The sequence below is a fragment of the Musca autumnalis genome, unplaced genomic scaffold, assembly GCF_047663935.1.
Source record: "Musca autumnalis isolate F117 unplaced genomic scaffold, ASM4766393v1 scaffold_5, whole genome shotgun sequence".
Lineage (NCBI taxonomy): Eukaryota > Metazoa > Arthropoda > Insecta > Diptera > Muscidae > Musca > Musca autumnalis.
Window position 1 is genome coordinate 5,654,371 of NW_027412088.1, and position 111,931 is coordinate 5,766,301.

At 34.9% G+C, this 111,931-nt stretch overlaps 6 protein-coding genes across 8 annotated transcripts; 4 read left to right on the top strand and 2 right to left on the bottom strand.

Annotated features, from left to right (window-relative positions):
- Positions 1-10,160: 10,160 nt before the first annotated feature.
- egr (TNF superfamily member 12 eiger) lies at positions 10,161-33,643 on the top strand. The gene is made up of 7 exons (XM_073990813.1): positions 10,161-11,223; positions 15,487-15,618; positions 25,934-26,241; positions 26,308-26,394; positions 26,471-26,571; positions 32,846-32,959; positions 33,033-33,643. The coding sequence occupies exons 1-7, from the start codon at positions 11,056-11,058 to the stop codon at positions 33,404-33,406; spliced, it is 1,284 nt and encodes a 427-aa protein (XP_073846914.1). The 5' UTR covers positions 10,161-11,055; the 3' UTR covers positions 33,407-33,643.
- A 3,637-nt stretch (positions 33,644-37,280) lies between these two features.
- LOC141404974 (uncharacterized) lies at positions 37,281-60,641 on the top strand. Of its 2 annotated transcripts, XM_073988851.1 has the most exons (8): positions 37,281-37,785; positions 55,100-55,343; positions 56,612-56,836; positions 57,016-57,988; positions 58,057-58,235; positions 59,334-59,764; positions 59,828-59,926; positions 59,992-60,641. In XM_073988851.1, the coding sequence occupies exons 2-8, from the start codon at positions 55,139-55,141 to the stop codon at positions 60,187-60,189; spliced, it is 2,310 nt and encodes a 769-aa protein (XP_073844952.1). In that variant the 5' UTR covers positions 37,281-37,785; positions 55,100-55,138; the 3' UTR covers positions 60,190-60,641. The 2 variants fall into 2 exon arrangements, with proteins under 2 accessions (XP_073844952.1, XP_073844953.1); XM_073988852.1 differs by lacking the exon at positions 56,612-56,836 and having other exon boundaries at positions 37,286-37,785.
- Positions 60,642-69,977: 9,336 nt separating this feature from the next.
- Positions 69,978-71,182, top strand: LOC141405923 (prenylated Rab acceptor protein 1). 2 transcript variants are annotated; one of them, XM_073990815.1, is made up of 4 exons: positions 69,978-70,067; positions 70,203-70,576; positions 70,648-70,841; positions 70,909-71,182. In XM_073990815.1, exons 2-4 carry the CDS (start codon positions 70,290-70,292, stop codon positions 71,004-71,006), a joined length of 579 nt encoding a protein of 192 aa, XP_073846916.1. In that variant the 5' UTR covers positions 69,978-70,067; positions 70,203-70,289; the 3' UTR covers positions 71,007-71,182. The 2 variants fall into 2 exon arrangements, with proteins under 2 accessions (XP_073846916.1, XP_073846915.1); XM_073990814.1 differs by having other exon boundaries at positions 69,986-70,576.
- Positions 71,183-77,675: 6,493 nt separating this feature from the next.
- OstDelta (oligosaccharide transferase delta subunit) lies at positions 77,676-80,476 on the bottom strand. The gene is made up of 5 exons (XM_073956649.1): positions 80,268-80,476; positions 79,855-80,102; positions 78,757-79,797; positions 78,445-78,697; positions 77,676-78,385 (listed from the first exon to the last, which is right to left on the bottom strand). The coding sequence occupies exons 1-5, from the start codon at positions 80,278-80,280 to the stop codon at positions 77,991-77,993; spliced, it is 1,950 nt and encodes a 649-aa protein (XP_073812750.1). The 5' UTR covers positions 80,281-80,476; the 3' UTR covers positions 77,676-77,990.
- Positions 80,477-86,159: 5,683 nt separating this feature from the next.
- LOC141406267 (RNA polymerase II transcriptional coactivator-like) lies at positions 86,160-86,785 on the top strand. Its single transcript, XM_073991506.1, has 2 exons — positions 86,160-86,397; positions 86,456-86,785. The coding sequence occupies exons 1-2, from the start codon at positions 86,284-86,286 to the stop codon at positions 86,705-86,707; spliced, it is 366 nt and encodes a 121-aa protein (XP_073847607.1). The 5' UTR covers positions 86,160-86,283; the 3' UTR covers positions 86,708-86,785.
- A 13,784-nt stretch (positions 86,786-100,569) lies between these two features.
- Positions 100,570-102,233, bottom strand: LOC141406121 (uncharacterized). The gene is made up of 2 exons (XM_073991201.1): positions 102,053-102,233; positions 100,570-101,987 (listed from the first exon to the last, which is right to left on the bottom strand). Exons 1-2 carry the CDS (start codon positions 102,192-102,194, stop codon positions 100,570-100,572), a joined length of 1,560 nt encoding a protein of 519 aa, XP_073847302.1. The 5' UTR covers positions 102,195-102,233.
- Between the last annotated feature and the right edge of the window lie 9,698 nt (positions 102,234-111,931).

A 111,931-nucleotide genomic window follows, 5' to 3' on the forward strand; every position in this document is an offset into this window, starting at 1 on the left:
CATTTATGGCAGACTCTTAGACACAGATACAGGCACACTCAAGAAAACACTGGCGTACTAAAAGATATTCCTTTTTGTAGGGGCCTTATTTGCTAACGGACTGGATTTACAATTGTAGCCTTGGAATTAAAAATCTATATATATAAAAGAGCAGTGAGGTGAGGTATTCACTGACTGATTCATCACCGCCCAGACGAAACCGCTGAAGCTAGAAAGTTGAAATTTTGGGTGTAGGTTGCTGTTGGTGTGTAGGGGTGAGATAAGGTTGGGTTTTGGAAATTCGACCCAGAAGTGTACGAAAAGTACTAAAAGGTACTAAATATGGTACCCTTTGTATTAGGGAAACGGTAAGAGCTAGAATTCTGAAATTTGGAATGAGGGTAACTGATGGAGATCTAGAAAGATGTACCAAAGGGTTTTTGGAAAATCGACCTCTAAGTGTACGAAAAGTACTAAAAGTTACAAAATTTAGTACCAATTGCATATTTTGAACGGATATAGCTAGAATCATGGAATTTGGTATGGAAATCAAGGTTGGGAAGTGGTGTTGATATAATTAAATGTTTTTGGAAAATCGTACTAATGAGTACGAAAAGTACTAAATTATACTAAATTTAGTACAAATTATATTTGGGTGAACGGATAGAAATGGAAACCTGAAATTTGGAATTAAGATTACTGTTGAAGTGTATGATTGAGACATGAGGGTGATTTTGGAAATTGGTACTTATGTGTACGAAAATTACTAAATGGTACTAAATTTAGTACAATTTGGATTTGTGTGAACGGATGGAGGTGGAATCCTGAAATTTGAAATTACGGTCAATTGTGGAAAGTAACGAAGAAAACTTTTTGGAAATTCGAACTATAAGTGCACTAATAGTACTAAATGGTACTAAATTTAGTACAATTTGTATTTGGGTGAATGGATAGAGCTGGAATACAGACATTTGGAATGAGGGTCACTGATAAAGCGTAACAATGAAAGGTTTTTGGAAATTCCAACTATAAGGGTACGAAAAGTACTAAATGGTACTAAATTTAGTACAATTTTGATTTGGGTGAACGGATTGAGCTGGAATACAGACATTTGGAATGGGGGTTACTGATGAAGAGTAACAATGAAAGGTTTTTGTAAATTCGAACTATAAGGGTAAAAGTACTAAATGGTACTAAATTTAGTACAATTTGGATTTGGGTGAACGGATAGAGCTGGAATCCTGAAATTTGCAATGAGGATCACTAATGAAGAGTAAACATGAAAGGTTTTTGGAATTACAACTATAAGTGTACGAAAAGTAATAAATGGTACTAAATTTAGTACAATTTGGATTTGGGTGAACGGATAGAGCTGGAATCCTGAAATTTGTAATGAGGGTCACCGATGGAGAGTAACAAAGAAAGGTTTTTAGAAATTCGAACTATAAGGATACGAAAAGTACTAAATGGTACTAAATTTAGTACAATTTTGATTTGGGTGAACGGATTGAACTGGAATACAGACATTTGGAATGAGTGTCACTGATGAAGAGTAACAATGAAGGTTTTTGTAAACTCGAACTATAAGGGTACGAAATGTACTAAATGGTACTAATTTTTGTACAATTTGGATTTGGATGAACGGATAGAGCTGGAATCCTGAAATTTGAAATTAGGGTCACTACTGGAGAGTAACAAAGAAAGGTTTTTGGAAATTCGAACTATAAGGGTACGAAATGTACTAAATGGTACTAATTTTTGTACAATTTGGATTTGGGTGAACGGATTGAGCTTGAATCGTGAAATTTGTAATGAGGGTCACTGATGGAGAGTAACAAAGAAAGATTTTTAGAAATTCGAGCTATAAGTGCACGAAAAGTACTAAATGATACCAAATTTAGTACAATTTGGATTTGGGTGAACGGATAGATCTGGAATCCTGAAATTTGGAATGAGAATCACTGTTGAAGAGTAAAAATGAAAGGTTTTTGGAATTCGAACTAAACTTATACGAAAAGTACTAAATATAGTACAATTTAGATATGGGTTAACGAATAGGGCCGGAATCCTGAAATTTGGAATGGGGGTCACTGATTAAGAGTAAGAAAGATGTACCAAAGGTCGAAAAGTCCTAAATGGTAGTGAGTTTAGTATGATTTGGATTTGAAGAGCTGGAATCCTGAAATTTGAAATTAAGATTACTGTTAGAATATAGAATTGAGATATGGAGGAAGCTTTGGAAAATGGTACTAATGTGAACGAAGCAGTACTAACTGGTACGGAATTCGGTGTATTTGCGTGAACAGATTACTGTTGGAGTGAGGATTGATGTAGTTTTGGAAATTCATTCTTATGGAAAAGTGCTAAATGGAACTACATTGGCTATTAATTGGGGTTAGGTGAACGGATAGAGCTGAGATATGAAAGTACATTTTGGAAAATCATGTACGAAAAGTGCTAAATGGTACAAAATTTGGTACCTTTTGGTATTTGCTATATGGTAGAGAATTTTGTACAATTTGTGACTTTGTAAAGGGTAGAACTGGAATTTTGAAATTCGGTACTAGATTAGCAATTGGTGTTTAGAGTGGAGGTAGGGAGGAGGTTTTGAAAATTCGTACTTATTTATACAAAAAGTACTAAATAGTACTATAATGGGTTTCAGGAGAACAGATAAAGCTGGAAAAGTGAATTGGGGTTAGGATATATGTTGAATATAAGGAAGTAATCTTTTAAAATACACTAAGTCGAGAGGTACCGTTATATGGGGATATACGAAAACGTGGATTTTTATGGTAATTTTGGATTTTTATGGCCATTTTGAATGCCGAAAATTTAACGGACCTATTCGGGTTCTGGGCGAAACCGCTAAAGCTAGAACCTTGCATTGTAAATGTGCGTGATTGTTGTTGTGAAGGCGTGAGATAAAGTTTAGTGTTTGGAAATTCGTACTGGAAGGGAATGCTGTGTTAGTGAAGGGTTAAAACCAGGAGTCAAATCTGAAATTTGCAGTATGATACGTAGTTTTGGAAATTCGAAATAAAAAATATGGTACAAAGACGTATAGCAATAAAGACCCGAACAAATGCATTTTCCAAAAACATATGCTAATAGTTCCACATTTTGGTTACAGATGGCTACACAACTTACTGGAATTGATAACAGCAATGCTAATCGTTTTTGATTCCCATTTCTCGCGGCAGAAAACATTAACGTTGTGTTTCGTGGCTGAAATTTATTTCTTTACTTTTTTTATTGTTTATTCAATGAAAAAATCAAAAGCGAATGCCGTCAAACTTAAGTTTTAATGTTTTTCTTGTCAATATTCCAATGAGTAACAGTTTTCGTTTAACAGAATGTTGCTATGATGTCGTAGCAACAGAGGTTAACTCCCTCTACAGTTAATTTTTAACAATTGACTTTTCCTATCTTATAATATTGACATCTTTGTATGGTAGTTGTGTAGGGATGCGATACTTCAGATTTTTTTTTTTTGTAAATTCTGACTACAATCGAAAAAAATATTGGTAATAAAAATAGGTCTTAGTACAACAGAATCTCCAGTATTCACCATTCCCGTATTAAATATTGTTTATATATATTTTGTTCCCTTTCCGCATACGAAGTAGCGGGCATTTGCTAGTACTATATATTAATAAATTATATTATGGGATCCACTCCAATCTATATTTTATGTGGTTTTAAAACCAGAAACTGTTGCAGTCTCCATTCTCAAAAGTTTGAGTTGTTTCCAGTGAAATATAAAGCAATTCTTATGCAATTGGTATAATTTGAACTACTCTCATATCTAATCATTAAGATCCACGAACAAACTCGTTCCTTAAGCTAGTGCACATTTCAATACTATTTCAATATATTTCAAACTATCATATAGTCGTACATGAGTTAGTTACTGACTGGTATACAAGATCTTTTAATTAGATCGGAATTTTTGCATTACATTAAAAAAACTCATCGATTGCTTAAATCTGGACATCCATCTTATAGGTTGAACTTGGTATTTAGGTGGCCCGATACAGAACGTTTTCACGTCCTTTAACTTTGTATCTGTAAATTTTGAATGCCTTATCGATTATCGTCTTAATGTCACTCCATCGCACTCTTAGCATTTCCGTATTGTGTATACCGCCAACAGTTTTTTGTATATTTTTTATAAGACAAGTTAAGTGGCCAGGAAGGTTTCAGAATTAAAAATTCTCAGCCGAATTTGTACAAATTGTTGCAGAATGTCAATTTTTTTGGCAGAAATTTCTTCTTGCGCACATATAATGGGTCTGAGTTCTGAAATTTCAAAATTAAATCTATCAGTGCGCAATGTGGTATTCAGCATTAAGTCAGAAATATTGAATCGTTCCATTATCGGCAAAGCAAGAAGCTTCCTTTAATGCTGCGGTATATTTTTTGAACCGCACTCTGTGTAAAAGTCAACATTTCAAAAGTCCAGATGAAACCTTGTTTGTTGGATAGCCTAATGTGAGATACTTGAAAGTATTTGGATGCAATGCTCTCATTAAGAGTTCAAAAGAAAAGCGCAAGCAGTTGGAGCCAACTTTTTTTGAGACATATTTCATGTGTGAAACGAGATGGCGTTTCATTAAAAAAATAAATTTGAATGTTATTCAGTTGGAGGAGAAAAATCCCATCATTCATTAGGCACCTAACTTTAAAAAATGACAAATTCCGAAGAAGAGTTTGTAGACTGCACTGACTTTCGAACAAATGCTAAAGTTGGAATCACATCTTCGCAATTAAGAAGATCATGCAGAATTGTAAAACCCAATCCAAAATATTCGCAAGTAAGTCGTATTGAATGTACTGAAGTGCCGACAAGTATTAAACAAACTCAAAAGTGTTATCGCGTTAGCAGAAAATTGTACTTGGGAAGTAGTAAATATGTCACCAGAAAAAAAACGCAATTGGCAGCAAGTGGACATTTAAAATAAAAAGAAATTCAAATTGAGAAATTGAACACTACAAGGTTAGGCTTATACCAAAAGCCTTTTCATAAGCAATGCGATATTCATCTGTTCGACTTCTTCTGAGCACGATCGTTACGATTTGGTCATTGATCAAATTAATGTAGTGATCTAGAAATATACATGAATATTCCAGAAGGCTGCAAAGAAGATAGACGCAATTAAATCAATATATGACTTGAAACAGGCAAGCCAAGCCTGGCAAGACTGATTCGCAAAAAAAAAAAAACAAGTGAGCAAAGGCTATATATAGTCGGGACCACTACCCCTGTGCAGAAGTTCTTCACTGCTAAACAATTATTTTAGGGAATATTATCCGACTATCACCAAATTCGATATGTTTCTTTTCTCTGGGATAAACATTGCGCAATTACAAAAAAGATGGAAAATTTGATGCATTACGGACTATTGTGATATCTCCCTTGTTTGACCGCCTTCGCCAACCTACTTTGCATCAATGTAAAATGGGATGTATTAACGACTATTATGATATCTCCGTTATTTGCCCGCCTACGCCAACCTACTTAACATCATTGTAATGATGGGATTTTCTACTTTCATAGTCAGGCTTTGTTTTTGGAAAGTCCCCAACTAAAGCTGTGATATTCGTCATTATTTTATTTTGATCGTATACAACAAGAAATGTAAATCTTAAAAATAAGATTATATGGCATACATTTAAATAGAAATTTCCAAAATTTCTAATAAGAACATTTAAAGACATTATTTTGTTCAGCAATGAACTTTTGCAAGTAAGTGTCCACCCTCCTGGCTACGTAAGGAATAATTAATTTTCTTTTTGTTGCGAAAGTACCAATGCCCACAATTTTAAGTGCAGAACCCTAGTAACCTAATTTTAGCTACTTCGGTCAGCATAAAACTTAAAAATGCCTGAAATCGTGAAAACGTGGGCATATAAACATTACTGTCAAAATATAGCTAAAAACTTGAAAATACCTAAAATCGGACGGTACCTTTATTTTGGGGCTATACGAAAACCTGAGCCGGTATAGTCCAATTTCGAATTAAGTTTGGACCAAAGACACATGTTTACAAAATTTCAGCGCTCTATTTCAATTCATTCGGAAGATAGCGTGATTACAACAGGCGGAGGAACGGACAGACATATGGGCAAACAATTGTAAAATTAAGTTTTCCGTTTAAAAAAAAATCCAAAAGTTTTTTGATGCTACATCAATGATTTTTGGTATAAAAATTAACAAAAAAATCGTAAATCCAAGTCTGTTTTTGTAACTAACCTTGATCGGTGCGCTCAAAGAATTTGAATGTTTAGAAAAAAATTCAAAATATCGCGGCTTTACCCTTAACTGAATTCGTACTCTTTTAGATGATGCAAAAATAGTCAAGAAATCGGGTATCACACTGTGGTAGGGGGTGTTATGGCTTTTCGCATTTGTTTGTAACATGCATACGAAATTGACTTTAAGTGCCATTTTATGATCTACATATCGTCACCTGAAATGCCCAAAGACGTAACTCTCAACGTAGTCCTTTGAGGGTTACATCTTTGGGCAAAATAAAAAATAGTAGCTTCTTGCAGGTTCTGGAACAGAGCAATTTTGTCTCAATACATTTTTTTAAATAATATTTTTTTAGGAAAACAAAGTTGTAATTTTTTGTATGTTTCTTTTTATTTATTTATAAGCTTATGAGCCATTATTATATGTGTTCTTTTACTATCTGATGGATTTCAAAACTCAAAATAAACCAATTTGGAGGCATTAAAAATATATTTTTTACATTGAAAGTTAATGTTAAGACACGGTGCTCTTGAAACAAATTTAAATGGAAGGTGCTTACACCTGGGAAGTTTTTGCAGATTTTGAAACTACAATGTTCGTAGATGAGAAAAATCAAAAAATCAAAAATCAAAAAATCGCCGGAGCGCTTTTTAAATAAATCGCGATTCAAGTTGACATTTTTAGGGGTTGTTTAGGTTTTTGCGATGTTGCTTGAAAACCGCAAGTCCTATAACTTTGGGACTAATGAACATTTTGTAGCTATCAAAATTCTCTACAAGATTGACCTGCGTGGTATTCTCGTTGGTTTTACCGTTTTTGAGATATAGAAGTTCAAATTGGGACAATTAAAATTCAATTCAATTCTGTATCGCCCCCTTATAAAACAATGTTATGACTGCAAATTCCCAACTTAAACTTATATATCTAAAAAATGGTACAACCTAGGATAAGTTACTTAAGCCAGTCTTGTAGAGAATTTTCGCAGCTTTAAGATTTGCTAAGGTCCCATATCGATAAGACTTGCCGTAGTCAAGCAAAACCGCGAAACCCTAACAAAAAAAACTAAAAATGTAAACTAACCTTCTTTATCTCAAAAATTGTACAGCCTGGGAACAAATCATAAAGGTCAATCCTTTAGAGAATTTTCACAGCTACAACATTTTCTTTAGCTCCATTTCAATTGGACTTGCGGTTTCCAAGCAAAATCGTGAAAACCTAAAAAACACCTAAAAATGTGAATTTTGACCGCGATTTATTTCAAAATCCCTACAGCGATTTTTTCTTGTTTTTGGATTTTTCTCATCTATGAACATTGCTGTTTCAGAATTCAGAAAAACGTCCCCTGTGTAAGCGTTTTTCATCAAAAGTTAGTTAAGGCGCACCCTTCATGACATTGTTTTATAAGAGGGCGATACAGAATTGAATTGAATTTTTATTGTCCCAATTTGAACTTCTATATCTCAAAAACGGTAAAACCGATGAGAATACCATAAAGGTCAATCGTGTAGAGAATTTTGATAGCTACAAAATTTTCTTTAGTCCCATTTTTATAGGACTTGCGGTTTTCAAGCTACATCGCAAAAACCTAAACAACCCCTAAAAATGTCAACTTGAATCGCGATTTATTTAAAAAGCGCTCCGGCGATTTTTTTCGTTTTTTGATTTTTCTCATCTACGAACATTGTAGTTTCAAAATCTGCAAAAACTTCCCAGGTGTAAGCACCTTCCATTTAAATTTGCTTCAAGAGCACCGTGAAGAAGCTCCTCCTTGAAATTCAATCATCACTTTTAACTTTATGTTAACCGGAACTCTATAAATCTGTTCGGTAAATCCAAACTATAACAAAAGAAGACTTATAATAATGGGGGAATTATTGAGAAATACACAAAGTTAAGGATTTCAGAATTTCATAAAAAAGTTAAAATTCCAAACATTATTGCTCTGTTCCAGAACCTGCAAGAATCTACTATTTTTTACTACGATAACATTTTTTCCTTTATGTTATCGAAAAAAATAGTAAAAATTAGTAGATTCTTGCAGTACTGGGACAGACCATATAAATCACAAATATAAGTGGTTAAAACTAAACAAAATCGCTTTGATTTCAAAATTAGCAAAAGAATGATTCACAGAAGAGCGGTAGAGGTCGGCATATTCAGTCGACGACCAGCAAAAAAACCTTTCATATCGACAAAAAATTAAAAAGCCAGACTGGAATTCGCCAAGATCCATCTGAACTGGAGTTTCCAAAAATGGAGGATTGTGCTGTTTTCAGATGAATCTAAGTTTAATTTAAAGGGTTCAGATGGCATAAGGCGTGGACCAAATAAGCAACGGTTAAATCATAAATATTGCAAAGGCGGAACACGATTTTTTTCCGGCAAGGGATTTGCTTTCGATAGGGACTTGTGGGAGATCGTTAACTCAAAAATGAACCGAAAAAATTGCAAAACCAAAGAAAATTTATAACTGTTGTTTTATTAAGACGACCTATTTATGAAAGTTTTTATTAATCGAACTAATATAATCTAAGAAGTTTGTATTAAAAAGTGAATTCTAGCGAAGTCCCACACCCCCAACCAATATGCTACGATCGTTTCGCTGGTGGTTTAATTCGACTCATATGGCATGCCGGATGTGATATAGAAGATAGAAGACAAAGGCTGAGTTTGATAACTTTTATTTATACAAACATTATTTCAAATTTCAAATATTGTTGAAGCCTTTGTCTTATCCAGTCAACCTAGTGTGTTGTCTAGAATCATTAAGAAATACATACAGACGTACAATCGAAGGGTATTTTCCTTCATTTTTTAATTGAATTGAAAATTTATTTGAACCTGCAAATAATATTCCCTATGCCTACAAGAGGTGCCTGTGTCATCCAGAATAAGGGATACGCAACGAAATATTGATTTCACTAGTTTTTTTGTTCCTTAAATTGGGGGGTGCTTTAGTTTTGTCCATTTACATTTGCGACTTAAAATGTTTTTTGTATGTTAAGTGCAGAATTCCTTAACTTTGTGTGTTTTTTTTAATAATAAAATATAAAAAAAAATTTCATCTTGTCTTAAAAAAAATTATCATTTTAACAAAATGTACTGAGGGGGTGCTTTAGCTTTGGCCGATACTGTAGCTCCCAAGGTATATTTATATAAGGTAGAAGTGACAATAAGCTGTATTTTTACTTTTTTTGTAAATTTGGTTTTCAACATGTAATAAGGTCTATTCATGAAATTTTGAACTTCGAAATTTGCTACCATAAAATACTTCTTTTTATTCTTAAAGTGTAATAAAAATGACTTGCGACAGTTCTGAATACTTTATACTTACATTTTGATTCAAATTTGTTCTATTTTAGAGGATTTTCAAAATGTATTTACATATGTTTATCCTGAGAAAATTTTTGGAACGACCCTATTCTTCAATATTTTCTTTGACATTGACAACAATGTTGTTTTTGTAAATTTGTTAGTTGTTGTAATTCATGCATCTACCTTATATAAATGTGCCTTGGTAGCTCCCATATATTTTTGTCAGATTTCGTTCATTTTATGCACCAAACAGGTTATATGTGACCAATTTGGTGGAATAGGAAAAAACGCTCATACAAAATTCATCGATGAAGATGCTAAAAAGATGACATGCCATCATTCAGCCAAAATGAATCGGCGTGCACTCATTGATATGGGAGAAATCTCCTTTGTGGGAACGTTGATTCATGCGCGTGGCCCTTCATGTTCAAGGCCTTGTCCATTACCAAAACGGTGTTGTTGTTCACGTACTCACCCAACACAGATGCTTCCACGTTCACACTTTGTATAAAGGACCGCCTGTGTACATGTATGAGGGTAAGAGATTTTCAAAATTCCTTCATTCAATAGTTGGTTATTTAGTTAGCATTCATGGAGAAAAGAGATTCTTTGCCAATTGGATGGACACATTTCTGCTACCATTACTGCTACTGTACGCTCTGTGTGAACGACAGAGTGGACATCATCCGTACGGAACAACGTTGTTGTCTGGCTGTGTCAACTAGAACGAGTACTGCCGTCTAGTCTCATACTGATGATCACTTCTTCTTGAGAAAAAACAAAAAACAACCAAGGAAATACAAATCAGTCGCGTGCGGGTCATAAGAACGAACGGACATCACAAAAGTTCAGTCGTCGTCCACAAATCTGATCATAAAGAAGTCGTCTAGTGGGCAGAGAGTGTTGTGTGTTTTTTCTATTTATTTATTTCTGTGTTGTTGTCCCATGATCTCAAAAATACCAAAAATAAAAAGAAAAACAAAATTGCATTTAATTTGTTTTAAGTGATGATAACAACGAAAAACAGAATAGAAATCATATATTTTACTTTATGTGAATGAAAGAATGAAATAAAACGAAAAAAAAAAACTGTTTAGGCCTGTAGTATTTCTATAAGAATTTGCAACCAAAATAACAAATATACTACAAAAAAAAGTAAACTTGCCTCCATAATCGGCGGAGACTACAACGTAGTACGCGACAATATACAGAAGTGAAGCGGAAAGTCCAGTCAAGAGCAAGAAACTAGTTTTGCCAAATATTTCCTCCTCTCGCAACACGCAGTGTGCTGTGCTGTCTGCTACCCTTTGGAAAAAGATATGAACATAATAACATGCACACAGATGTATCCCTTGAATTGTGATTATTAAAAGACGGACCTATATAGAAGTGTCAGAAGAATTGAAAAAAGAAATTGGAGTGACCCAAACTCATTGTGCTTTAATTAAATTTTTAATTGTACTTCACTCTGTCACTACTGCTGCTACTGGATCCACGCTAACATGACTGCTGAAACTCTTAAGCCGTTCATAACACCCGGCAGTGTTGATTATGTGACAGCATCACATTCGAGTACCTCATCCGTTCATAATCGAAGTAGCCGTTGCTTTCTTGCAATTGCGGCAAGTGCCCTTGTGGTGTTGCTGATCACAACGTTGTTGGGCATTACGGTAAGTTTGGAGGGGTTACTGGGTATATATTTTTGTATTTGGATAGAAACCGTCATCACATTTCCGGCAAGAAATTAGAAATTTAATAAATGGTCTTGGAAATGGATTGTTTAGACACGGCTTATTAATTTTTGTTTGTGTCATCGGTATTTAGATGATATCGCGAAAATGTATTTTATTAACTGAATACCCAAAATGACACACATTAAAGTATATTCGTCTGGACTAAGTGGATTATACCAAGACATGTAACACTTAATTTTAAATGTGAGAAGAAAATTAAGCCTCGTAGTGGATGAAACTGGTGTTTCAAGGTGTTAACAATTTTGGCTCAAATTTTACCCAGAAACCGAAAGTGTACGAGGGCGGTTCGGGAACTTCTTAGCCTATCAATGAAAGAGAATAGTTAGTTTTTCAAAAATATTTTTATTTTTCAATATAATCTCCTGAAACTTCAATACACTTAGTCCAACGCTTTTCTAGCAATTCTATCCCTTGATTAAAATAGTTTTCCTCAAGGTCTTCAAAATAGTGGTTTACAATTGTAATTGCATCTTTATTTGAGGTAAAACGCTTTCCAGCAAGGAATTTTTTAGATTTGGGAACAAATAAAAGTCACTGGGAGCTAAATCAGGAGAATAAGTTGGTGGTCAAGCAACTCGTACTTTAATTCGTTGATTTTAGCCATTGTTAAAACACTCTTGTGCACTGGTGCGTTGTCTTGATGAAAAATTATTTTTTGTGTTGTAGCCAGGACGTTTTTCTCGAATTTATACATTTAATTGATCCAAAAGGTTGCAATAGTACTCTGAATTTATTGTTTTACCCTTTTGCAGATAGTCAATCAATAAAATACCTTTGAAGTCCCAAAAAAACCGTTGCCATAACCTTACCAGCCGATTGAATTGTTGTTGCCTTCTTTGGGGCACTTCCTCCAGCTTCAGTCCATTGTTTGGATTGTTCTTTTGTCTCTGGAGTATAGTGGTGGATCCGTCCAACGATCCAAACAAGCTTGAGAAATGTTCATTCTTATGCCTTTTTGATCGGCTGGTGACAAATGCGGCACCCAGCACGCATTTCTAAGTTTTCCATTGTAAAAAAATTGCGGATGCGTCATTTTTGAACACCTGTTTCTATATGAAGGAGTTGCCAGATCGAAACAAAATTTAACATGTGATCATAACAGAGATGGAAGTTTCCAAAACACTTAACTTTTTTTTTGTTTATAACGCGCTTGTTGTGCTAGGCTAAAACGTTTCCGAACTACCCTCGTATGACGGAGTGGAGTTTTAGAACATTTTGGAGCCTATATCTCAGGAAGAATTGACTTACTCTAGAAAAAATTAATTGTAATATTGTAATCATTATCACAACTACTACCCGCTATTTTAATATGTTCCGAGGAGTGGCATTTAACTGTAATAAAGCAAGCAACAAAAGTGTTTGTCATCGTAGGATTTTTTGAAGTTTTTGGATCATTGTGTAAGGAAGCATTGACATGCGCACGTAAAATAAACTATATTAGCTCTTTTCCAGAACTAAAAAAGTTTTTAACTTTTTTTTTAATTTGGGATTCGTATATCACTGTTACTACTTTTGGCATTTATTAAAATACGGGAACAGACCAATTATATCGTTGTAATCTGAATCACAAGGGCTGCCTTCCACGAAAATCCTGGAACCAGCCAGAGCGCATGACCTTCCCCACTAAAAACATTTTATCGCTGCAAACCGGACCACAAGGACAACCATCGATAAACATATTAAAACGATCCTCGAACAGCCCTTAAGCAAAAAAGTTTTACTTTTGTGAGAGAGGTACCGGAATGTATCGTCCGATATATGTATACCTTTATGTAACTGTAACTCAGTTGTCGTGCTCATCCGTCATTTTTGTTGGTGACATAGGGTTTTTTTGGAGGTTTTGGGCTATTATCACAGGAAGAATTGACTTGCGCCCGAATAAATCTACGGTTGTAATGGTTGCCGTGAGGGCAAAAATTTCGAAGAAATTTTTTTTTAAAATGTTGACATTTTGTGTAGAATGTTGATCTATGTCTGGTAGAAATATTACGATGTGCCAAGTATGGACCTAATCACAATTTGTTTGAACTTTTCTTGGGGCGGTTGCCGAAGGAGTCGTACAAAATATTAAGAGTGACCAAATCGGTTGTTCCGTTCGAGAGTTATCGTGCGCAATTCGCTCGCAGGGCAAAATCTACCCCAAATTGTCTCAAACGGGTTTCGTCCAAACATTCTTGGAATCTAAAACCATTATATCGATGAGACACATTTCTGATTGCTTAAAATTGCAGATAACCCCTCGTTAGCCTAAATGCTGAGGGTTCAAGTTTTTTTCTTTTTCAGTTTTAAATTTCTGTAACTCTTGGCCCTACTATACTTAGATGAGGTTTTAATATGTATGAGGTTTCACTCCTTCGGGTACCTTCCACACAAAATTTCGGAAAAGTTCAGTTTAGGACCTACTGTTGAATCGCTTTGATTTTTGTTGTAACAACTTGTATTCACTATCCCCTATACGACGGTACAAGTTTCATCAGGGGCAAGTCCATACTTCTTGAGAAAATAGCCTGAAAGGTACAAAAAAAGCCCCATGACACCTTGTGTAGTGGTTGGAGCGCAAGATAACTCATTCGGTCCACAATTTGGTCTTTGTAATATTGTGTCCAAAGTTAGTTTAAGTTCGAAGATAAGCCATATCGGTCCACTCCTTCAGGTACCTCCCCCCACAAAAGTTCGAAAATGTTCAGAAAAATCGTGCGCACGATAACTCTTGATGGGAGTGGATGATTTGGTCCATAATTTACACATCCTAATATATCTTCCAGATATAGATCAAGTTCGAATGCGGACTATATTTGTCCACTCCTTCGGGTACCTCTCACACAAAATTTCGGATAAGTTCACTTTAAGACCCGCTCTCGAATTACTTTGATTTTTGTTGAAGCAACTTGCATTATCTGTCCCAAATTCGACGGTAAAAGTTTTTTCAGGGGCAAGTCCATACTTCTTAAAAAAGCAGCCCGAAAGGTGTAAAAACCCCTATGGCACCATATGTAGTGGCTGGAGAGCACGATAACTCTCGAACTAATCAACCGATTTGGTCCAAAATTTGGCCATCGTAATATTTTGTCCAAACGCAGTTTCAGTTCGAAGATGGGCAATACCGGTCCAAAACTTCGGGTACTTCCCCCCAATATTTAAAAATGCACTAAAATCGCTTAAACGGGGCAACCAATTTGTCCAAACTCTGGATATCCTAATATTTTGTCCAAATTTAGTTTAACTTCTAAAATTGCCCATATCGGTTCTCTCCTGAGCGTACCTCCCCCGACAAAAGTTCATATTTTGTGTCTATGTGCAGTTTAGGGTCTGTTCGAGCATCCTTTGGAAATGTATACCGATGCTGTTCGTTGTGGTCCTGTTTAAAGCGATATTATGTTTTCTGTGGGCAAGTCCATAATATCTTCCTGGCATACTGGTCCAAGAGTTATACGATGACCCGCTGAAATGGCTAGTGGGCGCGACAAAATGGCTAGTGGGCCACAAAATTCTGAAAAGTCCCTATATTTGATCAGTCCGTAGATGAAATTTTAAATTTACATAGGCTGAGGGTATATCTCTGTCGGCAAATCTGACTGATACTTTTTTACTTGTTTGCTCAAAGTTCTATATCTAAAGATATTGTGGTCCTTCGAAGTAATGTTTTCGGCTCACTCATGTGGAGACCAAACAAAAAAAAAATCCTTAGAAAATCGATAGAAATTAGAACGAATTCGAAACGAAGATTTTTAAAATTCTTCCGAAATTGTTCAGGCACTTCGGACATCCGAGATTTGGTTTGCTTTGTTAGAACGCTAAGACGTCAGTAACATTATCTGTTAGTTGGCGAGAACACAAGTTTGACCTTTGTATTGTAACAAATTAAATAATTACTATTTATTCGCGTAGTCGGTTAATTTGTCCGTGGAATATTTTTTTAGGCCTAATACTTCTGGTACCACCCTCACAAACATCAAAAACTTCAGCTTAGTTGCAGTTTATGGCATGTAGTGTTAAAAGTTGGCACATTTATTTGGAATAAATTTAAATTTATCATATGATGAATAGGATTTAGACTGCATGATAAATCCATAAATATCATTTTACCTATGAAAATGGAATCGGGTATAACACACACATAACCTCCTCTTATTTCAATAATTTAAAAAATTTTCTATTTATATTTTTATATTTTTATAGATATGGCATACCGTTCGCATAACCAGTCTGCAAACTGAAGTCGACAATTTGAACCGAGTCATAGAGAGTATGCAAAAACGTTTGGGTCTCACATATTTGGATGACTTAAGTGATCTGGAAAAGGAGGATGAGGTAAGAAAACAAGGGGAGGACAAGTGTCTCTAAATTAAATCGAACCAATATTCAATATAGCAGACTACTCGACAGACAAACCATAAAAGCGAAAAAATTATGTGACGATCAATTGGCATAATTTTATGAAAGAAGAATAGAGTTTGGTTGCTCTTCTTATTGTTGTTTTTTTTTTTATTCTTTAGCACCATAACAATTAATTTGAGGGGGATATAAAAATAATTGATATAATGGGGTAAGAAAAAGAGGGGATATTAATACTATTGTATATAAATATTTTGTATTTGTTGTTGTTGTTCTTCTTCTTATTTTTGTTTAAATATGAAATCATAAAAAGAATTATTATACACTTGATTGCCAATATGACGAAAAGCAGACATGACTGACGGACAAGAATTATTCGGATTAAAGAGTCTCGAGCACAGAAACAGAAAATGATGTGTCGTTTGCTGCTGCTTCCCGTCCGTATGGTACTGTGGCACAGCTATTTAATTAGTTTAAAATTACTATTGGCGCCATTCTTTGCATTCAGACAAACGAAATCTTTCCGTTTTTTTTTCTTTTGCGAAAATAGAAATCCCCAAAAAATTAAATATTTTTTCCACTTTTGAACAAACATCAAAAAACCACCAAATCCATGGATGATGACGACAGATTGCAAAAATTGTTTCTGGGCCAGAAGAACTTCTTTTATTTTTGGCAAATGTATTAGACTGTGTCGGCGTAGAGGTTATTATTGTGAAAACTTTGAAACAATGAAAAAAATGTTGTGTGCGAACAAAGCGCAAACGTTTTAGGAAGAAAAGATTTCATACAAACGTTGTATGTACATCGAAATATATTGTCGAAACTTAGAGTAAGTTCGAAGACTGACGACAGTTACTTTCCCCACAAAAGATGTCACTAAAATGGAGCACACGATATCTTTCGTGTAGTAACCAATTTGAACTAAACTTTGTACAAACAAATATTTCTTTAAAACGTTCAAGTTCCAAGAATCTATATACAGTTAGACAACAAAGATAAAAAATGTCATTATAATTGTTAGTTTATGGCAACAAATTATGTAAAAGTTAGCCTAGCCTTGATAGTATAAAGGCTTCAAAAATACTTCACAACTGCAAATTTGCAATAAGTGTAGTATATATACAAGTTTTCAAACTCAGCCTTTGTCTAGCACCACATCTTAATATGCCTGATGAGCTGGCTTAAACCACCAGCGAAACGACTTGTGTGTGGACTTCGCTAGATATCAATTGTTCAATACAAAACTCCGTAGGTCATGATAAGCTCAATTAATTAAATTAAATAAAATTCTCCTAATAGGACAACAATTAAATAAAAATATAAAAAATGTATTTGCAATTTATAACAAATGCGGACTAAAATAAGAATCACCTGCTACTTTTAGGTGACAATAAATGTATTGCAAAGGGAAAAGCAGTAACTATAAAACTAATACAAAAAAAACATTGTTCCACAACATCCCATACGGGACAAGGGAGACTTCCCTCATATCAATGAGTGCACCCCGATTCATATTTAGCTCAATGATATGGGACCTACTGTTTATCGCCGAGTCCGAACCGCGTGTCTTACGACACCACTTGTGGAGAAGTTTTTTAAGGCTGAAATACTCAGGAAATGAGGGGTATTTTGCCACCGTTGAAAAATGTTTGATGTTCCCTGACCGGGGAATCGAACCCCCGACCTTCTGCGTGCAAGAAGGGGGTGCATACCATTGCACCACGGTGGCAGGCCAAAAAAAACTAATACTTTTTCCAAATTTTTCTAGTCATTATGCATTTTTATGACTTTTGCGGCTAATAATGGACTAACAGTATTGAATGTGATAAAGTTCAGTGATATAACAGCAGTCATGGAAGGTCCTCAGACAGGTAAAAACGTATGAGACAATATAAAAAATAAACAATGATGAATCGACCACAGTATGCAAAGAATGAATATTTGACTCAATATGTATTGTCGGATAATGGCCCAATGCAAAACAGTCTGATTTCGACTTTGAATACATCAAAATACCTCTGAAAAGTATAGGTAAAAAATAGACCCTCAGTGCAGTATTTTGGAACGACCTACTACAGAGCTCTATTTCGTCTCTCATAAAATAAATTAAAATATGGAAATTAAACCCCTTCTGGAAAATGTGGAATACCAAATTTTTGGGTAAGAAAAAAAAACTCGAAAAAATCCTCCAACGAAGGATCAAGGTTTACTAAAAATTGGGGATCCAGTACCCTTAGAGTGGAACATGCCGAACCTTAATTTTGGGTTAAATAAGCTCAGTAAAGCTCCAATGAATGTCAAAAGTGGATAGACAACTCATTAAGGAACACTACTTTGGTAATTCTCCATGAAACCATAGATCTGGTAATTTTTATACCCTCAGCAGTTATGCTAACGAGGGTATATACACTTTCATACGGGCAAAATGTGCCTCATCGAAATAATGGTTTTAGACCCCAAGTATGTTTGGACGAAATGTGTTTCAGACAATTTGGAGTCGATTGAGCAATGTCCGTCTGTCTGTCTGTATGGCTGGCTGAAGCGCACGATAACTCTCGAACGGATAAACCGATGCGGTTCAAATTTTGGCTATCGCAATATTTTACCCAAACTTAGTTTAAGTTCGAAAATGGGCTATATCGGTCCACTCCTTCAGGTACCTCCCCCACAAAAGTTTGAAAATGTTTGGAAAATTTATGGGCACGATAACTCTTGAAGGTAGTACCCTATTTGGTCCATACTTTGCCCATCGTGAAATGTGTTCCAGACTTAGATAATGTTCCAATATGGACTCAATCGGTAGACTCCTTCGGGTACCTCCCACACAAAATTTCGCCAAACCATCTCTCGAATCGCTTTGATTTTTGTTTTAGAAACTTGTATTCATTGCCCTCCATACGACGGTACAAGTTTCATCAGGGGCAAGTCCAAACTTCCTGAGAAAATAGCCTGAAAGATGAAAAAAACCCCTATGACACCGTGTGAGGTGGTTGGAGCGCATGATAACTCAGGAACGGATCTGCCGATTCGGTCCAAAATTTGGCCTTAGTAATATTTTGTCCAAACATAGTCTAAGTTTGAAGATAAGCCATATCGGTCCACTTCTTCAGGTATCTCCCCCACAAAAGTTCAAAAATGTTCGGAAAAATTTTTCGTACGGTAACTCTTGAAGGGAGTGGCTGAATTGATCTATACTTTACACATCCTTATATATCTACCAGATATAGATCAGGTTCAAACATGGACTATATTTGTTCACACCATCTTGTAACTCCCACACAAAATTTCGGATAAGTTCACTTTAAGACCTGATATCGAATCACTTTGATTTTTGTTGAAGCAACTTGCATTCGCTGCCTCAATTACTATGGTAAAAGTTTTTTTAGGGGCAAGTCCATACTTCTTGAGCAAACAGCCCGAAGAGTGTAAAAACCCCCTATGGCACCAAATGTTGTGGCTGGAGATCCACTTCCATAACGGTCAATGTCGATCTATTTCTCTTAGTATCTCCTCCGCAAAACTTTTGATCTTTAATCCTAATCAACATTTTTGTCGGTTCAAACGCCCAACATTTTTAAAACATACGTATTTTTGGAAAAAATTTTTTCAATATTCACAGGCTGAGGGTATATCTCTGTCGGCAAAGCCGACTGATACTTTTTTACTTATTTTTATTGAAGCAACTTGCAGTCGCTGCCTCAATTACGACAGTAAAAGTTTTTTCAGGGGCAAGTCCATACTTCTTGAGAAAACTGCCCGAAAGTTGTGAAAAACCCCTATGGAACCATATGTAGTGGCTGGAGAGCTCAAACCAAATACTGCGTTCGTTCACACTTGGATATTGTAATATTTCTTCGAATATTAGATGAACTTCGAAGGTGGTGCTTATAGGTCCACTCCTTCCGGTACCTCCCCCACTAATGTTCGAAAATATTTGCTAAAATGGTACGCGCGATTTCTCATAGCAACCGATTTGGTCCAATCTTTGGATCTCTAAATATTGTCGAAACTTAGTTTATGTTGGCCTTGTGGTACCACCCACACAAATATTTTTGTGTGGTTAAGGGTCTGTTCGAGTGGCCCTGTTTACAGCGATATTATGTTTTTCGTAGCCCTATCTATCGATATCCCCGCAAATTTTTGAGCTTTAATCCTATCAATACTTTTATCGGTTCATACGTCCAAAATTTTAAAAACCCCCCTAAATACATAAGGTTTTTTTGGAAAAAAAAGTATTTCAATCCACACAGGCTGAGGGTATATCTCTGTCGGCAAAGCCGACTGATAATTTTTTACTTGTTGCAATACATTTATTGTCACCTCCATATAGTAGGTGATTCATATTTTTGACCGTATTTATTATAAATCGCAAATAAACTTTGTATATTTTGACGGAATATTGTTTTGAGGACTAATAGCAAGAGATTAATATGAAATGTTGGTCTTTGCAATTCATTTGTTGTCTAACAAAATTTAAAAGAGTCGCTAATGTGCAGTTTATATGCTGTTTGAAAATACTTTTAAATTTTTTCGAAGTATTCCTTGGGATCCTGTTATTGCGATATATTGTGTTTCGTGAGCACGTTAATGCTTCAAACATAATCCAATAGCTGTAAAAAATCTATGATGACGAACTTAAATGGCTGTCGGTCATAATGCTAATATTTCTCTCAAACGTATATATAGTGGTCCAGGAAAAGTCTATATCGGGCAACACCGTAGGGTACCTCCTTCACCAAAATTAAAAAAATCTTAATTGGATTGGTTTGAATTTCTCATAGAAGGTCCACGCATATGTGATTACAACGATATAATTATCTCGCGGGCTAGTGCATTTTTTCGGACATAATTGACGCAATAGTTTAGGATGCTTAGCACTATAAGCATCAAAAGGAATGATTTCAAAAATATATAAACTTCCAGCATGGACTATGATGGAGTGTAGAAATTTGAATAACATGTAGGCACTGTCCTTTGTCACTTCGGCGAGGTTTGTGGAACCATACATACATATGTGTATGTTCGTCTACTCTACTACTTCCGCTTACCCGTTTCAAACTTCCGAATCGTATTAACGATCTTAACTACAATGAAACCGCAATTAGCTGCATTATATACTCATAAAACTCATTAAAGTGCACTCACTTGGCTATTTCACGATTCAACACTCGGACAATATATATTATAATGCGGGACCATTTCTTCAGCACGTGTCATTAGGCAAGAGATTTTTGTGTCGAACATGTCTAATGTCCGTTCAGATTAAAGATCAGCCAAAGAAAATGCGTAAACATTTTCTAAAAAATCAAAAATGATTTATGCACTTACAAATGGGCTCGGGCTGGCTGTGTGTAACCGCTAGTCAATTGCTGCCGCTGCTACTACTTCTGCTGGCACATGATCACCGCCATACTTATGTGCGTGTGTCAGTCACACTATCATCAGCAGCGGCCACAGCCATAATATCAATTTGAAAAGGGAGGCTTTTTGACTGCCATATCCAATCGAATGTAAGTGGGAATTCCAAAAAGATTAGACACCACATCAAAATAAGTTTTGTGAAAACGGTCTGCTTTTTGTATTTCCGGCACACAGAACGATGGGTCGCAACGACCACCAAGCATTAACAAATCTTTGAATCACTTGACAAGTACTTATTTTATCGAAGGGTCAGTTGTTTTTTTATTTTATTTTTGGTCTACTTTTAATGGTACCATTCTGAGGATGCGTAAGTATAATGAGTGCTGAGTAGGAAAACAAAACCACGAAGTTTTGTGGTCTCACTAAACGGGAAAACTCATGCATGCGTCACTAACAATTGTCGAGCATTGTTGCATCTCTAAATAATTTGAAGAACATTATTGCGACGACAAGTAGGAAGATCACAATTGAATAGCATGACGTTGTCGTTATGCTAGAAGACACTTCTTAACGAATCATGAAACATGCTGGTCTTTGTTGTACACACATACTTTTAAGGTATGGTAAGTTTAATTTGTATAAGATGAGTATATAATATTTGTAATAGAAAAACAGAAGTAGATGCAGATATAATTGATGTTGAAGGGTTAGTTATTTATCCGGATGCTCGGTAGACATTCATTCATCGGGAATTTTTCTGGTTCGCCGATGGAGATTTGTTACGAATAGCTTCGAGTTTTTCTATTTTATCTTTGGTGTGGTGTAAAACCAATCAAAACAATGGAGATTTTCCAATAAACAAAATGAATGCATATATATTATTTCGTAATACAGTCGGACCTCGATTATCCGTAATGGTCGGGACCGGAGGCATTACGGATAATCAATTTTCACGGATAATGGAGGCAATGTTTTTATGCAGTTTTTAAAAATATGTTTAAGTAAAAATGGCATAGTATTGTACAATAATAATAGAGTCAGTAATTTTTGTTATATTTCTAAAGATAATCTACAAAATTTTAGAAAAATTATCGTTGTTATCAGAATAGCAGGGATTACCTTCGATAAAAATTTCAAAACAATCATCGATTAACCTTAAGCGAAAACATGACCTCGTGGACTAGCTTCGATGAAAATTACAAAACGATCCTCAACAGGACTAAAGAAAAAATTTTGGAACTTGATTTACGTTTGGAAGATACTTTACGATGGGCAGAGTTTCGGCCAAATTGGATACTTAAATAGTATTATATCGTGCTCATCATTCATTTTAGTTGATACCGGAAGGGCTTTTAAGTGTATGGACATGTATGATGTATGAACATGCTCCAGTGTACAGCAATGCCGTTCGTTGGTATTATTGAAGTTACGAAGTTTTTCGGCAATTCACACACACACGACCCGAATGCAAAGAAAGAGCGCACAAAAGAGAGCAAATGTTTTGATTTGTTTTTGTTTTGCAGCTTGCGTGCATAAAACCTTACTAACACACTGTCAAAAGTTGCCAATATTTTGAAAAATGCACAATCTTGTGTGCTCTCTTCTTAGTCGGCAGTGGTGTGCAGTCGTAATATCTACCGCAAAGAAACAAGTAAGAAAGTATCAGTCAACTGTGCCGACAGAGATATACCCTCAGCCTCGCATCTAAAGAAAAGAAGTAACCACAAAACTTCTGACATCTATAGGATTTTTGGGCCAATTTATTTATTTATTTCAGTCTTTAGAATATACATTCCTTACAGACTATGATATTATATAATATACAAAGTAATATTTAAAATAAACATTTCAATTAAAAAATTTCGCAGGAAGTATGAATTTGCTCCCGAGAAAATTGTACCGTCTTAACTAGAGACGCATACTCAACATATTGCCAAAAATTTAAAAAAGAACGATTAAAAAACTAGTGTGATAGCCGAAAGATGTAGGAAATATGGACTTGCCCCGAAAAATATGGGCCATCGTAACAGAACTTGTTAAAAAAATCAAAACGATCCGAGACGAGCTGTTATACTGTTCTTGTTTGCTAATTTTGTGTGGAAGCTACACGTAGGAGTGTACGTTTTAGTGTATATTCAAACCTGATCTATGACTTGAAACTAATATGACCATATGTTAAAGTTATGGCCAATTCGGTCACTCTCTTCGAGAGTTATCGTGCGCAACATTTTAGCAAAAGTTTTTAACTTTTGTGGGGGAGGTACCGGAAGAAGTGGACCGATATGGTCTATCTTCGAATTTAAATTAAGTTTGGATAACATATTACGATACCAAAAATTTGAAACAAATCGGTTAAACCGTTCGAGAGTTATCGTGCACACCAGCCACGCAGAAAGACGGACGGACATGGCTAAATCAACTCAAAATTGTCTGAAACGAATTTCTTCCAAACATAATTAGAATTGAAAATCATTATTTCGATGAAACACAATTTTGGTCGTATCAAACCTCTTTAGCCTAAAGGCTGAGGGTATACTTAAAACGATTCAGTACATTTCCTTAAACTGCACTGGAAATTTTTGAAATTTGGTGGGTACCGGAAGATGTGGATGGACCGATGTACTGTATTTTCGGGAGGCAGACACCCGAAGGTATGGACCGATACGATCCATTATCGAACTTAAACTCAGTTTGGGAGAATACAAGTTGTTGCAAAAAGAATCAAAGCGATTTGAGAGTAGCTGTTTACGACGGTACAAGTTTTTTCAGGCGCAAATCAATACTTCCTGAGAAAATGGGCCCTATGGCACCATGTGTAGTGACTGGAACGCACAATAACTCTCCATCGGATAAATCGATTTGGTCCGGATGAATAGATTTGATTTGACCTTCGTAATATTTTTTCCAAGCTTAGTTTAAGTTCGAAGATGAGCCATATCGGTTCTCTCCTTCGGGTACCTCTTCCCCAAAAGTTCAAAACTGTACGCTAAAATTGTGCGCACGATAATTCTCGAAGGAGGTAACAGAGTTGGTCCATACTTTGCACATCGTAATATTTCTGCGAATCTTAGAAAAAGTTCGAATATGGACTACATCGGTCCACACCTTAGGCTACCTACCCCACTAAAGTTCAACATTTTTGTTTAAGTGCAGTTTAGGGTCTATTCGAAGACCCTTTGTAAATGTATATTCCAGAATGTTGTTGTTGTTGAAAAAAGAATACAGGAATTTTTATATAAAAACAATACTCTCTTCTTTAATGTGACACCAAGAACAGCATATTTAAAATATTTTTTTTTTAATTTTGTTCTTTGAAATTTGAATGTCTTTTATTAGGTCTACAGGATGAGAAAATGAATCTTAACTTACTCCATTTTGACCATAGTTTCAGACGGATATAGTCCGGTTCATGTGTAACGGTAATTGTCGGACGGTGCAATTATTAGGAAAAGGGATTTCGGTTGAGTAGCCGATATTCGATTCGACATTGTCAATAGATGAATGTTTCAATTCAAACAGGCTGATTGCATATATCTGTCGGCAAAGCTGACTTATACTTTTTACTTGTTAATAAACAAACATATATGGTCAATTTTTTGTTTTTTTTTGTTTTTTTTTTTTTTTTTGCATAAACCTACCCTAAGTCGTGTTATGGCGCACATTTTACAGAAAGAATTATCGAATTAGGTCCAGCCGGTCTCAACTGATGCCATTACCAACGAACGACATTTGATTTGTATTTATATAGATATAGATATGTATGGAAGTCATTGCCTTGAAACTGCGAAATTGCTATTCCAAACGCTAAAAAATATGAAAAATTATTTTTTATTTTTCATTTCTTCATATCATAAATATTCGATAGTTTTAAACATATCGTTGTATGTTATCTCCTCGTCATAAAAAAGAATAATCCCATGCGATAATTCATAAAGAAAATATTCTATTTTTAAACTGCCTAGATTTGTTAGTTGGTGATGTTTGTGCGGCGGTATTGTGTTTATGATTAGCTGATAGTTTTAGTTTTTCTAAGTTTATTTCCATATTTCTCCTACACAACATGGAAGAGGGTGTTGGATTTTGTTGGCTGTTTTGTTACGGCAGAATTAAGGCCTGGGTACATAAGCTGCCTCGCCTGCTTGCTTCTAATAAAAGAATAAAAAAGAAAAGGGCAACCTAGTTCGAAATTGGCTCGGCTTCTATATTCTTTTATTTTATGTTATGTCAGAAATGAAGCAGGAAAGCAAGGCAACCAGGCGAGGCAGCTTATGTACCCAGGCCTTTATGTTGGAATGAACCTATTGATATTGTCTGTCGGCATGAAAAACAACAACCTTTTGTGGAGGCTCGTTAAATTACAACACAGTTGCTTTGGGAGTTTACGTCATTTATTTGACAGATAGTGTATGGAATTAATAACTTAATGATGCATGTTTTATAAAACATGCAACATGTTAAATGCGCTTTAGGCTTACTGCTTGTAAGCATTTACATCATAAATGTTAATCCTGTTATAACTATATTTCCTATTATTACCTTTAATCTTATTCCTAGATTTAAAACCATTTTTTTTTTTTTTTTTTTTTTTTGATATTGTTCTCCAGCCAAAGTTTCAATCGTTAATATTAATTTGTATATTATTATTAATAGAAATTTTTCAGAAATGCGCATATTTGTGCATTCAAATCAATTTGAAATATAGATTGAAATCTATTCTCATCTGAATTCCTTTCATTGTGTTTTAGTTTTTTTTTTTTGTGTGGGAAAATAATGAATTGAAATCCATTTAGATGAGAAATGTTGCAAAGTGTTCAAAATCTTAATTGATCATCTTATAATTTTTTTCGCTTTGCTTCGGCATTTTTCTTTTTGAAATATTTTCCTGTTTTTATTCTTTTGTTGTTGTTGTTTTTGTCGTTTTTAATAGAATAACAATGCTTTAATTGATGATATGCTGCCCGACGACGACGATGATGATGATGGCGGCGATGACAATGACAGTGAAAGTAATAGCGGTGAAGAAGACGATGATGATGAGGATGATGATGACGATTATACATACGATGAATTAATTAAGAAATACAAAGATTATGAAGAAGACGAAGACGTTGATGATGACAATGATAACAATAGCAGAAATAATGATGACGACGATGATGATCTTTTTGATGATGATGATTTATATGACGATTTTGAAAAATTCGTTGAATCCACCAAAGAGACGACACAAAAAAGGTATGTTAAACATTCGTAACATTTTGCATGCAGATATCTAAAATACTGATTTATTTCGTATTAAAGGAAACGGAAAACACGTTCAGTGTCAATGTTCATGGAGGGAGCCGATGAAGTACCATCATCCGATGTTAGCCATACAGCAATTCAAAGGTAAGCATACTTTTACATATGTAAATTCGATTAGTTACGTATTATATTTAACCAATGTATTGTTTTGTCCCGACAGGTCTTATAAATCCATTGTTGGCGCCGAGAATGCCGATCGCCGAGGCAGTCCAATGAGGCCGTACAATTCTCGTAGACGGAAATTGCCAATGATAAAAAGCGGTAAGGAATTCCAAAATTTACTTCTAAAATTTACAATTGGATCTAAAACGCCTGTTAGACTATGAAATTATACTATGATTTAAACTGTCAATCCCATACAATATACGTCAAATAAATTCCAGTGGATTTACAACTACGATTTATTTGACGTATATACTATGGAATTGACATTTAAAATCGAGTGGATTTATAAGTCTAAACGTACTATTAAAACGCGTGTTTTTCAAACCACTACAAGAAGTAAAGGGTTACAATGTTATTTTTTTTTTTTTTCAAAATAGTCTTGCTTAATCCCAATATTGTTGTTGTTTTAATATTTCAAAACAACGATCTAATTAGTGGGGTAAATTTGGCATTGTCTGCAAATGCATAAGGCTGGGAAGACCATATCTTACGATGCCTTAACAACTATTTTTATTTTGAACAAAAATTAGTTTGACCTAAGGTGATGTTTGACTTTGTTTTGGTTAGGATTATGGATGAGCAGCCACCTAATTAAACAGTGACCGCTTCACTTGGAGAACCTTGGTCCATGCTATTCATCCTGGTTAGGTTCGAAGATGATAAAGGATGATAATATGATTAATATAAAAAATATATTCTTGAATTATTTTTTTTATTAATTTCTATCATTTGTAGCACCAGACTGGGCATTTTTCATTCACTAAAGAAATAAAATAAAGGAAGATTCCATGGTTATTGCTTGTTGAAATTGAGGGGAAAAGGAATGAATTTCCGCAATATTGCTGTGTTGTTGCTCCATTTACCGATAGAAGGTGAGGGTATCAATCTCGGTTCTACCAAGCAGTCCACATCTTTTTAGGTGCAGCAAAGGACACCTGTAAAGTAGATACTCGACCGTTTCCATTTCTTCTGCCTCTCAGCATAATTTACAGTTGTTGACGCCATTGTCATCCCATCTTGAAATTAGAGATCTAACCCTACAGTGACTCGTAATAAGTCCCATAGTGATCTTCATCGCTAACTTAAAGAGTGAGATGGGGAAATATTTCAATTTTAAGAGATCGTTGACCAGATTGCTTCGTATGTCCTACATCCAGGTTCCATAAGCCATATATGGCGCGCTTTCTTGAGGTGGCTGTAGTAACATATCGGTGGCTTAAAAGATTCATCAATTGGTAAATTGATCGACTTAGAACCAACCCGAGTTAATTAGTTTCCCGTTATATTACTATGATCAAAAGTTTAAACGATATTTCGCCTTATGGGTCACCTGAATATCAACATATAGTCACGGGTTTTGTGAGACTGCTTTCAAGTCCTCTAACCAAACGTAATTTGTTTGGATCCAAATCAAACATATATTTGTTTGCAACATTTTGTAACATATCTCAATCATATTTGCTGGGGTACCAACATATTCTTTAATGGGTTGAGAGAGGATTTTTGTCAAAGAGTGTAGCAACTGGGCTCTCCCTTATTTTATAATAAAGACATGTGTGTATGGTGTAATAGAAGACGCAGAAACGACGACGGGACGGTGAAAAAGTTTGTTTTTGCTTTGGTGCGGCCAAACGCTTGTGTTTCGTTATTTGTTGTTGTCGATTTAATCTTCCACAAGCAGGAATTTTTTCTTCACAGTTAACCAACCTAGCAAGCAAAGAGGAAAAGAAAAAAATTGTATGAATTATTTTTGTTCTTTTTGCGAGAAAGGCAGAGCAATTTTCTTCAGTACAAAACATACTTTCAGATGAAACAGAAGTACCTCATATTAAACAGAACTACCTCACACTAGACCTAAAGACGGGACACATCGAGAAGGGAAAGTACCCCTGCAAAGAGTAAACAATCCCAGCAAAATGTTCGATGCCAAAGATGCCAATCATGGGTGAAAGTGATCTGGCATGTCATCTTTTTAGCATCTTCATCTATGAATTTTTTATGAGCGTGGTCCCCAAAAGATGCTATTCATTTTTGGATCCAAAGCATGTCATTTACACCAATGCTTTGACATGTCACTTTTAACCAATGCTTTGGCATGTCATTTCCACCAATGCTTTGGCATGTCATTTTCATCAACCTTTTCGAATGACATTATCATTACGACGAGAGTTTTAACAACGTTGGCTGTGATTTCGAGTCTTCGGCAACATCAAGCCTATTGTAAATAATTAATCTTATATATTTAACAAGTAAGAAAAGCGTTAAGTTCGGCAGGGCCAAACTTTTTATACCCTCAACCACGAAATGTATTGAAGTGAATTCCAAAAGTTCCGAAAATTGGGAAATATCTTCCTATGGGGGCTATATGAGGACGTTGATCTATACCGACAAATTTCAGGTGTATACCGTTAACGAAGACTACCAAATTTCAGTCATTTCGGTGGGATATTGAGGTCACAACCTTCAAAATACCGAAAATCAGGAGGTACCGTTCTATGGGGGCTGTATGAAGTAGAGTTGCGTCGTTCATGAACGAACCGGCTCAAAGGAACGATTCCGTGAAAAGAACGAACGGATCCGTATCCAGCCCATTCTTTTATATCGTTCATTTATGGGTCTATCTTGTATTGCCACTAAACTTGAGTTGCGTTGTCAGTTGTCTGCGCGACTGAGACGAAATGTTGTACCATTAATGTCAACTCAACTGGGTGGTCGATAAACATGTTATCGATCAGTGTTTTTTCAAACTTGTGACCTCTATTCGCCAAAAAAAAAAAACTTTTTAAAAATAATTGCGCTTTGGATAAATCTTTTGTGTATTCTGGACAATATTTTAATATTTTGGCTGAGTTTTCGAGCAAATTTGGAAAACAACCCAAGATTGGAATATAACCTGCCCATTGAATCTTCGGATCGTCAAGTTTTATTTACTGTCCCAAAAAATGATAAGTTCGGTGGAATTATTTTTGATGATGAAGAAAATATACAGGACATTGCATCTATTAGAAGAAATTTGAGGGACAAGTCGAATCCACTGGAATTGCCATCTGCACTGTAAGCTGATGATCATGTGGAAAGATCTGTATAATCAGTAAATTATCTCAGGTTTAAGGCGTATTTTGGATTGCCAAAGGATGCCGTAGTTTACCTTGTGGAAACGTTAAAGGATGACTTCAAAGAAAGTTACAGATCAACAGGAATACCCCCACTTTTAAAAGTGTGCGCACCGTTGCGATTCTTGGAGGACGGAAGTTTCCAAAAGCATAGCTCAATCTACACTCTTCAGGTGTTCGTGTTAGAGGTTCATGGCTGTTTAAAATGTCCGAAATAGACCTCCACGCTTCATCCGCTGTGGCTTTGGTTTCACCAAAACTCCCGAACTCCTCGGGCTAAGTTTGGATTTTCACTCAGTTTATCAAATAATATTTCGAACTGCTGCTTTGTCGTTATTTTCACCATATTGATACACAAAATTCATTAATGATGCAAAGAATCAATAATTGTTAACAAAATGTTTATTTTTCCTTCTATTTTACTTCTTGTTTCTTCGAAAATGTTCACTGCAACTGAAAATTGGTGGTTGCTGAAAAACAGCCGCTTCGTCAACTGAGATTCGCAACTTCAGTTGAGAGTTGCCATACGTGGATCAATTTTGACAACTGGCAGCGCCACTCAACGATAATTGTTATCGACGATCGACCCCTTAGATCCCCGATGGACGAGTCATTGCTGCTTACAAAATTAGCAGCATTGGTTTTGCAGTCAAACTCTAAACAAACGCTGCGTTAGCGCAAACAGCGCAAATTTCCACACAAAACAACTCACCTCGTTCAGTAGCACATCTCGGTCATATCTTTCTTTTGCATCATTCGTTCATCTGGTTCTTTCATGTCAAAACCACCACCACTACGTTCAGAAACAAAACCACCCCCATTAGCACACAATGTGTCATTCGTGAACGAACATTTTCAAAAGAACGATTCGGTGAAAAGAACGACAGAGTCATATGCAGCAGAGAACGAACGACTTCAAAAGAAAATAATAAAGTCAAATGTATTGTTGAACGAAAAAGAGCCAACGAACGAAGTAAACGACCCGGATCTTTTTATTGAACGGAATGAAAAAGATCGATCCGCTCAATGAACGAGATTGCCCAACACTAGTATGAAGACGCAGACCTATACTGATAAATTTCAGGTGGAAATTTGTATACCATTAACCAAGACTTACTACCAAATTTCAGTCACTTCGGTGGGATATTGAGGTCACAAGCTTCAAAATACCGAAAATCAGGAGGTACCGTTCTATTGGGGCTATACTAAGGCGTGGACCTGTACCGACAAGTTTCTTATACCCCCAACGAAGACTTAATACCAAATATCAGCCATTTCTGGGAATGTTGAGGCCACAACCTTCAAAACACCGAAAATCGGGAGGTAAGTTCTATTGGGGGCTATATAAAGGCGTGGACCTATACCAACAAATTTCATATGGAACGTTTAATACCACAAATGAAGACCAAATACCAACTTTCAGCCATTTCGGTGGATTAATGTGGCCACAACCTTCAAAATACCAAAAATCTGGAGGAACCGTTCTATGGGGGCTATATGAGGGCGTGGACCTATACCTACAAATTTCTGGGGGAAAGCTTTGTACCCCCAACGAAGACTAAATACCAAATTAGCCATTTCGGTGTGATAATGAGGCTAAAACCATAAAAATACCGAAAATCGGGAGATCTCGTCCTATGGGGACTATATCAAAACGTGGACCTATGTAAACATTTTTATTTTTTTAGCCTCTGGAAACACAAAATACAAAGTTACAACCGATTCTGTGGTCAAATGGGACTAATACATTCAAAATATCGTAAAGTGACGCGTACTATATACGGGGTGTTATATGGGGACTATACCAAAACGAGGACCTATATAAACAAACTTTGGTAGAAATATTTTTTAGCCTCTGAAAAGACATAATACCAAATTACAACCGATTCGGTGGTCAAATGGGACACGACGACGCGTCACGCGTCACTTTGTATGGGGGTTAAACGTGGACATACATAACCCGCTTTCAATACCAAAAGTCCTACGTACATATAATAGATTTTACCAAAATTTCATCCACCTACTTTAATCCGTTCGGACGCTAGAGTGATTTCCACAGACGGACAGACATTGCTATATCGATATAGAATTGCACGCTGATCAAGAATATATATAGTTTGCGGGGTCTACAATGATTATTTTGAGTAGTTGCAAACGGAATGACAAACTTAATATACCCCCATCTTATGGTGGAGGGTATAAAAAAATGTGTATAAATAACAAGTAAGAACAGACTATAGTCGGACGGGGCCGACCATGTGATACCCTATACCACTATCCCTGTGCACTAGCTTTCCGGGCTAGCTTTTGATAAATGATAACTTTTATTTAAATGTATACACAAAAGTTTTGATCAATTTAACCCGCTAAATATTATCCGATCATACCGTTGACTTGCACGCTACTTCTTCATCTCAAACCAAAACTACGTTTAAAATTTCGCGCCGATCGGACTATTATTGCGACCTACAGAGCGGCTACAAAATCGAGCAAAAATTTTGTTTTTGGTCCATTTCATCCCTTTAACATTTCACGATCATCGCCAAAAACTAATCAGTTCTATTCTGGTCCAAACCCGACCTCCATACTAAATTTCGTGACAATCGGTCCATAATTGCGGCCTCTAGCTTGATTACAATTTTTAATGGACGACGAGATATGAAGTTTGGTATACCACATGAGGGGTCTACGACGAATATTTCGCGGCGTTACATGAATTTTTGGGAAAACAAACTTATTATACCCTTTTCCACATTGTGGTATAGGGTATAAAAACACAAAATTCAACTCTATTGGATCGATGGAATGGGTTCAAATGCTGATGAAAAGATCGGATCTTTCACGACTTCGTTTGAACCAATGCAAAAGATGCCATGAAATCACGTCATCGCATTGAACCCCTTCCTTCAAATTTTGCTGGGAATGTTATTGATATTTCTGTTTCCGCATAGAATAATGATAGATTGTTCCAGATTGTGAAGGGAAGTGCGAACTCAATGAAAACAGTGCTATCGTTTAGGGAATCGTCTTCAAAGTCTAATTAAAGGGTTGGTAGCATCACCTCAAAAGTCCGCCCAGGCTTATAGAGTAAACAATTTCCGAAATTTTTTAGAGATCTTGATTTTTGAAGTATGAGTTCAGAATATTGGATGGGTAACAATTTCGTTGCTGCTTTTTTATTAAAAAAAATTCTGATCCCCCAATCCTTTTTCTCCTTGTTCAATTTAATAAATTAATGTATTTACATTTTGTTTCAGCCAAAACAATAGCACCAAACAATGCTTTGAATGAAGTTGAAACTACAAAGCCGGCTGTTCATTTCCATTTGACGCATAAAATACCTAACCATCATGCATCTATTCGAGTTCATTGTAAGTATATTGGCTGTCCACGGTAATCTTTTTTTAACATTTATTTCCCTTTCCTTGGTTTTACCTTTCACAGCATATAATGGTGACATGTACATTGGGAAACCAACATGGACAAATGAACGCGAAACTCTAGACACATATTTTCAGGTTGAAAACGGTGTACTAACTGTTCGTGAACCTGGCCTTTACTATGTCTATGCTCAAGTGTGTTATCACAATCATCATAATCAGAATGGTTTCATTATCTTCCATGGTCATAAACCGTTCCTGCAGTGTTTGAGCCACATTCTAACCAATAATAATTCCGTTATCAATACATGTCACACCAGTGGTCTGATATATTTAAAACGTGACGAACAAATACACATTCAAGACTTCCACACCGATCGTAAAACTCATCTGCAAGAAGAGAACAATCGAAGTTATTTTGGATTGATTAAAATTTAATGCGCTGCATGCAACATGGTCATATATAAGATTTTTTTTATTATTTTTATATTACTTAAATTATTGTTAGCATATTTAAATGTTTAAATCACAGATGAACGAACACGCAAAATGTATTTATCGTATAAATGCACAAATTTGCCACCACCATCTCCAGCGCGATGTGTTGAGGAGCTCAGTTATATACAAAATGCTAAAATCCAATAGATGATACTAATAAATTATTAAAACGAAAAATAATAATAATTTTTTTATATATAAAATATATATGTACATGTATGTAGTCAATAAAATAACTAATAAGTATTGAAAACCAAAAAGCAAAAAAGTAGGATATAAATTTTAGTTAACTTAAAACGCAGGTGGTAAGTTTTCTAATAAATCCTTTTTTCTAGTTATTATTTTTTATTCGACGAAATAAAAGTTCACCAAGTTTGGTATTATCTGAGCTTGAAAAACTTCGGTCAAAATTTATTGATTCATTACGAGATGTGTCATTAATTGATGCACTATTTTTTAGTGTTGCTTGTATCTATTTATATCATATATATTTTTATACCCTCCACCATAGGATGGGGGGTATATTAAGTTTGTCATTCCATTTGTAACTACTCGAAATAATCATTGTAGACCCCACAAACTACATATATTTTTGATCAGCGTGCAATTCTACATCGATATAGCCATGTCCGTCCGTCTGTGGAAATCACTCTAGCGTCCGAACGGATTGAAGTAGGTGGATGAAATATTGGTAAAATCTATTATACACTAATACCTCGATTTGCGTTAATGATTGGTTCCGACGCAAATCGAAACAACTCAAATCAAAACACATGATTCTACATGTTTTCAATAATCTCTTCACAAAATTCAAAGCTACAAATATTACTTTTTAATAACGAAAATCGATTCAGCATCGCAAATCGAAAAAATCTGTTATTTTTTGCTTAACAAAAATCGAAACAACGCAAATCGAGGCAACACAGATCGAGGTATTAGTGTATGTACGTAGAACTTCTGGTATTGAAAGCGGGCTATGTAGGTCCACGTTTTCGTATAGCCCCCATACAAAATGACGCGTCGTCGTTTTAAGGAATTTTTAAGAAATTTGTCCCATTTTACCACCGAATTGGTTGTAATTTGGTATTTTGTGTCTCCAGAAGCTAAAAAACATTTCTACCAAAGTTTGTTTATATAGGTCCACGTTTTGGTATAGCCCCCATATAACGCCCCATATAAAGTACGCGTCTCTTTAACATATAACGCCTTCATATAGCCCCCATAGGACGATATCTCCCGATTTTCGGTATTTTGGGGGCATAAAACTTTCCCCTAGAACAAAAATTTCTCAATTTTTGGTTTGTGCGTTTCTTTTTAAATAAAAAATAATTAAAAAACTAAGTTACAGTGTTTTATTTATAAATTCACTTAAAACTAGAAAATAATTTTTAATGATGGATTTCCTCAAATAAAACTCTTGCCGTTTAATATTGTCATGCAATGCAAGCGTTTTATTTGAGAGATTCCATCATTAAACATTATTTTCTAGTTTTAAGTGCATTTATAAATAAAACAGTGTAACTTAATTTTTTAATTATTTTTTATTTTTAACTTTTCAGCAATTAAATTTTTTGACCACTGATAACCTCATAACAAAATTATAGCCAATTTAGGCCGAAAATATACATAAAAAACTTTAAAATGCCTGAAATCGTGTGGTACCGTTATATAGGGGCTATACCAAAACTTTGTGAGGACGTTTCTGTACCATTGGGAACCCCAAATGCCAAGTTATAGCCATTTCGGCATAAAAATGAAGATAGAATCCTTAAAATACTTTAAATCGGGTGGTATCGCTAAATGGGGGCTCTAAGAAAAAATGGACCCATATTAGTTTTGGTTTCATATCCATGTATTGTCATCCAATTTTGAAAAGTGTGCAAAGTTTTAGTTCGATTGGTCAACTGCAACTGTGTGAAAAATGAGTTACTAGATTTGAACTAAACAGACACCAAAGCAAGTGAAATAAAACATTGTAAAAAAAATAAAAGGAATGAACTTTATGTCATAACTCAAGTATATATACTACCGTTCTTGTAAAAGGCTGACTGACTTCCGTATCGTCAGATTCTTTGTATTTTTATACCCTCAGCATTTATGCTAACGAGGGTATATACACTTTCATACGGGCAAAATGTGCCTGTTTGGACGAAATGTGTTTCAGACAATTTGGAGTCGATTTAGCAATGTCCGTCCGTCTGATTTCGCAATATTTTGTCCAAACTTGGTTTAAGTTCGAAGAGAGGTTATATCGGTCCACTCCTCCCGGTACCTCCCTCACAAAAGTTCGAAAATGTTCGGAAAATTTATGCGCACCACAACTATTGAAGGGAGTAACCAATTTGGCCCATACTTTCTACATCGTGAAATTTCTAGACTTAAATGAGGTTCCAATATGGACTCAATCGGCCCACTCCTTCGGGTACCTCCCACACAAAATATCGGAAAAGTTCAGTTTAAAAAAGTTCACTGTCCGCCATACGACGGTACAAGTTTCATCAGTGGCAAGTCCGTACTTCCTGAGCAAATAGCCTGAAAAGTGCAAAAAAACCCCTATGACACCGTGTGAAGTGGTTGGAGCGCAAGAAAGATGAACGGATCTGCCAATTCGGTCCAAATTTGGCCTTCGTAATATTTTGTCCAAACATAGTTTAAGTTCGAAGATAAACCATATCGGTCCACTCCTTCACAAAAGTTCAAAAATGTTCCGAAAAATTGTACGCACGATAACTCTTGAAGGAAGTGACCGATGTAATGCATACTCTGCACATCCTATTATATATACCAGACATAGATCAGGTTCAAATATGGACTATATTTGTCTACTCCTTCTGGTACCTCCCACACAAAATTTCGGATAAGTTCACTTTAAGACCTTCTCTCGAATCACTTTGATTTTTGTTGAAAAGATTTGCATTCGCTACCTCCATTACGACAGTAAAAGTTATAATGGCCCATATCGGTCTTCTTTAAGGCTACCTCCCCCACAAAAGTTCAACATTTGTGTATAAGTGCAGTTAATTCCTAATCCACATTTTTGTCGGCAAGTTCAAATGTTCAAAAAGGGCGACACAATTCTGAAGAGACCCTAAATACATTCAATCTGCCCGTAGATGAAAGTTTCACTTCACGTTGGCTGAGGGTATATCTCTGTCGGCAAACTTTTTTACTTGTTTATTTTAAACTTCATCAAAATATTTCAGTTGCACACTCATGCATTGTTCCTCGAAAATGCAACTAAATGCATCAGAAAAAAAACAATACATGTTTGCTTTTTACCTGCATTAAACATGTGCAATTGTGCTTCGCATTTGTTAAGTATTACGGCGTTATGAAACACAATACCTCAGACATTTGCAGTCATTTGCCAAGCATCTGACGATACGGAAGTCAGCCAAACTTCTCAAATTTATGTATAGCAAACAATAGTAAAAATATATAAATAAATATAAAATAGCAATCATGAATATTTCCCTCGGATTTTTTAAGTGAAATTCTTTTAAAATCAAAATTGTGAAACTTTGAAAACTACTACAATCACTTAATTATGGAATATTCTCGCCGTATCGACAAAAATATTCCCTTTTTGGTCGTGAATATGAAAATAAAAAATTGTAAAATTGGGGAAAGAGAACAAATTCCGCACGGAATTTTCATTCATGATTTCCCTGATAAAAAAATTAAAATGTTATAGATTCTAGAAAAAACTTATATTACTTACGCAAGGTAATAATGGGTTAAGAAGTTTTTCTTGTTCAGAAGTTTTTTTTTTCAATACATGGCAACCATATTTTGCGTATGTGACTGCGCACGCATATTGATTTAGGATAAGAATTCTCACAAAAGAGGGTTATTTTTTTGTTTCTTTTCAAAAGGCAAAACTTGCCGAAAGGTTCTTGCGAAGAAAACACAAAAACAAACATAACATGGATAAAATTCTATTCTTCTCTTCATTCATGGACAGAAAGATGTGGCAAATAAACAAACGTACATTCTCACACATATAAGCCATGTACTGTGCTGCGACAAGTGTGTGTCCTTTTATCCACAAGTCAATGAAGACTGTATATTTACATAAAATACGTAAGCATCTCGCCAGTAACACTCATTCGACAATAAGTACCCCAAAGGATAACAACACATCAACACGACTGGCCCTGTTGACCGTACAAGAGTTGTCGTCATACAAAAGGCAAGGAACAATAAAAGAGAAGAAAGAATACTTTGCAAAAGAAAAGAAAAAAACTTTTCTAGTGAACCCACGCAGTTCTAAAACAAGACATTTCCTAGTGTCATCATTGTAGAGACTTCTTGAAGATGTAAGTAGAAAAATACAAGGTGTTCTGTTTCATAGATTATATAAAAATTATTATAAAGTGAAAAAAATGTTGTGGAAAAGGTTAAAAGTCATAAAGCATCTATGCATATATACGAAAATATAACATTGGGTGAATACCAAGTGTAAAGTTTGCCTTTATGTGGCAAGCAAAGTGTCGGAGAGGCAGTTACAGCTACACTTTTGTATCTATTCGCCCCAATCAAAAATGTATTGAGAAACACATTTAGTGGATAATTTGTATACTTTCTTTTAATCCTCAACAAAAATCGCGACAAATATTTTTAATTTAACAATAATTTGTTAATTGTCTTCGAAAATTTATTATGGACGGCTGTTGTCGTCAAATGTGATTTTGTCTTCACTATTCCCGAACTACAATTTATGTTATTTTCTAAATGTCATTGTGGATTAGTTGGGGTAATCCAGTATATTTAAAAGAAAATTTCTTGGATATCAAATCTATTGTTGTTATTGTCATTTTGGATGTATATACACAGCTACAACAACAACACACATTTCCATAATATATGTATATGCATATATATGAGCCATGCATCAGAGTCTATACCTTTACAGATACATATATGTATATTAATGGGCATTAAATGTGATGACATGCGGAATGCCATCGGCAAATTAATCTTCAGTTGTTGGTGCTACTCATCTTTGACTGCTGCAGTGTGGCGCTGAAAGTCGCCAAGTTAAATGCTTTTAACATTTCACGAATTTGAGTTGTGTTCGTTTGTTCGTCTATCTGACCGTCCGTCTATCTATCAATGAATGTATGCCGAAGTGGTGATACCTGTTGATAGATAAATTTCTGTACTCGTGCACACACACATACATACATACATGTGTATTTGATAATGTGTTTTTCATGGAATATGTATACCCTCAGTTGGGCCTGTCTTTATTATCCTTATGCCATGTGGAAAAGGACAACAAGTTTTCCTTAAAGAGAACATAAACATTCAATTTAATAAATTACTATGATATTATGTGTACATATGGTATATGTATTTCATTACTACAAAATTTCCTTCCATTATGTAAGGATATATTAATAATCTATTAGATTATTTAATCAGATTTGAAATAGGTTCAATACTGTTAGAGCGACTATCTCCAAAGTAGTTGAAGGATGCAAAAACTCCTTTAAAAAATTTTAAAACCTCCATTTTTGATTCGATATTTCGATGTCCGATATTCGATATTCGATTCGGCTAAAGGTTTTTAGGTAATTTCAAATTTGCAGAACATATTTTTTCGAGTTCAAAACTTCCTCCACTTCTTCTTTTAAAGATAGGTTTGCCCTTCTCTTTCTCGGTGAATGCTTAGTATCCGATTATTGAACATATAATCGTTCAACATGGAACAGATAGTATAATCGTCGAAACTGTATCTCATCCGTTATTTGCGTACATGGGTGGTTCTTCTTGATTCTTTGTAGTTTTTATACCTCGTCAAAATATTTCAGTTGCACACTCATGCATTGTTCCTCGAAATTGCAAAGCATCAGAAATAAAAATTATACATTTTTTTCTTTTTGCCTGCGTTAAAAATGTGAAATTGTGACGCATTTGTTAAGTACTACGGCGTTATGAAACACAATACTTGAGACATTTGCAGTCATTTGCCAAGCATCTGACGATACGGATCTACCCCAAACGCCTAATAAATCCATATTTACACTAGGCAATTTTCCTTGCGGCAATCGTTAGTTTGTACGTGAGAGAGGTTGTTGAGAGGCAAAGGGTTATCATATGCCTCACCTATCTCTTCTTCAAACTGACAATTGCCACAAGGAAAATTGCCTAATATAAATATGGACTAATTTTTTGGTAAAAACTTCCAAAACTTCATTTTTCACCTACGAAAATGTAAAGGCTTCGTCACATAAGAGGATATCTGGAGAAAAATATGGCATGCGAATGTTGGTTCTCTTCCGCTGACGTCAAGGCTAAGGCAATGTTTATATTATAGCGTTTTGCAGGGTTAACCTTCTTTATGAGGATTTATTTGAAATATAAGCAATGGAATTGACATTTGAAACCCAGTGGATTTTTTAAATCAGGTTATATATAAACGTACTATAATTCTACATTCTGTAATTGTTCAATAAAACAAGTAAAAAAGTATCAGTCGGCTTTGCCGACAGAGATATACCCTCAGCCTGTGCAAATAGAAACACTTTTTCACAAAAAAACTTATGTATTTAGGGGGTTTCAAAATTTTGGTCGTATGAACCGACAAAATGTTGATTAGGATTAAAGTTCAAAAATTTTGCGGAAAAGGTACTTAAAGGAATGGACCGACATAGACCATGGGGGTGCCATAGGGGGTTTTTACACCCTTGGGGCTGTTTTCTCAAGAAGTATGGTCTTGCCCCTGAAACAACTTTTACCATCGTAATTGAGGCAGGGAATGTAAGTTGCTTCAACAAAAATCAAAGTGATTCAATAGCAAGTCTTAAAGTGAACTTATCCAACATTTTGTGTGGGAGGTACGGGATGGAGTGGACAAATATAGTCCATATTCGAACCTGATCTATATCTGGTAGATATTATGAGAATGTATAAAGTATGGACCAAATCGTTCACTCCCATCAAGAGTTATCGTGCGCACAATTTGTCCGAATATTTTTGAACTTTTGTGGGGTAAGTACCTGAAGGAGTGGACCGATATGGTTTATCTACGAACTTAAAGTAAGTTTAGAAACAATATTACGAAATCCAAAGTTTGGCCGGAATCGGCATTTCCGTTCGAGAATTATCTTGCGCTTTCACCCATAAACATGGTGTCATAGGGTTTGTTTTTCAACTTTCAGGCTATTTTTCAGGAAGTATGGACTTGCCCCTGAGGAAACTTGTGCCTTTGTATAGGGGACAGTGAATACAAGATGTTACAACAAAAACCAAGGCGATTCGAGAGCAGGTCCTAAACTTAACTTTTCCGAAATTTTGTGTGGGAGGTACTCGAAGGAGTTTACCGATTGAGTCCATATTAGAACCTCATCTAAGTCTGGTAGAAATTTCATAATGTGCAAAGTATGTACCAAATCGGTTACTCCCTTCTAGAGTTATCGTACGCACAAATTTTCCGAACATTTTCGAACTTTTGTGGGGGAGGTACCGGAAGGAGTGGACCGATATAATCCATCTTTGAACTTGAACTTAGTTTGGACAAAATATTACGAAAGCCAAATTTTGGACCGAATCGGCAGATCCGTTCGAGAGTTATTTTGCGCTCCAACAACTACAGACGGTTTCATAGGGTTTTTTGTAACTGTCACGCTATTTTCTCAGGAAGTATGGACTTGCCCCTAATGAAACTTACAGCGTCGTATAGAGGACAGCGAATACAACTTGCTTAAAATCAAAGCGATTCGAGACCAGGTCCTAAACTGAACTTTTCCGAAATTTTGTGTGGGAGGTACTCGAAAGAGTGGGCCGATTGAGTTCATATTGGAACCTCATCTAAGTTTGGTAGAAATTACACAATGTGCAAAGTATGGACCAAATCGGTTATTCCCTACAAGAGTTATCGTGGGCATAAGTTTTGCGACAATTTTTGAACATTTGGGGGGGAGGTACCTGAAGGAGTGGAGCTATATGGTCCATCTTCGAACTTAAATCGACTCTGGACAAAATATCGAATCGATTAATCCGTTCGAGAGTTATCGTGCGCACCAGCCTGCCAGACAGACAGACAGACGGACGGACATTGCTAGATCTACTCAAAATTGTCTGAAACGGATATCGTACAAACATACTTGAGGTCTAAAACCATTATTTCGATGAGGCACATTTTTGGTCGTATCAAAGAGTAAATACCCTCTTTAGCCTAAAGGCTGAGGGTATAATTATCTTAAACAAAAATTAAAAAAAAATGTTTTCCAAATTTGTTTTTTAACTAAGTATCTTGGAATACTCAGAACATTGCGGATGGTCAACTTTTACAAGTAGAACTCAGAATTAAGTCAAGTTTCCTGACAAACCAAATTCTACTAGTGGACATTTTTCTGCTTTACTAGGCGTTTACCCAAGACAATTTGTCTTAAAATACAACCCTGATTTACTAACACATACATTTTTCGTTTGTCTCCCAGCTGTTCATTATTTTTTCACAGAGAGTGACATATTTGTAAAAATAAGCGAGATAATAATTGAAATGTTGAAAACAAAAGAACATTAACAATAACAAAATATGTGAACGGAAAACGAAAAGAAATCGTTGATTGTCATTCATAATTTTACAGCTGTTTTTGCAGTTATCGGGACGCCTATGCCACACAGGCAAGTTTTGGGTTATTGACAATCAATATATGAACTCAACTGTCCTGTGTAAACGCAGGTTTATATAAAAATCCGAAAATTAGATGGGGTTTCAAGGTATCGCCATAAAATTGTAAACTGCCTGTAGCTCTGTACTATCTTCAAATTATTGTAGAATGGTACTATGTTTGACACGGCGTTCGGATGTCATATACATATCATTTAGCTAAGATAGAATCGGGCGGAACACTTTGATATTTAAGAAAGTATTCCATTGTCATTCTGGGATGTCGGTGGGTAATAGGTTTTAAGTCGATAAAATGTGTTTACCTCGTTTTGATAGTTCATCATTCAGCATTGTTGACAATTTTAATTTTTTTTTTTTCTAAAATATTTCACGTTATCCTTCGCTACACCTTATATTTAAAATATAAATTGCGATATAGGATGTTTGATATTGCTGATATCAATGTCAAAGTACATATGTAAATGCTGGAAAAAGTGCGCAATTCTGCATAGCCGCTGCATTTTATCAATGATTATTACAATAGCGCTGAAAAAAAACTTTATTATTTTCAGCGTTAAGAAAAGTTTTAGATTGCTTTTTTGTTGGAGTTTGGTAAATTCCACAAACATTCTTTTCAATATTAAAATGGAAATGACTTCCCTTTCTATACCCCCACACAGGTGTATCTACTTGTGTTTTATCGCATCTTCGCACATTTAAGGATGCAGGAACTTCTATAAAACAACCCTGACACTCATTTACTTTACATTTCTTTTACGTCGTTTTTTTTTTGTTCTTCTATCATAAATAATACCATGAGAATAGAAAGGAATTTCCTATTGTATTTGCAAATATTTGCTGTGACATCTAACCCCAATCTCCCCAAAGTTGTCTTATTGTTCCTGGCCACCCACACACAAACACAAAAACATCATCATTTTGTTGATGTCATTAAGGAGTTCGAGGAAATTTTAGAAATACCCAACGGCATTCCAAACACTCAATATTGGGCACATAATAAACAAGCGAAGGAAAAGAAACGTCTCGTTCATATAATCTCCTTAACCGAACGTGATGGAATGCCAAAATTCCATTATTATCCCAAGGCAATGCCGTACTTGGCATAGAGAATGTGGTCAAAATATAATTTACCACTACTAGTTGAATGCTGCCTGCCATAAATGTGTTTGATTTATAGGGTATTGCACATACACACATTCAAACATTCATTCATACATCCAAACACTCATACATTTCACAATATAAGTCCACTTAAAAAAATGCCACCCAAAAATGATTTAGATTTTGTGCCCCGTAATGGTTAATACTACCCACCTCACACCATTTGAAAAATACGTGAGAATGAGATTTTTATTATTCGTAAATGGGATCACCTCTTTTTAAAATGTTATGGATTAATTGTGGGTCACTGTGAGCGTATGACTAATGGAAATCACTTATACGCTTAATGCAACCTGTTTGATGGAAACAGCAGCGGCAGCAGAATCACATAAAATTCACAACTATAAGCGTTTGCGAATGATTTGTTAAATGTTAACAAATAAATAAAGGAACCTCTTTAACGTACAGCGACTTTGTAAGAATATTAGGATAATAACTAGAGTTTTTCATCGGGAATTCCCGCATTTGCCGATGATTCTTCACTCCCGTAATCCCGATACCAATCCCGAGAAATTTTATATACTAAAAATGGACTGTAAGATGGACATAAATTGCAAATATTTTCTAAAATTTATTTAATTTTTTGTCTTAATATTAACATTATTATATTCTTTACAAATTGATCAGAAATAAGGTATTATATATTATTCCATAGTGTGAGTAAAACTTAAAGTAGTACAATTCTATTAAAAGAATTTTCAAGATGTTCAGCTTAGAAGTATATGAAATTATTACATGTTTGAAGTTAAAACATATGCTTACTTTAAACCAATATCTATACCAGGTCGGCCAGTTAGACTACTTTGACAATAAACTTGATATGTTTTAAATTATAACATAGTATTATAGTCAGCTGGGCTTACTGTCCCACCTTATACAGACATTGCTTGCAACATTACAAGGGCATTTCGAAACCGGAGTAGATCCAACCCAGACACATACCATGATAAGGCTGAGAATATCATATTTTATTCTTGTTTACATTAGTTCTTATTAGACGTTGCTTTGCGTTGCTACTTTCGACATTTTGAGTAGAAATAAACAGCTAATGCCGACAAGAAAATGAGAGTGGAAGAGAAACATACTGTTTCACAGTCAGTATACAAGCGGTTGGCTCTCTTGCTAAAGTTTTTTTCTGGTAAAAAAAATAAAAGGCGACATAGTTCGAATTTGGCTCTGCCGTTCTTTATTATTTTATCAGAAATGACTTAAGTAAGAATGTCATAACCCTATGCACCGAGTTCTTTAGTTCAAAACAAATAACACATTTTAAAACACACATAACTTTGTTCTTCTTTTGTTTTTATGTTTCTCGACATTGTAATAGTCGAGGGACCGGTGATTTAAAATTTATTTAAATGAATGGCCTATTAGCTCAGAAGCTCCACTATAACTGTAAGTATTTTTAATAGTTTGAAAATGTATTAGAAAGGATTCATTTTTTAATTCTATAAATCTGATAGAGGTGAGTTGTAGTATATGTATGACTCAAATCCGCCATTAAGAGAATAATTAAACAAGTAAAAAAGTATCAGTCGGCTTCGCCGACAGAGATATACCCTCAGCCTGTGTACATTTAGGTGGTTTTAAAAATTTTGGGCGTTTGAACCGACAAAAATGTTGATTAGGATTAAAGATCAAAAGTTTTGCGGAGGAGATACTAAAAGGAATGGATCGACATTGACCATTATGGAAGTGGATCTCCAGAAGTATGGACTTGCCCTGAAAAAAACTTTTACCATCGTAATTGAGGCAGCGGATGCAAGTTGCTTCAACAAAAATCAAAGTGATTCGATATCAGGTCTTAAAGTGAACTTATCCGAAAATTTGTGTGGGAGGTACCGGATGGAATGGAAAAATATAATCCATATTTGAAACTGATCTATATCTGGTAGATATATTAGGATGTGTAAAGTATGGACCAAATCTGTCAGTCCCATCAAGAGTTATCGTGCGCACAATTTTTCCGAACATTTTTGAACTTTTGTGGGGGAGGTACCTGAAGGAGTGGATATCTGTCTTCGAACTTAAACTAAGTTTGCACAAAATATTACGAAGGCCACATTTTGGACCGAAACGCCAGATCCGTTCGAGAGTTATCTTACGCTCCAACCACTACACACGGTGTCATAGGGGTTTTTTTGCACCTTTCAGGCTATTTTCTCAGGAAGTATGGACTTGCCCCTGATGAAACTTGTACCGTCGTATGGGGGGCAGTGAATATAAGTTGCTACAACAAAAATCAAAGCGATTCGAGAGCAGGCCCTAAACTGAACTTTTCCGAAATTTTGTGTGGGAGGTACCCGAAGGAGTGGACCGATTGAGTCCATATTGAAACCTTATTGAGTCCATATTGAAACCTTATCTAGAAATTTTACGATGTGCAAGGTATGGACCAAATCAGTTACTCCCTTCAAGAGTTATCAAGCACACAATTTTTCCGAACATTTTCGAACTTTTGTGGGGGAGGTACCGGAAAGAGTGGACCGATATGGCCCATCTTCGAACTTAAACTAAGTTTGGGCAAAATATTGCTAAGTGCAAAATTTGGTTCGAATCGGTTGATTCGTTCGAGAGTTATCGTGCGCACCAGCCAGACAGACGGACGGACATTGCTAAATCGACTCCAAATTGTCTGAAACACATTTAACCCAAACATACTTGGGGTCTAAAACCATTATTTCGATGAGGCACATTTTGCCCGTATGAAAGTGTATATACCCTTTCTAGCCTAAAGGCTGAGGGTATAAAAAAATAAATAACAAGTAAGAAAGTATCAGTCAGCTGAGCCGACAGAGATATTCCCTCAGCCTGTGCAAATTGAAACACTTTTTTTCACAAAAAAAACGTATGTATATAGGGGGTTTCAAAATTTTGGTCGTATGAACCGACAAAAATGTTGATTAGGATTAAAGTTCAAAAATTTTGAGGAAAAGGTACTTAAAGGAATGGACCGACATAGACCATGGGGGTGCCATAGGGAGTTTTTACACCCTACGGGCTGTTTTCTCAAGAAGTATGGACTTGCCCCTGAAACAACTTTTACCATCGTGATTGAGGCAGCGAATGTAAGTTGCTTCAACAAAAATCAAAGTAATTCAATAGCAGGACTTAAAGTGAACTTATCAAAAATCTTGTGTGGGAGGTACGGGATGGAGTGGACAAATATAGTCCATATTCGAACCTGATCTATATCTGGCAGATATATTAGGATGTGTAAAGTATGGACCAAATCGGTCACTCCCATCAAGAGTTATCGTGCGCACAATTTTTCCGAATATTTTTGAACTTTTGTGGGGTAGGTACCTGAAGGAGTGGACCGATATGACTTATCTACGAACTTAAACTAAGTTTGGAAACAATATTACGAAGGCCAAATTTTGGCCGGTAATGGCATTCCCGTTCGAGAATTATCTTGCGCTTCCACCCATACACATGGTGTCATAGGGTTTGTTTTTCAACTTTCAGGTTATTTTTTCAGGAAGTATGGACTTGCCCCTGAGGAAACTTGTACCTTCGTATAGGGGACAGTGAATACAAGATGTTACAACAAAAACCATGGCGATTCGAGAGCAGGTCCTAGACTGAACTTTTCCGAAATTTTGTGTGGGAGGTACTCGAAGGAGTTTACCGATTGATTCCATATTGGAACCTCATCTAAGTCTGGTAGAAATTTCATAATGTGCAAAGTATAGACCAAATCGGTTACTCCCTTCAAGAGTTATCGTACGCACAAATTTTCCGAACATTTTCGAACTTTTGTGGGGGAGGTACCGGAAGGAGTGGACCGATATAATCTTTGAACTTGAACTAAGTTTGGTCAAAATATTACGAAAGCCAAATTTTGAGCCGAATCGGCAGATCCGTTCGAGAGTTATCTTCCGCTCCAACCACTACACACGGTGTCATAAGGTTTTTTGTAACTTTCAGGCTATTTTCTCAGGAAGTATGTACTTGCCCGTAATGAAACTTACAGCGTCGTATAGAGGACAGCGAATACAACTTGCGTAAACAAAAATCGAAGCGATTCGAGACCAGGTCCTAAACTGAACTTTTCCGAAATTTTGTGTGGGAGGTCCCCGAAGGAGTGGACCGATTGAGTCCATATTGGAACCTCATCTAAGTTTGGTAGAAATTACACGATGTGCAAAGTATGGACCAAATCGGTTATTCCCTGCAAGAGTTATCGTGCGCACAAGTTTTGCGACAATTTTTGAACATTTGTGGGGGAGGTACCTGAAGGAGTGGACCTATATGGCCCATCTTCGAACTTAAACCGAATATGGACAAAATTTTTCGATACCCAAAATTTGAACCGAATCGATTGATCCGTTCGAGAGTTATCGTGTGCACCAGCCAGCCAGACAGACCGACAGACAGACAGACGGACGGACATTGCTAGATCTACTCAAAATTGTCTGAAACGGATATCGTACAAACATACTTGGGGTCTAAAACCATTATTTCGATGAGGCACATTTTTGGTCGTATCAAAGTGTAAATACCCTCTTTAGCCTAAAGGCTGAGGGCATAAAAAGTAACGGAGAAGGTTGCTTAAATATAATGTGTTAATAAATCAAAAATAGTATATGAAGTCGTAGATACTCATATAAAAATAACAAGGAACAAACTTATAAGCATATTCACATCTTTGATATAACATATTTTCAGTCCGATAATCCCTGCAGACATAAGAAGAAAGCTTGTCTTGCCTTTATACTGTGACTAGCAAATGCCCGCTACTTCGTATGCGGAAAGGAAACGAAATATATATAAACAATATTTAATACGGGAATGGTGAATACTGGAGATTCTGTTGTACTAAGACCTATTTTTATTACCAATATTTTTTATTTCGAATTTCCAAAACTACGTATCATATTGCAAATTTCAGATTTGACTCCTGGTTTTACCCCTTCACTAACACAGCATTCTCTTCCAGTACGAATTTCCAAACACTAAACTTTATCTCGCCCCTTCACAACAACAATCACGCACATTCACAATTCAAGGTTCTAGCTTTAGCGGTTTCGCCCAGAACCCGAATAGGTCCGTTAAAATTTTGGCCACGTTTTCGTATATCCCCATATAACGGTACCTCTCGACTTAGTGTATTTTTAAAGAAGAACAAATGTATATTGTCCAATTTTCTTTAAATTTGGACCTTGAATATTCAGAGGATATAGAAGTTTAATTTAAAAAATCTCCACTTCAATCCACGTTTATTAGAAGAGATATTTTGAAGATTTAGAGTATTTTGAAGATCTTCTGCACATTTTCTAACCGAAATTCGGAATTTGTGGCATGAAAGGTTAGAAAACTTCTTTACAAAAAATTTTATTTAATGTGCACCGGTATGTCAACCGTATATAACGGAAAATTTTTTGAAGGCATTTCAATTTAGGATTTTTTAATATCAGGGGGTAAATACCTTCTAGTTAACAAAATTGTCGCATTGGACCACGTTTTCAAATTTACATACCAAAGCGGTCAGAACAAAAAACATTTTTTGAAAAGATACTTCACGTTGACTACTTAATTTCAGTACATTATTTAGAAACTCCTTGGCGTTAACATCAAATCAATGGGACAATATTCAGTACAATTTTTCAAACTCAGAACTTTGTCTCAAACTTTAGAGCGATCTTCAGAACAAATATTTTTCCATTTCGTATTTTTTGTACAAATAGCGCATTTTTAAATTATATAATCCCAGCTTTGTTCCTACACCCAACACCAAATTTAGTACCTTAACTATTTTAAATGATTTTGGTATCAACATGTTACCCAACTTCTCGTACACATAGGTAAACGTTTCAAAAATTACTTCCTTATATTCAACATATATCCTAACCCCTATTCAGTTTTCCAGTTTTACCAGTTCCCCTAAAACCCATTTGTGGACTATTTAGTAGTTTTTGTATAAATAAGTACGAATTTTCAAAACCTCCTCCCTACCTCCACTCTAAACACCAATTGCTAATCTAATACCAAATTTCAAAATTCCAGTTCTACCTTTTACAAAATCACAAATTGTACAAAATTCTATACCATATAGCAAATACCAAAAGGTACCAAATTTTGTACCATTTAGCACTTTTCGTACACGATTTTCCAAAATGTACTTTCATATCTCAGCTCTATCCGTTCACCTAAACCCAAATTATAGCCAATGTAGTTCAATTTAGCACTTTTCCATTAGTACGAACTTCCAAAACTACCTCACTACCATTTAGGACTTTTCGACCTTTGGTACATCTTTCTTTCTCTTCATCAGTGACCCCCATTCCAAATTTCAGGATTCCGGCCCTATTCGTTAACCCATACCCAAATTGTACTATATAGTACCATTTAGTATTTTTCGTATAATTTTAATTCGAATTTCCAAAAACCTTTCTTTTTTACTCTCCATCAGTGACCTTTATTCCAAATTTCAAGATTCCAGCTCTACCCGTTCACCCAAACCCAAATTGTACTACATTTACTACCATTTATTACTTTTCGTACATTTATAGTTCTAATTTCTAAAAACCTTTCTTTGTTACTCTCCATCAGTGACCCTCATTACAAATTTCTGGATTCCAGCTCAATCCGTTCACCCAAATCCAAATTGTACTAAATTTCGTACCATTTAGAACTTTTCGTGCACTTATAATTCGAATTTCCAAAAACCTTTCTTTGTTACTCTCCACCAGTGACCCTAATTTCAAATTTCAGGATTCTAGCTCCATCCGTTCACCCAAATCCAAATTGTACTAAATTTAGTACCATTTAGTACTTTTCGTACCCTTATAGTTCGAATTTCCAAAAACCTTTCATTGTTACTCTTCATCAGTGACCCTCATTCCAAATGTCTGTATTCCAGCTCAATCCGTTCACCCAAATCAAAATTGCACTAAATTTAGTACCATTTAGTACTTTTCGTACCCTTGTAATTCGAATTTCCAAAAACCTTTCTTTTTTACTCTTCATCAGTGACCTTCATTCCAAATTTTAGGATTCCAGCTCTATTCGTTCACCCAAACCCAAATTGTACTAAATTTAGTACCATTTATTACTTTTCGTATACTTATAGTTCGAATTCCAAAAACCTTTCATTTTTACTCTTCATCAGTGATCCTCATTCCAAATTTCAGGATTCCAGCTCTATCCGTTCACCCAAATCCGAATTGTACTAAATTTAGTACCATTTAATACTTTGCGTGCACTTATGGTTCGAATTTCCAAAAACCTTTCTTTTTTACTCTCCATCAGTGACCTTCATTCCAAATTTCAGGATTCCAGCTCTATTCGTTCACCCAAACCCAAATTGTACTAAATTTAGTACCATTTAGTACTTTTCGTACCTTTATAGTTCAAATTTACAAAAACCTTTCATTGTTACTCTTCATCAGTGACCCTCATTCCAAATGTCTGTATTTCAGCTCAATCCGTTCACCCAAATCAAAATTGTACTAAATTTAGTACCATTTAGTACTATTCGTGCACTTATAGTTCAAATTTCCATAAACCTTTCTTTGTTACTCTCCAAAATTGACCCTAATTTTAAATTTCAAGATTCCAGCTCTATCCGTTCACACAAATCCAAATTGTACTAAATTTAGTACCATTTAGTTCTTTTCGTACCCTTGTAGTTCGAATTTCCAAAAACCCTTTGGTACATTTTTCTAGCTCTCCATCAGTTACCCTCATTCCAAATTTCAGAATTCTAGCTCTTACCGTTTGCGTAATACAAAGGGTACCATATTTAGTACCTTTTAGTACTTTTCGTACACTTCTAGGTCGAATTTCCAAAAACCCAGCCTTATCTCACCCCTACACACCAACAGCAACCTACACCCAAAATTTCATCTTTCTAGCTTCAGCGGTTTCGTCTGAGCGCTGATGAATCAGTCAGTCAATCAGTCAGTCACTCACCTCACTACTCGTTTATATATATAGATTGTACTAAATTTAGTACCATTTATTACTTTTCGTATACTTATAGTTCGAATTCCAAAAACCTTTCATTTTTACTCTTCATCAGTGATCCTCATTCCAAATTTCAGGATTCCAGCTCTATCCGTTCACCCAAATCCGAATTGTACTAAATTTAGTACCATTTAATACTTTGCGTGCACTTATGGTTCGAATTTCCAAAAACCTTTCTTTTTTACTCTCCATGAGTGACCTTCATTCCAAATTTCAGGATTCCAGCTCTATTCGTTCACCCAAAACCCAAATTGTACTAAATTTAGTACCAATTAGTACTTTTCGTACCTTTATAGTTCGAATTTACAAAAACCTTTCATTGTTACTCTTCATCAGTGACCCTCATTCCAAATGTCTGTATTCCAGCTCAATCCGTTCACCCAAATCCGAATTGTACTAAATTTAGTACCATTTAGTACTATTCGTGCACTTACAGTTAGAATTTCCAAAAACCTTTCTTTGTTACTCTCCACAAGTTACCCTAATTTCAAACTTCAGAATTCCAGCTCTATCCGTTCACACAAATCCAAATTGTACTAAATTTTGTACCATTTAGTACTTTTCGTACCCTTGTAGTTCGAATTTCCAAAAACCCTTTGGTAAATTTTTCTAGCTCTCCATCAGTTACCCTCATTCCAAATTTCAGAATTCTAGCTCTTACCGTTTGCGTAATACAAAGGGTACCATATTTAGTACCTTTTAGTACTTTTCGTACACTTCTAGGTCGAATTTCCAAAAACCCAGCCTTATCTCACCCCTACACACCAACAGCAACCTACACCCAAAATGTCAACTTTCTAGCTTCAGCGGTTTCGTCTGGGCGCTGATGAATCAGTCAGTCAATCAGTCAGTCAGTCAGTCAGTCAGTCACTCACCTCACTACTCTTTTATATATATAGATTTAAGATTATTTTATATATGAGCGCGAATTCCCGGGAATTCCTGCGATTGAAAAATATTTCCCGATTTACCGGAGAATGAAAAAGTCCCTAATAATAAGTAATCAATACATAATAAAAAAACGAGCAATGTTGGCGTATTTATTTAGAATACCAATTCTAACTGTTGCTCCGTTCCAGAACCTGCAAGAAACTACTACTTTTTACTACGATAACAACTTCCCCTTTATGTTATCGGAAAACGTAGTAAAAATTAGTAGATTCTTGCAGTACTGGAGCAGACCATGTATTATTTTCGTATCTCTAATGCCATGTTCATACCAGCATTTGAATCACGTTGTTCGCTCTCATAATTACGTACACGAATTAACCCGTTCATACGACATGGTACATAATTCATAGCAACATGATTCATATTTTCATGGAGAATAAAATAAAAGCAAAGCATCGACTACCCTATACAAAATGGACCGAGATAGTTCTTCTTGGAACGTGATCTAATTTTGAGAATATTTCTTTCGACATACATCGTGTCAACTAGTCATTTTGTCACAGTAGCATTTGTTACATCATAGTAATCAAGGGTAGACCCTTGATGGAATTTTCACCGTGTGTTATCGGCCACATCATTTTAGCGAAAAATTTCGTTTATGTACATTTTTGAACCTCACCGCCATACAGTGGACGATTTAGGCTGGCTTCCGTATCGTCAGATGCTTTGCATATGTCCGAAAATGTTTTAAGTATTGTATTTCATTAACAAATGCAAAACTATGTACTTCAAAACGCAGATAAAAAGCAAACATGTATCATTTTTATTTCTGTTGCATTTAGTTGCATTTGCGAGGAACAATGCATAAGTGTGCATCTGAAATATTTGGACGAAGTTTAAGAAATGCCAAGCATCTGACGATTCGGAAGTCGGCGTATATTAAGTATATCATTCAATTTGTAACTCCTCGAAATAATAATTTTATATCCCAAAAAGTATATATATACTTGATCAGTAGTGGAATTCTGTAACTCATTTTTCGATTTACCGACAAATATCGGTAAAATTATAATGCTTATCATTTTGGTAATTAACGAAATTTTTCGATAAGTTAACAACCAAAATAAAGCTGTTGCTAAATCCCACCGATAGCAACAGTGTTGTCAACATTTATTGATAATTTTCATTAATAATTTTGAGTTTTAATTTTACAGATATTTGTCGGTAACTCGAAAAATTAGTTACAGAATTCCACTACTGTATGATATTCTATACGATAATGTCATTTCTATCCTTCTGTGGAAATCACTCTAGCTAGCGTCCGAACGGATAGCAGAAAGTAGATAAAATTTTGGTGAAATGAATTGTAGGTTCGTAGAAATGGGCTATACAGGTCCAGGTTTTGGTATAGCCGTCATATAACGCGATGGATGTCCCATTAGGGTCTTAGTCATTTTAACTACCGAATTGGTTGTGACTTGGGACTTTGTGTTTTCAGATGTTAGATGTTTTTATTAAAAACTGTTAACGCAACGCGTTATGCAATTTTGAAAGTATTAATTCCATTTGCCCACCGAATTGGTTAAATAGGGATTTTTGTGTTTCCAGAGGTTAGAAACGCTTGAAGAGAGGTTTCAACGTTTGAAATTTCCCGATTAATCAATTACAGTAAAAATTCTCTATAATGAATCGTTTTATAAAACAATTACATTAATTCTCTCGCGAATAACAAATTGTCTCTATAACGTAGCAATTATTCGTCCCTAGCAGCTACGTTATAGAAAAGTTCGACTGTATCTTATTTTTTTCTTTACCCATGCCTAATTCTTATTGCTTTATAGTTGATAACTACTTTCAGGTCCACTTTGCCTTTTTGTAAACTTTAAAATTCTTCTTCATTATATAAATAAAATTTGAAACCTTTCAAAAGATTACAAAGACAGAAAGAGTTTATAAAAATGTGTTTTATAGTACGTTTATGTATAACACGATTTAAGAAACCCACTGGTTTTTAAATGTCAATTCCATTGCATATACGTCAAACAAATCCTCATAAGGAAAAACCTATAATATAAACATCCTATTAATTGTCTAAATCAAACCCCTTCACACTGAAATATGTATATCATGTAGCAGGAGTATCTTTTCCGAAGAAAACCAAAGAAATGTCGGATATTTTTTATTACCACAAATAGTGAGGAGACCATAATTTGTTGAGACCATAAAAGCTTTCTTCTTAATTTGTATACATTTAAAATTACATGCATACATACATGTTGTCAGGGATAAATATGTACTATGTAAATATGTAATCACACAAAGTATGTATATATACTCGAAAGTTTTCCTGCCACAAACTAAGCGACGAATGAATCGTGTCGTTCTCGAACAAAATATCCGTTAAACTATTGAAAACCTTTCCAAAACGATATCAATGGTATGGTGGGCAGAAAAACTTCTAAGATATCCATATACATATTTCTTATTCAATATTGAATTAAAAAATATTTTCTTATGAATTTTAATAGAGACACCACATAGAAACGTGCAAATATTCTTGCATAAAACAAACTCATACACAAATACTTTTTTCTAACGTTTTCCAATTTGCTTTCTCCACACTTTAGCAAACATCTACAGGTGGTTTAGTGTGAAAAGGTTAACTTAAGCAATCTTGTGACATACCTCCTCTTTCCCCACCTGTATCTCTCTGTCAGATTGTCGCCATTGTTGTTCAAATGTCATTTAACAAGAAAAGGATGATTTCTTTTATGCAAATTAAATCGTAACCCTTCCGGCTGTTCATTTGATTTAAGGCCAACAATAAGGTTACTAACAAAACACCTCCTATGAATATTAAATTAGTGACATTGTTATTTCAGGATCTTTCATCCCGTCTATTTTGATTTAATTTACTCATTTTAAATGCGTACATAAAGTTTTTATTGTTGTTATTTATTTCCTTTCAGTTCAGCAACAGGTTAGGGAGCAGCAAAATAACCACCAATATGAGGGATAGCACAACGATTTTATTCATTTTATGGATGGTAACCATCTCAAGTGGTTGGGCACAACGTTCACCATTTTCCTTGCAGGCAGCCGTAGATGAATTACACCGCCAAGAGTATCCTTTAAATGCCCCAACTGGTCAACAGTCTAGATATATGGCTGGAGCTTTTGCTGCATCACCGGATCAAGATTATTGGGATGAAGGTAAGAGATTTTTAATGGTTGTATGCATCTTGTTTATAAAAGAGTTTCCACTGGGCTTGCATTGAACGCTTTGTATAGGACCCAACAGCTACTGTTTTACGGAAGTATTTGTGCTTAAATGTTATGCTTTGTGCTGTCACCTTAAACATCACTTACCAAAAACACACTAAGAAATTATTAATGAACACTGATCTTAAATAGTTGTAATTAGTACGAAACTAAACATGGGGAAGTTTTGCATGATCAAAATGATCAGAAAATACAAATCCAAAATATTACGCTAGGAGACTCAATCTCCTTGGTGAAGTGTTTCATGCCCACGGAGCGCCTTAACTAATTTGAAATGGAAGGTGCTTACACCTGGGAAGTTTTTGCAGATTCTGAAACTACAATCCTCATAGATGAGAAATATCAAGAAACAAAAAAAAACGCCGAAGGGATTTTCAAATAAATTGAGATTTAAGTTCTCATTTTAGGGGTTCTTTAGGTTTTCACGATTTTGCTTGGAAACCGCGATTCCTATGTAAATGGGCCTAAAGAAAATGTTGTAGCTGTGAAAATTCTCCACAAGAATGACCTTTATGATATTTTCGTAGGTTTTACCGTTTTTGAGATATAGAAGTTCAAATTGAGACAATGCACTGACTGTATCGCCACGTTTTCGCTTCAAATTGGCAAAAGGTCTTAAATATGCAATTTCGTTATAATATATTAAAGAAATGACCTAAGGCGTACTATTCAGTACAGAAACGATAAATTCAAAAGATTTAAAAACTTTCAAGCAATCCAATTATTGTCAATTCCTTCTGCCTTCAAAAAGGCGTTTTGTCTACTAAATGTTGATATAATGAAGGTAAATCCTTATCTCCAATGAGTTGTCCGTATTTTTAAAAATACTTAAAAGCCATTTTATGTTGTATATGTCTAGTAACAACTGTATGTGTCAATTAGTATTACAATTTACCGCATATCACGCTTTTTCGTTTGAACCAGATTATCCTTGACATTCAAAATTTGCACAAAAACAATTGCTGTAGTTGCATTCATACATACATACATTCACCCACTATCATTGATGTTTTTATAAGCAGCATGCTTCCACTTTATTTTTCAAAGTCATCGCACCACAACTTGTTAGATACAAGCACTATAACACTATGCCCTGTCACTCCCTCCCTCCCTGCATATCATTTTCTATTAAAACAACTACAACAACATTATCCTCTGTTTCCTATGTATTTCCCCCCTTTATCTTATCCGATTTACAGACGCCGCCTACACATTCAACACAAAGAAACAGCGAAATCGCATAAACAAACAGCTAGCAAAATATTTGGAACGTGAAAATTATGAAGCCGATCATGGTGGCTTGACACTTGGACCATTCGGTGGCTATGAATTTGATGCAGATAGCAATAGGCTTTCATTACCTCCATATACCACAGAAGAACGTAAACGTTCTTCGGTGTTTAGGGAACGCAGCAATCTGTATGGTAAGTCGAAGATGGACAGAAGGGTGGATAGAGTCATCTAATAATTTAAAAATTCATGAGTAACTTGGAGTTATAAAACCTTGTTTGTGGGCTGATTTAAATGTTCCCTCCTCTGACCTCAATTTTTCAGCTTCAAACTAAGAAAATCTAAAAAAAAAATAAACTGTCGTTTCTTTTAGATGAAAGCCCTGCCTCGATTTTCCGTGAACGAGATGTGCCCGATAACTTTGATCGTTCCGAATTAACTGATCAATTTTTAAGAGAAATTGAACGTTCTCAGGAGCATGGACACCAGGATCGTTACAAGGAGGCATTGCGCAATCTCTGGGAGAAGTATCAACAGCAGGAGAATGAAATCGATGGCGATGTCTATGAAAAACAAAAGAAACGTGTGCGTATGCCTCCCTACTATATGCTAATGCAAAAGAAACGTTCATATCCGGTACTGCCATGGTTGCCGGTGGAACGTAGAAAACGCTTCCCTGTGTCAAAACGTTCCACAAATCACATGGGCAATGACAGTCCCTTAAATAACCTGGGCAAAACTGATGAAAACGTTGAAAGAGAACTCAGTGAATTGTTCGGCAGTGCCAATGATGACAAAAAGAAACGTTCCATAGATGATAAACAACCGCAAGCTTCATCAACCTCGCACTCAGGTGATAGCGTCACAACAGCTGTGGCTGATATGCGTTTGGAAACGGATAAAAATGCAACTAAACCCGAAGAAACAAAGCCAGTTGCAACTACAATGGAACCAATGCATCATCAACATGGCGGCCACACAATGTCCGAACATAAGCATGGCAAACGCAGCAATCATCCTGCCTCACATGAAAGTCATGAAGAAGATGGTGGTGAAGAAGAGGAAGAAGATTCCGAGGAGGAGCATGAAAGTGAAGAAGAAGATGAAGAACACGAGCATGAACATGAACATGATCATGATCACGAGGAAGACGATGAAGAAGCCAAAAAACGTAAAAAGAAACGCGATGCCGCTTCCTCGGCCAAACGTAAAAGAAATGTTGCTGTTCCCCTAAGACGTACAATGGAATCGATGACAATGCGTAGCAAAAAATCAATTGATTGGTCAAAATATTTTGGCTTGGACCGTAAGAAGAAGGCCATGAGTATTGCTGATTCCAATAAAACGTAATTTAGTATTCAAAACGAAGGAATGGTTTGATTGAAATAAATTTCCCTATTTTTCACATTTACAGCGATGTCGATATGAAGAAACGCGATGTCGAGGAGGATAACCTGCAAACGGCCGGCGATGACGCTGACAAAAAGAAACGTAACATTGATCCCACCAAATTAGAAAATATGAATAAAAAACTGCAAGCCATAGAAGATTTCATTATCAACGAAACCATTAAATACACTGGAGCACATGAGGGTATGTATGTATGTTCATCTGGATCTTCAAAGGGAAATAAATTGTTTCTCTGCTAGCAAAAACTATCGCAGAAGTGACTTAAGCGTATCGCTAAGCGATTAAAAACAGTCGCGGAAGTCACCCTGAAGTGACCTCAGTTGTGAAGAAATGAACCACGTCCGCGTCACTTCTTGGAAGTCACCTCGGTGACGCTTCTAGAAGATCATTTCCGCGATAGTCCCTGGAATTAATATTTTTTTTTATTTATTTATTTTTGTTTTTTTTATTTTTTTATTTATTTCTTACTTTTTTTCAAAGTATTAGGAATTTCCGCCTATATTAATTTTGCCATTATAAAATGTGATTTTGTTTTAATTTCCGGCTTGGGAATCGAACCCGGACCTTCAGACTGCAAAGCGAGCATGCTTACCACTGCATCACCGAATTGAATTCTTAAATAAATGTAAACAATCGCCTTTTAAGTGGCTCAGGCGGCACTCAGAAGTGTCTGCACACGCGATAAAAGATAATCATAATAATGCTATAGGCATTGCTTGTGTAATTCACCAACGATCGTCTTTTACCTTCCTTGGGGTGTCTCCGGAGTGACGTCTTAGGCGCTTAGTTCATGTAGCAAAGGCTAAACCAATGATGGCCACACTCACACTGTTACACATAGCTCCTTCCTTAGGTGAAACATTCAGCTGAACGTGGGCATAGCTAAACAATATACTAGTGTTAGTATGTCCATCATTGGACTAAACAAACCTGATATGGACAAGTTTTATGTCCAATGTGTTGCCTTTACTTGGCTTCTAGAAGCTTTTTAATAGATCGTCTTCAACTTTTAATGGATTTTCGTTCTTTTTTTACACAAATGTTGTACACAGCCGAAAGTCGAAAGACTGGGCATTAAATAAATAATAAATAAATTGTAATTGAACTGGGGTTCCTCTTTTTTTTTATTCCCTAAGTATTATCCTGTCTTCCATGTATGGAAACCTAAACTTATAATATTTAAAGAAAGTCGGACTCTCTGGCGACCAGTAACGCCACTAATTTCCTTATAGGTTATATAATACCGCTTTACAGACAATATCAACATTTTAAAATTTTCAGGTATTGGCGACCCAGATGAAATCCAACGGCTCAAGGACCGCGTTTTATCACGCCTTGCTACCGCCTATAGCTTAGAGAAAATGCGTCGGGCTTTAGAGAAATTACGCCAATCAGTAGAAAATGAAAATCATCTAATGCACAACGTCATTGAACCCGACTCGTCGGAATCATCGGAAAATACCTCATTGGAAGCGACAAAACGTGAAAAATCCTTGGGGAAATCCCAACCGATGATAAATGACGAAAAAGATGATGAAATGAAACGAAAAATGAAGAAGAGTAACGGTTTCATGCGTTATCCTGATGTACCCAATGAATTTGGTGAATTCGAGGAAGCCATACAGGGACCAAATCGTTATGAAACCTTAAACGATGCCTACTTGGGTAATAAAAACTATATTCTTGGTACCAATCAATGTCCAATACTAGAGGTATGTAAAGAAAAAACATGATAAAACTTTTTTGGTAGTAATTTTAAAAACATTACTTTGAAGTCTATGGCCCAGCGTTGCCGTGGTGTGGACTTGTTAAGTGGTGATGTTAATCAGGAGTTGTTGCCTCTTTGTGGAGTACATCAATTGTGTTACTTATGTGTAAGTAAAATCACATAAATCTGGAGTTTACAGAACAACTGACTAACTTTAATCGTTTCTTACAGGGTACCTCGCAAATATCCTGCGACTATCAGTACCTGGCCGAAGCCGACGCAGTTTGTGGTCCCAACAACAATGACTGTCAGGCAACTGCACGTTCAGTTTTAATGATTTTAAGAGGAACACCTGGACCACAACTTGGACCTCGTGAGTGTGTCAAGAATTCCTGTTTATACAGCGCCATGCGCGAGATTGGCCTTTAAGTGGCTGCTGGTTAAACAAGCCCGAGATGGTTGTTGTGTTTTTCGATCAAGATATTTTGGAAAAAAAAGAAAAAAGAGTGTTTTCATTCAATCTCAGTGTATTTAGTTTCTAAGTCAGAATCAAATGCTAAAAACAATATCCCTGAGGATACACTATATGGAAGTAAAAACGACGAAACACATTAAAAATCAAAATTAGTGTTACTCCTAGACCCACGATAAAGAAAGTAAACGAATGAAATATAATTATTTAAATACAACAGAAGCAGAAGTTAGTTCTCTCCAGCAAAGTAACCCAACCAAATTAATAATAATATAATTGTAGAATGTATAATTAATAAATTTGAAATAAATATTTATGTATATGTTCATTAGGTTATGTCACGTTCTGTAATCTGTCAAAAGATAATGAACCTGCTATTATGTCCAGCAGTAAATATTCCCAAACAAAAGATATAAAGGAGAGATCGGCATCAACATTACCATCAACATACGATTACCAACTCCACTCGTCCTCACTTCCTAGACATTCTAGTCACCCAATAAACAACACAAATACCCATCAGAAACACGGATACGAGAGAAAATCAATAATATATATAAATGTATTTATTATATATGTGAGTATTATATACAATAAAAAATATAAATAAAATTGAAAGTTATTTAAATTTTCCCTTACATACATAAATGTCAACAAATAAAAGGCAGCTAATTAAAAATATTGCATGAATCCTTTTTGTATTCAACGAATATGTGAAGTTTCAAATTAACTATAGGATTGATTGATTTATAACGATAAAAATGTGTCCCATCTCTAACAAATCAGAGTTTTTGTCGAAATTAATTAATTAGTCTAATAGTATAATATATATAATTGCTCCACTAACATCCCATAAGGGACAAGGGAGACTTCTCTCATATCAATGAGTGCACCCCGATTCATATTAGCTCAATGATATGGGACCTACAGTTTATCGCCGAGTCCGAACGGCGTGTCTAGGACACCACTTTTGTAGAGGAGTTTTACACGGCTGAAATACTCAGGAGATGTTGCCAACATTACTGATGGGTATTTATTAGTCTAATAGTACGATTATATGTAATCGGATTTAACAAACCCACTGGGTTTTAAATGTCAATTCCATTGCATACACGTCAAACAAATTCTCATAAGGAATGTTATCCCGATAAAAACCTATACAGCCCAATTATGAACGGCCTCTCACCGTGAGTTTTCTCTTTCTCGCCTCCTCCCCTATTATAAACATTATATCGCCGTGAGTGATGTTATGTTCTCACTGTTCCCTTATTATAAACAACAAGAGGGTGAGCAAAACTCACGTTCGTGAAAAAATTAGCTATTACAAATGTAAAAAAAGTGAGAAAAAGAGGCAAATTTCTGCTGAAATTTCTCACTACCGAAATCAAAGTGAGTTGAACAAAAAAATTTAAGTGTGAACATTTATTTTAAAAAATACGAATATTTTGTATCTGTAATGATAATTAATTGTATTTTAGGTTGAAAGTAACAAAAAATAATAAGAGATTTTTTATGTTGTGAGGTTATTGTTGACCTTTGGACGCTATATAAAAAGAAAGAAATATCATTATTATAAATTTCTACCATAATGTTTATAGTTGCATAAAACGAATGTTCTTGTTTTTTAAAGCTTAGGACATTGACCGCTAACATTTTTTCAGAGTTCTTTACGAATTCGGTCTGAATCTCTGAATTCTTTCAGAATTTGGTACAAAATTGGGTCTACCTTCAGTTCCAAGAATGGCATGTAACTATCCACTGGAGTTATATGACTAGGTTTGGCATCGCACCATTAAAAGACGCAGAGTGCTGTGCATGGTGCTATCAATATTTGCCTAAGAATTTAGACGACTGCAATATCCCAAGTATAGTTGAGCAAAAACTACTCTGGTTTGTTGTGGACTTTATTCACACTATATTTGTTTACATTAGAACCTGCGACTATGTGAAAGCTATTCAAAACTACTTGAAATGCTTGTTGAGCAAGGGATTCTATCCAGTATGGTTGGGCTTCCCTCTCTAGAACGTGAAGATCATTCTTGATGGACCTAGTGTGTCGGGCCAACCCACCCAACGTTTTAGTTACAGTACTTGCTCGGGCATTACCGTGAGAGCCATCCCTATCTCACGGTAATGCCCGAGCAAGTACTGTAACTAAAACGTTGCCCGTGGTATGTATCAGTGAAGGAAGGCCTAAATCGAGTTTTCTGGTATGGACAGATCAAAAAGGTACATTCTGCATAAAGCGGCTCACAACTATACAAGGACCCAATCAGGAGCAACCCATGTCTGCAATTGTTATTCCTAGAGAGAGTAATGTACACGATTTGGATCTTTTGGGGTCGCAGTCTTGGAAAGAATGGGAGATGGTGCTAAACACAACTTCCACTTCATTTCCTTGGTATTCCTCAGAATTTGCCATTTCTGTTATCACCCAAAATGCAACATTAAACATTTACTTATTGTAGCCATTTAATGACGTTTTTAAACGACATTTGTTCACTTTTTTACGATTTTCCAATAAATTTCACGAATTCTTCAGTGTAAATAAACAATTTCCACTTATCTGCCAAAACAAAAGAACAGCTGTTACAGATGTTGCCATGTTGTTTTAATGTTGTATTTTCTTTTACCAATATCCATGTTCTTTTACAGTGGATTGTTAATAACTGACATTTTTCTTGCTAGAAATGTTTATTAATTTGAAAATTTATTAATTTTTTATACAAAAAATAAGAATTAATTAATCTCAAAGTTATTTGTGCAAAAAATGACGGTATGGCAACACAAATTATTATTTCAAGGGTTCACAAGTCGCGCCATTATTTTCCATTTTCCGACTTGTCAACCCTTGTTCACTTTTTGTGCTCCTCCCTGCTCAATCATAATAGCTCGAGCAGGTGAAAGTGAACTGCAACTCACTTGTGAGTAGCTCCCTACGTGAAGATTCATAATCGCTATGATAATATAAACACATCCTTATTCCAAACTATGAACATTTCATTTAGGTGAAAATGAGTGTATAGGCAAGAAGGGTGAAGGGGGTGAAACTCTGTGCCATAGACCAATGCATGTATTGGCCTCAGAACCATTGCATCCAATACCAAAAAAATCAAACCATTTTGTAAATCAGAAAATGAAGACGTTTCTAAGATGTTTAAGATAAATGCCCAGTAAAACAACGAAACAAATGTTAATAAATGTGAATTTTTATTTTGTATTTTGTTGGTATCTTTCATACTGGTGTAAAGGAAAAATTTTATTGAATTCGAATTCCAAGGGTCTTAACATTTTTGTAATAATTCACATACAATTCAAATACAAAAAAATATTCGAGAAAATCGAGGAATACAATCATTGATAAAAAATGTAATATTTAAATCCCGATAACGGCATCCAAGCCCACTTTGTAAAAAAATTGCAATTTTTTATTAGATGGCTGATAAAAAGACACAAAAAAGATTTTTTCTACTTGGATCAATATTAAAGAAATTATGGGTATTTCTTTGCAAAAATAAAAACTGGAAAATGCACTGAAATGTTGGGTTTTTGGAAATTCGACCTCCAAGTGTAAGAAAAGTACTAAATGTTACCAAATTTAGTACGATTTATATATTTTGAACGGATATAGCTAGAATCTTGGAATTTGGTATGGAAATGAAGGTTGGGAAGTGATGTATATAAAAGGATATGGTTTGGCAAATTCGTACTCATGTGCATGGAAAGTACTAAATGGTACTTAATTTAGTATTAGTACTTGGATTTGTGTGAACGGATAGTGTTAGAATCTTCAAATTGGAATTAAGATTTATGTTTAAGTGTACTTATGAGTACGAAAATATCTAAATTGTACTAAATTTTGTACAATTTGGATCTAAGGGAAGGGATAGAGATGCAAACCTGAAATTTGGAGTTAGGATTATTGTTGAAGTGTAGGATTGAGATATTGAGGTAGCTTTCCAAATTCGTGCTTATGTGTACGAAAAGTACTAAAGTGTACTAAATTTGGTACAATTTGGATTGGGATGAACGGATTACTGTTGAAGTGTAGGATTGTGATATGGATGCAGCTTTGGAATATCGTATTTATGTGTAAGAAAAGTAATAAATGGTACTAAATCCGGTACAATATGGATTTGGGTGAATGGATGGAGGTGAAATCCTGAAATTTGGAATTAAGATTACTGTTGAAGTTTGGGGTTGAGATATGGATGGTTTTGGAAATTCATACGAAAGATACTAAATTTGTACAATTTGGATTCTGAACGGAAAGAGCTAGAAAAGTGAAATTTGGAATAGTGATTATTGTTGGAGTATGGCAAGAAAACTGAAATTTGGAATATGATTACAATACTCGAGTATTGGATATTCGTACATACTACTATAATTGGTTTTGGGAGAACATATAGAGCTGTAAATGAGTATTGCGTTGGGATATAGTTTTGGATATAAAGGTGTAATTTTTGAAAGTTATTCCTATTATAAATACCTAATTTTCTATCGTTTTGGTGTTGCATAAAGGGATATAGGTAGTTGGAATTGCGAATTTTTGTATTAGGATCTGTGTTGGTGTTTAGATAAGGAGTTTGCGAAATGCATCATCATCAGGTCGCGTTAGAAATTCGAAAAGTACAAAATGGCACTAAAGTTGGTGTTTGGTGTAGCAATGAAGCTGGAGTTTACAAGGGTCACTAAAAAACCTTCTGGTCCATGCAAAACACAGTGGCGCCAGGAGCCATTTGACATTTTTTGGAAAGTTTGACAGTTTTTAGCCTAAGCGTACTCAGGACAGTTTCACATAAGACCATGTGTTGAGTCATTTACAGTGACTTGCAAAAATCACTTTGCAAACAAAATGGAATGTACTTGTGAACATTTTTGTCCGATAAATTTTCACAAATTCCGACGTGAATAATAACGGCAAGAGTACATCGATCAAATTAAATCTTTATATGTCGATAAAGGACCACCCTATAGCACTATGAAAAACTGGTTTAATGAATTCAATCGTGGCCAAAAAAACGAAGATCTTGAGGATCGTTCAAAAACGGCCTTTGTGCCAGAAAAAAATTAAGCGGTGTTTGAACGGATAATGCAATAACGCACCGCTATATACCGTGAGATAGAGGCATCCTTGGGCATTTATTTCACCAAATAACATTTGACATTGCATGAACACATGGCGGCAAAAATGGGGTTTTTCTAATTGGATCTCCTGGCCATCGGTGCATGGAATTTCGAAGAAATACGATCGCGGCGCTTCAAAAGACGTTTATAAGATGGATCCAGGTGAAGAATCATGGAAGTATGCGTATGAACCCGAAAAATAGCAGCTGTAAAAATGTTCAAAAACCATGTTTTGGAAGTGTCGCAATCAATACTATTGGCATTGGGTGAACAAGTAGAGCTAAAACAGTAAAATATGAGTTAAGGTCCTGGATTTTAAAAATTCTACTGAATAGTGTACTATTGGTTTTATGTTAACGAGAAGGCGATTGCTAAATGATACACTTAAATCAAAAAGTCAAACGTATCTCTTCACAAAATTATTGTTTTATTCTGGACGTTTTAGTAACTAGGCGTTTACACTAGACAGTTTGTCTTCAAATACAACTCTGATTTACTAACACATACATACATTTGTCGTTTGGCTACCAGCTGTCCATCATTCTTTCACAGACAGCCGGGTTAACAAAATTTTGACATTTTTTGTAAAAATGTGTGAGATAATAATTGAAATGTGTTGAAAACAAAAGAACATGAACAAAAACAAAATATGTGAACGGAAAACAAAAGGAATTCGATGATTTTCATTAATAATTTTACAACTGTTTTTGTAGTTGTCTGGACGTCTACGTCACAAAGGCAAGTTTTGGGATTTTGACAAGCAATACATGAAGTCAACTGTCCTGTCATTTGTAAACGCAGGGTAAGTTAATATAAAAGCACAGATCAATGCGACTATTGTTTTACAATAAGAGAACAAAAAGGCCTACATTAAAATGTCTCAAAAAATTAACTGTTACATAGGGGTCAAGGCATGCGGTTAAGTAGTTTGTAGATGTAAGATATTTTAAAAAGTGGGCGTGGTCAAGTCTCGGTCCTAAAAAAGTAATAATTGTCTCGCAAATTTATTTCCAAACCGATTCATTCGTAATAATTTTATGTATAGCATTTTTGAAAAATAGGGTATAGGGAAAGTTCCCGTCCCCCTCCAAAACTAAATTTGTAGCCTATTTCTACCGGGGCCATCCCTGTACATTCCATGACTATTTCAGGAAAATCAGTAGTGGAATTCCGACAAAAATCGGTAAAATTAAAATCCTTATAATTTCGATAACTAGCGAAATTTTTTGGTAAGATAACAACCATAATAAAGCTGTCGCTAAGTGCTACCGGTAGCAACAGTGTTGTCAACTTTTATTGACACTTTTAATTCATAATTTCGCGTTACCGATTTTTCTCGATAACTCAAAAAATGTGTTACAGAATTCCACTAAAGTTCAGTAGTTTTTGTAGAAAAGATTAAAATTGAAAAAAGTGGGCGTGGTCAAATTTTCTTTGCATAAAAACCAAAGTTGGTGATGCCATTACCAACGAACGACATTTGATTTTTATTTATGTACTAGCAAAATGCCCGCTACATCGTATGCGAAAAAGGAATAATATACATTTAATAAATATATAATATGAACAGTAGGTCCCATATCACTGAGCTAATATGAATCGGAGTGCACTCATTGATATGGGAGAAGTCTCCCTTGTGCTACTGGGATGTTTGTGTTCGTACACCTCTGGTTCGATTTTCCAAAAAAAACCTTATCGTATCACATCAACAGCGACCCTAACTCTTAATTTCAGTCTACGGTATGGGTATTTCGAACATATTATCCACATTTTCCAACCGAAGTTGCTCTAATTCCGGAATTTCCTGAAATTGTCTGGGAATGTACAGAGATGACCATACATATTTTGTTGAATTCCAGAGGGGGCGGGGTACCTGCCCTATGCGATATTAAAAAAAAACGCTATATTTGCAAAAATTACACATGTATCGGTTTAAACATTTACGGATTTATCTACAATGCAGTACATCTTGGGGCCTAAAGACCAATACTACTGAACCAATTTCAATCAAATTTGCAGCAAAAGCCAATGGGTTGCGTGTACCTACAGTTGCGTTCAAAATAATAGGAGTGCCCATACGCAAAATGGAATAGTCCAAAAAACATGGTTAAACTTCTAAATTTTGCCCAATTCTGTATTTTCTTAACATTGTTAACATCCCAACTGTTAATTCATAAGCAGAAATGTGGCAATTTGTTTTAAATTATTTACTGTTTACACCAACATTATAAATCGCCTTGAAATTTTTTGTTCAAAAAAATAGGAGTGTGGCAGAAAGAGGACAATAAAAATTAATTTAGTTGGGTTTGCAACCAAACCTGTAAATATTTTAGTTAATAGTAGAAAATTCAATAGATTTGAAGTTTGTTTGAAAACAAAAATACTTTGGTGGTAGCCAAAAAAAAGGATATTGTCCTTGTGGCGATTTTCCCATAAATTGAGCAATTATTGGGCAATTCTATGGATTTTATAGACAAAACCTTTAGTGATTAGAGTTCTTTAACACTCTGGATGTTACAACAAACAATATATAATGATTATTATCCCATTAATTTGTATACTCTGATCCTTGAGCCCCGGTTAAGTCAATATCCATTGGCCCTTTATGTAAGGATCGGCCAAAAAAGCGTATCTATAATGCATTTATTCCTCCACCAAATAATATTTTCAGGTCCTTGGGATATAAGCATTGTGTACACAATCAATTTCGCTTCTATTCAAAAAATTGTTGAAGTGTGAAACCTTGAAATGTAGTTATTCCCCATTTTGTGATAATCATGCTTTGACTACACTAGGTTTGGTATACACCGTACTATATTTTTCTACATAAACTTACGTTTTTCATTCAAAAATACTTCATTCAGACTAGTTCCATTAGAAAACTGTGTTTCATACGATTCAAAACCTAATAAACGTATTCGTAGGGCAACTTCAAAACATTCTTTGGTCGTGGAATAAATGCATTATAGATACGCTTTTTTGGCCGATCCTTACATAAAGGGCCAATGGAAATTGACTTAACCGGGGCTCAAGGATCAGAATACACAAATTAATGTGATAATAATCATTATATGTTGTTCGATGTAACAGCCAGAGTGTTAAAGAACTCTAATCACTAAAGGTTTTGTCTCTAAAATCCATTGAATTGCCCAATAATTGCTCAATTTATGGGAAAATCGCCACAAAGACAAAATCCTGTTTTTGGCTACCACCAAAGGATTTTTGTTTTCAAACAAACTTCAAATCTATTGAATTTGCTACTAATAACTAAAATATTTACAGCTTTGGTTGTAAATTCAACTAAATATATTTTTATTGTCCTTTTTCTTCCACACTCCTATTTTTTTGAACAAAAAAATTGAAGGCGATTTATACTGTTGGTGTAAACAGTAAATAATTTAAAACAAATTGCCACATTTCTGCTTATGAATTAACAGTTGGGATGCCAACAATGTTAAAAAAATACAGAATGGAGAAAAATTTAGAAGTTTAACCATGTTTTTTGGGCTTTTCCATTTTGTGTATGGACACTCCTATTATTTTGAACACAGCTGTACATATTTGGAGCCAAAATACCGGCCACTTTTTTAAATATGTATATCAGGGGCTCAATTCCTGTTCTATGAAAATTTTAAATGAAAAATTTTATAAAGGAAATAAATGTCAAATGAAAAATTGTATAAGGCAAATATTTCTCATTTCAAATTTTCATAGAACAAGAATCCACCACCAGAATATTTGCTGTAATTCATGCAAACACCTTCTCAAATTTTGATGTCAATATTAGGTCTGTCTGGTTACCCTAAAATTTGTAACAACTTGTACCAATTGTTGCTGGAGTTTGCAAATTCTTGCTGGACAAGTTTCTTCTAGCAAGCACTAGCAATTCTTCTTCTTCCTGAAAACAGTCAATCGTCTGTTTTTAGTTTTTTGTCGATTTATGTCTGTGAAAATTAAAAACAATTTTATTGTGGAAATAACATAGTCTAATTTGGTTTTCGATAACATAAAGGAAAAAATGGTATCGTAGTAAAAAGTAGTAGCTTCTTGTAGGTTCTGGAACTGAGCAATTGTATTGTTTTATGGAGAACACGTTTGTAAAGTTGAAGAATACATTTTTGTTTCATTTTCTTTTTATTTTTAATAAAATACAACGTGTTTGCTTCCTTTATTGGCGGACAAATTGTTCTGTTTTGGCAAGCCAGCTGATTGATTGCTGATTTTTGCTGGGAAGGTGTCTGTTTACTTTTTACAATATTCTAGCAAAAGAGAATAAAAACCCCTTACTCTCTGAGAAAGTTCTTGCTGGGAAAATAACCAGACAGACTTATTTATAGTATATGGAATATTTGTAGTATATGAATATGGTTAATTTTCAAAATTGTCAAAAAGCAATTTTGAACAACAGAACATTGTGTTTGTGAAGAAATAAAAAAAAATTAAATACATTTATTTTTTGAGGAAAATTTGATAACTTCTGTTGCAGATTGAAGGCTGATTGAATGTTTTGCTACACACTTACATAAAACAGTAAATACAATTTGTTTTAATGCATCTACCTTGTTTGTTGGTAGTAAATAGAAAGTCGATAATTATTACTTATACCAAAAAGTCGATTCGATAATCGTTTTATAGTCGACTTGCGTTGGATATATTACTCATTCTATTCTTCCCCAGATTCAGATCTGCTACAAAATAACACAATACGGTAATAAAAACAAAATTCTTGCCATAATTTCGAGAACAAATCGAACGAGAAGAAAACAACGAACGAATTGAATTGTAATATAAACAAATAACCCTGCAACAAACTAAGCTACGTGTCTTCTCATTTCTTGCGCAGTTTGCTGACATCACAAAATATCGAGTCAACAAACTTTTTCCAACAACAACATCAACATTTAATTTTAACCAGCATCCAATTCGCACAATGGAAGATATTAAAGTGGATATGTCGGGAGACATGAACGTTCCCAAAACGGAACCAAAACCTCAATTCGATTTCAGCACATTTACCCAGTTTCAGAAGATACCCTCCCCCATGGAATTGGTGCAACTGACGCGGAAATATATTCGCCCGTGGTCCGAGTTTTTGAACACGGGCAATTTCAAAGCAGCAGCTAGTATGCCACGCTTAACTAGTCGCTTTGTAAGGAATTTGGATTATTTCAAGAGCAATTACATCTTTGTTTTCATTGTTTTGATGATATATTGTCTGTAAGTTGTACATGCATTTTATTGTTATCTTCTTACGCAGTATGTATAACTTACATTGTTTATTTTGACAGCATCACTTCCCCCCTGATCTTAATTATATTGGCCGGTGTGGCCTATATCAGTAATAAGATCCGGAAAGCACAAGCCCCCGTTAGTGTGTTTGGTCATCAATTATCGACAGCCCATCAAATTATGGCTGTTAATATTGCCTCAGTTCCTGTGTTGTTCTTGGCTGGAGCCGGCTCTGCGCTTTTCTGGACACTGGGTAAGAGAGATATTGCTTTGTCAACATTTATACGTTTTTAATTATTCGTCTTTGTTTTCCGTAATAGGTGCTTCTTGTTTTGTAATCTCTCTGCATGCTATTTTCTACAATATCGATGCAATAGTAACCGAGGATACCGAGGGTTTCCTGGCGGAAGTGGTTTGAAGAGGAATCTATGAATATATTTACACACACACATATTATCACTATGTTTTAACGAGAGGCCTTATTGAAATCTTTACTTATTTATAGTTTTAGTTTTTAATGTATACACTTTTAAACTGCAATTGCGCGGTTCTTGTGAATAATAAACCTATATATTTTGTAGTTATTTACTCTAACAAGAAGATTGTCAATTTTATTTTGTGGATCGATACATACCATTAATATCCGTCTGTCGCCTTTGAAAAGGAGAACACAATTATTCTTGTTTAACATTGATTTATTCATCTATATAGTCCCCATCAAGTGCCACACATGTCCTCCATCTCCGTTCCAACATTTCAATACCATTCCTGAAGAACGATTTGTCTTTTTCCTCATAATAAGCTTCGATTTCTCTAATGATATCATCATTGGCGCGAAACTTTTTACCGGCAAGTATTTTTCTGAGATCTGCGAATAGCCAGTAATCGCTGGGGGCCATGTCTGGAGAATATGGCTGATGAGGAAGCAACCGAAACTTCAACTCATCAAGTTTTGCCATAGTTTTTGGTGACCTGTGGCAAGGTGCGTTGTCTTGATGAAATAATACAGTTTCTTCTGCCATATGAGGTCTTTTAATTGCTATTTCCGATCTTAGACGATCTAATAATTCTACATAAATTACACTGGCATCTTCCTTTTCTGTGTGATCAATGAAGATTATACCATCTACATCCCAAAATATTGAGACTTTTAGCTTTCCAGCTGACTTTTGTGCTTTACTTCGCTTTAGATAAGGTTCACCGTTTGATGTTCGTTCGCATGATTCCGCCGGATAGAAACGATGTATCCATGTTTCATCCATTGCTACATATCGACTCATAAATTCGGATATGTCGCTATTGAAAATCTCTAAGCATTGTTTACTATCATTGACACGCTGTCGTTTTTGGTCAATAGTCAGTATTCGCGGTACCCACTTTGAATACAGCTTTTTCATGTTCAAATGTTCTTGCAGTATGAAGCCTACACGTTCCTTTGATATTTTTACAATTTCTGATAACTCTTTTAACTTGACTTTTGGGTTAATGGAAACGATGTGGTCGATTTTTTCAATGTTTTCTTGTGTTACCGCCCCATTTGGTCGACCACTGCGTACTGCATCTTCAGTGTCCCTACGGCCACGTTTAAAATCTGAATACCATCGTTTTATTGTTGTGTTTGATGGAGTGGAACCCTTGTAACACTTTTCAAGCCATTCCTTCGCTTGAGCAGCATTTTTTCTCATCAAAAAACAATGCAAAATTAAAACACGAAACTGTTTTTGGTCAAGTTTTTCTAGTCTTTCTGTTCCTTCAAAGACATCCTCAGTGCCTTTACATTTATCATCAATCGTTTCTTTTTGCTTTCCATCTTCAGTGTCCTTACAGGCTTCATCATCAGTGTCTTTGCGAGCTTCGTCGTCTGTGTTTCTACGGCCACTATTGAACTTAGCATACCAATCTTCTATGGATTTTTTTGAGGGAGTGGAATCTTTGTAACACTTTTCAAGCCATTCCTTCGCTTGAGCAGCATTTTTTCTCATCAAAAAACAATGCAAAATTAAAACTCGAAATTGTCTTTGATCCATCGTTTTTTATTTTGATTACTTTGATAACAACCATAATCTCTCTTATCAATAAACTTGTTCTCGCACTCCCATCACATTTTATTTAATGGAATGATTTAGACATAGAAATACTTAGTGAAGGAAATTTATGATCTAATAGGCAAGTTCGTGTTTAGACACACAAATTTCTAGGGAAAGTAAATTCAGTTTTTAGGCAATAGGGGGTAAGAAAGAGTATTGAGGAGCTCTTTCCTTTCCGCTCTCTTCCAAAAACTCAATGTACTTTCCCGAGAAATTTGTGTGTCTAAACACAGACCAATTAACATGAAATACTTACAGTGACTGTTACTGAAAATGATGCAACCTGACCTAAAATATGTAAACATTGAGATTTTTTAACAATTTAATAATAATTTTGTAGGCTGAAAAGTTGTCTTTAAGATGGCATACAAAAAAATATTCAATTTTTTATTTTTTGGTTTTTTTTCTTTATTGTCAATTAAGGTAGATGCATACATAACATTTTCCGAGAAAAAGTTGTTGACGCAGTTATTTTTGTTTGGCGTAACAGAAAATACCAGTTGATCGATCTTTAACTGCTAAAATAAGTTATTGTAAATTAAATTCTAATACAAAACAAAACAAATGTTGACATTTTACGTGTACAACATAAAGTTGATTTGTTATATTTTTTCGATATACATCTACCTGTTCCTCTACAGTTTGACATTTCTCTACCTCACAGCGAATTCAAATGACAAATATGAATTTTGACAGCTCAAATCAAAATCATTTGTTTTTGAGAGAGGACCTTTATAATTGGGCCATGACATCAACCTAAGTAATTGTACCATGGTACAATTATTGGTATTAGCTGTGTTCCTTTACTTACCTGAGGTTACCATTTCTTACCATTTTTAACCTGCAAAGCGTTCCTTAACCCCGAAAAGTGGCAAAACTGGAAGCAATTTTTAAGAGAGTGAGAGTGGCGAGAGAGCGAAAATGGCTTTCTCTAGGTAAAAAATGGCAGAACTGATTTTTCGACTTTTGTTTGACGATTAACGACGAAACTGGACGAAAACCAGAAGAAAAAGTCGAACGCTGACAAAACTAAATTAAAAACTGTGAAATAAAAGACGAAAATTGATTTTTTTATGCTTCCATTTGACATTGCTGCCAGATCTACCTTTTTTCCGTTCCTTTACTTTTCTGGTAAAAATGTTCATGAGAGATCAATTTTGAGCAATTTTGACACTTTTCTCTCTTACCACCCTTACCATTAAAAAAGTAAAGGAACAAAGCTATTGTTGAAGTTACGAAGTTACGGCAATTCACACACGACACGAACGCAACAAAAGAGCACACAGAAGAGAGCAATTGTTTTGATTTGTTTTTATTTTGCAGCATATGTGCCCAGCAAACCGATCGTACCGATATCGTAACGAAATCGGAACAAATTTCGGACGTTACGTCCGATATCTGATCCGAAATAGTAACGATATCTTAACGAAAGTTGTATGAAGTGGTTGACATAATTTCGGTCAGAATTCGCAACGAAATCGAAAGAAAATCCTTGGGAAATTCGGAATTCGAATTTCTTCCTCCGAATTTTCGTACAGATTTCTGAACGATTTCGGAATAATGTCGTATGAAAATCTGAGGTACCTTCCGAACTTTCGTAAAGATTTCTGAACAATTTTGGAATAATTTCGTATGATTATCGAAGGAAAACATTTTTCTCTGATGCCTCTTTTTTATTGATACATTTTCTTTGTTATGTTTTTTATTGGAAGATTATAATTTCAAAGATATCTAATGATTTTCACTGTTATTATCATTTTGTAATTATATGCTCTGTTCCAGAACCTGCAAGAAGCTACTATTTTCTACTACGATAACATTTTTTCCTTTATGTTATCGGAAAAAATAGTAAATATTGTAGATTCTTGCAGTACTGGAACAGACCAATAGTAGAACAATGTTAAACTCCGTACACACTAGAGCTTTTTTGCCGGGTTAACCTTCTTTATGAGGATTTAGTTGACGTATACCTAATGGAATTGACATTTGAAACCCAAACCCACTGGGTTAACCCGGTTATATGTAAACGGCCTATAAGCTTTGTGTACGAATATGTTGAGTCTATCAGCCAAAGACATAAATACAACAAGATAGGACATTTCTTTTGCTATCATTCTTCAGTGAATGGCTTTTGAATTTAACATAATGTTATGTTACGATATGGTGATATAACATTTTTTTCTTTTATACATTTTTACGTATTTAACCGAATTTACCGATCCAATTGACATGGAATTATTCTTGAATAGATCCTTGAATATATAAATTTCGTTTCTGATACCATTACATGAAATGTTCCTCCTTGGTTGCGATTTTGAATTAACTGCAACCTGTTAAGGGTAATGTTTCTATACATAGTTTCGTAAACATTTTTTTGTTGCATGCATTTTGTCAGGTCTTTATTACTTTATGTCTTTGTATCAGCACTAGCTTGAATTATTATATGTTGCATTTATATTTAAAAAATGTATATGCGAATTTTATAACCAACAATTTTGTTTTTCGACAACAAACTAAAATGTTGCTTGTTAGATATATACAAAAGGTGGTTGTTGTGCGAAGGGAAATTTGTTTCCGACATATCGATCCGAATTCGTAACGCAATCGGAAGAAAAACATTAGCAAATTCGAAGGGAAATTTACTTCCGACATTTTCTCCGAAATCGGAACGAAATCTGAACGAATTCCCCTAAGAAAAATCGTATAGAAATCGATACGAAATCTGAACGATTTTGCTTCCGAAATTGTTTCGATATGTCATCCGACATTTGGTTTGCTGGGAGCTGTCAAAAGTTGCCAATATTCAGAATTTTGTGTGCCCTCTTCTTGGTCGGCTGTGTTCTAGAAAAGACCAAATATTACATTTTAAACGAAAAGACTTTTTTTATTTTTTTATTCATTTATATATAATTCAGTACTTAAACTAACTTATCGATAAAGATAAATAAAAGAACAGAAAATAATTCATTATTTGATAATCCCTCAGCGTCATATAGACATTTTGACTCTTAATTTTGTTTGTTTTCTATAGGCAATTTGGCTACGAGAAATTACTCGCAAATGTATGTTCAATTACTCGATAACGAATGTTGTCATCCCAACTTTGAATACTCGGGTCGAAACAACTCGATATCGAATCACGTAATTAGCACTCAAGCTGAAAACAGATGGTCTGTTCCTTTACTTTTGAAAATGGTAAAACCGGCAAAAGTAGTAAAAGTTGTAAACTGTTCCCATATGAATTACATGGTGTCAGAAGTAAAGGAACGCTTTTCGAGTAAAAAGTGGCAAAACTTGAAGATTCTTGCACGTAAAGGAACAGAGCTAGATACAACGTTTGATTAAACTTTTGCGTTGGGCGTCGAGGGCGACGACGATACCAAAGTCCAGCGTTTATCTGTTTATCGGCATATATTTCAAATGAATTTGAATTTTTCGGCATCATGCCCAACAGTGTAAAAACGGCCAAAACGACACAAAACTTTACCCAAACGTTGTATGTGTTTCCAGCTTCAAGCTAAAAACAGATACAACGTTTGATTAAAGTTTTGCGTTGGGCGTCGAGAAAAAAACAACAACAACAGGGCGACGACGATACCAAAGTCCAGCGTTTATCTGTTTGTCGGCATATATTTCAAATGAATTTGTATTTTTCGGCATCATGCCCAACAGTGTAAAAACGGCCAAAACGACACAAAACTTTACCCAAACGTTGTGTGTGTTTCCAGCTTCAAGCTAAAAACAGATACAACGTTTGATTAAAGTTTTGCGTTGGGCGTCGAGAAAACAACAACAACAACAGGGCGACGACGATACCAAAGTCCAGCGTTTATCTGTTTATCGGCATATATTTCAAATGAATTTGAATTTTTCGGCATCATGCCCAACAGTGTAAAAACGGCCAAAACGACACAAAACTTTACCCAAACGTTGTATGTGTTTCCAGCTTCAAGCTAAAAACAGATACAACGTTTGATTAAAGTTTTGCGTTGGGCGTCGAGAAAAAAACAACAACAACAGGGCGACGACGATACCAAAGTCCAGCGTTTATCTGTTTGTCGGCATATATTTCAAATGAATTTGAATTTTTCGGCATCATGCCCAACAATGTAAAAACGGCCAAAACGACACAAAACTTTAATCAAACGTTGTATCTGTTTACAGCTTTACCCAAACGTTGTATGTGGTTTCAGCTTCAGGCTAATATGGACCATTTTGTGGGATGTTTTCCCCCACATATGGGGAATCTCAGTATGTTTTGACATATTATACCAATATCTTATATACAAAATTTATTTTCATAAAAATATTTAAATTTTTAAATGAAATTGATTATTAAACAGAATTTGTTGTCCCTATTTAGCTGATCGCCACTGTATGTCCAGAGGTGTACGTAAATTGCTTTTATGGGTTAAGGGATCTGAGAACAATGCCTTCCACTCAGATTGACACGATATTAAAGACCCTACTGAGACTAATACCAAAGGTGCATAATATATGGCAGGGTTCTGAAGCGTTCGCCCATATTTATGAATAACATGTTACAATGGGGGTTATCATGAATGAAATTGTGAAAAGTGAAAAAATGCACGGGGAATTGCCGTTTATGGGTTATCATAAACGGCAATTCCCCGTGAATTTTTTCATATATTTGACTCCTATGTATCTAGGATCACTCATTGAACTCTCTAGACTTCAAATCCATTGAGTAATTACGGAGAAAATTCGACAGAAAGTTAGAGTCATATTTTATGCTCCCAATAGGGGGGATATCACCGGATTACACCAAAACATTGTTGATGTAATGTCATTTTACCAGCACAGTAAAATGTGGAAATCAACTACTGGCTGATTTTAGATTTTCCAATGAAAAATAAATATGGTTCACTAAAGAGCGAAGCTAGAAATATTTACGACTAGTCGTATGATTTAAAAATAAACTCAAATCCATAAGGATCAAAAGAAGCTCTCTAAACATCTACGATATAAATAAAAATTCATTTTTATTTTAAAAATATTTTTATTATTTATTCATTACTCCCTAAATTTCGAAAAAGCTGAACGCCGAAATGTACATTTTGTGCCAAACACATTTCTGCTTAAATTAATAGAACACACAAAAATTGCTCAGAATATAAAGAAAAAAACTATAAATAATGTGCTTTTCAATTTCAAAGCGCCCTTCTATATAATCGACCTTAGAATGGCTTAGTCGAGCGCAAGGAGTAGTACCACAAATAACACTTAAAATTTTTTATCTTCAGCTACTCTAATTTCTTAGTCACGAGATATTAGAATGTAATGAGTCTCATTTTTTACGATGACGCTGAGACCGATGAGGATGATGCTGGATTTTTGGCTATACGTTGGGCGTATAGACGACGTAAGAGGCGGTTACCGCAAAGGAATGTGAATATTGCAATGGGAATAAGGCAACGTAATGTCTGGAACATGTTCAATTTCAACCAAAATACAGCAAAAAGAACTAAAATGCCACCGAAACCCAGATGGAAACCTATGGTGCTGGGCTGTAAATTGAAATTGCCAATATTTATACCCAATTTTGACCAGAAGACCAAAAGTAACACTAATGGAGTTAGACATAAACCGGTGAATACATCGGAGACAATACGGGATGGACGTTTGTCGGGCACGCGGAACTGATGTTCAATTTCTGGTAAGGGTGCACGTACAGCAGGTTTCTTTTCTTCTGAAATTTTAAAACGATATTAATATATTTTTTATAACTTATTTCTTGCCATTACTAACCTGTTTTTGGGCTAGCAGGGAATTTGAGTTCAATATCTGCCACTAACCATTGGAATGAATTCGAGATTGAAGCATCACCCACAATCAAGTATATTTGATAGACTCCCGAAACATGGTTGAAATCACCAGCTCTTGCACCAATGTCCATGTCAAATTTGTAAGCCTTGGAGCTATCCTGTTCGGCAATGTAGATTATTTCCTTGTCTTCTTTCTCATTATATAAACGCACAAATGCCTGGTGCACAGTTATAGCCTAAAATGGACGACCTTGTTAAAGGACGAGAAGAAACAAATAAAAGTACACGAACAAACCTTGCTAGCTTGACTTTCTTCTACCAAAGTGGTTTTCAATATAACCTTCTGAGTATGATCACCTGACAATTGTTCCTTCAACTTTTGAGGATAGGAAACGGGTTGTTTTTTAATGGCAGAACTGGCATCCAATTCACCAACACCAATTTCCAATTGTTGAACCTTAACCTTGCCAAGAACTTTGAAATTAAATTTTTGTGTGTATGTTGAGTCGGCGGAAATTTCGGCGACATATAAAGCACGACTGGGCTTGTACGATGCTAGATTTGCAACATATGTAGTCTTGTCAGAAGATTTTGAAGTAAACACAACCTTATCGGCCAAAACAGAGTTGTCTTTCTTTACCAAAATTTTACCAAGAACGTTCTGTGGTGCTGGAGATAAGGGTTTACCCAAGAGATCAACAACGGCAACTGTAAGTACGGGTGACTCGGCAACAAGCTGACCATTTCCAATTAACTGAATGCAAATTGGAGCTACTTTATTGGACGCCGAAGATAAAGTTTTCAAGGCCTCAATGAGAACATGGGCACCCTTTGCAGTTTGTACTGAACGACGGGAGAGGAAATAATTGGCAAACTTAACAGCCTGAGTAGCATCGATGGGTAATGAAGTTCCAAAAGATTTAGAAGCCTTGAATGCACCATTAATAATCAACGAAGTGATGGTCAAGCCACCCTCAAATTGCAAAAGTTTACCATCAACCTCATCAGCTTGAACAATGGCATCTTCGATCCGATCAGCAATAAAGGATGCGGATGGACCCAGCTCAGAGGCAACATTAAAAGAATAACCCAAATTGGTGAGAGTATCGTCCTTTTTCAAAATGTCTTGTAAATTTTTAACAATCTTTGCCTTGGTTGGCTCATCAATTTCAACGCCCAAATATTTGTGGGTAGCCACACGGTAGAAGACTTCTTGAGCTGAACTGACAGGACTTTTGAAAGCGGCATATATCTTAGAGAGCTGTTGTTCGGGCAATTTTTCAGTACATTTTAGATTTTTGCCAATTCCAATCAAGTAGAAGTCTTTCTCATATTCCTGTAAAAATGAATATGATTTAAGTTATCTTTACGACCTATCGATGAAATTACTTACATTCAATTTGGATTCTTGATAGAATTTATTGAGTTTCTGGCACAATTCTTTTTTCTCCTCAGATTTTGTTGGTTCAATGTTGAGTGTGGCATAATAAATTGATTGCAGATCATTTGAAGAAAACGCTGCAGAAAATACGCCTTGGAAACGTTGTAAGTCTACTGATGACAAATGACTGTCAACAGTACGGGCTGCCCAGGATGCGGATGTGATGCATAGCACGAAGGTCGCCACCAATAGTGACAAAGCTAAAATTGCGATAAAGAAAATCAAAAATGTCTGTGTCAATGATTAGGTGTGACTTAATGAGTGACGCCTCCCGTCTGAGATCAAGGCATATCAGCCGGCATCACAACGTTTTACAGCCGGCTTGACATTTTTGAGGTATACATCACATTTACACAAATACTTACTTATTCTACTCATTTTCAATTGCAAATATAATTTGGAACTGTGTAATACGATCTAATATAGCGACCAATTTATGAGAAATTGTTAAAAATTAACGTTTCCACTAAACTAATTTGATTAGTTTGCTTTTTTCAGTGAATACTTTGACATCTATGGACAAGACACGTCAATAATGTGTAGTTACAGGGGATCTGTAAATCGAACAATCAACGGCCAGATGGATGTGTACATCGAAAGCATTAAGGGATGTGGTAACTCTAAAAGCTGTGTTCAGTTTATCTTGTGTCATTTGCTACAATATAAGCTCTGTTCCTTTACGTGCAAGAATCTTCAAGTTTTGCAACATTTTACTCGAAAAGCGTTCCTTTATTTCAGACACCGTACAATTCATATGGAAGCAGATTACAACTTTTGCTACTTTTGCCGGTTTTACCACTTTCAAAAGTAAAGGAACAGACCAATAGCTGTGTTCCAGAACTAAAAAGTTTTTACAATTTTTACGATTTTTACACATTTTACCCGAAAAACCGTTCCTGTACACAAAAAAGTTGTAAAATGTTCACATTTCTTTAAACAAAATTGGCGCTGAATGACGCTTTGTCCCAATTTACATTAGGCGAGTTTACTTGTGGCAATTGTCAGTTTGATGGAGAGAGAGGTGAGGCATATGGTAACCCTTTGCCTCTCAACACCCTTTCTCACCCACAAACTGACAATTGCCGCAAGTAAACTCGCCTAATGTAAATTGGGACTTGCTTTATAAACTTTTTATACCCCGGTTACACTATTGAAGGTTAACCCACTGGGTTTAATAGATCCAGTTGGTTAATCTTACATACATAATAACACATAAATATCACATATCTTGTACTGCATTGAAGTCTACTGTGGTACAACAAAAAAGAATATGAAAAAAATAAAACTGTCCATACACAGAGCAATGCGTTATTTGTACTCCCTTAAAAGGTTTGACCATGTCAGTCCAAAAGTGAAGCTGTTTTTGAGTTGTCCCATTTGGAAGTTTATCGAATTCAGGTCCCTGATGCTATTTTACAATATTGTAAGGGAACAAAATCCTATTCCACATACCGTAAAATAAATTTAAATGTCTACATGTTTTATGTTTGATTGTACATGAACAATGTTTTTCTTTTTTAATTTTTATGATTTTAAACTATGTTAATTTTTTTATATACATATTTTGCTTGCAAAGCATTAAACGCTACCTCATATTCAATTATAATTATAGCTTATTCTGAATTATAAAAATTATACCAGAGTAGTTATTTACTTGTCAAACATTCAATGTACGTCATATTCAAAGATTAAATCATATGGTCTGTTCCTTTACTTTTGAAAGTGGTAAAACCGGCAAAAGTAGCAAAAGTTGTAAACTGCTCCCATATGAATTGTATGGTGTCTGAAGTAAAGGAACGCTTTTTGAGTAAAAAGTGGTAAAACTTGAAGATTCTTGCACGTAAAGGAACAGAGCTATAATTATAACTTATTTTTAAGACATTAATATTTTTATAATTATCATCATGAAGTAGCAATTTAATTGTAATCGGCCATTGGGCTTAAAATTGCATTATATGAAATAAATAAATAAATAAATAAATAAATAAATAAATAAATAAATAAATAAATAAATAAATAAATAAATAAATAAATAAATAAATAAATAAATAAAAAAAATAGTTTCCAAAAATTAAAATTGAAACTATTGATGTATTACAACAAGTATTAAAACAATATTGTGATTAATCAATCAAATTAATCAAAGAAAACAAAAAATATGGGACAAAATGCATAAATAAATAGTGTTGTTTACATATAAGTTGTCACTTTGCATATACATTTTGTATGGGAGAAGTGACAACTCATATGTAAAAACATACCGTGTAAAGTACCCATTACCGAAAATGTAATAAAGTCGTATATTTTACACGCAGGGATACATTTTTGTATCATGGTATCAAGCGTACTTTTTGTTAAAAAAGTGTCTAATGTAAAAAATAAATAATTTTATGATTTTCAAATAACTTTATATTTATAAAGGCCATAATATCTCATACGACCAATCGTAAAAGTGTAAAACACGACGAACTCTGTTGTAAAAACAGTTGCAACTTTTCGAGCATAGTTGCCGTTTTTGCACATACATCGAATACAACACTACATTTTTGGTGAATTTGTGCCGGATTTAAAATAAACCCAGCCGTGAAAGGATTTAATTTTTGTACGGCAAATCAGGGGCTAGATTCTTGTTCTATGAAAATTTGAAATGAAAAATATTTTCTTTATAATTTTTCATTTGACATTTATTTCCTTTATAAAACTTTTCATTTAAAATTTTCATAGAACAAGAATTGAGCCCCTGATTATGTTTTTTGGTATGACATGACCTAAAAATGTAAACAGCGGCTTTGCCAAACAAACAAAAGAGCTGTTTCTTTTATGTTTAGAGACGTGAAAAGAACGCGCTCTAATCGAAAAATGTGTTGTCATCTCATTTTAGCTTTGTTCCTTTGCGTTAAATTTTCTTCAAGTTTTACCATTTCTAAATCGGAAAGCGTTCCTTAATCCCCAAAAACTGGAAGCAATTTCTAAGAGAGTGAGAGAGGAGAGAGGGCCAAAATGGCTTTCTCTTTTACTACTTTCTGCTCGACAAATTTCATTGTGCAAAAAGTGGAAAATCTGTCAAACTGCTGATTTGACATTTATTTGACAATTAAGGCAAAAGGACGAAACAACGTGCTTTGTCAAAGCAAAAAAGAAATAAAATAATAAAAATTTAAACCAGTGAAATAAAAAATTTAAAAAAACAATGAAGTTTATTTTTTTTTTGATTTTTTTAAGCAGCCATGTTTATTTTTTGACATTCCTGCCAGATCTACTATTTTTCTGTTTCTTTACTTTTGTACATAACTTGTTACGTGAGAGCAATTTTCACAGTTTTCTGAGAGAATTGCGAACTTCTCTCTTTTGCTACTAAAAACTAAAAAACAAGTAAGAACAGACTATAGTCGGACGGGGCCGACCATGTGATACCCTATACCACTAAACGCGTCTTCTTGGGATAAAGTTATAAGATGTGCATTAGAAATTTTACCAATTTTCACACAAAAGTTTTGATCAATTTAACCCGCTAAATATTATCCGATCATACCGTTGACTTGCACGCTACTTCTTCATCTCAAACCAAAACTACGTTTAAAATTTCGCGCCGATCGGACTATTATTGCGACCTACAGAGCGGCTACAAAATCGAGCAAAAATTTTGTTTTTGGTCCATTTCATCCCTTTAACATTTCACGATCATCGCCAAAAACTAATCAGTTCTATTCTGGTCCAAACCCGACCTCCATACTAAATTTCGTGACAATCGGTCCATAATTGCGGCCTCTAGCTTGATTACAATTTTTAATGGACGGACAGACGGACGGACGGACACACATCGCTAAATCGCTTTATCTCGTCGAGATATGAAGTTTGGTATACCACATGAGGGGTCTACGACGAATATTTCGCGGCGTTACATGAATTTTTGGGAAAACAAACTTATTATACCCTTTTCCACATTGTGGTATAGGGTATAATTAAAGGAACAAAGCTTTTAATTCATCAACATTTTTTAGTGTATCACACGACGAGTAAGAACTTACAAAGCTGAAAAACATATACATAACATACGAAAAAGAGATAGTCTGATGGCACTCTAATGGGTACTTTACACGACACGTTTTTTACATATGAGTTGTCACTTTGCATATACATTTTGTATAGGAGAAGTGACAACTCATATGTAAAAAACATATCGTGTAAAGTACCCATAAGGCCGCCATCAGACCATTTGCTTTTGCACATGTATGTTGTTACTTTGGGTATACTAATATACAGAACAGCTGATTCATACATGTGAAAAAGCAGATGGTCTGATGGCGACCTTAGTCCCGGACCACACTAGAATAATTTCACTGAAATTTTAACATGAAATTATGAGTCTCTAGATTGAGTTCCGTAGTAGAGTAAAATCATGAAATTGATGTAATGGGGAATTCGGCCTAAGAACACCTAATTTCATGAAATGTTTTAATGAAATTTACTCTAGTGTGGACCGGGACATACGTATACGTCCTCATTACTTGGTGTTTACACAAGACAGACTGTCTGCAAATACAACTCTGATTTACGAATACATACAAACATTTGGCTAGTTGGCTCGGCACTGTCTGGTAATTTTCGTGGCAGTAAACATGGACATTTTTGAACAAATGAAAACAAAACTATTTGAAATTGCAAAAAAGACAACAGGACTGGGATGCAACAAAACAAAAACTTAGCATGAGTTTACTTGCTCTGCTTTTTGTGGCACCGCAACTGATATTGCTTCATCTTCCATCCAAATGGTTTTTCATTTTTCCTCCAACTCCACTTCAAAATAAAAAAAAATAATTTGCGTCTCGTTAATTACAGCCATGTTCGTATCTTTAGATTGTATATCTTTATTTTTTAAACAAAATCTTTTAATTTTAGACACTCTTTCTTGTGTTCAGAAAAAAAAGACTGCGACTTTAGGGATCAAAAAATTGGCTTGCTTGGCTAGGGATCTTTAAGCGAGTGCTTCCAAAATGTATCGAGCGGAGTGCATTTTCATAACCCCGTGTGGATGGCATCGAAAGATGTATTGAAATCATAACTCTGCATTGCACTACTTCCAAACATTTTTGCTGGGAAAATATGTGAACGGAAAACAAAAAGAAATTGACGATTTTCATTCATAATTTTACAACTGTTTTTGCAGTTGTCTGGACGCCTACGTCACACCGGCAAGTTTTGGGGTTTTGACAATCAATACATGCATTCAACTGTCCTGTCATGTGTAAATGCAGGGTTAAGAAGGTTAACCCTGCAAAAGGCTATAATAGCTGTGTTCCTTTACTTACCTGAAGTTACCATTTTTACCATTTGTTACCAGTTTTTAACCTGCAAAGCGTTCCTTAACCCCGAAAAGTGGCAAAATTGGAAGCAATTTTTAAGAGAGTGAGAGTGGAGAGAGAGCGAGCGAGCTGCTACCAGCAAAATTTCTGCAGGTAAAAAAAGGCAGAACTGATTTTTCGACTTTTGTTTGACGATTATTTCACAATGAAAAGAAAATGGGCGAAAAACAGAAGAAAAATTAGAACGCTGACAAATCTAAATTAAAAACTGTGAAATAAAAGACGAATATTGACTTTTTTATGTTTCTTTTTGACATTGCTGCCAGATCTACCATTTTTCCGTTCCTTTACTTTTCTGGTAAAAATTTTCATGAGAGAGCAATATTGAGCAATTTTGACACTTTTCTCTTTTACCACCCTTACCATTAAAAAATTAAAGGAACAAAGCTAATATAAACATGGCCTAAGGGCGAAACCTATAGCTCTGCGTGTTGCGCAGACTTAAAATACAAAAACAAAATACATGTATTTGTTGTTGTTTTCAATTTGAAATACATGTATTTTGTTTTTGTATTTTTGAACGCACACGCAGAGCTATAGGTTTCGCCCTAATGCTAAGTTTACATTTAGTCCCAATTTACATTGGGCGAGTTTACTTGCGGCAATTGTCAATTTGTAGGAGAAAGAGGTGAGGCATATGGTAACCCTTTGCCTCTCAGCACCCTCTCTCACCTACAAACTGACAATTGCCGCAAGTAAACTCGCCTAATGTAAATTGGGACTTACGAAATCCACTCGATTTCAACTGTCAATTCCGTAGCTCAAACGTCAAATGAAATCAAGATGTGATTTCATTTGACGTTTATCCTATGGATTTGACAGTTGAAATCGAGTGGATTTCGTAAATGTAAACCAAACATAACAAAGAATTTTCTAAATTAAATTAATGCAAATTTTCATAGTCATGCATAAGACTTACATACATACGTAAAAAACAGATGGTGTGTTGGCAACTTAAGCTTTGAGTATTCGCATCTTTTCGCAGTATTCAATACATAAACAATTTACATATTTCACAATGCCGGCTGGAAAGCGGAAATTTGCAAACAAAAAATCAGGGAAATTTAGGCGTTCTAAAGCAAAACCAAAAAAGAATAAATCTACCTCGAACAGTGATTCTGGACCACAGGATGTAAGTAAATAATCCCCATAAACCAGCTGTATTGTATGTATTAACATCTCCTTTATAGCGTGCACCACCACCAAAAAAAGAAGACGCTGTAGATGACAAAATCAACAATTATCAATGGTCATTGGAAAATCAACGTCAAGTGCGTGTCAACGACTTCCTCGGCAAAAAGCTAATTGATATTCGTATATATTATGAAAAGAATGGAGAACTATTGCCAGGAAGGGTAGGCATATCACTATCGGTCACACAATGGAAAAAATTGCTAGAATATAGAGATGAAATAAATGCTGCTGTACAAGATGAGCTGTAAGGTGCTGTTTGTTGGTGTGTGCCCAAAGGGTATACGCGATACTATGTTGTTTATAAAATAAAAATCTAATACTATGTATTAATTGAGTATCCATGGCGAAATAAGGAGGTAATCTTAAGGCCTGCGTACATAAGCTACCTCGCCTTGCTTCTCATAAAAGAATAAAAAAGAAAATGGCAACCTAGCTCGAAAATTGGCTCGGCCACGAAAATCGTATATTTTAGCCACAACAAAAAGGAAAACAAGAATGTTGCAAATAGCAACTTTGAGCTCATCAACATGTTGCAATTAGCAACTTTGAGCTCATCAACATGTTGCAATTAGCAACTTTGAGCTCATCAATATGTTGCAATTAGCAACTTTCTTATTTTTCTGAGGCAGCCTAAAGGCCTCGTCACATAAGAGGATTTCTGACTTAATTCATTAACCCTTTGAACCCCGAATTTTTCCGTAGAGATAAAAATATTTTTCATATTATTAGTAGTGGCAAAAATAAGTCCTTTATGCAAAAAATTTGTATCAATTCCTTGCGGTTATGGAGGTACCAAATGTTGCCTGTGGGCAACATCGGGCCATTGTGGTTATAAAAATGAACAAAGTTTGTTTCTTAAGTCTTTATACTATCGTTACATTTTTTATTATTCATGATGTGCAAAAGCATGAACTGGTGAGTTTGTTTAATTCTAGAGCAAAATTTATGGAAATTTAATGGAAAATTTGTCAATATTTATCATATATAGTTCAAAAAGTAGCCAATTTTGACGTACATGGTTCATATAACTCGAAATGTTCATATTCAGGGTGATCATGAATAAAAATTCCGTGCGGAATTTTTCCCTTTCCCCAATTTCATAATTTTTTATTTTCATGTTTATATTCAAAAAAAAGGGAATATTTTAGTCGATTTGGCAAGAATATTCCATAATTAAGTGATTCTAGTATTTTTCAACTATTTAAAATATTGATTTTAAAATAATTTCACTTTTTAAAATTATTTTCCGCGCGGAAAATTCCGAGGGAAATATTCATGATAACCCTGATTGACATTTCTCAGAGTGAAGCATTTGAAAAATATTTCTATTTTGTATACAGACTCTAATCCTGATAATATTGGCCTTCATCCAATACATAGAAAATATCATCATCGATATTCAACAGACATTCGCTTGATATCTTACAAATTCCTAATATGTAATATGTACAGTGTTGGTCACACAATTAGCACACCCCACTACCAACATTTATTTTGCCTAAAAATACCTTCAAAAGTAGTTGTATTTAATAAAGTATTTGTACTAATATATTATTATTAGTATGATTAAAGAATACAACGCAATACAGAAACTGAATCATAACTGTCAATTTGAATAACCTCCAAAAATGTAAAAAATGTCCTAAATTCACTGGACACGTAATTAGCACACCTTAAAAGAATCACTAATATTGTGAATAGTTTCAATATTTTAGTCCATATTCAGTTTTAAATCCCTTTCGTTTGGGAATAAGTTCCAGTCTGCTAGTTATACTCTCCAACAATCTCCGAAATTTCAGTGTCAGAAGGGAGTTATATGGGGTACACCTTGGGTCCCAAGGACTGATGGAAATTTCATTTGTTTTAGTGTTTTTTATCGATTTTCTCACATGTAAACAAGTTCATTGAGGCAAGTAGATCATAGAAACATCAAATAAAACATCATTTTCTTGTTCATCTTTGTAAATTTGCGAATAGTGGGATGTACCCACCAGCAGTTTGCATCTGCAAAGTCCGTTTGACACAAAAATTTTCATTAAAAAACTGGAATATGATGCTTTGAGCTATTGATTTTATAAATACTTATCCATCTGGACTGAATTTTACCGATATGTTGTGGTGTATGCCACGATAAACCTATGTTCATCTCTATGGTACCTACGCAAATTTCAATAATTTTCTAAACAAAAGGCAAATGGGAGATAGTCTAGTGAGACCGCAAGAAAATATGTTTCCCGGAGCTTAAACCGATTAAATTTAAAATCAATAATACAGAAAACATTTATCTTGAATAGTATATGCCTACTTTCAGGGATTTTAACCAATTTCAGCAATCCTCAAAATCCTTTATGGTCAGAAAGGGGTTATACCATTAAACATACCCATGTGCTACGTGTTCATCTAGTGCTTGGTTGGCTGTTTTGTAATGATAGGTCCTTGGTGTTATTCAGACGTGTAATTTTGAATTACAAATGGTGTTATAAGTCGATCCTTCTTTACATTAGGGTGCATTTTATTGATCTTTTTTCTATAAACCCCATACAAATCGAAAATTTTCTTGAATGAATCATCGACCTTAAACACCTTTTGAAAAGTTTTTGTACTTTATACCCCGTTTATATATAACCGGATTTAACAAACCGACTGGGTTTTAAATGTCAATTCCATTACTTATATTTCAAACAAATCCTCATAAAGAAGGTTAACCCTGCAAAAAGCTCTAATATAAACAGCATATTATATTTAAATTTCGGTAATTGGTTAACAGTTCCAATAATTTCAGATCCAATTGTACATTTGTTTTTAAAGTTTCGGCGACTTTCTGACGTTTAAGTGTTCATTACGAAAAATGGTCCGCTATTAGGATATATTTTGAGATTCCGGGGTGATAAATTATTTTTTCTTTCAAAAAATGATTTGTTCAATACGTTTTGAATATGAAATAACTTCAATATAAATTAATTTTTGTATATTAATTGAATTAAATTAAAAATATTAGGGTGTGCTAATTATATGTCCCCTTGATAATTTGGGTGTCTTCACAAAACTTTTATTTTCAAATAACCACTGATAATACTATCCACTTATATCATTAAATATGTTAAATACATTATAGAAAAGGATTTTGTTTACGAAAATATTTCAATTTGCCCTATCAAAACTCTTAGCTGACTGAAATCATTTTGCCCCAAAGGGGTGTGCTAATTCTCTGACCAACACTGTATATTCACTAAAAAATGTGTCAATCTCCTCTTAATTCAAGTTCAATCTTCGAATAATATTATAAGTCCGAATGTCTCAGTGACCCTTTGTATTACATTGAATACCACTAACCAAAATTTTCGGCTTCCACTAATGTAACCACTTTATTACCACAATGGCTCAATATTGCCCACAGGCAACTTCCAGATTTCAAAAAATTTATAACTACTGATTGGAACTGTCAATTGTATGTTTGTTTTTTTTTATTTTGTTAGATCAACATCTCAATAAGATTTCTCAGAAAATGTTGGCATCAATTATTCAATTCGTTTTACATTTAACGGCATTTTATAAAATCACTAAAATATTTCATGTCCAAATTTGTACTCGACTACTTATACTTAAACAAGCATAACTTCGCCAATCTAGCTATTTGTTTAAAAATAATTTCAATTTTTTATTCTTCTTAAATCAACCTACCGACACCCACTTAGTATATATAAATATCTCAAACGGTGTGGGAAATATACATACACAAAAATGCAATATTGCCCACAGGCAACATCGGGCCACAAAGGGTAAAGTTGCATGTTCTTCCGGCATTAAGTCAAAGCATACGAAAATCGTGTTACAGCACACATTTTGCCACATCCCTACGCGGCTGAATGTGTGCTGAAACACGATTTTAGTATGCTTTGACTTTTGACTAAAGCCAGAAGAACATGCAACATAATGAATTAAGCCAGAAATCCTCTTAGGTGACGAAGCCTTATGTACCTGCTCAAAGTCGGAAGTTTTTTCCGACGCTTCTAACTGACTTCGGTCCGAACTCTGTCCGGTTAATCTGACGAACTTTTTTCCCTCTCACTCTGAAGGGAATTTTTCTTTTTCTCTTGTGCTGTTTTGGCAATATTAATTGTAAACAGGGCTGTCAGATGATTTTTGTGAAAAATCGTCAAAATGACTATAAACAAATGGTCTGTTCCAGAACTGCAAGAATCTACTTATTTTTACTATTTTTTTCCGATAACATAATGGAAAAAATGTTATCGTAGAAAAAAAAATAGCAGCTTCTTGCAGGTTCTGGAACAAATCAAAACTAAAAATCGTCAAATCTATTTTATAAAATAGTTAACAATTAAAATACGCAGATTTAAATATGTATGTATATGTTTTTATTAAAAGAAACATACGGACATGTTCTGGCATTCACCTCTGCACCTTGCGTTTGAACACACCTTAAGCAGTTCTGCAATACATGTGGCAAAAATGGTAAAAGTGGTGAACTGCTCTCATATAAGGGGTCGATTATGGATAGCAACTCAACTGTAGTTGCGTTGCCAGAAGAAAAAATCATAGAATAAAAATAAGTGAAACGACCTCAAAATTATTCCGAACATCAACATACAATTTTTAAATTCGTTACAAACTAAAAAAGTTCCTATTATTTTATACACAAAAATTATGTTTGCCTAATGTCATGTTCACACGAGCGTTTCAATTACGTTGGTCGCCTGTCGAACGACGTACACGAATTAACCCGTTTCCACGACACCATTCGTAATTAAGAGAAACATAAACAAAATTTCCTACATTTTTGTTTCCATGTGTTCACGGAAATTTGAACCGAAAACACATAAAATATACATTAAATGGATAGGAAAATCAATAGACTTTCCTTCAAATGTATCTTCTATATTAAACTACACACATTTCATTCATTTTTTCATAAATTCTGAATAATTTTGTATTTTCAATATATTTTTATATGTTTCTATTTTCAAAATTAAAGAGAGAGAAATGTCAAAACAATATTTGTGTATACAGAGTTTCAGGTATTTGCTTCCTTTTTGTTTCTGATTTTTTTTAAGCGATTTTGAACTAATGGACAAGAAATGTGTGTGGAATTAAGAAGGAAACACAACCATCTTCCTTCTGCATCTGTATAAAATGTTTAGTTCATTAATTTTCATTCATCGTTTTTCTTTTTTCTAAAAATGTTTGTGTTTTCAACAAAATTTTCAATTTTGAATTTAGACATGACATACATGGTAGAACAAATACAAGGTAAAGTTAATACTACAACAAACACAACTCGAACAACAACCACAAAGAATTTGTTTTTGTTTGGAACGTTAGTGTCAAATATAAATGTAAACAAAATAAGGAAATGTCTATAAATTATTGGAATTTAAAAAACTAATAATTTTTCACATTTGATTGAATATTTTGAAAAACATAAATGAAAACTCGTTAGATTTTCAGTTTGAATGTTTCCATATCATTCCAGTAAATGCACAATATCACGCAGGAAGTAGAATTCCTGCAAAAATGTTTGGGGTCGCTCGTAATTCATTGAAAAAAGAGAAGCTGTTTCAATCTTTTGTTTTTGAAAACAAGAAGCACATGTTTATTAGGGCTTTATTATTTTCAAGTTTAACAAAATACCACACATATTGACAAATATTGTACCGCCTCTATAAGTGGTGTTTTAGTGTGCGACATGTCGTTCGGACCTGGAGGAGGTTACATGTCAATGATATGAAGGAGTCTTTATGGGAAATTGTTTTTATTTCAGATGAATAATATTTTTCTTCAAAAAATATATGTCCCTAATATACATCGAACATAGAAATAAATATATAAAATGTCGTATGGAATTTGACACTAACACTACAGCCCAGTTCAGTCAGCTGGGTATTGCTGCTACCTTTTCTTGTTCTACCATGCATGACATAATTATTTTTTTCGATAAATTCTCTCATTTGTTAGGGATGGGACATACCTATTCGTCGTTCAGAGAGTAGTTCTAATCGAACAACGTAGAAAAATCGCCGTTCGTTCATAGAATTTTGTGTGGTGAAATAAGTAATTTATTCGTAGTTATGGGTCAAACAACGAATAGAGAACGAACGACGTACCGTGGAAACGGGCTATAATAATTAAAAAAATGCTTACACCAGTTCGCACATTTTGAAGAAAATATGCTTATTATGCCCGTAATTTCTACGCGTAGTTATCTATGAGTTCATAGATATCCCCCATGTAAGCAAAATTTCATAATTTCAATCCATAGGTAACGTTACCGGGTCGAAAACGGCCGTGTTACTTACACCAAGGATTTTGCCTGGTTGATCGTTGCCAATGTGTTAAAAATTGTAAAACACTTATATGTGGCAATGTTTTTACGAAATCATGAATGAAAATCACCAATGTTACCACATGCTTTCAAAATATACACGCCTCGGTAAATGGCACGTAGAAATTACCAAACGCGTAGGTAAAGATAACTAATAGGTAGCTACCTACCCGGCTACCTAGGGCTAGAAATTACGGGAATTAGTACAACACCACACAACGTTTGACTTCATTCCTTAAAAATCCATAAATTAATGCACGGTTGTTGAATTAGGTGGTTGTGCCTTTCCTTACCTAATTCAAAAACCGTGAATACAATGCAAGTAAGCATTTTGTATTATAAAACAAATTACAGCCCCCAAAAATATGCTATAATAATTTGGTGTAACTAATTTCGAATTTCTTTGAAATTCTTCTTCTCCCTTTTTTGATGCTCCCACGTCGTTGAGAATATGGAAAGCATGGGAATGTGAAATTTTGTTCCCATGGGAATGTTCAGAATAGGGCTGTAAATTTCAATGCGGAATTGGAAATTTCTAATATTAAATTTGCTGTAGGTAACGCAGCTGGAGTTGGGTTGCTATCCATAATCGATCCCTAAATTACATGCTTCTTAAAGTAAATGAACGCTTTGCAGATTAAAAATGGTAAGAAATGGTAACCTCAGGTAAGTAAAGGAACAGAGCTTGGAAAATACGGGTAATGTTATGTAAATTAAGATTATTATTAGAAATGTAAATGTAATATTAGATGTGGTCAATAATTTGTTGTGTCAGTAAGTGATGGTTTTTGATGTAGTCTGTGGTATCGTCCATGTGTTCTTTGGAGTAGAACTTTTGGCTTCGGGTGCTTTCTCGTAAAAATATGTATCTGGTGAAAGGTGACAATGTCAAAAATGGATAAAAAATTGGATGTCAAAAAGTCGTGTATTACAATTTGAAAGCTTATGGTTAGCTAGCGACACAGTATTTCCGCTAGAACAAGGTAATGATAAAAAGAAGAGAGGGCGCCCTAATGTGGATTATAGTGAAGGAAAAAAACTTGCTTCGGAAGTCTGCTATGAACACGGCAACAATACCAAACCCTTGATTCATGCCACCTCTGTTTCGGCCAATTTGTCAAAAGAACAATATTTAAACTATGTTCTCAAGGAAGTTCGGTATCAACCAACTAAGTTGAGAAGACAATTAACTTCGACAGAGAAAATTTTTGAACGATATATCCAAATCTGAACCGATTTTAATATGATGTCTCAATAATGTTTTTCAAATTCCGTCACATACATTAAATTTCATCACAATTGGACATATATAGCGTGATTGCTGCACGAAATACCTAAAATCGGGTGAAAATATATATGGGAGCTATATCCAAATCTGAACCGATTTTAATATAATTTAGCAAACATAATTCTAGACCAAATCCTGTCACACGTTTCAGATATCATCATAATTGGACAGAATTTTCGTGTTTGGTCCATCAATTACTCGAAATCGGGCGAACATATATATGAGAGCTATATCTATATATGAACCGATATCAACCAAATTTGGCAGATTAGCTTCTAGGCCGATTATAAACATCTGCACGAAATTTTGAAGGTCTAGCTTGCCCCTGTGATTTTTTGCCTCAAAAACATATCATCGGCCCCATCGTGCATTGTGGCGTATATATTCATCGTAAATTTGTTGCCAAAGAAATTGTTCAAAACGTTGACTTCGTGTGACTGAAAAGAAGAGACATTTTGAGATTCTGAATGCTGAAAAATGAATGCAACATACCAGCGGGCTTTTTCAATTTGGGTCTTTTAAAATTATCCTTTGTTTCACTGGAAATTTCACTCTTACGTTCGCACATTTTGGCAGAATATGAACCTCACACAAAACAAATTTTTTGATACTACATCAATGATTTTTGGTACATAGATTAAGAAAAAAATCGTCATTCCAAATCTGTTTTCGTTACCAACTTTGATCGTTGCGCGCAAAAGATATGACCGTTTTAATTAAGTTAATTAGAAAAAAATCTAAAAAAATCGCGGCTTAATATAGTAAGCTGTTATATCCTATTATCGTTAACTGAATTTGTACCCTTTGCGATGATGCAAAAAAAAAAAATCGAAAAGTAACAATGGATTCGCGAAAAATCAAATTTGTTAAATAATTTCACGTATTTACAAACATATTTTTAAAACAATAGCGCTTATACTTACAAAAAATATATAAAACATTATAACAGCATCCAGAGATTGTGAGGAATAAAATGAAACCTAAGTCGTGAAGGTTGGAGCTATAGTATACATTTTATTCGCAAAGATACGAAGAAAATATGGCGAAAAAATAAAAATCATATTCGGGTATGTGATGAAAATCGAATCGACTCGATTTGCAAAATCCAAATGGTATATAATAGTAGTGCCGTTGATGATATATATAGTTTTGCTTCGCAAACGCCCCTTTTTTGAACAGTATTTTTAAAATCCATTTTCAATTTCATTAAAATATTCACCAAAATTATAGATATACGATTTCGATTTATGGCAAAACGAGTCGAATCGTTTTCCATCACATACCTGTAGTGGGATTCTCTAACTCATTTTTTGAGTTACCGACAAATGTCGGTAAAATTAAAATGCTTATAACTTCGGTAATTAACGATGTTTGTCGGTAAGTTAGCGACGAATAAATAGTAGTCGCAAAGTTCTACCGATAGCAAGAGTGTTGTCAACTTTAATTTGAATTTTTCATTCATAATTTTGCGTTTTAATTTTATCGATTTTTGTCGTTAACTCATAAAATGAGTTAGAGAATCCCACTACTGATTATTCTAATTTTATTTTTTTTATGGTTTTAGGGCGAAACCTATAGCTCTGCGTGTTGCGTGTGCGTTCAAAAATACAAAAACAAAATACATGTATTTGTTGTTTTCAATTTGAAATTCATGTATTTTGTTTTTGTATTTTTGAACGCACACGCAACACGCAGAGCTATAGGTTTCGCCCTTATAGCATGGTAGAACAAGAAAAGGTAGCAGCAATACCCAGCTGACTGAACTGGGCTGTAATGTTAGTGTCAAATTCCATATGACATTTTATATATTTATTTCTATGTTCGATGTATATTAGGGATATATATTTTTTGAAGAACAAATGTAATCATCAAAAAAAATTATTTTCCATAAAGACCCCTTCATATCATTGACATGTAACCTCCTCCAGGTCCAAACGACATGCCGCACACTAAAACACGGCTTAAGCGCTCGGCACATACGGTGCGTTGAGCGTTGCGCTACAACAACCACATGAAAAAAGTGTAAGTGAAGCCAAGTTTTTTGAAAAACAACAATATGGCTGACGCATTAAAGTTAAACATAATTTAACTGTTTTGGGACAACGCGTGTCCCAACGTGTCACTAAACGGACCGTATGTGCCGAGCGCTTTATCGAGGCGGTACAGTATATGTTAATATGTGTGGTATTTTGTTAAACTTGAAAAGAATAAAGCCCTAATAAACATGTGCTTTTTTGTTTTCAAAAGCAAACGATTGGAACAGCTTCTCTATTTTCAATGAATTACCAGCGATCCCAAACATTTTTGCAAGAATTCTACTTTCTGCGAGAAATTATGCATTTAGTGGAATGATATGGAAACATTCAAACTGAAAATCTAACGAGTTTTCATTCATGTTTTTCAAAATATTTAATCAAATGTGAAAAATTATTAGTTTTTTTTTTAAATTCCAATAATTTATATACATTTCCCTATTTTGTTTACATGAATGTTGACACTAACGTTTACAAACAAAAACAAATTTCTATGTGATTGTTGTTGAGTTGTATTTGTTGTAGTATCAACTTTACCTGGTTTGTTCTACCATGGTTTTCATGGTAGAACAAGAAAAGGTAGCAGCAATACCCAGCTGACTGAACTGGGTTGTAGTGTTAGTGTCAAATTCCATTCGACATTTTATGTATTTATTTCTATGTTCGATGTATATTAGGGATATATATTTTTGAAGAACAAATTTATTCATCAAAAAAAAAACTATTTCCCTTAAAGACGGCTTCATATCATTGACATGTAACCTCCTCCAGGTCCGAACGACATGCCGCACACTAAAGCACAGCTTATAGAGGCGGTACAATATTTGTTAATATGTGTGGAGTTTTGTTAAACTTGAAAAGAATAAAGCCCTAATAAACATGTGCTTTTTTGTTTTCAAAAGCAAATGATTGAAACAGCTTCTCTTTTTTCAATGAATTACCAGCGACCCGAAACATTTTTGCAAGTATTCTACTTTCTGCGAGAAATTATGCATTTAGTGGAATGATATGGAAACATTCAAATTGAAAATCTAACGAGTTTTCATTCATGTTTTCCAAAATATTCAATCAAATGTGAAAAATTATTAGTTTTTTAAATTCCAATAATTTATAGACATTTCCTTGTTTTGTTTACATTTACGTTGACACTAAGGTTTACAAACAAAAACAAATTCCTTTGTGGTTGTTGTTCGAGTTGTATTTGTTGTAGTATCAACTTTACCTTGTATTTGTTCTACCATGCATGGTTTTATAGGAAAAGTTACTAGGCGTTTACACCAGACAGTTTGTCTTCAAATACAACTCTGATTTACTAACACATACATACATTTGTCGTTTGTCTCCCAGTTGTCCATCATTTTTTCACTGACAGTAGGGAAGGCAAATTTTTGACATTTTTGTAAAAATAAGTGAAATAATAATTGAAATGTGTTGAAAACAAATGAACACGAACAAAAACGAAATATTAGAACGAAAAAAAAAGAAATCGACGATTTTCATTCAAAAGTTTACAACTGTTTTTGCAGTTGTCGGTACGCCTACGTCACACGGGCAAGTTGTTGGATTTTGACAATCAATACATGAAGTCAACTGTCCTGTCATTTGTAAACGCAGGGTTAAAGATAAAATGTTTGAGTTCTTCGTCATTTTCGTCGAAATTTCACGCAATAATGAACCGTTTCAACAAATTTTTCGCTTATAGTTTTCCTATTGGCGAATATTTTTGGAATATTATATTAAATCACAAGGAATTCCAATTGTGACGTAACATTAAAATAATTTTATGTTGAATATTACAACATTTGAAATGCATATAAAGCGTGTAATAGTGAAAAAGACTTGATGCGCATTCGATTTTCCAGCACAACGAATCCAATCGCTTTTTTTTGATGTACAGTTTGTGAAAGTCTATTTGGCGGCTACGATGTAGCATCTGTTGCATATTAGGGCCCAAAATACAGTAAAATTGTCACAGTTTCCACGAAGTTCATTTACATTTTATGCGCATCCGATTTCGATGATAACCTTTAAAAAATATATCATTTGATGTCGTTTCATTGCGATTCATGTAGCATCGCACTTAATTTAGAGAAAAAATCAATTGCATCTCCGGATTCGCTATAGTTTTTAAATATCTGTTTCCACCTTTTAAGCAGGCGTATCGCTCTATTTAGTTGAGTACAAATGACTCATCCAAAACGCTTATAAATACACGATATTTTCAAAAACATTTATTGCAGATTTTCGAAATTTGGGGGTATCATATCGGCCGATATAGTGGATAGATTTAGACGCGCCGTGGCTTATTCGATTCAGAACGTAAAAAACTAAATTTACGCGTGTTTCCAGGGAAATCGAACGACGTTTGTAAATTTTAAACAAAAAAATGTTTTTTTTAGAATTTACGCACAAAAATTTCGGGTTTGGGCGCAGATTACTGTGATCCTATGAAGGCTACGCGCTCATGTTATACTATAAAAAAAAGCGAAATCGCGAGCACTAAATCAAATAATATGCTTTTAGAAAATCCAGCTGCGCGTCCCGATTAGAGCAAAAATTAAAAAAAACGCCATTTTAATCTCTAAAATGTCAGCATCCTTTTTAAGTAGTTGCAGTGGATATATTAAAAAATCATACATTAGAAACTTCAACTCTGAAGTGTATTAAGGCCTGGGTACATAAGCTGCCTCGCCTGCTTGTCTTGCTTTGCTGCTTCATTTCTGACATAATAAATATATAAAAGAATAAAGAAGGCCGAGCAAATTTCAAACTGGGTTGCCCTTTTCTTTTTTATTCTTTTATCAGAAGCAAGCAAGGCAATCAGGCAAGGTAGCTTATCTACCTAGGCCTTTATTTAACTTATCCTTTGAGCATTAAGCTCTACATTGTGTTGTAAAACCACTAATTGGAAATTAACATAAAAAATCTCGTTTCTTTCAACGATTTTTTCCGATTTTTTTACATTAATACGACCACAGCTTCCACTTAAATTGTTATTTTTAAAAATCCATCGGTCAATCGAGCTAAAACTCTTCAGTTTACCTAAGTACGTTCAAAGGTCACGGTATATTACAAATGTTCGCGAGTTACAATACCCCCCCATACCTCAGTTTCAACATACATAAGTTAATTGATATACTTGATATGTATGTATGTGTTGTTTTATATTTTGAAAACAAAAGCCAAACAAATCATGAAAATCAATATATTGTAAAGGAAAATTATTTGTGTCTACGAATGAAAAAATGTTAAATATGTTTTAATCGCGTTTTTGTGTTTTAAACGGGATTTCGGTCATAACGTATTTGGGTAATACGGACGCCCTAGGAGCGCTTTTGCGGTAGGGTTGTGAATTATTTGAGTACGTCGCATTGAATATTAGTCCCGGTCCACACTAGAACGATTTCATTGAAAAAAATTTCATGAAATTAGGCGTTTTTAGATCGAGTTCCCCACTGTATTAATTTCATGATTTTACTGTACTACGGAACTTGATCTAGAGATGCATAATTTCATGCATTTTTTTCAATGAAATCACTCTAGTGTTGACCGGGACTTATATAATATATATATATATATATATATATATATATATATATATATATATATATATGTGTATATATAAATATATATATATAAATATAATTTTGAAGTTTTAGGAACACTCGAACGAAAAAATTTGAACTGACAGAAAGTTTAAGCCAAGGAACATTTCGTGGTAAAACAAACCAGGTAAAGTAAGTACTACAATAAATACAACTCAACAACAACCAAATAGGAATTTGTTTTTGTTTGTAATGTTAGTGTCAAAGGACGGGAAACATATGTAAACAAAATAAGGAAATGTCTATAAATTATTTGAATTTAAAAAAACTAATAATTTTTCACATTTGATTCAATTTTTTGGAAAACATGAATTAAAATTCGTTACATTTTCCATTTAAATGTTTCCACATCATTCCACTAAATGAATAATTTCTCGCAGAATGTAGAATTCTTGAAAAATTTTTTGGGGTCGCTGGAAATTCATTGAAAAAGGAGAAGCTGTTTCAATCACATGTTTATTAGGGCTCTACTTTTTTCAAACTTCTCAAAATACCACACCATATTAACAAATGTTGTACCGCCTCTATAAGCGGTGTTTTAGTGTGCGGCACGTCTTTCGGACTTGGAGGAGGTTACATGTCATTTATATGAAGAAGTCTTTATGGGAAATAGTTTTTTTCTGATGAATATATTTTTCTTGAAAAAAATATATCCCTAATATACATCGAACATAGAAATAAATACATATATAAAATGTCGTATGGAATTTGACACTAACATTACAGCCCTTGTTCTAACATGCATTTAAATTAAAACACATCTTCTAAAATATTACTTAATTTAAAATTGAGTTTTTTATTTTTAACAATTCTACAATTCTTAACATTTTATATTAAACTTATTCTAAACATTTGTATTCGTAAGTTGATTGCTCGTTGAGTGATGTTGATCGTCCTCCACCAGCAGCAGAACATCTTTCGGTTTCAATATGCAATAATAAACCAAAATAGTAGCCACGAAAAGTATTCCACTGTAAATGATACCCTCAAAGATGAAACCAAACCACCAAGACTCAAATTCTTCTCGGGCATACCAAATCATTGTCATGGTCAGATTTTCGGCCATTGTCAAGAGGAAATAGGCCACAAACCAGGCGCGAATATGTTTAAACTTTATGCGAAACTCTAGCAAAACAAATATATAAACATAGGCTAAAAGAAAGTAGAACAATGTCCTGTTTAGTTTCCCCTTAAAACGGGACTCCAAGTAGAGGGCGGACAGCATCAGCAAATAATGAACTCCCATTATTATTAAGAAGGCTTTGGGAAAGAAAACACAAAATGTGGAAAGTGACAGCATGCGCATGATGATAAAAGCTATCCAACCAAAAAATGCAACAGTTTTACCAGCAAAGTCATCCTGTTCAATGCCATTAACCACCTTCGTGGGACGTGGCAGGAAAAAGTCCACCACATCTTGGGGAGATTTTGGGGTTTGTGGTGGTGGAGTGCCTGGTTGTTGCGCTGCATCTACCCGCTTTGTAAGAATTTTTGGTGGCCTTGGTACGTTTTGTTTAATATAAAGTTGAGCATTTACCAACAACATATCCTTGAACGTTTCCAATTGCGAAAAGGGTCGAGAGCGTCGCTTGTATGTCTCATTGCTGCTCTGTGTGGATGTTTGAGTACGCAATAGGGGAGAGTCTACTGTGTCCCGTTGAAAATGTGCAGCTCTTAAAGGCGGTACAGGAGCTGGGCTGTTTGGCACCTCATCACATTCTTCAATAATTGTTGGCGTAATTGAGGACCTAAGTTTTATGGGTTTCAAATGAAAACTGGGAGTTGAATGAAGTTTATCATCATCTGTTTTATTAGCTTCTAATAAAGCGGTTTCATCATTTGTATTTTTCACACCCGTTTGATTGTCGGTCTCATCGAAACCATGCACCTGCACAGTGTGAGTTATGGGTTCGGAAATATCTTCCACACTTCCGGCACTTAAATTACCCACAGAATTATGAGGTTCAATCGAATTACTAATTGACAGTGGTTGATTTGACAATCTCGCTTTGAAATTTTCCATAATTTTATCTGATTCGGGGAATTTTGTTAGCGAGCGTTCTGATTCTCTTTTCTTGCGTAGACATTCCTCTTGCAGACAACGATTCGTTTCCAGTAACTGTTGTTTCTTTTGTTTTTGTTCCCGCGTAGACCATGGATAATGACGGCCCACTCGTTTTTGACTTTCAAATCGCTGATAAGTTGTGGTTATGGAAGCCAAATCAATGGCTGAAAATACCAAACTAATGGCTTGAGCATTTGCTGGAAGAAAAGAAAGAAATAATTTTAGTTTTGGGCAAAATTGTAAACAGCTTCGTTTTCCTAACTGGTTTGAAAGTTCCGGAACAGATCTTGTGTCAGCATATGATACAGCTGTAGAATTATTTGAGGTGCTGATTGCCCATAGGCCTGTATCAGTCGATACAGTTCAAATGTTGAACATTCTTCTGCCTTTTCCAGACATAGCATTCGTTCTTTATCATCATCGTCATGAAAGAGAGCCTCTATCGACCAAAATACACTCTTGGAGAATCTAGATGGATGGGAAGAAAGGCGTTAATAGGCTTCAGAAGGGAAACTATTTATATTTTTAAGGTAAATATTCGGGGATATGCGATCGTCCATTGTGATGCAATGGTAAGTGCAGCCGTCATGCAGATTTCTAGACTACATCACATTTTTTACGGTGGCAAAAAATACCTCTCAGCTCAATGAAGTGGCGCCTTAAGATGCGCCATTCGGATTCTGCTATAAAGAAGAAGCTACCTCATCAGTTAGCTAACATGAATCGGGGTACACTCATTGATATGAGAGAAGTCTTCTTTTTCTCCTCGGAGATGTTTAAGATTCGGAGATGTTTTACATTATCATAGGATGATTCGTTCATAGGGTCCATGTCTTAAATTGTTGAATATAAGCCTACTTTTAGTAATATGTCTGCTAAACGATTTTTTTTTTTTTCAGTTATCTAGCGGCAGTCAACCTTAGTCAGTAAAATTCCTATCCAGTTTCAAGTGGTGGTATGAAGGTCTTGGTGACATTTTCCAACCTTCCGGGATACACTATTTGCAGGGGGCAGAAGTCCCTAAAAGTGATCTTACTGGGTCTATTTTCAAGATCCTGAGCACATTTCAAACTGAATGAGCGGTGTTTCTTTGTGTAGAATTACAATAAAGCAGCATGAACTGATTGTTTACCAGCCGATTTGTGCATGATAGAAGTTCATAAGAGGTAACAGAGTTCTTTGAGAATGAAGTCAGAGGAAGTCGATAAAGCAAGACGCCCAGAATCCTCAAACTTTTTATACCCTCCACCATAAAATATTCTGAACAAAAAGGGAATAATAGTCTCCGCTTAATTAGGTCAAAAAATGTATCTAACAAGTAAAAAAAGTATCAGTCGGCTTTGCCGACAGAGATATACCCTCAGTGGTATATACCCTTTGTGGTTTATAAAATAATGATATTTTTAAAAATAATGATATTTTATACCCTCAGCATTTATGCTATCGAGGGTATATACAAGTGTCGCCCATAATATTTCCATCAATACTAAAGCATGTGTGTATGCAAAAAACAACAACCACATGATGGTCATCGTTTGTTTCAGGGATGCTAAGTTGGTGGTTTTCCCGCTACTTGTGGTGATTTTTGACGTACAAAAACCACTGTTTAAGCAGGAATGTCAACTGTTTTAAGGTAAAAATCGCTACAGACCTATGGTGCAAATGCAAAAACAACTCAGTGGGCGACCTCACTATACAAAGAAGCAAAGAAGCGCGTCCCTGGTACATACACTTTCATACGGGCAAAATGTGCCTCATATGGTTTTAGAACTCAAGATTTAGCCATGTCCGTCCGTCTGTCTGTCTGGCTGGAGCGCACGATAACTCTCGGATCAACCGATTCGGTCCAAAATTTAGATTTCGTTATATTTTGTCCAAACTCAGTTTAAGTTCGAAGATGGGTTATATCGGTCCACTCCTTCCGGTACATACCCCACAAAGGTTGGAAAATATTCGAAAAATTTGTGCACATGATACCTCTTGACCGATTGGGTCCATACTTAGCACATCGTCAAACATCTACCAGACTTAGATAGGTTCTAGTATGGACTCAATCGCTCGACTCCTTCGGGTTCAGTTTAGGACCTGCTTGTACAACTTGACGGTACAAGTTTCATCAGGGGTAAGTCTATACTTCCTTAGAAAATAGTCTGAAAGGTACAAAAAATCCCTATGAAACCGTATGTTGTGGTTGGAGCGCAAGATAACTCTCGAACGAATCTGCCGATTCGGTCCCAACTTTTGCCTTCGTACTATTTTGACCAAACTTAGTTTAAGTTCGAAGATAAGCCATATCGGCCCATTCCTTCAAGTACTTTCCCACAAATGTTCAAAAATGTTCGAAACAATTGTGCGCACGGTAACTCTTAAAGTGAGTGACCGATTTCGGCCATACTTTACACATCCTAATATATCTACCAGATATAGATCAGGTTCGAATATGGACTATATACACACAGAGAAGAGATATTGTTGGAACAATCATATTCTAAGAACAAAATAGTGTATTTTAAAAATCTTAAAATATATATTGTTGTTTCAACCATATATTTTTAATTAGGGAACATTATGACACAAAATATATTGTTGCGCCAACAATACATATTTTAAGAATTTTAAAATACACTATTTTGTTCTTAGAATATGATTGTTCCAACAATATTTTTTCTCTGCGTGTATGTCCACGCCTTGCTATCGAATCGCTTGGATTCGACGGTTACAGTTTTTTTCAGGGGCAAGTCCATACTTCTTGAGAAAACAGTCCGAAAGGTGTAAAAAACCCTTGTGGCACCACATGTAGTGGCTGGAGAGCACGATAATACTCGTTCAAAGAGCCTTTGGAAATGTATACCGATGCTGTTCGTTGTGGTTCTGTTTAAAGCGATATTATGTTTGCCGTGGACAAGTCCATGCTTTCTGGCATACTGGTCCAAAATTATACGATGACCCACTGAAGTGACTAGTGGGCACGATATCTATCGATAAGATATGACTCCTAATATAAGATCCACTTCCATAATGTACTATGTATTTCCATTCCTTTAAGTACAACCTCCTTAACGCTTTTGAACTTTAATCCTAATCAACATTTTTGTCGGCAAGTTCAAATGTCCAAAAGGGCCAAACAAATCTGCAAAGATCCTAACTACATTCGATCTGTCCGTAGATGAAAATTTCAATTTCGTTAGGCTGAGGGTATATCTATGTCGGCAATGCCAACTGATACTTTTTTAACTGTTATTAAAAATTTTACAGACCCTCTGCTACAATATTCGAGGTCTCATATGCCAATAAATGTTTCCAGTGACAGTGTGTCCAAAATGGGTTTTTTGTGTCAAAACTCTTTTTTTTCAAACGGATGAAGATAGAGTTATGAAATTTGGAGGAGATGTTTATCACATGGAGATCTATTATTTTGTATAGATAGATAATTTTTATATATTTAGAAATTTATAACCTCAAAGCGGCGGTACCGTTATATGGGGGGTATATCAAAACGTGGACCTATGTATATAGAACATTTTGCAGGGATGCTTTTTACTCACTAAGCTCCCAAAATGTAAGTTTTCAGCCAATTTGGTGGTCAGAAACCTTATATTTTAATTTTTAGCTAAATTGGTTCACTATTGTATGTAAAATCCTGAAAATACTTAAAATCGGGTGGTACCGCTATAGGGGTCTGTACCCCGGCGTTGCACTTGATCGCAGCTAATTTATTGAGAAATTGATAGTTCAAGAGCTCCACTAAATTTGTGTACCATTTGAACTGCGGAAGTTCGTCATTTTTTGTTATATGCACAACGTAAAAGAATATGTTTTTGCAGAACAGGGCTTCTATATGTCATTTGTCTGACCATATATCAATCCACAGGTGCCATACATTGACCGACTTTGCTCTGGACTACGTTTACATACATCGATGCTTATGTAATGTAAGATAATGTTTGTAATATGTGATTCCGTTCAGAACCGACAATACTTAAATTGTTTCGATGTGAAAACTTTTCTCGGGAGGTGACACAAAATTTGTGTTATTTTGAAAAAATTAAAAAATAAAACTCTAATAAACATAAGTTTTTTGATTCCGAAAAACAAAAGTTTGAAGCAGCATTTCATTTTTCATTATATTTTTAGCGACCCCAAACATTTTTGTAACAAATATCCATTCTGATTGCAATTATCCATTTAGAGGAATGTGTTGGAAACATTAGAATTGAACCTGAATCGAATATTTATTTTTGAAATTAAAATAATTTATTGACACTTTTTATGTTTTGTTTACAAATACCAGTGACAATAGATTACTTACAAAAACAAATTTCTATGTGGTTGTTGTTACGTTTGTTGTACAACAAGACTTGCGTCTAGCTGTAAAATTATTGTACCATGGGTACAACCAAAGAAATTTTTTATTTAATTGTTGTCTTATTAGGCCGAAGGTCATTTATTTAATTGAATTAATTAAGCTTATCATGACCTAAGGAGTTTTGTATTGAAAAAGTGATATCTAGCAAAGTCCACACACATCCAACCAATATGCTAATATCGTTTCGCTGGTGGTTTAAGCCAGCTCATTAGGCATATTTAGATGTGGTGCTAGACAAAGGCTGACTTTGAAAACTTGTATATATACTAAACTTATTGCAAATTTGCAAGTCAGCCAAGTGTCTCTGGTCTTCCTAGAATCCTTCTTCAATACACACGCATATACAATCGAAGGCTTTTTTCTTCATGAATTGTAATGACTTCCAGTTCAGAAGTTTTATAGATTGGCAGTGGCTTAGTATGCTAGGACCTCAAGAACAATGTCTGTTTGTTGGAGAGGACCCAGGTTCAAACCTCAGCCGGGGCAGCTGGGCTCATGCTATGCATTTTTATTTATTTATTGTCGTATTAGGACGAAGGTCATTTATTTGTGAGAGTTTTTATTTAACTGAATTAATTGAGCTTATCATGGCCTAAGGAGTTTTGTATTGAAAAAGTGATATCTAGCAACGTTTTGTTTCCTCTCTTAGTCCATATTTACATTCGGAAATTTTCCTTGCGGCAATTGTCAGTTTGTCGGTAAGAGAGGGTGTTGAGAGGCAAAGGGTTACTATATGCCTCACCTCTCTCCCCCATCAAACTGACAATTGCCGCGAGGAATATTGCCTAATGTAAATATGGACATAGCTAAGTCATGTAACAATTTCGATTTTTTTTTTGCATTTTTGCATAAAATATGGAATTTGGCCTCTTCAATGCGTTTTATTCCAAATATAAAACGGAACTTGCAATTTTTTCCACGTAGAAACCAAAAGTGTTTTTACCTTGCCTTAGTCCGGATTACGTCTTGTCGCATTTCCAAACGCAGGCAACATTTATTTTCATATAAGGACTCGAATATTGTTGCAGAAGGATTGCCAGTAGTTATTTTCGCCAAAAATTCTGGAACATTCGAAATAATTAAGAAAAATGTGATAGATATGATTAACTATGTCAATCATAATCATATCTATATACACTCCACGTCAGTAGAATAGAACACCTACATTTTTGTTAATGTTAGCTTATTTATCCCAAAACGAATGAGTCTGCGTTTTTAATCTTGTGGGGATTTAGAGTCTATGATGTTACGTATCAAACACAGAAAAAATTATGTTTCTAGCTCTTCGCGAAATGATTTTCTGATAAATTTTCCGATAGTACTATGAAAAATAGGCATTTATTTTTGGTCATCAGGATAGAACAGTCACTTTATTTTCGCGAATTTTTGATATATTAACGCCGAATTTTCTTTCAGTCGATAAAGCAAGGATTTCTAATAATTTTTCACCAAAGAAAACCCATAAATTATTCCGCGGACAGCGAAATAACAGCGTTAAAGGGTTTAAATTGACAGATATTTGAAACATCTCGGAATATCAGTAGGAGTCGCGCAGTTGTGTCATATTTCTTCACAATAAGATAGAATATGACACAGACAACCTCGACGGATACAATCGAGTGCTTCGGATGCTGATAAGATGGAACATTTTGAAAATAATTATGAAAAACGTCAAAATTTCTTATAAAAACCTTGATGTTTTGTTCAATAAAATGGTTTTTCCGCGAACAAGTCCGCCGTTTAAAGGTTTGGAAATAGGCTCCAGATTTGGAGGAAGATAATCTGATACGAAAACAACCGTTATTTTAATGCACGGAGGGAAATTTTAGTACTTTGTAAAACAACATACGAATCCTAAAACCTTAATTTCCATGACTGTGTTTTCCCGCGAAAATGGGGCTTTTACATTTGCGAGCTCAGTTAAAAAAACTACTAATTCGTAAAATCCGGCATAGAGAGCATAACCTGGTCCATTTATATTGGAGCATAACACTGTTGAGAACAGTCGCGGACACCGAAAAACGAACACATATAAAACTCGAAGTCCAAAGGGTGTGTTCAATTTAAAAAATGTGCTAAAATTTCCCTCAGTGCATTAAAATAACCGTTGTTTTCGTATCAGATTATCTTCCTCCAAATCTGGAGCATATTTCCAAACCTTTAAACGGCGGACTTGTTCGCGGAAAACCCATTTTATTTAACAAAACATCAAGGGTTTTATAAGAAATTTCGACGTTTTTCATAATTATTTTGAAAATGTTCCATCGTATCAGCATCCGAAGCACTCGATTGTATCCGTCGAGGTTTTCTGTGTCATATTCTATCTTATTGTGAAGAAATATGACACAACTGCGCGACTCCTATTGATATTCCGAGATGTTTCAAATATCTGTCAATTTAAACCCTTTAACGCTGTTATTTCGCTGTCCGCGGAATAATTTATAGGTTTTCTTTGGTGAAAAATTATTAGAAAGCCTTGCTTTATCGACTGAAAGAAAATTCGGCGTTAATATATCAAAAATTCGCGAAAATAAAGTGACTGTTCTATCCTGATGACCAAAAATAAATGCCTATTTTTCATAGTACTATCGGAGAATTGATCAGAAAATCATTTCGCGAAGAGCTAGAAACATAATTTTTTCTGTGTTTGATACGTAACATCATAGACTTTAAATCCCCACAAGATTAAAAACGCAGATTCATTCGTTTTGGGATAAATAAGCTAACATTAACAAAAATGTAGGTGTTCTATTCTACTGACGTGGAGTGTATTTTTCTTAATTATTAATTATTTGTTCGTCCGACTGTTTATTCATGCACAATTTTCAATTAAATTACACGGTGCTCTTGAATCAAATTTAAATGGAAGGTGCTTACACCTGGGAAGATTTTACGCATTCTGGAACTACAATGTTCATAGAAGAGAAAAATAAAAAAAAAAAAAAAAATCGCCGGAGCGCTTTTAAATAAATCGCGATTCAAGTTGAATTTTTTAGGGGTTGTTTAGGTTTTTGTTATTTTGCTTGGAAACCGCAAGTCCTATCAAAATGAGAATAAAGCAAATGTTGTAGCTATCAAAATTCTCTACAAGATTGACCTTAATGATATTTTCGTAGGTTTTACAACTTTTGAGATATAGAAGTTGAAATTGGGACAATTCAAATTCAATTTAATTCTGTATCGTCTCCTTATAAAACAATGTCATGACTGCAATTTCCCAACTTAAACTTATATATCTAAAAAAATGGTACAACCTAGGAAGAATTACATAAGCCAGTATTGTAGAGAATTTTGACAGCTATAAGATTTTTTCAGATCCCATGCCGATAACACTGGCAGTATTCAAGCAAAAACGCGAAATTCTAACAAAAAAACCTAAAAATGTAAACTGAGCTTCTTTATCTCAAAAATGGTACAGCCTGAGAACAAATCATAAACGTCAATCCTGTAGAGCATTTTCACAGCTACAACATTTTCTTTAGCTCCATTTCGATTGGATTTGGGGTTTCGAAGCAAAATCGGGAAAACCTAAAAAACACCTACAGCGATTTTTGGATTTTTCTCATCTATGAACATAGCTGTTTCAGAATTCACAAAAACTTCCCCTGTGTAAGCGGTTTTCATTAAAAGTTAGTTAAGACGCACCCTTCATGACATTGTTTCATAAGGGGGCGATACAGTCATTGTCCCAATTTGAACTCCAATATCTCAAAAATGGTAAAACCTACGAAAATACCGTAAAAGTCTATCTTGTAGAGAATTTTCATAGCTACAACATTTTCTGCAGTCTTATTTTGATAGGACTTGCGCTTTCTAAGCAAAATCGTGAAAACCTAAACAACCCCTAAAAATGTCAACTTGAATCGCGATTTATTTAAAAAGCGCTCCGGCGATTTTTTTTTGTTTTTTGATTTTTCTCATCTATGAACATTGTAGTTTTAGAATCCGCAAAAACTTTCCAGGTGTAAGCACCTTCCATTTAAATTTGATTCAAGAGCACCGTGATTATCTTTAATATAAGAAGTAAGAAAGTTCCAGTCGGTTATGCCGAAAGAGATATATGCTCAGCCTGTGTGAATTGAAACTTCCATCTATGGAGAGATCGAATACCTGCTACACAACCAAAATCCTTTTCCCCAAAAATTATCAAAAGTGTTGCAGACGAGGTGCCTATACGAATTAACCGATATAGTTCATATTGGAAGTGGATATTACTTTCGGATTCGTTCCTTTCCATATATATAACGCCCAGCAGTCATTTCAGTTGGTCACCGTATAAATTATAGTTTTTGGGCCATTATGACCTGAAGCATGGACCTGCCGACGGAAATATAATATCGCCGTTAACAGGATCACAAGGTGTAGCTATGGTAAAAATCGTCGAACTGACCTTAAACTGTACTTACTTTTAAAGAAAACAAATACGATTTCGTAAAGAAAATATACACACCAAATTTTCGACTTTGGATACTACTGCTAGGAAGCTGAACAGAGCACACTCATGAGATATATCCACATCAAACGACGTGAAATCATAGGTTCTACAATCCAGTAATTAGTTAAGGGCATTGTGAGGTTGTGCCCTCCAATTATTCGAAAAATTCCAAACAAACCCAGAAATTCCGGCTTAAAAATCTGACCATCCATTTTAGGAGATCCAGTGCACAGTGGTCCACTTGTATGGGAAGGTGCGACAAAAATATTTATAATCGTCGGATCAATCTGATTTTTCCAGTATATGCTAAAAATAAGTAAAAAATACTTTAGCCAAAAAATCATCAATATGGGTCCAGTTTTTCCTATAGCACCCATGTAGAGGTACCACCCGATTTCAGGTATTGTGAAGCTTTTATTTACATTTTCGGCCCTAATTGGCTGTACTTTGGTATTTGGGGTTTCCAATGGTCAAAAAACTTCTGCGCCAAAAATTGTGGTCTTAGGTCCAGGTTTCGGTATAGCTCTCATATTACGATATCTCCCGATTTCAGGTATTTTGACGATTTTATCAACATTTTCGGCCCGAATCGGTTGTAATTTGTCATTTGGAGTTCTCTATGGTCATAAACCTTCTGCGCCAAAAATTTTGGTCTTAGGTCCAGGTTTCGGTGTAGCCCTCATATTACGGTACCTCCCGATTTCAGGTATTTTGAAGATTTTATCAACATTTTCGGCCCGAATTGGTTGTAACTTGCCATTTGGAGTTCTCAATGATCAAAAACCTTCTGCACCAAAAATTGTGGTCTTAGCCCCAGGTTTCGGTATAGCCCTCATATTACGGTATATAATAAAATTCGGTGCCACCGACCTTTACCTTTTTACTTGTTTTTCATATCTTATGTAGCATCATACATATATCAAAAATATACAAATGTAAAAAATACACTCATAAGTAGATCTCAAAACAAAAATGTCTAAATCTTTAAAGAAAAAAAACCAAAACAAACAATTAAAACACAAAACAAAGAAGAAACTGAGAATGCAGTAATACGGCATATTCACTGAAACGACCAGAGGCATCGTCCGTATTTTTAATGTCACACACGGAAATGCAAATATATGCAGCTGGAACCAAATTTTTTGTGAACTTTACACTATTTCGAACATTCTTCAAAAAATTCGGAGAGAGGCAAAGGATGGCGAAGTTAGTTAAACTCTACTTCAATTTTTAGGACTTGGAAAAAAATCCACAAAAAAAGTATTATACAAATGTTATTTCCAGCCCATTTTATGGGAATAATGTGTACATATTTTTATGTAAAAGTGTTTAGAAAACAT

Coding starts and splice junctions, on each gene's coding strand:
- LOC141405923 (XM_073990815.1), top strand. CDS start 70,290: ATGGAAGATATTAAAGTGGATATGTCGGGAGACATGAACGTTCCCAAA. Junction 70,577..70,647: donor GTTTTGATGATATATTGTCT/GTAAGTTGTACA, acceptor TTATTTTGACAG/CATCACTTCCCCCCTGATCT. Junction 70,842..70,908: donor TGCGCTTTTCTGGACACTGG/GTAAGAGAGATA, acceptor TTTCCGTAATAG/GTGCTTCTTGTTTTGTAATC.
- egr (XM_073990813.1), top strand. CDS start 11,056: ATGACTGCTGAAACTCTTAAGCCGTTCATAACACCCGGCAGTGTTGAT. Junction 11,224..15,486: donor CAACGTTGTTGGGCATTACG/GTAAGTTTGGAG, acceptor ATATTTTTATAG/ATATGGCATACCGTTCGCAT. Junction 32,960..33,032: donor TGCATCTATTCGAGTTCATT/GTAAGTATATTG, acceptor TACCTTTCACAG/CATATAATGGTGACATGTAC.
- LOC141406121 (XM_073991201.1), bottom strand. CDS start 102,194: ATGCTATGTCTGGAAAAGGCAGAAGAATGTTCAACATTTGAACTGTAT. Junction 101,988..102,052: donor GTTCCGGAACTTTCAAACCA/GTTAGGAAAACG, acceptor CTTTTCTTCCAG/CAAATGCTCAAGCCATTAGT.
- LOC141404974 (XM_073988851.1), top strand. CDS start 55,139: ATGAGGGATAGCACAACGATTTTATTCATTTTATGGATGGTAACCATC. Junction 55,344..56,611: donor TCAAGATTATTGGGATGAAG/GTAAGAGATTTT, acceptor TCCGATTTACAG/ACGCCGCCTACACATTCAAC. Junction 59,927..59,991: donor ATCAATTGTGTTACTTATGT/GTAAGTAAAATC, acceptor CGTTTCTTACAG/GGTACCTCGCAAATATCCTG.
- LOC141406267 (XM_073991506.1), top strand. CDS start 86,284: ATGCCGGCTGGAAAGCGGAAATTTGCAAACAAAAAATCAGGGAAATTT. Junction 86,398..86,455: donor GTGATTCTGGACCACAGGAT/GTAAGTAAATAA, acceptor TCTCCTTTATAG/CGTGCACCACCACCAAAAAA.
- OstDelta (XM_073956649.1), bottom strand. Junction 79,798..79,854: donor ATCAAGAATCCAAATTGAAT/GTAAGTAATTTC, acceptor TCATTTTTACAG/GAATATGAGAAAGACTTCTA. Junction 78,386..78,444: donor CCCTGCTAGCCCAAAAACAG/GTTAGTAATGGC, acceptor TTAAAATTTCAG/AAGAAAAGAAACCTGCTGTA.